Source organism: Siphateles boraxobius, unplaced genomic scaffold (genome assembly GCF_051911475.1).
Source record: "Siphateles boraxobius isolate OS27281-9 unplaced genomic scaffold, OSU_SipBor_1 35, whole genome shotgun sequence".
Classification (NCBI taxonomy): domain Eukaryota; kingdom Metazoa; phylum Chordata; class Actinopteri; order Cypriniformes; family Leuciscidae; genus Siphateles; species Siphateles boraxobius.
In genome coordinates this window covers 3,200,822-3,345,000 of record NW_027508975.1, presented here as the reverse complement: position 1 = coordinate 3,345,000, position 144,179 = coordinate 3,200,822, and the positions used below count along the sequence as shown (strand labels likewise).

The following is a 144,179-nucleotide window of genomic DNA, read 5'->3' as shown; positions in this document are numbered from 1 at the left end:
TCCAGCACTCTCACTGCTCCTACACGGCAGGCATGTTCACATTCAGCCAGCACCAATCATTACTTTTTTTTCTCCCTTTGAAAAAGCAGAAATCAAATGCTGAACAAGATTGATTGGAGTGCGTTGTGTGGTTCAGGTGTTATTGTAGTAACACCGTTACAGTGCATTTTCAAGAAAAATACCATAGTGTGTATTTGTGTTGATAAGATTATATAAAGGAAAACTCAGGGTTTTATTCAACTTAGAAAAGTGACTTCCGACATCATATCTGATTCCTGTCAACACTGAAGTTATGTTCACTTTAACCACAATTTGCAAAGTCAAACTAAAGTCGTCCGGTTTCAGTCAGAGTTGGGGATTTGGGGTGAGAGGGACTTTGGTGATTTGATGTGGGTGTGCCAGACACCCTGACAAAGTTCAACTTTATGCAAATGAGAGCAGAGTTCATCTTTATGCAAATGAGCTGTGACACGATGAACTACTGAGAAGACAGTGAAGCTCATGTGATCCGCCTAATGTCAAATGTTGTGGTCGAGTTTATAGACGATGGAGGAAACATTCATCCTGTTGTGGAAGGTTTTAATTCTGTATGACTGCGCACATACAGAGACGTACAAAAAGTGATGCATGGAAGAACATCAAAAAGCATTGAGCATGCGTTACTTCTTGTTGATGCATAATGCATAGTAGCAATTTATAAAGAAATAGTTTCCTCTCCAACATGTTCTTATTAGCAATAACTCTTTATCAATGCAATTATATTTTTAGCAGCAGTGCAATTTGAGGTCAGGCGTTCGGTAAGTATTGCTAGAGGTGCAGCATAACGTTACTAGGGAAACCAGCGTTAGAAACGCCTACTCGCGACCAACAGTGCAGTAACTTGGTGACAAAGTGCGATCAGTTAACCCTGACTGCAATTTGCAGAAGAAAAGAGAAAAAAGTCAGTAATTTGCAGTGATAATCAGCTATTTGTGGTGACAAATTGGTGATGAAAGTTTAACAGAATTCAAATTTATGCACATGTGCAGTCAGTGGAGAATTTGCAGCCTCCAGTGATTTAAATAGGCTACTATCAGAATGAAAAACTATACTTACAAGAAACTATGTATATATGCAGTATATATATATATATATATATATATATATATATATACAAACTTTTATGTGAAGTGCAATTAATTGTGATTAATTGATTTGACAACCTTAATTGAAATATAATTTTTCCACCCTTATCATATTTTCTTCCCATCACCATCAACTTTTATGGTCTCCATATATGAATGGATAGACGTATAGACAGACAGTTTACATGTACTTCTACTATAGCTCTCCTTGTATTGTGATTTGTGGCCTGACACATTTCGGAATACAAAACGCTTGTGTTGCATAGTTAGAAGCGTTTTTGTTGCGCTTTATTTCAATAGTCCACTTTAGACATTCTACTAACTAGAAGTAACTTTGCAACTATATGTCAACTAACTTTCATTAATTTGCAGCTAGTTGTCTACAAACTCTCATTAGAGTATTAGTAGACTGTTAGGTTAGGGTTAGTAGAATAAGTTGACATGTAACAAAGTTACTTCTAGTCAGTATAATGTCTGTTTGGGGAGCATCAAAATAAAGTGTTAGCAGATATAAAGCAGACAGTCTACTAATACTCTAATGACTGCTAGTTGACATGCAGTTGCAAAGTTACTTATAGTTAGTAGAATGTCTAAAGTAGACTATTGAAGTAAAGTGTTACCGCGTTTTTGCACAGAGTATGTTTGGGGTCTAAGGGTTTGATTAAGATGCCCTGTGAAGGCCACCTCAGAACCAGAGCCTCCATGCTAACTTATTGCCTGTTTCCTCACTACACGGCAGGGGCCAATTGTTGATGTTAATAGATCAACTCAACGCTGCTCTGGTCCTGTTGACAGATGCCCTGCCAGGACTGCACATGTGAGATAAGTTTCCCGCCACAGGTGCTCTGTCTAGTGTCCTTCAGCGTGATGTAGTGAAGCAGACCCTCTCTCTCGTGCCTCAGGCCAAGGTTTTCAATGAACACCCCTTTGGGAGATTCAACTCAGACCTTAATGCAGATGCAGTGCGCTTAAAAACCTGTACTATTCTAACACACACTCTCCCCCTCCCTTCTTGTGTTCCCGCAGCCATGTTATTTTTGGCTCTCTTTGGGACGCATGTCATCGTGGAGAGCGTGCAGCACACGGTTAATTGGTGTACCTCAAAGCAGGAATAAAGCGTGAGATATTTATTAGTGTACTTCTAGTGCCGCTTGTCACGAACATGTGTTGAGCCTCTGCAACAAACTGTGTGAAAGCAAGTCAGCGGCAGAACCAACAGTGTGGCCTTAAAATGTCAGCGCGCTGATTCATGGCCAAAAGTGTTCACACAAAAGAGTTTTCCTCCTCCATCATGTGTTGTAAGTATTTATTTGATATAATCAAGAGGACAGAGTGGTGTTTGTCCCTTAGTGTTTGCCATTCAGCCTTCCTCTAACAGGAAACGCGCTGTACCGGGAGCTTTTGCTAATGTGTGATAATTTATTAGGCTATTTTAGATGCTTATGCAAGTGTCAGGTTGTTTGATTTTCAGCTGAGAGCCAATAAATCCCAATTTCGCATTGCTCTAATGCTGTGGATTATGCATTAGAGTGACAAAAGAAGTTCACCGCCCCATATTTTTTCCTATAACTTGCATATTTGTTTTTGAAGTATATGAGTTTACACAAAATTGATTAATCAGTCAATGACAAATAAGAGTCTCCATGATAGAAAAGGGAAAATGTGCCATGTTCTTAGAAATGTGCTCTTTGTATTAATGATGGTTTAATAAAAAAACAAATAAATTAAAGAATTTACACCATTTTCAAAAATGTTTAAATTTCATGCGGTGTGAAGTAAAATAAAAGGAAAGAAAAAAAGAAACCTATTTGACTTACCTTGAATACATGTGAGTGTGCATATCTTAATCATTATTTTCAATGTTTTTAAATATTTTAATACATTTTCAAGGTAAATTATATTTATTATAATGCTTTATTTACAAAAATCATGAATTATGCATTCATTCAAAATAATATCATTCAGTTTTAGAATTTAAAATAACCAGAATAAATAAGCAGACTAAACTGCTCAATTCATATGGATTAGTTTTACGATCCATGAACTTTTCAAAGCGTCAGTGGTAGTTGCATAGCTGTCAACGCAGGGACAGAAAGCACTCAGATTTAATTCAAATGTCTTCATTTGTGTTTCGAAGATGAACGAAAGTCTTACGGGTTTGGACAACATGAGCGTGAGTAATTGATGACAATGTTTTCATTTTTGGGTGAACTAACCCTTTAATACCAAGCAGCACTTCTTGTCTTCATCTGTCCACTGTTTCCATCCTCCAGTCTCATCCTGGACATGTGCTGCAGTGCCGGTCGGGTTTGGGCATGTGATAGACATTAGCACTGGGAGAGAAGTCCAGATCATTATGTTTAAGAGCTTTACAATGCTCATTAACGGCTTTCTACCACACAGTCCTGGCAGGAGCTCCTGGCTCCTGCAGCCTTTGGCCCGGCTCCGTTACAGCCTCCTCTCGGTGTCTGAAGACAGACTTTAACCCTGACAGTCCTCTATCTGACGTGCACAGTCAGACCCTCTTTAGGGAGTTTATCGTCTTTCACAGCCTAACAGATAGTTTAAACCAAGGTCAAGGAAGCAATATTAATGCACTCTCGCCATCTACCTCTATTTCACCAGGGATCAGATACGTTGCAATACTGATGCCAGACTTACCTGCTACATATGTGGCTCAGACCGGCTACTACTGTTATTTTCATAAGACCACTTAAGACCCAGCCAGATAAACACAGAACCGCTGAGAAGTCTTTAAACAATTTGTCACTGAACAGTTTCCAGTTTCCAGGCTTAATGTAATACATCAAATTGAGCCCCAATTCATGGAGTGAGAATTTTGGGACAGTTGATGGAACTGTCACTTGGCATATAAGGCTAGTACTATACTTTATTTATTTTTTTGAATCATTTTTATGCTTTGTAAACCTAAGCATTTGGTTTTCTGTGATTGTATGGTTGCGAATTCTGATCACCCACCAAGTAAAAAAATAATAAAAATAATACATTTAATTTTTATAGCGCTTTTCTAGACACTCAAAGACGCTTTACAGTTGTTGGTTTACATTGGGGGAAAAAAAAATGAACTAAGCTTGAACAGAGTCCCTTTAAGGCGAGTCATTTCACTCGGCGACCATCTTTGAAACGCCTCTCAGGCAGCTATTTTTAAGTAAAGTACAGCTCCTATCTCTCTGAATGGGGAAACCTCAAATTCTCCAAACTTGTTCAGCAAGCTTACGAATAAATTTCATATTTGAAGACACCAATGGATCAGACAACAGTTGTCTCATAAATTTTGTTTCTAAGCGGTCAAATCATGAAAAAAAATGGCATGTGCAGTCCTAAGAGAACATCACAGAGACAGCTGCGATGATGCATTGACTTTACTAATTGTCGATTGGATCTTTTATTGAGAAGGCGGGGCTTATTCCAACATATTGCTCTGGCACTTTATCCCATTTACAGTATAGTAATATAGTAAATATAGTAATATGAGTGCACCATCTTTCTATATATAAAGTCTTTGGCTTGTATCTTTCTAGTTTTGTTGACATCACAATAACACATTGTGTTAGTTTTGGTAGCATTACAAATTGTGGATTAAAATTATGAAATTGTAAAAAATTATGGACAAATCCGTAAATTACAGATCCCGAAAAATGATGGCATACACAGCAATACATTATTTTTCAGCATTATTTTTCCTTTATAATTATAACTTATTTACAGCTTTTATTTTACTTTTTTTTTGTAAAGAGAACTTAGAATTGGATGAAAACCGGTATGAAATGTGTGTGAAAAATGTATAATACAGAATACCTTTTTAAATTAAATATTAAATATATTTCTTTATAAATTTGCATGTTTATAAATGAAAATAAAGAAATATAAATATATGAGAAATAATGTAATTTATATATATAGCCTATATATATATTTGGCTGTTTCCTCACTATATGGCGAGGTCTAGTTGTTAACGTTAATTGAATGGTTAGAAAAAAAATCAAACATTTTTTTTTATTGCTGAGCCAGCAAAACAAAAATAACAAATAACAAAATTGAATATATTGTTATGCGTTTTCAGATGCAGTTTTGTAGGAACTTCTGTATGTGGGAAGGACGGCTTGTGTTCATTGTGTCTTGGCATCTGCATTGTCTCAGAATAGCTCCTGTTTAGCTGTGTACATTCTGTCTTAACTCGCATGTCAGTTTTTGATGGATAACCTTGATTTAAGTCATCTTAAATATAAGTAGTTACGTACATGTGTCTTTTTTTTGCAGTTTTAGTGGTGCTAAAGTAAACTGCGCCGTTTGTCTGCTGAGTTAATGTGCATAGTCGCACTCCAGGTTGTCTGTTTGCACAGAGAGATGTCATCACGGTAAAAACTTCACATACAGTAAGTCACTCAACAGCTTGATTGGTGTGTATTAAAATGAATGACTTTTCTCAACTTTACGAGCTGGTGTATAATGCACCTCAGCTCGTTTTTAGCTCCCGCTTTAATTCTCCCACCTAAATCGGTTTTAATTCAGCATGAGGACTTGGGAATTGGGAATGGCTGCATAACTCAGTGGAGACATTTGAGTGCTGGAAAAATGAATTCTTCTTGAGTGCTTTGCTGTGTTGGTCACCAACCTTAAAAGATATCCATAAAACTCAATTCCCAATAGGGTCTAAATTATGATTTATGAAACCTTACTTATTAGTGTGTCTCACTTTAAAATGAATTAGCACAGTTCTCACTTTCTCAGAGCTGCAATGGCTTAATATGTACAACTGTGTGACTGTAACTGTTTCCATACATTGAGCATTTGTTTGACTAATTTTGACCAGCCCAATAATCACCAGCTCCAAGTTTTTGATAGGTGGTTTTGTTGATGCATACAAAAAAATCAAGTGTTGCTTTTTCTCATTGTCGTCAACATCGTTTAAAGGCCATTGACTATTACTAATGGACGCCTTCTTTTTGTAGTTGCAAGACGGTGACTAGAGTCTGTATGGTCTTAATACAAGCCTAGTGTTACTTAATGACAGTTTCTGATGATCTATAATTGCAGTGGCACAGAAATGGAAGTAGAAAATTGCTGTGTCTGTTTCTCGGTATTGTACAATTCGTTTGGGTAATTGGTCTGATCCCCAACAGCCTGATTGTTTGTGAATTAGACCAAAACACCTGGACCTGGCCTCACATATATTTCAGAAATCCAATGGGATGAATTTAGCTTTTTATTTTGTAGGTGAAGGAAATGAATCCCTCTTGTCTTTTTGTTGATGTCGAAAGCAAAACAGGGCAAGTCACAAAACCCTACGCAGAAGGACTGTAAATGTTTTATTTAAAATGCCCGAACTGAAAAATCGCGAAAGGAGCACCAGTTTGTTTTGGCGTGTGTGGTTTGTTCCATTCTCCTGTGGCTACAGACTACTGGTCTACTGCCGGTTCTTTTATTGACAGAATCTCTCACTGTGAGGAGGGGGAAAAAACGACTTTGTATTATAACCGTATGGAGAAAAAAATGTTGGCAGCTGTTTTTACACAGCACACTTTTTAAAAAAGAGAGACGGTCCTGACCACAAGTCATAAACCATACTTTATTTAAACTGGCGCTCACCCATTATTTGTTCATAGGGCTTTCTGTCTCAGAGAAATACTGTTCCAGCGCTCTCGGTTTTGGGGGGAGGGGCATGAGGAGGACTTGGATAAACTGTTGCCAGGTGTTGTTGCCATGACATTCCATTATGCGATTCCACGCTGCCTTGATCAAGAGGTGTGAACATTCTAAAAATGATTGAGAATGATCAGTTATCCTAGGTCCTTCTTTGTCTGTCTTTAAAGGGATAGTTCACCCAAAAATGTAAATTTTGTTTACTCACCCTCATGTTGTTCCAAACCTGTATGAGTTACTTTCTTGTGTTGAACACGAAAGAAGATATTTTGAAGAATGTTGATAACCAGACAGTTGATGACTTCCATGTTTTATCCTACTCTGGAACTCAATGGCTATCGTCAACTGTCTGGTTACCAACATTCTTCAAAATATCTTCTTTCGTGTTCAACACAAGAAAGTAACTCAACAACTTGAATGCGAGTATAGAAAAAAAATTACCTTTTTGGGTGAACTATCCCTTTAAACTTTTTCACAAAATCAGTGTTTTCATTCATACTTAAGGAAAAGACAGAATTCGTATTTCATATTGTTTAATTTAGCAGTTAAAATACAAAACGTTGGGCAGTGAGATGCTGTTGTCCACGCCGTTGAACTCCACCCCTCTTTGTAATGCTCTGAAAGCTCTCCAACGCCAAGCTCTGCCCTGAACGACCCTCTCCTGGCAGCTTCCTCATTACCTTTTAATGTATTCATGCATATTCCTCCTCGTTGGTAAGGCCGCCGTGTAATGTGAGGAAATGGTGAGCCGCTCCGTGCCTTGGATCGCGCAATCCGCCCTTCATTTCGATTAACAAAACAACTTCTGATACATGTAGACGGCAGGAATTCCTGGGTAGTCGGCGCTGAATTTCCTGCAATATGACAGAGAGAATATTGGCGCGTCAGTGGGACACCTCAGTGACTCTGGAAGATGCTATCATTATATGTTGGCAATCGCGAGAGCTGAATTTTGTGGTGAAAAATGAGGGAGGCCATGTCAGCCTCACTAGCATGTTGTGAGTGGCCTGAAATGCATCCGCTATGAGAGTCACATTCTGTTTACCGCAGCGGGGGGCAAATATGAGAGCACCGCCATCACAGGCTCGACGGTGAAATAAACAAAATACATATATTATAAGTTCGCCGCTCTTCCTTCTGGAAATATAAAAGAAGCTGATTTCAATATAAATAGAACAGGGAGGATGTCTTTACATCTGCTATGATTGTCACTTTTCAAGCCGTAAAATACCCAGAGGCCTTTCCGTGGCCTCGCTTATGTCAATGCTAATTTCCCCCCTGATGCCAGGAGGAACACATTGGGGAGCCTTGATTTTCTTCCTCTGGTCATCGAGCTTGCGTCTTTCTTCTCAGACAGCTTGCTCAGCGCTTGAAATATCTCTCAACGTTGGCCAATCAAAAATAGGAGAACATCTCAAATCAGGTTCTCTGCAGGCTTAGAATCAACAATGACATACAGTATTCATTTTCTCTGATAAAAAGTATCCCACTGTGTCTTTCTTGAGAGGTAATTTCCTCGTATTGTGTGCGCGAGCCCATTGTAACTACGGCAGAGATGCTTGTACAAATTCACGCCGCAAGCAAATCAGTCTCGGCGTTTTGATCGAAGTGACAACGGTCCGTTTAAGAACTCAGGAGGGCGTAATCTGAAAAAGGCTAATTCAATACAACTTGCCAGACAGCCACTTTCAAGTATCCAAAATTTCGAGCTGTCAGCCATCGTGGTTGAGAAGCGCAGATGCATACAGCTGTTTGGTAGTCTGTAAATGACCCCTCTCAGTCTCTATGCCCCACTCTCTGACTGACACATTGTGCTGGATAACTGCCGGTGCTGCATTGCAAGCGGGCTGTCCAGCATGTGGTTACCTCCTCAACTGCACTCACCTATTCAAGGGTTACTGCAGGTCAGGATTTCAATGCCTCAGTTTCACACCTTCTCATGTGTCCTTTTGCTTGCAATCTCTGTTTCATTGGGATAGGGGTCCAAAAGCATTGCTTTTAGAGTATCTGTACTAGCGTGAGCACTGGCTACGGTGGTTTTACTTTTCTGACGATTTACTACAAGTACTGCAAAAATCATTGTTTTGGATGGGAAATTTGGGGATTTGTGAGTGCAGCTGCACAATGCAAATGGGTGTAATTATATGTTTTAAATGATAGAGATAGCAGAGCTGATGAGAAAAATAGCGGGGGTCCAAATGACTGAGAACACCAGGGGAAATTTCTTCTTTAATACAACATTTGTAATTGCATATTATATTGTCGGGATAAAGGAAATTTGAACTTTTGGGTTACACTTTATTTTAATCCTTGCTACAGTGTCACTAATGAGTAACATTCATTTACTACATGTACTTACTATTGGGTTAGGATTAGGGTTTGGTTTAATGTTAGTTGGATGTAATTATGCTAAATTTATAGTTATTCCTATTGTAACTAACTTGTAACAAGGATACTGTAAAATAAAGTGTTACCACCTTTTGATAACGGAGCGATTATTGAACTAGAAATCTCCAAAATTTCCCCAATTTTTACTTTTTTAAAACCAAAAATTTGACTATTTATATAATGGTGTGATCAGTGAACTAGAAATCTTAAATATTTTTCCATTTTTACCTCATAACTTTACAAAGAATACCTTTTGGCATGATTAACTCTTAGAAAACTAGAAATCTTAAAGTGGTACAAATCAAGCTTTTGATGTTTATATGTCTATGTGCTGTTTTAAATATGCTTTAAGACAAACCATGCATGTGCAAATTCATGTCAACACCATTGCTGAGTATTTTTTCTTTAAATCTGCAGTGAACCAAAGACAGTCTCAAAAACACGCTTTGAAATCGCTGGTGTTTCTGATGTCACAAACTACCTTGTACCCAATCAGGTCAACATGCATGATCAACGAGTGGCTCTCTGAGCTGCTGTGAGTGAGTAGAGGCAGGGCTAATTTGCATATTAATAGAACCTTGTGTATAGATGAGGCAAGGGTGTAGAGTTACATTCAAGCTATTTTAAGGCATGAGGGTGTTTTTTCCAAGGAAAAAACATTTAAATATGTAATTTTGTTGATCAAAGATTGACTACAGGGGCAGGGGGACTATATTATATATACTAATATTTATCCATTTTACCTCATAACGTGTTTTGTTTAAACCCTCAACTGCTTATTTTCAGATTAAAAAGTCAAAACATATATATACATTTTTTATTTATTTATTTGGTTTCAGGTTTTTGTAGTTTGTATATGATGTTTGTATGAAGTTTTTAAAGCAAAAAAACTTTTATTGAATATGATTTTCAGCAACTGCATCTAGTAGTATCTCTCTGCTTTCATTGACCTTTTTATTGTTCATGACATAAATGTGATGAAATTTACCACAAATTATCTGAAAGTGTTATAAAAGCTCTAACATGTCAGGACTTTTTTTCTAATTTGTCAATTTTTTGTGTGCATATTCTGCATTGTTTTTAACGTCCAGCTTATTGAATGCAAGAACGTAAATAAGGTGACTGAGCAGAGAGGGCTGAGCGAGCGAGGAAAGACAAAAATGACAGGGAGTTTAGCGCTGAATCCTTTTAGTAGACCACTGACACATGAATGAGGGGAGAGTGAGAGAAAGAGAGAAAAAAGTAGACAGCCAATTTGGGAGTAATGCAACTAAAAACAGACAAGTGTAATTTCATCCATCTGGACAGATGTGTAAAAGCGCTCCTCAGAACATTCCCCATGATTCCCCCTGATTGATCTTCCCCCGGACTGAAACACCTATTATTAGCCACGAGCCTAATAGCACCAGGATGGCTTGCTGCTCTCCCAGAGGCCAATTCTCTGGTCACATCTCACTCACTGCAGCTGTAGAAACCGAGAAGAGGAGAGGAGAGGAGGATGAGGTCCTTCATATTCAGTCAATAGAATTCTAAAGCGGACGTGTCAAACAAAACAATAACATCATTTCATCCAGGTTTCCATTGTTATTTAGGAAGAGCGTTTGCACACTGATTGTGAGTAGATGCTCCTGAAACAAAACTAAAAGAGTGGCTTGTGTACAATACAATCATTGTTATCAAATCCTCAGTTATTTTAAATATATCATAGTTTAATGCTTAGGTTTTTTTTACTCTGAAAGAAATGTTTATTGAAGGCCAGCTGCGACACATCAAACAATGCTGGTTTTGCTTGAATAGTCGAGGGTTTTGGACTCCACAAACGCTAGCCTTCTACTACGCTGGTCTGCTGGCTTTTGGAAAAGAAGGAAAGCGTTCGAGGCGAGCATGAGGGCTTAAGATTGACAGCTCACCACCCCTGCCATGCCATTCAAAGCACCACATGTCCAAGTCTGGTGTGATCAGATCCATTTTGATCCGGATCCAAACACGAACAACGTTCCCACTGTCCTTCATCTTTGCTGCTCTATATGGAGATGATTTTCAGCACTATAAAAACAGATCTGCATCTCTGTTATGTCTGTGCCAGCTCATGTTTAGTGTGCGGAAAGCTTCTTTACTTTTGCCTCTCATGTTTTGTACGATCATCCTGTAGATTTATTTTTCTGTATTTTCAGCATTCTTTTGAACACCCTCTCCTTACATTGATTGAATGAGCTCTATGGTTTAATGCATTTCCAAGAGCGGTTATCACTGTGATTGCCGGCCTGAGTTTTGATCAAATGGGAAAAGCCTAAAACCCTTCAACTAAAATGGTTGTTAAAGTTTATGAAAATAAATGCTGAAGGGGATTTGTTTTGCATCGCATTAACAAGCTTAACCAAATTTGTTCAAATGATTTTATGAATAAATTCAGATTGAATTTACACACTATTATTTGTTTGTTTTGTTAGATTCTGCCTGTGTTTTTACACTTGTGTGGTTAATGTCACTGCACAAGAGGCCAAGATAGTTTACTGGCATGCTTCTGAAAAAAATCTTAAAGGCCTTCTCATTTATTAGATAAGATTTGTTTATTTATTCTAAAAAAAACTTTTTTTCAATCTACGCAAAAATAATGTATCACCTTTAGTGCCTTCAAAGCATTTAATCTGTAATAAATGGAAGAGATGTGTCTTCCATTAACCTTACAGCCATTAATTCATCATTACTATGCAAAAACATTGACAAATCCTGAGACTAATGTTTTTATACACTTGAATATGCTTAATAGAATGTGTGATAGAATACATAAATCCTCACTTATGACTTTATGTAAAAGAGACTTGCTCAGATTTGGAGTTTAATTCTCTGCAAATATTTCAGTAATCTACCACCTTCACTAATATGGCTAAATTAAACAGCTTGTGTTTTTAAGCATTCATATTTGGCGACCAGCCATTCATGGCTTCACAGCTTCATTGGCGTAACTCTGCAGTCTTTATATCTCCCGCAGAACCTTTTGTGAGTGAATTTCAAATGTTCTTCGTCAGCTAGAATGTGGAAGTTTGTAGTTTCAGGCAGTCTTTGTATTTTTGCTCCATTTATCCCTGAACAGGAGCTTGAGAAAGGCGCGCAGCTCCTGCAGACTGGTTTTCATGTGAACCATGCATGCAGGAGAATGAATGTGGCACAAGGCGGTTCTCCAGGTGTGACTTTTTTTCTCGCCTGTTTTTACGCCTCATCAAACTCACTGTTCTTGAGTTTCAGGCAAACAATTATTGTCTGTGCTTCATTGTTTGTGCCACTTCCTCACCTGACCTCAGGAAATTTAGATCAGGGAAACTACTTAAATCTGCACGCAACATCATCCCACCAAATACCAGCACAAAACTCCATGAGCCACAGCATTATTTTAATGAATATCGACTTGTAATTAATATTAGCTTTTAGAATCTAATTTTTTGTTATTGTTGTCCCTGCAGTTCTCTGCTGTATTTCCAAAAAGAAAAATCAAAATATCAGCTCACAATGAAGTAAATACAATTGCTATGTTGTGTTGTATATGGATACATGATTAACACAAAGAAACTGTAACCATGGTCCCTCCAATCAGATTAGGTGGACCAGCTTCAATCAAAGATCAAAATCTATCAGAGCCAGCTAATAGCAATGATTATAAATAATGACTATGGGTGGATAAATAGCTCAGGCAAATGTACTGCAGGACATATATGTTCAGACAAAGCGGACATGCATTCAAAGGTAATGCACATGTAACTGCACGGGTAAAAAATGTTTTACTTTAAGACAAGCAGACATCGTCGAGGTAAACCACCTGCACATGCAAAGATTCATATGCAAAATACTATCCTTCCAAGGCCACAAGATCTCCGTTTCACGTAAATATTAATATAGCCATTGATTTCACCCGCTTGTAGAGATCAAAGAGAAATCAGTGGATCATCAGTGTGGATGTGAATAAACAAAGTGAATGATATTCTGATAAATGATTTTATTACGCAGTCCTTTTTTAATTCTATAGCGATGATTTATAACGTGGATGTATTTTGGAATTATTTTGTAAATGCAATGGCATCAATTGTTAACGACAGTTATTTTGCATTTCGATATTAGTATGATAAACATAGGCTATGTTATATGTAGCCTATAATAAACATATAGGCCTATAACATGTTATTTTTATTAGTAGGCTATTCTCACTATTATCATTCTTATTTCGTTGTTTATCGTACAGTTATCAGTTTAACATTTACAGGCAACTGTCAAGCGTGAAAATGACTGATCTCCTGCTGTTAATATTTACGACTTTCCCCGTTTCGGAGAGCAATGACAACTTGTGCTGTTGCTTATCAAAATTATGATTATATGGTTGTCTTGTAAACTTGGCTTTTTTTTCACCTGTGAAATGTCTGGACAAGGAGTGTTGGTTATTCGAGCATCTTTTTCCGCGCGGTTGTTTACCGAATGTTGTGGTCGGCCACTGCACACCCAAATAACAATAAAGCATGTGTCTGTCATGACACGTAAACCCACTATTCGTTGGGTGTGTTTTCAAACTGTCATAACAACATATTCTGACAAACTCCTCCACGATACTTTGTGGATTACAAGTTAAGAAATATTATCAATACGAGGCGAATGACAAGCCACTTGTCAAAAATGATTAATTTCGTATGTAGTGCGCTTTATTTTATTATTGTACGAATTTAATGAATGTGCAAATATTTCAATTGACCTTCAAAATGTATTAAGTGATATTGTAAACAGTAATATGTGAACAAATGTTGCAGTTATATAGCTATAAACAGGAACAAATTGCACTTTGCTTTACGTTTAGAATCTATTGAAAATGTGTAATTATCTCTGGTGCTCATCAGGAACGCATTATTTTGAATTCAGTTTTGAATTCAAAGCCTCAGAAAAGCAGCTAACGAAATTTTACAAAATGAAAGGGGGCTCGGCGCAAGGAAATAAAGTGTATCTTTGTTTGCCCCTCTTTGTTTACCGCGGGATTTTTTTTTTTTTTTACTAATTCATTTCAATGGCTTTCAAACTGGAAAATGGAAATGTTGCTCTTGCCCTCTATTTCAGCAGCCGCGTCCTGGCAACAGAGCAATTTTCTATCATCAGGGATAAACGGCATCGAACAGTACATTCGGATAAAAAAGCCTGTGATTGCTGGCCTTCCTGTCTGTCATCTCTCTAGAAAATCCTCTCCCCCAGACCTGAGCCGTGTGCTGTCAGAGCTAATAATGTATTCTATTAAGTCGAAAAAGAACCCCGAAAAATCCCACTGTTCTCAATTGTACAACATTCTCAAAAGATAAAAGATTTTTCAGCAGAGCCACGTTCATTTAGATTCACTGCAAATTAATGTTCATAAGAGGCCACCTCTGTGTTGGCTGCAATTTTGCATTGAACATTGAAGTATCCTTTCAGGTTTTTTATGTTCTTATTTCCTAGAGATAAACAAACTTATTTGTTGTACATTGGGATGAAACGTCAAATGCACAGAGACACAAAGCTAATGCTATAGGCCGCTCTCATTTTAATTTGCTCATGCTATAAAAAAGGACAATTATGCTCTTTAAGCATGGTCACCAAACCGTGACCACTGATAGAGTGAAGTTAGGCTACATTCATCAACCCACAGGTGGAGTTTTTAGCAAAAATGGGTATAGTGCACGAGAATTAGCCTTGCAGCTCAAGTCTTAAGTGGGTCTGTATTTCGATGTACAGGCTCTTGCTTTGTGGTCACTTTTTATACCACCATATAAAATTTTAAACATTAATTATTAATTAATTTAATATTTCACATGTTTGACCTATAGTCTAGTTTAAATCGAATTAATGCAGATTTAATATGAAGCCGATATACCTCCACCTATTTTCAGTAAGGGTCTTTTTTGTCTTTAGCCTTGTTAACTTTATTTATAGGCCTACAGTTAAATATTTAGTGAAACAGTCCTGGAAAAAAATGCGTGCTTTAATATGTGATCTAAATGGCAGGGAGGGGTCTGGTGATATATTTGTTCTCCTCTCCTGATTTCTATTGTGATCTCGTGCAGAATAGGCTACCGACAGCTGCGCGTGCTATCATCTGCGTTCGCTTTGCCTCGCCACTTCCTCTGCTCAACAGCCAGGAGATGCGTCGACGACTGCGTGTGTGTGAGTGTGTGTGTGTGTATGTGTGTTCGGTAGAGAGACCACGATCAGCCGCCTCTGCTGGACTGGAAACGCTCTACAATCCGAGCCGGTCAACATGTCTGTTCGGACCAGTGACAAGAAGGTCGTGCGCTCTTCGGAATGAAGGCGATTCCATTTCAAAGTAGTTTTGTTAAAGCTCAGATAGGGCTGCATGGATGCACTCGAGCGCAGGCATGTCCACACAGACCCCTCTCTTTTCTTTTTCTAATATGTTGCATATGGGTTTACATGCATGCTTTGTTTTAATATTCTCAGTAATAAAAATACAACAAATAAATAAATAATAATAAATACAACACAGTTAACATTTTTTTTTATTTTTTTTATTTTTTTGTAAGTGATCGCTACTAAAGAGTTTGTTTTAAATAAAAACAAAATTATATATAGGCCTATATATCATATATAAAATATTATTTTGTCCGACAAAATATGTCATTTATTTTTTAAGCGTCAATTTTAACTTTATCAAAACAATTATCTCCTAAAAGGCACTCATACTTTGAATTTTTCTATTCCTGCGCAATTTTTTTTCTTTTCATTTTAAATATTGGAATAGAATTTATGTAGAAACACAACACCATTTACGATCATTCAACAGCTTGTAAATAGAGGCTATCGAGTTTTAATTGAAATACCCGTCCTGTGGTCAAGATACGCTGAAACCGATCCAGTGGCCTGTTGTAGAATTTTGTCAACTTGTATCAAATGATTCCATCAGTCCCTGGAAATATAACCATTCTAGATTTATGTTCTTAGCTGTCAAAAATAAAGTGTCAACGCAGGTGTTATAAAAGGCAGTAATTTTAAAGGTTTCAAACCATGAATTCTCGATCAATTAAGCACTTAAAATGCCAGTAAGAAAGCATAATTGGAAGATGTTTGTACCATGCCATGGCTATGTATCTGGTTTCGCTCTCACTTGCTCGACAAACATTTTCAAACTGATCATGCAGCAGGAATAATCAATAAAATTCCTGATCTCTAATGTTAACTCATTTGACAATTGCATTTAAGCAAATTATGACGCAGTTTGTTTTACAAAATTCAAAAGAAACAAAAACATTCACACATTGAGGAAATTGTTCAAACAAATTCTCCAAGTTTCCTCTTACCTGCATGCACAATTCATTTGAACTCGAAATGTTTGATATCTTGACTATTAGAAGAAATCCACAAGCGTTCAGAGCAAGATGCTTTTCTGTCTCTCCCAAGTTCAGTCCACCATGGAAAATGGTTATCTACGCCGCTTGTGCACTCTTAAATCCGGCAAAGTAAATAACATCCCTGGTAATAATAGCAAGGTACGCAGTTCTTGTTACAGAAAGGGAGAAAATTGAAACTAAATGCTGCATTTAGGGCTACCATTTTTGATAAGAGGATAATTGAGGCGACACTGGTGTATAATTAGCGGATAATTTATGCTATATCCACTTTTAATCCACCTCCCAAAATAAACAAGGTCCATAATCATTACAGACGAATTGTTCTTAATTTTATAGCGCCAGTCTGAATACAGTGTAACGGATAATCAAAGAGGATTTGGATATAACTGATTGCGACCGTAATTGCATTTTCATTGCCATTTAAAGTAAATGTATGCCATATCATAAGGAAACTCGTTGTCTATAAAATAAAAATTGAGTGAAATGAGAATGAAGAAAGCCTTGCAGTTGTAGGGTATATTTACATCGTGGTTTATAATGCGATCGCGATTTGCCAAACCACAAACTGCACTCGTAATTTGCATATATTTTCAACTGTGACTGGCTCGTGATTATACGAGGAAAGGCTGTCACTAACCCGGGCCTTTCACTGACTGGGGCTTAATTAAACCAGACCATATCTGGCGTGTTTATAGTTCACGTGAATCCTCTCTGAAGAGGCGTACAAGTTACAACTATTGGTTTTATAGACTATTCTTCTGACACCGCATATTTTCACTTAATATGCATGGCTTATATTTTTTATTCTATTGGCTACTTTAAATCTCCTTAATTATGTATGTATTGTTCTGTGTTTGTATTTAGCCTATATTATTATTTTACTGTTGTGGTTTCTGCTGTTTTGTAAATTGCATTGAGACATCAACGTCCATATAAAATGACTTTTTAGTCGTACATATGGCAATATATTCGCTATATCCTATAAAACGATTCGATTTGTATGTTCTTGCGGTTTGTAGGCTAAGCATTATTTGGCACCTCGAGCTGTACGAACCACGCGATTAATTACTTCGATAGCGGCGCGCGACATTGTCTCTGGAGTCGTATCTGAGTGGGAATTTTGTGAATATCAGAGGGATATCCCAGCATTATTATTCTCCACATGGTTATGGCTACGGTGGGAGCTGTTAAGGTAGGTTAACTCACTGTGAAGTCTCAGCTAAAGCAGAGAACTGATGACGTTAGGTTGAATGACCAATCGGAAGGCGCTGCCCTTTGGAGACAAACCATTTTACTTGTAGTGGCTGCATCAAGTCTGGAAGCAAGGACTCAAATTTAACAGAATCCACCTTAAAATCGCTGCCTTTACTCAAGCCCACCTTCCACCATACCGCGTGAGAATTACTGGACAAAAAAGGATAAATTGTGGAGGTAATAACGCAATATCCCCTAACCAAGGAGAGAAAGAAACGAACACAACGAAAGGACTCATTTGGACTTCAGAGATAGGGGGTAAGTGCTCTTAAAACAGAAAATTTGATGATGACCATGACTACGATGGCTGACGGTCTGGAGGCTCAAGACTCGTCAAAATCTGCTTTCATGGAGTTTGGACAGCAATCGCACTCACAACAGAGCTCCCCGTCAATGGCCGCCAGCCATTATCCGCTCCACTGTCTCCATTCCGGGTCTCATCATCATCATCATCAGCACGACAGCTCTCCGTACTCCGGCTCAAACTCTTATAACAGGTCGCTGCCTTACTCCTATGTAAGCCATCCCCACCACAGTCCGTACCTGCCGTCCTACAGTAACGCCAGCGGAGCACAGACCAGGTTAGACGCCACAGGTAAGCGTATTTACATGCGTAAAGATCCAGCTCTGTTTTCATTGTTGAACTATACGAGGAAAGCCGTATGTCGATAAAATATAAGACACCGTACCCGTTACCCTTTGTTCTCGCCCAGTCTTGCCCGTCGTTGCCTGTCAGCAATAACGGTGTTCTCAAAATGATTTATTGCGTTCCGCCAGTGATTCTACCCACCATTACAAATTATAATTAGCATCTAATTGTCTCAGTCTCTACATGTCACTTCATGCTATTTCCTAAATATGACAGACAAAGTAATTATGCTATATAATGCGAACGTTACAAATATGTGTTTGTCAACAAAAAAAAACACATTTCAAATTCTTATAAATGTTTATGTGCGGGAATCATTCCACAATATTCACCCTTTTCAGAACAGCAGAAAACAACAGTGATTGAAAATGGAGAAATACGTTTCAACGGAAAAGGCAAAAAGATCAGAAAACCAAGGACGATTTATTCCAGTTTGCAACTCCAGGCATTAAATCACCGGTTCCAGCAGACTCAATACCTGGCGTTACCAGAGCGCGCGGAACTGGCTGCCTCTCTCGGGCTCACACAGACACAGGTGAGATGTGGACTCACTTACATTTAATATTGAATTTTTTTTTTTTTTTCATTTTGGTTGGGTATTAGGCTATATCTCAGGTGGAATGTGGACTCAATTGAATTTAAAAGTGATTTATGCTTTTCATTTTGGTTGAGTATTATAACTGATTATTATAATTAACAAAGGTGGACCTAGTAGGCTAGGATAAAAAAATAAATAAAAAAAATTCATGTTAACTAAATTAGACACCTACTTCACTTTAAATAGGATATAACCCATTTTTTATATTTGTCTTTCTTTTCAGGTAAAGATATGGTTTCAAAACAAAAGGTCCAAGTTCAAGAAGTTGTTGAAACAAGGCGGTAACCCCCACGAGATGGACCCTTTGCCCGGCTCCATCGCCCTGTCCTCGCGCTCTCCAGCCATTCCTCCTATCTGGGACGTCTCAGCCTCCTCTAAAGGAGTAAACATGTCTGCTAACAGCTACATGCCCGGTTACTCACACTGGTATTCTTCGCCTCATCAGGACGCCATGCAGAGATAGGCAACTAGCCCTGTTTTAGGCCTGAGGCCTTGACGTTGACTTTTTGTCTTCGCCCAGTTCGCGGTTTAACATCCCTAATAGAGACCTATTCTAGTCTATTAAGGGGACGATTTCTTTTGAAGGATGAAGACATGCGGTGTGGCGAAGCTCGACAATGGAACTAAATGTCAGTAGCAAATTAAACGGATTGATTAAAAATCTGTTCTCACGTTTGGCTGTAATCAAACACAATCATCACCAACAGGAAGCGAAACGTTTTGTCACGCGCTTGAGTCGCATTTGAAAACGAACTCAATCCTCCTGCGTTTATGTTTTTGATCATGCAAACGAAAGCAACTTGATTGTAAATATATTGTCCAATTTTAGTTGTTAAAAACTTTTGTCATAAATGGAGTAAACCATGACTTCAAGTAACGTGTCGTGCCTTTTTTTCCCCTTTTTTATGATATATTATGAAAGACTGGCTTTTAAAAAATCAATTATGAAATTGATTTTTGGAATAATCTGAATTTGAAAACATTTCTTTATAAAAAAATAGGACATATTAACAACTTACACAGTCATTTGAAAAAAATCACCTCCACATTAAGGCATTTTTCTAATGCTGGAAATGCTTTATATGAAGGAATAACAAAATGGCTTACCCGAGATGGTGGTTTCTCAAAGTGTTTTCCTACAGAATAGAGCTGCATCTTGTCCATCTTGTCATTCTCTAGCTCAATTATTAAGGTATTGACTAAATGTTTTCCCCCTTTCTCTCTGCCTTGATCTGCGAGACGCTGAATGCCTTTCGCCACAGGATCGATCCTGAACAAAGCATCCAGCTGCAGTCTCGTTCAATATGAAGGAGATATTTGGGACAATTTATGGGTTTTATCCAAGAGAGGTTTTTTTTTCCATTCTCATAAATGCAGACATAATTAGGGTAATTTTTGATGTAGCCCGCTGATTACAGCGTTTTTACCGTCAAAGATAATTACCTGTAATTTTCTACCACTTTTAATACTAAAAGGCATCTTTATTTGGATTTGAAGTGGCAAAGACGAAACAAAAGATGAAATTATTCGGTTATTCATGTACAAATTGCTGAGGAGAGTGAACACTTGGGATATTATCTAAAATTACAATGTTGAATAGGGAGACGAGAAGCCCCTGCAGCTGTCAAATCGTGGATGCCCCAGCCGCAGAGAATGGGGCTTGATTTTCTAAAAAGGTTTCCTCATCAACGGATTGGGATGGTTCATTTAAATGTTTGCTCTGCCTATAAGAACATAAGGTACATCTTGAAATAGGAACCGTCAAAAACACGTTTGTCATTGGTTTTTCTGCTCACAGTAAGGTCTTCAAAAATAGCTAACATTTGCAACTCTATTCAATTAAATTCACATTTATTAAAGCGCTTTTGACAATACATATCGTTTTAAAGCAGCTTTAGGCTACAGAAAATACATGTGTAGGCTACATTACAATTTAGAGTGATCTGTTATCAGAGGTGACTGTCCAATGTATTTAAAAAATGTAGACTACATAGGCTACAAATCACGTAGTTAGCTAACAATGTAGGCTATTAAATTTAAGGCAGAAACAATGAGCTCATTGAAGCTAATTAATTAAGGGTCAAGATGTCAATAATTTTACAATAGAAATTGTCAACAATTCTGACATATATAGGCCTAGAAATTTAGCATTGGTGGATGTTGATTCAGAGTTTGCCTCAACTCTAAAATTCTACAGCTAAATAATCTTTGGAGGAATCAAAAATTATTCCGCATAATATTACAAATAAAATGTGAGAGCCCCTACACACATATAGCCCCCCTGACAGACTGCAACAGACACGATCTTATTGCTGCGGATACCGATATCCTCAAGAATGAGAATTTAGGCTACCAAATACCAAGAAGCTATAATTCCGAGTGTGTGCGTTGCCCAGATGAAAAAGAGAGGGATAAAACACCAATACAAATTATGACCGGTTCACTATAGATCCCAGCGTTCGTATGTCACACGTTTTCCTGCAAAATAGCCTGCCTTCCCCAACAAGCCGAACTGCAGTTCATAACAACACCCACCCATCAGCGGCACACAGATTAGCCAACAACAAAACAACATGCTAGGCTAATGGAACGACACTTACCTTCGGTGGCTAAGTTTATTGTCTTGCATAGACCAACATCTCTGGTTTCAATGTTTCAAAAAAGATATCGTTGTGAAAGCGGACGGTCCTGTGTACCGCTTGTGTTGAGTAAGCAAATCCAGGTGTGGAAGTGTTTGCACACCCCGACACCTCTTATATTGCCTGCAAAATTAGCCGTTATTACTGTCACTGTTTAGAGATGGTGAGCTAGGGAAAAAACCGTCTGCAATCAAGAACCAGGCGCATCTTTGCAAATTATAGATAATTGTAAATGTCCAGATTATGATAATGGAGCTAATCCTGGTGGAAGTATAATTATTGTTGAGTGTTACAGTTGAGGGTGTCCAGTAAAGCTAACTGTCATTATTTATACACGGTTTGCAGTGAATTCGAGTGGAAAATGTTGAGTTGGAATTTAACAAGGCTCTCGATATATAATGGCATGGGACGTAGCGTGTTTGTGTAAGTGAAATAGCAAGCGAGGCAAAGTTAGAGTTGATATGGCGTATATGTTTGGAGCGTGACGCGAGCGCGTGTGGGGAGTGTGTGTGTGTGGGGGTATTAAAAATGCATATGAATACGTAGCCTACTACAATTATCTCATGTCATAGGTTTCTATTGGATAGATATTTGTCACTTTTATTTGTTGTAAAGACAAAAAACCACAGTATATATGCTTAATTAAACTTAGCCTAGTTATTGTTTACCAACATTTCAGTGTTCAAAACATGACATATAGCCTATCAATTCTTGGGTGTTGCGCACTAAAAAAGTGCCGGGATGTTTCAACCCACATTTGGGTTGGACAAACCCAACCGTAAGGTTTAAATTTGCAATTTAAAAAAAATTAAGATATTTAAACCAACTGTTGGGTTTGGCCATATTTGACCCAACCATGAAACAATTCAGTAGCTATTTTATATGTGTGGAACCATCAGTCTCAAGACATATTTTTAAAGAATGATCCGTGATGTTTATTTTGAACATTGAAGGGATCATCGAGGAAAATATTTTGCTGTAGACTAGCTGCCTGCGCTGTGCCGATTTTAAAAAATATTTATAGGTTTTAGGCCTATAATAATATCATAGTCAACAAAGAAATCTCCACCATGCCCTGGTGGCCTTTTTACGATTTATCCATGGCAGTCAGCTGTAGAAATGTTAGCACTGGTTTTAATGAGATGTTCAGCATTTTTCCAGGAGGAGGATCTGTCAGGGCTGGGTTGTGGTCGCTGGAGCCGGTTTGCCCCCACAGGCATGCGGACTGCCTCAGATCTCCGCGCCGTTCCTTCGCCTACTCACTACAATTCAAAGGTAGGCCTACTAATTGTAAGGAACACAAAGACAGCAAGGCAGAGCAAACTGTTCGCCAGACCAACAACCAATTTTTTTTTCGTTCGTCATGGGTGGGTTTAATAAAGATGTAGGCTAGATTAAATATTCAGTCCTAACGTAAAAAACAATATAAAACTTGTTTGGATTAATAGTAATAATAATGAATATAAATTTAATTGTATCAGGCTGAGGACCAAGACCGAAGCAAATCCATTTTTCTTTTCAATTAGACTGCATAGAATTTTTTTCCATTTATTTGCCATTAAACAGTGACTCAGCCCAGAACACATGATCCCAAAATGTTAAAACAATATAATGGTTTTCTCTATAATTTCCGCTCGAAATGTATTTTCAGGCTTGTAAAGTTAAAGTCCCTTTACCAAACAAAAGTAACATCCTAAGACGGGCTCTAAAGCGAAGTAGCCTATACTCGGTGCGGTGATCTGTTTTGATTTACCTTAAAGAAGACAAAATGTTTGAATTAAAGAAAAAGACACATTTATTTGGGGTTGTCCTTAATGATTTTGGCACATCGTCGGATGTACGCGTTGAGGTCAAAATTCAAGGCACCATTCAGAGTGTTTGGGTCCATTGTCCATTTAAAACATTTAATATTCTTCCAAATGCAATAAATTACATGCACACAATTTACACATTATACACGTTCTTCTAGGACTGCCATATCGATACATTGCATATTCCTCAAAAAAAAAAATCGTTAACACCAGTCCAATATACAACAAAATAATAAACAAATTTCAGTACAACGTTCCTGCTCCGAGTGCCAACGAGTGCTGTAACGTGCCAGGAGCCTGAAGGTGAGAATTCATCGCCCCGGCGGCGGAATACCAGGATGCGCTGGCGCTTTCCAGAAACGTGGATGCCGCTGTGTTAATATTCTGCGGCTGATGGTGAGGTCTCTGAGGACCCTGTGAGTCCCAGACCGCGGGAGACTGCGGGGAGTTACACGCCATCGGGTCGCTGGAGCTGGGACTGTGTTCTGGAGGCAGCTCGCCGTTTTTCATGATCTTCTTTAGTTTTGATCTTTTGTTCTGGAACCAAATTTTCACCTGAAGAAACAAAAACAAAAACTTTTTTTTGAGTTTCTGGGGACAAATCAATAAAGCAAGTGTTTCTGCCAAACCTCTAGGCCTACACCATAATAGGCTAATATATATGTTTTTTTGTTATTCGTTAACAATTTTTACAACCTATGAAAAAAATTAAATAGGCTATGTTAACATGCGCTTGCTGCAGCAAGCTTATTTTAATATTTTTATTTTGCTAATAGGCTATAAAAAATAAGGCCTACCTATTTGAGAACTACATAAAAAGACATTGCAATCAAAATAAAATAAAAACATGTGAAAATATCGTCGAACCTGTGTCTGCGTGAGTCCCAGCGACGCCGCGAGCTCGGCTCTCTCTGGGAGCGCGAGGTATTGCGTGTTCTGAAACCTTCTCTGAAGAGCTGCGAGCTGAAAACTGGAGTAGATGGTGCGGGGCTTCCGGACTTTCTTGGGTTTTCCGTTGACCATCCTCACTTCGGGCTCGGCTGTTTCTTTTTCTGACGGGTGAACAGAAATTAGATAAATGCACGGGGACAGAAACGCACTCTCCTGATTGTTGGTAATTATTGCCGTGATTTATGTCAAGTGTCGTAGTGCTTTAAAAGTCTAGCAGAATAATTTGTCAGAAAATCTTTACGCATTTTACGCGCCCTTATTTTCTAGGCAATCTATCTTCATATTGCATGCAGGTTTTCCCCACCATATTAAACACAGCATTAAATAAACTTAAATGCAATCATGTTTCGTCCAAAATTGAGACCTTATAAAAAGAAACAACTCTACTATCATAATGCTCAATAATAATGGCCGACCATGCTGTTGATTACTATGTGTAATAACAACAATAATAATATGCTTAAATATAGTAAGCCAACTGACCTTGCGGGCTCGGTTGTGACTGCACCCTATTATATGTTCCGGCATATTGGTGATATGCTGTGGAGTATGAGCCGTAATCAGGGTAGGATTTTGCAGGGTAATTTCCAGAAGATCCATTGACTCCGTGGTATTGGTACTGATAGGCATTAAGATGTTTCCCATAAGTGCCCGAGTTCGGTGAACAATAGCCATGATGAACTCCTCCAGCAGGGCTGTAATAGCCAGAATCCGTGGCTGTCGACTCCGGTAGGGTTGGAGATTCCTGAGATGGATGATGCATCGTGGAGAGCTGAAAAGCGTTTTGGAAATCTGCAGGTTTAATACTCGGAATCCTTCTGTCGAATACTCCAGTCATAGTTCGGATAAGATAACGTAAAAAGGCAGTCTAACTCTATAGGGGTCCACAGAGTCTACACTAACATTGTGTGTGCAAGCGTCAGGCGTCTCTCTTGAAGACTGCTTTAAGCCCCGCAGCAAAGACTTGGTTAAATCCTAAATTGCGCTGTTACGCACTGCAGGGAGGATCTAGTGCCATTGGCCAAGGAGCACAGCAGACGGCAGTTACTCCCTAACCCGTTCAACCAGTTTCAGAAGAACAAAAAAACTTAATAGAGGTATTTATGGTATGTTTACAGACAAATGGAAAGGGAAATTGATTATTATTTGATAGGCTAAGTCGCTCACCGTGCAGAAATAAGACGGCCGTTGATCTATTTATTCCATGTAAATCTAACTCTCACCAGCAGAAATGTCTGATTCCTTAAATATGTTTGAAAAACAACTGGCTACTCTCATCGAAGGTACAATTACATATCCAGATATTGTTTTGTTTAGGTGTATCCTACCAGATGAATCAACAGATTAAACAATATTTGTTTGTTTGTTTTGGCTATTCTATAATCCTATCCTATTGCTGGTTTGGTCTTCCCTAATCTACATAATTTGCATATTTGTTACACATGAAATGTGTAATATTTTTCAGATTACAATCATTTGTCACTAAATACTGAATCAAATGGACAATACTGGATGTCCATCTGTATCTGCGGCGGGTTTGTTTATGGCAGCAATGCATGACTGATTTTATGATATCTAATATCATCGAAAAACTATTTTGATAATTTGTCCTATTATTGTTGTTCCTAAATCTTAATGAAGAGCATTGTCAAGAATGCATTCACAGTGACAAAGGTAGTCAGCAATAGTGGTGAAATGGTGCCACCAAGTGGAGATTAGTAAATAAAATAGTCAAACTTACATCTATCATCCTCCTCAAGACAATGCATGTCCACTGTAACAGTGCATTAATGCAGGTGTTGACTAGTCATAAACGATGAGAAAAAAATCTAACCTATTTTACAAATGCCAAATGGTCAGTCTAATAAAATAGTGATTAGGTTAAAGGGTTAGTTCACTCAAAAATGAAAATTCTGCCATTAATTACTCACACTCATGTCGTTCCAAATCTGTAAGACTTTCGTTCATCTTTGGAACACAAATGAAAATAAAATCCGAGAGATTTATGTCCCTTGATTAACAGCTACGAAACTAGCCAAGTACTTTAGTCAAACTTTTCTGAAGAGACTTTACATGATGAACAGATTTAATTAAGGCTTTTCTTCGCATTTAAACATTTATCAGCGAATATAAACAGAAGCTCAGCCAAACCTACTTGATGCACGAGAATGAACCTCATTGGTTCTTACAGAAGCTCAAACGTGATGCGTAACAGGAGAATGAACCTCATCGGTTCTCACACGTCAAGTGAACATGCTTGAGCTTCCACAGCTGATGTGTGAGTTGATGCATGTTTATATGTGAATAAAGCTGAGCTGCAAAGCTGAATTTTCTGCATCATTACTCCAGTCTTCTCTTCAGTGACCCATGATCTTTCAAAAATCCTAATATGCTGATTTGCTGCTTATTATTATTATTATTATTATTATTATTATTGTTATTATTATTATTATCAAACAGTTGTGCGCAGTGCTTATTCTTGTGGAAACTGATTTGTACCAGGATTGTTTGAATTATAATAAGTGCAGCATTTTAATATTTTAAATATAACTTTTTTGTAATATTTATTAAATTCATAAATGTTTTTTTTCTGTTTTGACCAATTTAATGTGCCTTTGCTAAATAAAAGTATTAATTTCTTCTTTTAAAATCGTACTTACCCAAACCTTTGAATGGCAGTGTATCATGATTTCCAAAAAAACAAAACAAAATTTCAACATTGATGATAGATTAGGCTATCTTAGAATGATTTCTGAAGGATCATGTAATATATTACAACAGAAACCAGTTAATTTATATTGTAAATATATTACACATTATTACTGATTTTAGGCCTACTGTATTTTTGATCAAATAAATGCAGCCTTTGTGAGATTAAGAGACTACTTTCAAAAACATTAAAAAACATTAATGTTTCCAAACTATTAAACAAAACATTTACCAAAAAAGTGTTTTTTAATACAATAAATATAACCAAAACTTTTTACATTCATAAATCATTATAAATAATAAATAATACATTTATCAGCTAAATCCTTTTTAAAATCATCTCTAAACAAACCCGGAAATGACGTAACATGAGCGCCAGTATTATTTGGAGTTGTGAAATTAAATTTAATTAATGCTTTGTTACTACTCTTGGTAAATTTGAAGAAAAAAAAGGAGAAAAAAAAAACACTGAATAAAACGTAAAGCGTTCAGATAGCTCGCACATAGGTTAACGTATATTTCCATGAGCTTAGTTTGCAGCAGTGAGAGTGTGTGTGAGAGAGAGAGTGTCGGGTAAATAGGCGCTCGTGCTGTGATGGGGGGATGGGATGGGGCCACTCAGAGCTCTCGTGCTCCACTAACTCAGCGCGCTCATTAATCTCAGTTTTCTCCTCTATATCGATGCTGTTTTAAAATAAAAATCATCTTTCCAGTTACCGCATGTGTTACGTGGCAACAGAAGAGCAAAAAGTGTCGGCCTGCGATTGAATTTTGGTGCAGAAAGCGTTTAAAATGTATCCCATTGGAGCAGCTGGTGGTGAGTATTATTATGATTAGCGAGCGTGCTAGCGAGGAGATGCTAGCTGAATAAGTGTGGTGTTTTTGATGATAATAAAATATGTAATTTAGTGGCGTTCGGTTGTACGTGACGTCGATGGTCAAATTATTTTTTAGTTTATAATAATGAAGTGTTGTTTTTCATCTCTGTCGATGGTTTGTTTTGTAGGCCCATTGTTATTGTTAGCCTGCTAGCTAAGCTTGTTGACCTGCTGGCTTTTGAATCTACAGCAGCTGGTTAAAATGTTATGTACGTCAATCTTAAAACGTTAATATGACGTACGTTGTAACTATTTTAGGTTTGGAGTTATAAAAGTAGTTTGTAGGTTTTAGTCTAATTGTTGAATGTGAATTGAACGTTGGTTGTTTCTTTCTCCAAGTTAAGAAGATAACGTTAGACTAAAGTTCCTAACTAAAGTTCTAGTCAACGTTACATACACAATTAATTATTCCGCGTCCAAATGTTTCAGGTCTATTTGTAACTTTTTGTTATGTATTTGAACAGTCGAGATGTTCTGCTAACTTATCGAAGTTTAACTGTTAACTTAAATTATGATTATAAATTATCATTAGAGTTTAGAAAAGGTTGTTTTATTGTTTAATATATATTTATCACTTTTCTTAATAAAAAGGGTTGAGGACTTAAATGCTTTTCACTCATTTTAAGAAAGAGGCATTCAAATTACAGAACTTTTTGTCGTAAATGTAGTCAAACTCAGTTGGTAACACTTTACAATAAGGTACAATTTGTCAACAATAGTTGCATTAGTTAAATTAACAACAAACATTACTTTTACTGCATTTAATTTTCCATTTATGTTAATTATTTATTTTAGTGCTAATATAGTCCTTTTGAATCAATGGTTAAATTTGTTAACATTCATTAATGCACTGTGAACTAAAGTAAACAGTTGAATTTTTATTAATAAATGCTGAAATATATTGCTCTTTGTTAGTTTGTTAACGAATGGGATCACTTAGGTTTCACGTAGTGATAAGTTTGTTTTATTGTATGTTTTAGACTTTTTCTGATATAAATGAAGCATCTGAAATGGTGCTGATATAGAGAAAAGCCGTTGAAAAGTTGTCCTCCTACGTGTGTGTGTGTTTGGCAGGTCTTTGACTTTCTTGTGTGGTGTTGGTGATAAGAAGGAAAAAGGTCTGTTGCCCAGTGGGATGGGTTCACGCTAGTATCTTCCTGTCGTGTTGTGTTTTTAGGGTTGATAAGACACTTCCGGGAATCTGTCAGCCAAAGACTTCAGATACCCACAACCTCCTTTCTTGTACATCAAAAGTTTTGAGTTTCACATGTTTAACATGCATTAACTTGACCTGTTTTTTTCCCAAATCAACAAACCCTGTGTGACCCAGTTTTATTGTAAGCTAGACTTTGTAATCAACTAAATCTGATGGATATTATTAGCTTAAATCAGCTGATTTATTTTGATCTAGTATTCAAATATTAATGTGGCATTGCTACTTGACTTTGCACATAAAATCTGTTTGCAAGTAAAATGGCTGCATTTTCATGGTCTTACATGTTTCTGCACATGATCACCAATGTCGAGGTTTGTTTGAAATAAACATGTTATTATGTCTTTTATAGCTGCTGAGCTGTGTCAGTCCTCGGGGTCAGATGTTTCTGGTAAGCAGCCCAGACTAAGCTGGCCAAGCCTAGCATATATTTTCAGTACTGTTTACCAAGTTGTCTTGAAGTGTTTAAACCAGAGGTATGATGGTCTTGAAACTTTATGTACTGTTAAGAGCTTTGTTTTAACACACTCAATTTTCTAAATATTGACTATTGCTTAGTATTTTTCATTTTCCAGTTTCTGATTGGGTTAGTTACTAATGTTCTAAATGAGGTTTATTACTTAAAAGGGTTATTCACCCAAAAATATGAAGAAAAAAGTTTATAAACAGATCGTAAAACTAATCTATATAATAATTGGTTGGTTTAGTCCAAATTTTTGTGAAGAGACTCGGTCGCTTTAAATGATGAATGGATTTAATTTATGCTTTTGTTCACATATAAACATTTATATGTTTGACGTGTAAGAACAAACCTCATCGGTTCTTGCAGAAGCTCAAATGTTGTCACCCGTCAAGTGAACATACTTGAGTTTCTGTTTACCACAACTGATGTGTTGAATCTTTATTTGTGAATAATGTTCATATGTGAGTTGATGAATGTTTATATATGAATAAAAGACTAAATTAAATCTGTTCATCATATTAAGTGATCATGTCTCTTCTGGACTAAACCGTTAAATTCATATGGATTAGTTTTGCGATCTCTTTATGAACTTTTTAAGCATCAAAGTGGTAGTTGTGTAGCTGTCAATGGAGGGACAGAAATCTCTCGGATTTCATTAAAATATCTTCATTTGTGTTTCGAAGATAAAAGTCTTACGGGTTTGGAACAACATGAAGGTGAGTAAATTATGACACAGTTTTTTTTATTTTTGGGTGAACTATCCCAAACATAATTTAAACAATATCACATCTGTAATAGTGCAGTTGTACTGAACATCAGCACGGCTGTAATTCGGCACGAGACCACAGGTAAACATTGAGAGACTGTGCTGATATTCAGTACAACAGAGCGACTATGACATTGCTTTTCGATACAGTTAAACAAACAAGAAGTTAATAGCAAGTGACATGCATTTCAAACTAAAGTTGGCCAGTTTGCATATGAAAATAAAGATATTATATAATGTGGGGTGCTTGAGTTTATATGGCGCAGCAGAGCTTTAATAGTCTTGCCTAAATATTTGTGTGGGACTAATTAATGGGATAAAGTTGCTCACTGAAACGAAAAAGGACCTTGCTAGCTTGAAATAATTGACCGTTTCAACACACAAAAAAAGATTAGAAAAAGATCATGAACTTAATGTTTGTTTAATTTGTACTTTTTTTGTGAAGAAGCCATATGCAGGTTTTTTTTCTCTAAATCATGTAGAAAATGTTTGTGCATTATTTTTAATTTATTGCTGGTGTGTGTTTTTGAGTTGTTGTTTTTTTTAGTTGTTTTTTAAGTGCATTAAAAAGTCTAGTGTTTGTAAAATTATTCCCTAATTTTCTTTTGTTCCCTTTTAAATACATTGAAAAAACCTGTTTTTGTACGTGTCCCGCAGCTCCTGTGTCTCCTCCACCACCAGAGTATGTCTTCAAACCACCTCAACGGCCAGACTTTGGCACAATGGGTAGGACAATCAAGCTTCAGGCTAACTTCTTTGAAATGGAAATACCCAAGTTGGAGGTGTACCATTATGACATAGACATCAAGCCTGAGAAATGCCCACGGAGAGTTAACCGGTAACATCTTCAACTGAAACTTTAAATTTGAACTAATTGTTTGTTTAGCAGGACATTTGTATGTACTTGTTTTGTTGTTTTTGTAGTGAAATTGTTGAGCACATGGTCCAGCACTTTAAGACGCAGATCTTTGGAGATCGAAAGCCTGTGTATGATGGAAGGAAGAATCTCTACACTGCCATGCCTTTACCCATTGGAAGAGACAAAGTAGGTACTATTAAAGTCTGTGTACTGAACCAAAAGACCAGTTCCGAATACATGCACAGTTTAAACCCTAATGTTGAAATGTTATACTCTTACTCTGTCCCTTTTGGTCTTTTGATATCTTATGGTGTGTCACAGCATACTGACGTCCCAACCTGCTCTTTTAGGTGGAGCTGGAGGTCACAATTCCAGGGGAGGGAAAAGACAGGAGCTTTAAAGTAGCTATAAAGTGGGTGTCATGTGTGAGTCTGCAAGCTCTACATGAAGCACTATCTGGACGGCTACCAAACATCCCCTTTGAGACCATTCAGGCTCTGGACGTTGTCATGAGACATTTGCCCTCTATGAGGTTAATGGCTATATTATATTGACCCTCTGTTTCATTATATCCCCTTTAGAGGGAGCCTCATGCTTGATCCTTCTGCACATGCACACTGTTGATTTACCATGTATTGGTTTCTACAGGTACACCCCAGTCGGACGTTCGTTCTTTACTCCGTCTGAGGGCTGCTCCAACCCCCTCGGCGGAGGAAGAGAAGTTTGGTTTGGTTTCCATCAGTCTGTTCGGCCATCCCTCTGGAAAATGATGCTCAACATTGATGGTGCGTGTGAACTGACATTTGGCATTTGGATTAAAAAAAAAATGTGCACTGCTAATATTGATGGAAAATATGTGTTTTGTTTTTTTAGTGTCCGCCACTGCATTTTACAAAGCTCAACCTGTGATTGAGTTCATGTGTGAGGTTTTAGATTTTAAAAGCATCGAAGAGCAACAGAAGCCCTTAACAGATTCCCAGAGAGTGAAGTTTACCAAGGAAATCAAAGGTAATTTATTACAGTGATTGGTGACAGACTTTTTATGGAATTCATTTTTGTTATAATCTGAACTTTGAATTTGTTTTACAGGTTTGAAGGTTGAAATAACTCACTGTGGACAGATGAAGAGGAAGTACAGGGTGTGTAATGTGACTAGGAGACCAGCAAGCCATCAAACGTAAGATCTTTCACATTTGCACTTCTTTTTAAAACTTTCATTATATTATATAATACTATACATTATTGCTCTTTCTGTATGAATGCCATTACATTTATGTTCCTCATTGAGATGATGCTGTTAAAGGTCGATGCATTTTAAAAATGTATTTTGCTGGTCTCAAGGTTCCCCTTGCAGCAAGAGAATGGTCAGACCATTGAATGCACTGTCGCGCAGTACTTCAAGGATAAGTACAAATTGGTGCTGCGATACCCACATCTCCCATGTTTACAAGTTGGTCAGGAGCAGAAACACACCTACCTTCCACTTGAGGTTGGTGAAGACCACATCTTACACTTACTTTTCCCCCTTCTCTCAGATGCCTTTCTCTGAATGTCATTCTTTTTTTTTTTATCCAGGTCTGTAACATAGTAGCCGGACAGAGATGCATAAAGAAACTGACAGACAATCAGACCTCCACTATGATACGTGCCACAGCCAGGTCTGCGCCTGACCGTCAGGATGAGATTAGCAAACTGGTATGTGATCAGCAAACTGTTCTTTTGCAGTCTCCTAAATCTCATTCACACCTCATGAGATATTTCATTTGTTTTGTGACAGATGAGAAGTGCCAACTTCAACACTGATCCTTATGTGCGTGAGTTTGGAGTCATGGTAAGAGATGAGATGACTGAGGTCAATGGTCGGGTCCTTCAGGCACCTTCGATCCTCTATGGTGGAAGGGTAGGAACCTGTTCTGGTCAACTAAACTTGACAATTATTCCGCTGACCTTTTAGTTAAATCCCAATTGGGGCGTGTCTGCCTAATTTGGTCATGTATCTTTGGCTGTTTCAGAACAAAGCAATAGCAACCCCAGTCCAGGGTGTGTGGGACATGAGGAACAAGCAGTTCCACACAGGGATTGAGATCAAAGTGTGGGCTATTGCCTGCTTTGCCCCACAGAGGCAGTGTACAGAACTCCTCCTGAAGTAAGTCAGCTTTGACTGGAATTTTTATTTGATTGAATTAAGAAAGTTCAAACCAATACATCAGTGGTTCTCAACCAGGGGGCCTCAGCACACTTCCAATGGGGCAGCAAGATGACAAAAAATTATTTAAAACCAAATGGTTAAATGTAAGCTAAGACAGCTAGAAATAAAGATGTACTGTAAGCAGAAATAAAATTTTCTACTGTAAATTTCTCCCTTAACAACTGACTTTTTTATTATTTAAATAACCAGGGATCTAATGATCTTGGACAACCTGGATATGATGACATTTTAATGTGATTTATAGACCTGGTAAAGTCATGGAAATTAATGAAGTCTTAAATCATTTAAAAACATGTTTGTACATATGTGTGTGTGTATGTATGTATGTATGTGTGTGTGTGTATGTATATATATATATATATATATATATATATATATATATATATATATATATACACATGTATGTATATGTATACATTTCGTCAAGCTTTATAATATTGAATAGGAATTGCTATTTGTGGGTAAAAAATATATTTAAAAAAACTAATTAGATGAGTCATAAAAATAAATTGGTAATAAAGTGTAAACCATGAAGAACATTAAGTTATTAGGATTGTGGATTGTGTTAATTATTTTTGATTAAAAAACATTATTGAATTACTTTATTATTGCCACACCTTGTTTCTGTAAATAAAGTTTGAAAATGAGCAGCTTTGTGATAGCAGAAGTATCAGAAATATCTTGAGGGGCCTTTAAATATCATCTCTGACAGTGGAGTGAAAAAGGTTGAGACCCTCTGCCTAGTCTAATCCTTTGCTTTTTTTCTCTAGGGCGTTCACTGACCAGCTTCGTAAAATCTCACGTGATGCTGGGATGCCCATTCAGGGCCAGCCGTGTTTTTGCAAGTATGCCCAGGGAGCAGACAGTGTGGAGCCCATGTTCAAACACCTCAAGTACACTTACCAAGGCTTACAGTTGGTGGTGGTTATCCTACCTGGGAAGACCCCTGTTTATGGTAATTTAACTCCTCTGTTTCTTCAGTGTTTGTTTGCATTGTTGTTTTTTTTAGACTGTATCCCTCTAAACACTGTAATTCTCATAGCTGAGGTGAAGCGTGTTGGAGACACTGTTCTTGGCATGGCCACCCAGTGTGTCCAGGTGAAGAATGTACAGAAGACCACACCTCAGACCCTTTCCAACCTCTGCCTCAAGATTAATGTCAAACTGGGTGGAGTCAACAACATTCTTCTTCCACAGGGCAGGTGAGGGCAGCTGTTCTAAAAGCCTTTGACATGTAGAATGCTTAAGGCACTTTTCTGAGTCTTTGTCTGACTCTCCATTAAGTCCTGGGCTGCTTTCCCATGAAACCTAAAGGAATAGGTCACCCAAAAAGGAAAATTATTTACTCACTCAAGTTTTTCCAAACCCATAAAATTTGGTTAATCTTTTTGGGAAACGAATTAAGATATTTTTAATGAACCTGAGTGAAAGATCCAAAAAAGTCATTAAAGTGTTGTAAACGAATCCATATGAATGAAGGGGTTTAATCCAAGTCTTGTGAAGAGGTACGATCACTTTATATGATGAACAGATTTAATTTAGGCTTTTATTTAAATCTAAGCAGTGATCGACACATATATAGAGCACATTGCATTTGGTAAACATGGAAGCTCAAACAGGTGTGTGTGATGTATGAGAACCAATGAGGCTTATTTTAGCCCATGACGCATGACCAAATTAAATTGTTCATCATATAAAATGATTCTGTCTCTTCACAAGACTTTGATTAAACCACTCGATTCATACGGATTCGTTTGACAACTTTAATTACTTTTTTGGATCACATAAAGTGATTGTTCCTCTCCTCAAGATTAATTTTATGAACTCTTCATGACCATTTTGGTTTCCTGTCCTTTCAATGGAGGGACAGAAACCACTCGGGTTTCATTAAAAATATCCTAACTAAATTCTGAAGATTTACCTAAGTCTTTTGGGTTCGGAATGACATGAGGGTGAATAAACGACAATTTTTGGATGAATTTTCCCTTGGGCAGAAAATACTTTTATTACTAAACTATTCTCCACTCCTTTATCACTGTTTTTTTTTTTTTTCGTCGTTAGGCCCTTGGTGTTTCAGCAACCAGTCATCTTTCTGGGTGCAGATGTAACTCATCCACCAGCTGGAGATGGCAAGAAACCCTCAATTGCTGCTGTAAGACTGAGAAACCTCACAGCCTTAACATGACTGATTATGCTCATTGCAGAGTGCCAAGTAGCACTAATACCACAAGTGTGACCAGTATCGACTTCTGGTGCACAATTTTAAGCCAGATCATATAGCCTCAAAGGTCTCTAAAAAGGCCTTTAACATATTTTTTGGTGGCATTTAGGTTGTTGGCAGTATGGATGCCCACCCAAGTCGATACTGTGCCACAGTTCGGGTGCAACAGCACCGTCAGGACATCATTCAGGATCTGGCCACCATGGTGAGAGAGCTGCTCATCCAGTTCTACAAATCCACACGCTTCAAACCAACACGCATAATCTACTACAGAGATGGCATCTCGGAGGGCCAGTTCAACCAAGTAAGCTGCAGACCTACACCTTTTGCCAACACTTGATAATTGTGCTGACACATTTAATTAAATCTTCATCATCCTATTTTGACCATGCAGGTTCTACAGCATGAACTGCTGGCTATCCGGGAGGCCTGCATCAAGCTGGAGAAAGACTATCAACCAGGAATCACCTTTGTAGTAGTGCAGAAGAGACACCACACCAGGCTCTTCTGCATGGACCGGAATGAACGGGTTGGTTATTGCACAGGCACAATTTGTATGATTGCAAACTGTTTTTAAGCAAACTCCCTTCATTGAAAGTATACAAATTATTCTTTATATACAAAACTATATATAAATGTGGTTATTGCAAACATCTTGTGAAGTAAATGGTAAAGCATTCGTTTCAGTAATTTGCTCTACAAGCACATGTCCTTGAACAAATTGTTTGTAAAACAAACCTTTTTTTATTGTTTAATGTTTTTAATGTCTTTTTTTAAATTTGCCTTTCAAATTGACTGTTTTGTATTCAAGGTTGGAAAAAGTGGCAACATCCCTGCTGGCACCACAGTTGACACCAAAATTACTCACCCATCTGAGTTTGACTTTTATCTTTGCAGTCATGCCGGAATTCAGGTACCATTGAATATTTTAAATGGAATATCAATTAGAGGTCGATCAAGATTCCTCAAATTCATAGACTTTTTATATAATTTGAGTGCCTATGAATGCTTTATTCCTATTTATCAGGTACTTTAAAGAGTAGAGGTTAATTTGCTTTAGTGTTGGCGAACATTATATTTGTCTAAGAGTGTGAGTTTTGTTAATTGCATAATTGCTGAATCTCCACAGGGAACCAGCAGGCCGTCTCACTATCACGTGCTGTGGGATGACAACCATTTCACCTCTGATGAGCTGCAGGTCCTCACATACCAGCTGTGCCACACCTACGTGCGCTGCACCCGCTCTGTCTCCATTCCTGCACCAGCCTATTACGCCCACCTGGTGGCATTCCGTGCCCGTTACCACTTGGTTGACAAAGAACATGACAGGTAGTGAATGGCAGTTCATTGCAGAGTAATAACTATCTAAGTTTTTAAAGAAAAAATTGTCAAACTACATTTGCCTAAGCTGTTGTTTGATTTAACTGATAACATGTCGAGCAGGCTATATAGCATTGCTGTTGGGTGGAAACCTTTTATGTCTAAAACAGCTACTTTTCAGGTAGTGGAAAAAGCACTTAAAAAAAATTATACTCAACTTTATTTATAGAGCACTTTCAACACCACAAGTGTTGCACCAGCACCAGCAAAGTGCTGTACAGAAAAATATCAAATAAAAACAAAAACCTAAAGTCAATGGAAACATATGATATACACTGCCTGCGCTTAAAACTTATTTGTTTGCTTTAGCATTTGAAAATGCTTTGTAGCAGAGATAGACAGAGAAAGGTCATTCCAGAGCCTAGGAGCAGCAACAGAGAATGCCTGATTGATCACCTTTACATTATAAACAAGATCACAGAACCATGAGGAGCAATTGATCATTTAAGCGCAGAAATCTACTAGCCTCGCTCTGCCCTCCTACGTACTTCTGCTCAATTTTCATTTTCCTTCAGTACTATGTCTGGGATTGTGCTGTAGTCTTTGGTTTTCTCCGATAATTTTTTTACCGGGCCAATCAGCGAACAGAGGGAGTGGCTGAGAACGATGACTGATGTTGTGCGTTATTTTGAGATGTAGTTCAGTAATGGCAGCGGAAAAAGATACGAGCGAAGCCATTCGTACTGTTGTGGCAACGCTGCCGAATATCAATAACGCTGCCCTCCCCACGGGGTTCGGGGTTTTTCCTTCCGAACAAAATTTCGTTATTTCAAATGTAGCCTCGTTGCGCGTGGTAAGCGCGCTCATAATCCGCCGGAGCCACCACAACATTGCCCAACATCAAATGGCAAACGTAATGCAAGCAGAACGAAACTGCTAGTTATTATGTGGTTGACGGACCGTTTATCAGTTTGGACCAAACCAGCGCGAGCCGATCTTGATCAAGCGACACTGTTACTACACAGCGCTAATAAGAGATCAAGTAATGGAAGAATTTGAATTTGCCACATTAGTAATAACATTGCTGCAAGATCTAGTGAGAAATATTCACATTTCTCCGTTATTAACGGATCAAACAGCACTGACGTGGAAACCAGGAAGAAACATTGTGCCATGAATTAACTATCCAGTGTCCACAGATCAGCAACATTCACCATGGATTTACTGTAGTAACACTAACTGCAACCATGGAAGTTTGGCAGGAATAGTAGGCTATAATGCCTTCAAGTAACATTACGTTGGTTTTATTTTGACATTGTGAATGCAATTGCTGCCCTCAAACTAATCTGAACTATAATAAAACTTTATTTATAACTAATACAATATTGCATTTAATTTTTTCCAAGGAGCTGTTTTGTTTTATATGCTCCAAAGAAGAGTCAATTATAGCTCCAGAATTGCTCAAAGTAAAACAAATATCAATCAGACTTTATGATGTTAGTTTCCATTTAAAAAAAGAATTAAAAAAATGAAATCAAGGAAATTACCAAAAACCTAAAACCTGGTTAACAGTAAATTCTAATAACATAGGGCTATTTAGATAAACAATCTGGCGAGCATGTTGTTTTAGGCTAACACACCAACAGCAAATTTCTGTTTAATAAAGCGCCCCCCGGACACTGTCACCTTTTTTACTCTGAGGAGTTTGCAGGTCTGACGAGAGTCTGGTGGGACCAGACTAGAGATCTACTGGATTGAGAAAAAAATCGTATACATTGTGTTGTCAAAGTTAATATAGGGGAGAGCCGGGATGATTGAAACGCGGGACGGATGAAACATTGAGATTTCCTTAAACCACTCACGTTATGTACGTCAAATTTCGTCAGCACGTACAGCACGCAATACCTATTAGACCCGCGAAAACATTTCTTCTTTACGTCTTGCCGTTTTAAAGTTAGAGCCGGAAAGCTGTTTTTGAGTGTGGTTAGTGAAATCTTTTGTGCGGTACTTTTTTTTGACTGACAAGTTGTATTTATTGTTTCATGTGCCATTGTAATAATAATATGGCAGGTGTATTAGTACTGCATCACACCCTTAAGTGTATAATATCAGAGTTTTTTAGTTTACGGACAAAACAGGTTTAAATGGCTGGAGGCGCTGTCGGGACAGTTGAAACAGCGACTCGTGCCAGTTAAACCTGGTCATAGGAAAACACTCAATATGACTAAATCACTCAATATGACTCAAGGAATAAATGTAAGAATTAATTGTAAACTGATTTGTCTGTCTGTCTTCAAAATAGCCTATTAGAAAGATTACGCAAAATGCACAAAGGCTTATCGCCGATTGTTTATTGGGCGACAGAACAAAAAAGTTAATATGAACTTTAAAATGAAAATAAATGACAAAATATGTTTCTAACAATATGTACATAAGTTACTTGTCAGGTATTGTTCATAAAAACAAGAATTAGATGAATAGTTACCGTTTAAACTGTTTTGTCCCACCCCTGTGTTTAAATCGTCCCGCTGTGGAGGGACGATTGAAACAAAACCCAACTCCCGTTCAAAGTAAATTTTTACTTAAATCATTCTATGTTTCTACCTAATAACACATGATACCAAGAGAACACATATGTGAGTTGTTGATCACACACACACAAAAAAATCTATCTGTAACCTTATCTTAGAAAACGACGTTTATCTGAAAAGTGTTTCAACCGTCCCGGCTCTCCCCTACCTTACATCATTAACATTTCACCAAAATCAAACTCAAATGGACCATTTTTGACCTGCAAATGTCAAACATGTTTTCTCCATTATTGGAAAGTTGAAGAATCACATTACGTTTTTATCAACATACAGTTTATAAAGTTTATTCTAGCTATGTGTGCTTATTTTTTTCTGTCAATTTGACAAAATCTCATGTTATAAAAGATGAAGTGCTACGCAAAGACTATTTAAGACAGTATTGGCTATGACTCAATGACAAATGCTAGAGGACACAATTTCCTGCTTCTCAAATCTGTAAAACATTAGACTTTATAATATATATAGCAGAGACGTCCAAAATGTGTTTGGCACTGCATTCACGATAGAGGTGGGTGGAGTTATGAGGTTTGAGGATCCATTGGAGTTAGATTTAGTCACTAGCTCTTTTTAATGCTTTTCTTTGTTTAAATATTTTCAAAACCCACAGAGAGTCGTAAAAAGCGACCAATCGTAATGATTTTTGGGAAAAAAATATAAATGACGAGGTACTATGGAGATACAAGGTTTCTGCCCGTTTGCGATGATAGCCTTGTTTGGTATATATATATATTTTTTTAAATCTCTGCTCCATACAGTATGGTAAAGTAATTCCTAATAATGCTTCCAACTCAATGTAACTAATCTTTTATTTTTATATATATAATGAAAAAAAGCATCCTAGCTGTGCATTCCCACTAGGTCTGATTTTATGTGTGTTGTATCTGTTTTCTGGCAGTGCTGAAGGCAGTCACACATCAGGTCAGAGTAACGGCAGAGACCAGCAAGCCCTGGCCAAAGCTGTGCAGATTCACCAGGACACACTGCGCACCATGTACTTCGCCTGAACATAGCCAGAAACAAGCCCCACATCCTGAAAACAGCACGGTGTGTTTGTGTTTGCCTCATGAGAACCTTCAAATGGGGGAAAAAACAATAATCGCCATGCTGTTAGGTTTCCCATTGCCCATGTAGTCAATTACCAAACATCCTAAATATCCATGATTTTTAAAACTGTAACTTATTAATTTATCTCTTTTTTTCCTTTAGTTTGGTGGGCATGATTGTGTATCTGTTGTGCATGTCAGATTTGAGGTTAACATGTTTACATAGTCAATCCAAAAATTCAGACTATTTTTACACTGAAAGTTACATTTGCATCCGGATGGGCTTGATTCAATACTATTGCCAAGGCTGGTGATGGAGACTGTTGAACAGTAGTTTTTACAAACTCATCAAACCAATGAATTCGGGTTAGTTTAGGATAACACAGATCAGGTTAATGGGTTGTGGGGATGCAGTTTCCACAGCTAAATTATTTATCAGCAAGAGCGAGTGCACTGACCAGAAGAGGACTTCAGGACAAAAGTACTTATCCTGTTTTGTTTCATTTATTTGTGCTAATATGATTTTTTTTTTTTTTTTTAATCATGGTGTCATTTATTGTTTAGTCCAGGGCTCAGTCAACCTACTGTACCTGTCCGTGTCCGCCAATGGCATGATTAACGGAGTGCTATCATGTACTTGTGTCAGAAAATTTGAACACAGTGAGTGCAGAATCAAGAAAGCTTTTCGAAGTGAGAATGTAGGAATTGTTCTGACAATCAGTTTTCTGGCACTCTGCCGCTCATTTGAGGCTGGTTCTCATCAGTGACGCCCTCCGTTTACCTCTGACAGGGTTCTCGGTGCAGAAATATCTTTGTAATATTGATAATTGACCTGTAAAGTACTAATATTTTGGGACTCCCAAGCATTTAGATTGAGATTATCTTGTACGTACTTTAAATTCTGCTGCCATGAGCATTTCTCTGATTTGTCGGATGTGATTGTAACAACCTAGTGTTTTGGTGGGTGGGTGTTATGAGTTAAATTTCCTTCACTTCAAAATTAGATCGCATTTCACTTTAAGCACCTATTCTGAAATTTTCATTTTGATGTTGTCAAAAATATTCCCCACATCGAAACATGAGGCATTATTGTGCTGAATATTGGGGAATCTGGCGTTTGCTTGGTTGTGTGTGCTGTTTTCAACGGTGAAGTTTGACTGTACTATGCTGACTAGGTTTAAACGCTGTTGTCGCACTCCAGCTGACTTTACAGGCAATCGAAACTTTTAAAGATTAATACAGATATCAATTGTTTATAGAGACACGAGGTCAGTGAAAATTTCATACAAATTTCGAATGCACCTTAGTTTTTTTTTTTTTTATCTCCAGCTTATAACCATTTCCATGAGAATATTTCTAATCCCTTTTTAAAACTTTTTCTTTTTAGATATAAACTGTGTGAATTTTTTATTTTTATTTTTACGCAACCTTTTGTAGAATCACAGGGTTGGCTAGTGGTCATTAGCTTTTTATTGTTTGTTTAACTGAAAAGGAACATTTATTTAGTGCAAATTGATCCAGACTTAGTTCAAATTGAAGCGCAATACATTGTATATGTGTTGGTAAACTGTTTTCGTGTAAACAGTCTTATGCCTTCTAAAGCATATCATGATGTGTAGTGATTGATCTAGTGAGTCTTGTTAGTTAATTAACTGTAAGATCACTTCCCCAAAATAATGTTTCAATTTTAACTTGAAATTCTTGGGAATTTTTAACCATCTTTTTCTAACTATGCATTCTTAACCAAGAGATTTTAGTGGTATGTTTGTGTAAATGAATTTAGAACATTTGTAATGTAGTCGTTTTCATGCTGGGTACTTTTAGTAGTGTAAATAGTGCAAACCCTGTACCCACTGTAGCAGTATTAGCTTACAAAATACTCTATTTTTATTATCAACAATTGGATGTTCTTTATATGGCTCTCAATTATTCCTGTTAGCCGAACAAGATTACATATGTACTTGTAGTTAATGTCCTACCATAACTGAAGCACAATAGGACATTATAATTGTAGGTGCTAGAGTTTATTCTTGAGACTACCATTTTTTTATATATCTTGTTTAACTTCAACTTTTAAACAAGAATCATAGACTGGTCAGAGAGCTGAATTGGTATGTTTGGTTTTCGATCTGGTGAAATCTATGACATTTGACCCTGACGCTTTTTGCCATTTTCTAAACCCAACAGACTGTGTGTATAAGGGGCATTTTAATTTATCTTCAAATACTTGATTAGAGTTATGATATTGTTTGGCGCTGGTCTCATAACTTGTGAAAGTAGATGCACTTTGAAGAGCAATGGACACAGACCCCTAGTTCCAGTGTTTATCTGGATCACAAGTACGCTATCTGGGTGCAGTTGTGTGGAAATGACTAGATGTCCTACCTCTTGTTACCTGTTACTTGTATTATGGTAACATTACCGCACTGGTCATTTCCTCATAATTGCACGAGTCAGGAACGTTGTCTTTTCGTCCCTCTGAAAGTGAAAGTGGTAGATGTCACAGAAAATCTATTCATATTTGTTCAGAGGCCATACCTGCTGCCATTTAGCCTGGATTATTTAGCATTGCTATTGTTTTGTTATGGTAGTTAAGCTATGTATTCAAAGCTAGAGTTGAGTGCTGCAAGTTTCAGATGTCATACATTTGATGTTTCATAAGTCAGACATGAATCCAAAAGAATATTTATATATATGCTTTCAGTGAATAAACGGCTTAACGCTTTAAATGTGGGGCATAAGCTATAAAAATGTTCATAAATATATAGTGTGAATTCCAGTTTTATCATTTTCTGTCCTTTCAATTGCAGCGCATTGTTGCTTTATCCATGTACTCATTTGAATATGTGTCACTTAGCTTTTTTATGTTTTCTTTACAACTTTGAATAATTACAAGGTTTGAATAATAGTATTTATAATTTAGCATTAGACATATGAGGTAAAATCATTTCTCAAACTACTACTTAGATTTTCTCTGGACAATCTGATTTTTTTGTTGGAATCCATTCTTTTCATCCTCGTGACCTGCTTTAGTTAGATGTTAGCAGAAGTTACTGAGTTTAGTATTTTAACCTTTTCAAAATCAGCACCTTAGTCAAAGGTCTACAACATATGCAATTTCTCAAATATGAAATATGAGATGTTTTTGCACTATATCAGAAGAGGTGTTACTAATTTGCATGCCGATGAACAGATTTGTAAGGTTAGAGAGAAGAACCATCATTTTTAGACTAGTCTTTGTCTTGTTTCACATTGGCACTAATCTATTAAGTTACCAGACGTGAGAAGGTCTTGAGTTCTTACACTATGCAAAAACTCATTTCCATTCTGAGCAGCCACTGATTTTCTAAATGGGGTCAAATTGTTATTTTTTTGTCTGTAAAATCTGTCAGGCATACTGCTTTTTTTTCTTTTCTTTTTTCACTTCACTATACAATCAACTGACTTTTTTTAATGATGCCATAAGGAATCTGATGCAAATGTTTAATAAAAATAATTCCGTTCAAATATTGTGAATGCAAACGTAATGGAGGCCAAGGATGAATGAAGTACGATGCTGGTTTTGTAGAGACCGTCGTGTTAATCTATGCTGCAGCATCTCTGTTTCAGATTTTAAGAGGCACACACAGTGTTAACTGAAAATTGAAATGGTGCCTCAATTTCCCTGGAAGCTTTGAATTATCTACCAATGTTATGACAATAGCATTCAATGCGTGTCTCTTGTGTCATCATTTCTAGAGTATTGACTCTTGCTGCTTTAGTGAAGCTTGTATATTGCTTGGCGATTGCGAAGTGTCTTTCCAGCTCTGTGTGGGGTTACAGTGTTCACATATAAATAACTAGAATAAAACTAGTCAGTTTAGCTTTGATTCTTAGTTTGTGCCCCCACAACTTTCAGATTTTAATTTTATTCGTGTCAGACACAAAAAAAAAAGTCTCATCAAAAGAATTGTGCCCCCCAGCTTGATGATCAGAAGTGGTCTTTTAACCTATAGAGATATATTGCTAATGTATTTACATTAGAACTTTGCACTATAGTGTTTTTAAGCAGACATGTAAGCCTCTCTTTACATACCGTGGTAGTTTTGTTACTGTTCTCATTGCTTTTTAAATTCCTAAGTTGGCAAGTTTCAAAGATGCTACCTTATGACCTGCTAAAACTATAAATATACAACTGAACAGTTTGAATGTACTTCATACACTTGCGTACTGGTAAAGAACATCCACATTACTTTCATCTGTTTGCTCCAGATTGTTTTATGCACGCACTTTCAGAGCAGCATTGAATCGTTTGGGTTTTATTCATGCATATTTTGAACTATCTCACCAATCATGGTTGTGATGTACTAGATTAACAGATATGGAGTGGCAACATTTGGGCAGTTGATTCAGAATACACACTGGCACAAAGATCCATGTTTCGCTGACACTTGTGGTGCTGTACTGTAAACTGTGTACATAAGGCAATTTTTAGGTGTTTCATGTTTTTTGCCGTGTATTGCTTGTATGTTCGCTAGAATTTCCAACTGACGTTTCATCCAAAGGGTTTTTGAGATATACCATAAAACCCATGTTCGTATGTCAACCCAATAAGCCAAATTCACTAACTGTTTTACAGCTCTTATGCTTTACCAGCAAAAACTCTGTGGTGTTCATGGTGAATCATGACAGTGATACTTGCTGAGCCTCAATTCATTGTGTGCACAAGCTAAACCTCAACTCAATTCATTACAGGTCAGTTACCATTCAGCTTGATGATTTATTGGGGCATGGCGGCATACAAGTGTTTCAGACTTTTTTGCATTTCTTCCTCCCTTCTTAGTTCAAAACTAGTTTTAAGAGTAGTCTAAAATGACCAAAATTGTGAGGGATAATAAAGATCTCTTGAGTATTCTGTTAAAAAGAGCACACTTCCATTAGTTCATTACATGCTGATGTTATTTATTCAAACATGAGCATGCATGTATAATAATTAAAATAAGGTCTTGAGACAGATTTATTGGAATAATTGAGAGCTTCATGACCTGGCTTTTTAAACCAACTTTGAAAAACTACCTCAATAGTGTCAGGTGCTAACATTAAAATATCCCTTATACATATATGTATATGTGCTCATGACAAAGAACAATAATTGTGACCAAACAACACAAGCCTATACTGTGTATTAAGTGTTTAGTTTTGTTGGACATTTTTTTTTGTAACGACTTTTAAAATTTGTAATGGTGGGATTTGTAAACATGAGGGATGTTTCAGCATGTAACAAATTTGCAGGGGACCAAAATAATTATGATCTGAAAGTTTCCCTTTTTAAAATGTAGTGATTTATGCTCATCAGCTTTTAGAGGACTTCGTTAAAATCATTTTCCACTTTACATTTTGACTGAAATGGTGCTGGAACAAATAGCTAGGAAGAGAGTTCAGGCCAAGATTATTGCCAAAACATGGTGGCTGATTTGGTCTTTATGGATATCGACTGAGTTGAGTTGATCTGATATGTGGCAGTGTCATCATCCCCATGTCCATCACTAGCATTGTGCCATATTATGGATAACATACTTGACTAGAAGCATTGAATGACCACTGCTTTGTGTTTAATGTATGTTCGGGGGAAACTGACAGGATTTTCCTGTGGAAGCAGCTTGTCAACCTGTGTCAAATGGCAATTTAATCATCGCTGAGATTTACTGTCTTTGGAGTGCTAGGATTATACTTGATTCTACAACTTGATTTATATCCAGTATTGCAATAACTCATTAAATCCTGATCCGTTTGATGAAAGTCCCACAACGAGTCTGCGATAAGCTATTTGTATTTAAGCATTACCATGTAAGACTTTGGAGTGCCGTTCATTGTAGTCGATGCATATTTTACCTTGCTATATTTTATGAAGGGAATTCAGTTTTGATTTGATGTCTCTCAAACTGATTAAGGATGTTTTAGCATCCTAAATACACTGGCATTTGGGTTTCTTGAGGGATAAATATTAAGGTACAAAAGGTTGTAAGGAAGTCAATCAAGTTTCTTGTTTTTCTTTGGTGAGCTTAAAAACGTCCAGTGTGTTTTTCTCGTGTATGTGTGCCTTTTCAAAATCTCTCCCGCCCCTGATTGAGGGACTATCCTTTTAATTTGATACTCAGCTCCACATTAAATAATTTGTACATTTATCATGCAACCTTGAGTGAATGCTGCATAGAATCAGTATTTGTATTTTGCACTTTCTAAGCAGTTTTAAAGGATGCCCTGTTGTAATTGGGCACACGGACTAAGACTATTTAAGACGAGGTATTTTCTGCTACAATAGGAATTCTAAGGAACCATATGAATTGTTGGTCTTTTCGAAAAAGTGTATAGATGTGAAGTACCTCATAAGCCTGATAAATGCTGCATAAACTTCATTTATTGTTCTTTTGTGAACCTCATTTTTCAAACAGTGTCCCCTATAGGGAGGTTTGATGCCCACGCGCTGTGCAAGCACCTTCAGATTATGTGATTTACCGGAGCCGCTATGTAATAGATTACCAGTGATGCACATCGAATGCAATTCTGACTTCTTTTCTGTCGTGTTCACTGATATCACCAAGCTTCTAGCTCAGTTGATCATGACTATTGCATGGTGATGTCTTGCAGTCAAAAGTTACTGTTGACTCAGGTATTGCCATTAAGGGCTGTATCTGCTATTGCCTCTCGTCCCCAATCCCCTCACCTGTGTCTTAATGTAGCCTTAGAACTGCATTTATGGATGGATCATAGTGAAGAATACCTGGCCTTAAATATGCACTATTACAGCATGCAAATCACTTCAGATCAGGCCATATGTTTTTGCCATTAAAACTACCTCCTGAGAATGTAGGAGTGTCCTTTTTTTTTCTTCCTCTCCCACTCCCAAATAGCTCTCTGTTAATTGACAATCATCTTCTCTCTTTTTTTTTGTTTTTTTAAGATTTAAGTTCTCAAAGTGTATTACCAACTATTATTTCTGGGACACTCTAGTTGAATATTTTATTTATTTATTTTTTGAAAACCATGTCCAATGTTAGTCATGGAAGAGCCGAGCGACCAAAGTTTCTATTCGAAGGCTTTCTTGCACTGCCGTGTGGTGTCACACCTCCCTCTCACATCAGCAATTTCTTCATTTAACCTTGTGTTTGCTCCTTTATAACATGCCAAATTAAATTTGCTGTCATTCCTGTCATGGTGAAGTCTTTAATTTCTGATTCATGTGTTTGCATTCACTGCTAAGCTCCTTGTTGTCGTTTCTTGATAATGTAAAGTGTGAGCTTTTTTTTTTTTAACAAGCAAGATTACAAACCGAGATATGCTGTAAACCCTGCTAAAACATAATGTGAAAAAGTATAATTTAATACATAGCTCACTTTCGCTTGACTGTGTATTGCATCATTTAATAAACTTAATTTCCTCTGACTGATGCGTCTTAATGTTTTATAGGCCAGATTTTATGATTTTGGACATGCTAGCCTCTGCTGAAGTCTGGATCTCTGCTGCTTTTGCCAGGTTTTTTTCCATTCCAGTTTGCTGAGATAATGTTGTACTTAAAAAAAAAAATCCCTCTATGCTTGTTTTTCTAGATCGCCAAACAAACATCTGTAAGTAAACGCAGATTGTGTGGATTCTTGCAAACCCAAAAAACAATGTTGAAAGAGAACTTTCTTTTTCTTCTCAGACTACACTACACAACAAACATTTATATTGTACAGTTTAGCTCAAATAAGGAAGGCTTTTTAACGACAATCCTTGTATATCTGTGAAAAATTAGTCATGGCGTTTATGAGTGTCTGAGAGTGTCAACTTTAAACTTTCTATTAACTTAAACAATGAAAAGGAAAAAAAACATGTTCACAGACAGGGAAGTCCTTAGTTTACAATGGCCCTGTTTCAAAACCAAGTGGATACCTACAAAGTGCATATAGAGGCCATGTTATTTCGCTCGCAAATGTCCAAAAATGCTGTCTAGATAGGCAGCACACTAGGTATTGAGCTACGGCCACTCTTTCAGCTGATCAAAACTTTGGAACTGCAAGAACATCTTTAAGACGTTCAGCCTGTCTTTCCATTTCACTTTGTATATTGACGCTTATGGTTTTAGTTTAATATTATGTTTGTAAAAATAAAAGGGCTCCTTTAGTTCGCGTAACTAACTTTAGTCAAATGAGTTGTGAGCAGCGCTGAGTTGAGCTGTGAAGAGCGAGTCAGATTTTCCAATAGCTCATTTATGAGAAGCACGCGAGCTCTTTTTCTTCCTGCTGATCTACAACAGTCTCTGAGGTAAGTTTATATTAAATGTTGAATGTTTTTAACATTTCACGGTGTCAAATGCTTTTGCTTTACTTAATTGTTGTAAGCGCAAACGTTTTTTAAAAAAGCGTTTGCGCAACAAAAAAAAAAAGATTTTATAGGTATTTTACTTCAAACAATAACGAAAATGCACGATGGCATTTATACGTTTCATAACCATGTCTTTACGTATGTTATTTTGCGACAGAGTTCGATTAAATGTTTATTCATAAACTAGATTTATTTATTTAGTTCAGAATTTCGTCCGTGTTTTGCTACAATAACACTTGAACAGTAAAAAAAAAAAGATGAATGTAATTATTTGGATTCTAAATACTTTATATCCCAGCTTAACAGCAGTGGCAATATAAGACTAGGCTGATTCCCTCGAAAAGTGTGAATTCTGGGCACAATCAAAGATTAGTTTTAGCATGAAGACCAGCTCAGCAACCTAATGATAATACTTCGACCTCTTCGTCTGACCAACAAGTATGAGTGTTGAGGAAATGTATTTGAGAACGATCATTATTTTGCGATTCTGTAAAATAAGTGGCATTTGGGTGGCTGCAATTGTCATTAAACCTTACACAAAAAGTAAAACATTTCTTGCATTACGTTTCTGGTAAAATCCAAAAGAATAAATATTTAGGGGCGTACACTACATTAGCTACTAATATCAACCTTTTTAGATCTGTATCTGTGCCACTGGCAACTTAATAGGCTACTTAATAGGCTACACTATTTTGTAGATGTCAGCAAAACGACAAAGAATAATGTACTGGTTAATCATTTTACACTTATCTTAAAGATATATTAATAACGTATTAAAGAAAAGCAATAAATTAAAAATACAGCAACTGAAACAAAACATTTGAAGTCCCTCCTGTCTGATATGTAAATGTGGCATTTCTGTTTCTATAAATGTATTTTTAGTGTAAATCGCTGAAAGTCTGTAAATTTTGCCAATAAACCTGATTTGCAATAGGGGGTTGAATTATTTCGATTACAACTGTATGCATCGTGCTTACAAAGTCAGGAATATGGGTTTGATACACTAAGCTCACACTGGTGTAGTTTAACAGAAAAAGGGTTAGTTCACCCAAAATGAAAATTAGCGCATTATTAACTCATCCTCAAGTCATCCTTTGTGTATATGACATTCTTCTTTCAGACGAATACAATCAGAGTTACATTAAAAAATACCCTGGCTCTTCCAAGCTTTATAATGGCAGGGAATGCCTATATATTTTTCCAGTATAATGGCTGCATATTTTTTGTATATTGTCCATCAAAGTGCATCTATCCATGATAAAAGTGCTCCACACAGTTCTGGGGGGTTAATAAAGGCCTTCTGAAGCAAAGTGATGCGTTCGTGTAAGAAAAATATCCATATTTAAAACTTCATCGACTAAAATAACTACCTTCCGGCAGACAGCCTACGCAAGTCAACTTACGCCAAAAGAGTAACACTTGACGATGTATGACGCAGGATGTAGGAGTAGCGTTAGCTTTGACGCCTCTCGCTATTCAAACAAACAGGGCTGGGCAACAAACTCAAGCTCCTCCGATATTTCTCTTTAAAAATTCCTGATTTAGACTTCTAATTCGTGACTGGTGTTTTGTTTTGCTCTATCCTCTGCGCTCCGCGTTCGTCATTACGTTGTGCGTCAAGAGGTTACTCTTTCGCCATCTCCCAGAAGCTAGTTACAAAAAAATATACAGCCATTCCCTGCCATTATAAGGCTTGGAAGAGCCAGGGCATTTTTCAATATAACTCCGATTGTATTCGTCTGAAAGAAGAATGTCATGTACACTTGACTTGAGGGTGAGTAAATCATGGCTAATTTTTGTTTTTGGGTGAACAATCCCTTTAAGGGCAGTTAATAAAAATCGCTTTCTTTTACTGCTGTTTAGTGTCTGTTCAATAGCACCAGTATGCGGTTGCTCCAGGATAGAATGAGATGGACGTGTTTGTCCCGATGCCTTTTCCTGCTGTACTCGGTGGGCAGCGTACTGACCGAGCTTGAGCTGGGTGGCTCGGACCGGGACTGGGAATGGGGTTCTGGATTACACGAGCTCCTGAACAGCTTTCCAGCAGATAGTCCTTTTCTCAGAGAGACGCCCGGCAGACCGGCCAACTGCACTCAGCGCTTCTGGCTGCCTCCGTCCTCCCCTGTGTGCTGGGATGATATAGCGGGACCAGAGGAGTTTGAGAGCTCACGCCTCCTTGTGCTGCAGAACAGGGCGGCACTGGAGGCTGTATCCAGATCTAGTGGTGTCGAGGAAGGGGGGGCGTCCTATGATCAACAGGCCAGGGACGATGTGCAGGGCGTCCAGGCGGACCATCTCTTCGTGACTCAGACTGCCGATACAATGCAGAAGGTGTTCATGGATTTGGATGAGAAGAGGAGGGAGGAGAAAGAGCATTATACCTTCTCAAGGTAATTGAGTTTTGAATGTTTTCATGGTTATTCGTGAGGTTGAAAATATTAAGCAGAATTTTACTGTAAAGTCGTCTTTTCACTATCTCCATCAACGGTAGAAATTCATTTCCGATGGAGCTGTGTGGAGTTTCAACTAGTCTCGCGTAGCCAGACCTTTAGACTGACGGCAGAAGGTCTGGACTCCATTGCAGCTTTCATTGGCCAATCACCTATTTGCCGTCCGACTAACATGTAAAGCAACCAATCACTTAGTTTTTTGTTTCCACGTCATGTTTAAGTGTGCGAAAATATAACGTTGATGTCCCTACAATAACAACCTTTGTACGTATTTTAAAGTGTCTATGCCGTGAACTTTACATACTTCACATACTTTTGAAAATCCAGCGTTTAGTTTATCCTGATAAGAGCTCATTATCACAGTTGTAACACAACGGTTTGCTTTTTCCATAAGGGGGTTTGACATCAAGGCATCTTTCCAGGTGGAGACGCAACGCACACGTCACACGGAAATCCTGTAGAATTCAACCAATCAGATGACGACTTCGAAACTCCAGAAGAGTTTCTGATTTTGGGTGCCATATGCATCAGACGTTCAGCCAAATTGGTGTGACGTCTGAGACTTTTTTTGAAGCGTATGCAGACTTTTTGGATCCGATTTGAGTGCATTGAAATATTTCTGCAGATAGACTGCATGCAAACGCCCAACCGGATGTGATTCTAATTAAAACTGAGCACAAAGTGAAAATTAACCATATTTTTGGACTAAAATATTAAACTTTAAAAACTGTTTCCACAAAATGGGGAGTTATGAGTATTTCAAATATATCGGCAGTCATTTGTTTTGTGTGGATGTATTTATACATTAATTATTCACTTATTTTACCATGGCGAATAATAGAGTAGCAGCTGCTTCACAATTTGAAAGTTCCATGCCAGTAGTTTCCGGGGGAAAAACTCCATTCATTTTTCCCATAAAGTTTTTTTTAAGAAGTCTTTGTTAAAGAGTTATAAGCCATGAACCAACCAACCAGCTATGAGCTTTGAACACTACAAACTTTGATTTGAATTTTAAAAAAGTAATAATTTTATTTAGCACATTGTAAAAATGATGGAAACAAATTGATCATAATTATTGCATAAATATTAATTAGTACCATTAAAATCCCATGAAAACAAAATATTAAATAAAAGGTAACACTTAACTGTCTCATTCGTTAACATAAGTTAATGTGTTAACTGTACATGTATCAACATTGAGCAATACATTTGCTACAGTATTTATTTGTTAGTTAGCTAATAAAAATCCTGCTGTCCATTGTTTGTTTAGGTTAGTTTACAGTGCAAATACAACTTTTGATTTTAATAACATATTACTAAATGTCGAAAGTATTGTTCATTGTTAGTTCATGTTAAAGTATTAACTAATGAAACCTTATTGTAAAGTGTTACCAAATAAAAGTATATTACTTTGATCTTACTGAAAGAAAAAAAAAATGTTAAATTTGAGGTGTTCGGACACATTTGACCAGGACTACGAGTTTGACCCCTTAATGAGGACACAACATTTTTTTTGTTTAATGCAAAATATGCATATATATATATATATACACACACACACAAGCATTAAGTAGTTTGAGAGTGTTGGGAGATTGGCTTGATTACACCAGTTGCGATTTTTGGATTTGGGGAGATTACTTTGCAGAATCATGGGTAATGTAGTTTTGCAACAAAGAATTCCACTGTTTAAATATAATATAAAAAGTTGTATAACAACAATACAGGCTGATGGCTTCAACAAAAGCATATACCATCACTTAACAAACTTGCAGCCAATACAGGTCATTATCATTAAAAATCAATTGCTCTATGGAGATAACTTAATAAAAAAAAAAGTCCTTACTTCTGCAACCCGATTGTTGCACTCTATGTTGGAGATAGTGGAAAGACTGTATATGATTACATAATGTCAACACAGGTTGTTTTCTCCTATATCAAATAAATTCAAAAATGTTATAACACATGAAACAAGTTTCTCTCTCTCTCTCTCATAGTATGAAGGAGCAAATGGAAATCACGAAAGACTCCATTGCAAACAGGGAGCAAGTAGCAGCACTTCTGGAGAAACACCTCGCCAATCTGGAGAGGTCTTTGAACACTATGCAACTGCGACTGGCCAAACTACTACCCTAGTAATTTAATTTGAGCAACACAAGCCCATGTTAAACAGACATGTGAAAAAACAATAATGCATGTTTTATTACATTTAATCACACAAACAAAAAAAGACATATATGACCATATACTGCATGCTAATATTATCATGTACTTCCCCCCCACCCTCGTTCTTCCACTCTATTTAGTTAGTGAGTTACTAGGTACTAGAAATAAAATCTATTTTTATACCCCCAGACTAAACACTGTTCCATAATAAATTGTAAGGTACAATTTTGTCTAAAATAGCCTGTGATCAAGAAAAATGTCACTAACACAACGGTTCATTTGATTTTGCATGACTGATTGCCATATTAAAAATAGGATGAACACATAATCAGCAAATGCATTTATTCAAATACAAAATCAAACTGTTCAAGCATTTAAAAACTATACAGTGCACTAAATACATCTTCAGCTGCAGTCCAGACTTAAGTATGAATCCAATGTGTTTTTATCTTCAGCGGTGAAGTGGTTAAAATGTTAAAGCAACAGTGGTCATCCAATATACCTCTAAAATACCTCTCTAAACCCTGAGAAATATAATTTTATTTAGAAGACGCATACATAAGCAAAGTCTAATTTCACAATGAATGGATTGGACTGTATAGATGTTTGGATTGTTGCAGCTGAATAAAAAAACAAATCTTCAAAAAACATACAAATCAAGGTGTCAAGTAGCAATAAAACACCAATGCATTACACAGCTCCACATATACTGGTTTCCTGTGCTTCCTGTTGTGAATCAGAAGTGGCTATTGAACATTTTAAACAGCATAGTGTAACTGGGTGCTAAAACATACAGACTACAGTAAGTAAAACATGTATGTTACCTCTCTAAAACAACTCTTTGGGTGAAATGTCCTTATTTGTAAGACAACGTCCTATGACTTTATCCACTGTTCTAGTAAGGGAGTGTCAGAACCAGTTCACAGTGATTTCCTCCGATTTGCCATTCATCACTACAGGTCGTCATCATCTTTGTCCATTTCTTCCAGTGACTTCAGATAATCTCTAGCCAAGATTTTCTTAGGAAGGATATCTAAAAATAGAAGAGACAAAACTGTTTACACACCACTTCATGTGGTTTGAATTGTGTTTGTCATCATTACAGAAGACCGGGACTCACCAGTTAAAAACTGAAATGTTTCCGACTCCTCTGCTGCCCTGGCCAGATCACTGTATGACAGTGTGTTTGTCCCTTTACCGGAACCGTTTTTATATGAGGACAGAGCCAAGTGCTGGACGAAAAGCTCCTATGAGGAAAGTATGAAGGGGTCACACAGTAATATAAACATCAGTCAATGGTATAACAGTCGTTTGCTAGTACTCTTACTAAACTAAAAGTTAACGTAACCTGTGTCGCAAATGTTCATAGCGACAAAAAACAAAACAGCTTTTCAACTGAATAAGGCAGTTAGCCTGCCAACTGACCAATGATTAATAACACACCAAATTACCGTTGCTTTTGTTGTCAAGAAAAGAGCGTCCTGGTTAATACAGGACACATCGGGAGAACTTTTCATGATTAATCGCACCCTCGACATAGGCAGAGATATATTTTTACTATTTGTAGCTTGCTCAACTTTTTCCTCCATGTTTCTATCAGACATGTTTCTGTTAGCAGCCGCTGTGTTTTAAGCTTAACGGAAGTAAATCAATCTGCAGGCTTTCAACGAGACCTCACTGGATGACGTTTACATGGGAACTGTAGTTTTAAGACAAATCGTTTGTAGTCCTTTGAGAATCTTTTCAGAAGATAAGAAAAGAGAAACGAATAAGTGTAAGCTGATTTTTAATGTATGTATTAGATATGCAAAGCGACCATATGTTTCTATCATTATTATCTTTAATTTATTAGTAAAAGTGCTATGTTAAATTATCTAAAATATTGGTTTTCAAACTTGTTGACACCATGGCCCCACACATTTTTTCTCTCCCGTAATAATTATAATGCAGCTAAGAACGTCAGTTTATTAATATAATATAATATATATATATATATATATATATATATATATATATATATATATATACACACACTTTTTTTAATGTTGATGGGACGAATTAAAATGGCAAATATAACGTCATTTTTAAAACATTTTAAATGTAACATAACATAATTTATTAACTTTTTGTTAAATGATTTAAAAGTATTTAAGTACAAGTATTTTAATGTTTACTTTAATTAGGAAGCTTTTTTTAATGCGACAGAAAGTCTGGCAACAAAACTGTCCGCATGGTAGTCGTTAAATTTGTATAAACTACGTTTCCCGAAATACCAGAGTTGTTTTTTCCCTCCTCGACAGTAGTTGGGCGTGTGCACTTCACAGATAACGAATGAGCTTGGCAACGATGTTTACTATAGCGTTCAGGACTGCGTTACCCACAATGCACTGCGCACCGTTGTCAAAAGTCTTGCTTTCTTGGGTCACTTGTCGAACTCTGGCCAGCTAACTTTATCTTATTTGACGAAATAATGCATCTGTCAGGCGCTATGCTTGGGGAAATGGGACACGGACAGGGGCCCGGAGCCGGACCAGCGCCTGGGACCTGCAATCCGCGGAAATTCAGCGAGAAAATCGCGCTTCACAATCAGCGACAGGCTGAAGACACAGCCGCTTTCCGAGAGGTTATGATGGACATTACTTCTATCAGGGTGAGTCTACTCGATACAGGACATGTCAGGCGTGTTTACGACACTTGTCATATATTTGACCTGGGCTCCGTTATAATGTTATTGCGGCTGTTTAAACTCAGTTTTATTGATTCCTAACAGCTTTAGGTACTGCTAACGTTACTGGGGTTTCTTAGGAAGTGCGATGTCAGAAACAAGAAAACAAAAAGGAAGTAAAAAATTACTTATAGTAAACAGTTAGGCTATGTTTGGGGCTTGTTCTCTTTGTAGTACATATTAACCCGTTTATTCCCATTTTGACTTCTGCTTGCCTTTTGTATATTAATTAAGTCATATATAACACATTTTCTAAAATAAATTAATATTTCAAACTAATGATAAGTCTGTATTTTTTACCTGGTCACGATTTTAACTGAATGGAAACTAGTCAAAAACTACTGGTTGGACTATGAGATACATTATAAAGTTTCAAACAATGAAGTAACATAATTACATAAGGAAAAATAAATTGTTGTCCACAAATAAATGCATATTTCGTTGTACTTTTACTTGTTTTAATGTAACAATACGTCTATATTGTAAACCAATCAGCTAAAAATCGGGCTCTGTGTTTACATCTGTGATCATGACTTACACGAAACCGCAATATTCATAATAAATAAATAAATAACATTAGACCCTTGAAATATTGCATGTACCAAATATGGTAGTTGTAGCTATATGCCGATGTTTTATCAAGTTAAAGCAGTGTTAAACAGTTCTGGTCATGTAACTATTTACAGCAGATGTATTCTACACGGTATTAGACCTTTTAAAATCAAAAGTAAATTGTAGTAAGATTTTTTTGGATTAAATGGCTTACCATCTGTATATGGACTTGTGATTCAGCAGGTTCACAACGTGGATTATGTCAATGCACATAAATAGCACTTTGTCAGTCACTCATCTAGGGTCTGTTTCACATCAGTGTTGCAGACTGAGGCAAAGGGATCTGTAAATCCCAGGTACAGTGTCTGTTTTAAATTATGATGTAACTGGTGTTTGTTCCCCTGAGGGTAAAGCAGTCTGTGGAGGGAAAGAGAGATTTGTGTTGTGCTTCTGTCTGTGACCAGTGGTCATCTATTCATTCCCTCCTCAGGTTCAGGCTGAGAGAGTTCGGCAAACCAGTGACTCGGTCCCGTACTATGGAGGATCGCTGCCAAATGTCAATCAGATGTCAAGATGCTCCACGGAGAGCCAGGTGAGGGATTTTTATTGTCCTCCATTATTATCCTCCCCTCCTTATAAATAAAGGAGAAACAGGCAGAAATTATGTTTCTTTTTCAATGTCAGGCCTTTTTCTTTGAATGAATTGCATTTGATTTGCCTTTCTGCTATTTACAGTACCCGAGTTATCTCACACAGCAACTCCTGGAGGCAGATGAAGAGTACAGAGACGTCCAGCCTAGTCCTCTTGGCAGGCCGCACAAGAGACATGTATCCACACTTTTACAATGGCTGATAAGGTCACACTTAATTTCGATGGTCCACTTTAGACATTCTAGTAACTTTGCAACTACATGTCAACTAGCTCTCATTAGAATATTAGTAGACTGTTAGGATTAGGTGTTAGGTTTTGGGTAAGTAGACATGTAGTTGCAAAGTTACTTATAGTTAGTAGAATGTCTAAAGTGGATCATCAAAATAAAGTGTTACCGCTGATAATCTTATGTTAATAGTAATATGAAAGGAATATTGCAACAACTCTAATCTTAAAAATTGTGTTGTTTTAGTTTTGTATTGTACTGATAAATATGTGCACAGACAATGGTTGCATACAGAGAACAGTTATGTTTAATATTGGTCATTTTCACCACCACCGGAAAAGCCATGTAAATTGTTATAGTGAATATATATTTTTTTCTATGTTATTCTTTTAACTGCATTAAGTGCTACACTATGCTACACACACAGTATTACACTTAAGTACACTACCATTCAAAACATTCTTTAAGATTTTTATAGAAATTAATACTTTCATTTAGCAAGGATGCATTAAATTCATCAAAAGTAACAGTATAGATATTTCTAATGTTACAAAGAAATTCTGTCTTCAAATAAACGCTGTTCTTTTAAACCTTTTTATTCATCAAAGAATCCTGAAGAAAATGTTTTGCCGTTTCCACAAAAATATTAAGCAGCTCTTTCGGCATTGATGATAATAGTGAAAATGCATCCTTGCTGAAGAAAAGTATTAAGTTCTTTAAAAAAGAAGAAAAATCTCACCCTGAACTTTTGAATGGTAGTGTATCACAGTTTCCATAAAAATAATAAGCAGCAAAAATAAAATGAAATATTTCCTGAGCATCAAATCAGCATATTAGAATGATTTCTTTAGGAGCATGTGACACTGAAGACTGGAGCAATGATGCTGAAAATTCAGCTATAATAGAAAACTAGTTATTTTATATTGTAACATATTTTATAATATTACTGTTTTTACTGTATTTTAGCATACTGTTAGAGAAAAAACCTTACCGACCCCAAACCTAGTGTATAATCTGTAAATTATTTTTTGAAATACTAATCATAAACAATTGCAGAATTTATGGAACATTGTAGGTTGCAAGGTCTGAGAAGAGCCAAAATTCAGTATTTTTAAACCTTAACTTCATTTCACAGTTTGAAAGCGCTCCCTATCTCTCTTCCCACCTCTCTCCTCCCCGAGGTCCTAACTGGAGAAGGTAAGCTTATAGAAGAAATGTGCTGAAGTCTACCACAATCATGACACTATCTTTAGGTTCACAATCATGGGGTTTGAGCTCCCTGAATTTTTTTAGTGCCAGTGTTTTGATTAGTACTTTTAAGTACTTTTGCTTGTGTCCAAGCAGAAACTGGTCCAGTTGTTCTGCCACTGAGAAGAGCCAGATGGTCCGTCTTCCTCTGACAGCTCTAAATAGGTAAAAAGAAGTCGGAAGAAGACTGCTGATCCAAGATCAGCTCTTGCGCGTGTACAATAATGGTATTAGTTACGCCCACTGATCTCTCTAATTGGGGATGAACTTGCTTTAACTCTGGAAGACTTAGAAAATGTTATCGACTCCCACATCACCCTGCTTACACCCATCACTCTCTAATCCTATTTATCCTCTCAGAACCAACTCTGACTCAGCGCTCCACACCAGTGTGCGAAACACCCAATTACATGGCCATCCCAAATCTGCCCAAACCCTGAACCCTCAAACCAGACACCATGGTGAGTTTAACAGTTGCTTTATCTTGTAAGATACACTTCCGCTCCAATTTTTGGGGTCTGTGAGATTTTTGTGTGTGTGTGTGAACACTTTAATTCAGCAAGGACACATTAAATTGATCAAAAGAGACGGGAATGAATTAAAATAGCAAACTATTAATTTTAATTGTAATAATATTGCACAATATCATTGTTTTTACTGTTTTTTTTTTTATCAAATCAATATAGCTTTGTTGAGACTTTAAAAAAACATAAAAAACGGTAGTACAGGCTAACATGTAATGTGCTATATAATCAGTCAGTAAACTTCACTTTAGATGAGACTGTTGCAGATATGAACATGACATGAAAATATTATTTATATAATATTATAAGTATTTTGTCTTAAATTACTTGCTTATTTTGAATGAAACTTATTCTTTAAGGATTTGCGCATCCTGCACCACTAATTGAAGAAAATATTCAAGAGGAGACACAATCTCCCAAACTAAAGAAGGTAGGTATTCTGCCTCATTGGTAAATTGTTCTTAAAGTGCTCCTATTATGCTTTTTATGCGAATGTTACATTTCATGCTATGTGTAATAAAGCTGTTTATGAATGTAAAAGGTTATAAAGATCATAATGAAAAACTAAAGTCATTGTCCCCTTAAAGAAATAATCGATTCTGAACTGCTGAAATGAGTCATCAGTAATTCCAGTCTCACTATTTTATACCGACGTAACAATCTAACAAATCTGCATAATGCCAACCTATGGTCTTCATTGGCTGCCCGTGAACAACATCTACTTTGACCCTCAAACACTGTAGTTATAGCTGAGGCCTGGAAGATTTTGGATCGTGTTGTCATTATCAACATGTCGAGAGGAAACTGTTTTCAGTGCTGCGAATCCACTTTGATGCACATCACCAGCTCGAATTGATACCATAAAACTGATGCCATCATTACTGTTCATATCACTGTGTATCAAGAACCGAGGAAGCATCCAGAGCTGAAATTCAGATATGGTAACAGGCGTTTGACACACACTGTGATCAATAGACCAATCACAACGACTGGGCCGTCTGAACAATCAGAGCAGAGTATGCTCTAGGAAAGAAGGGGTTCAATGAGAGTGAATATTTGTATGAATAGTTTTCAGACTCTTTGAGAAATTAGGTGATGAGCAATGTTTTTTGACATTTGATGCATGTATAGCCGAGGCAAAATCAGGAACCTTTAAAACAGCATAATTTTGGTCACTTTAAGCACTTTATTTGATAAACCAAATGCTCATTATCTCCATTGCATCTTCTTTTGTAGTTTCCCTCAATGTCATCATCAGAATGCGAAATGCCTGTTATTCAGTAAGTTCCTTTCAGTCTTCGTAATTAAGCTATCGCAGTTTTTCTTCTATAAACACTGTATAAACAATGTTTGCTGTCTCTCCAGCAACTTCCCATTGCCTGATCAGCAGGTGTCTTCCCTCCCTGTCCCATCGGCCCTCAGTACGTGTGGCTCTCTTCCAGACCTCTCCAGCCTGCACCTGCCTTCTCCTCTTCCTGCAGGCCAGGATGCTGAGCACCACAGCGGTGCCGATCACCTGAACAACACCTACATGCACCCTGGCTTTATGGCCGACTTTAACTTGCCAGGTATGATTTGCATTCGAATTTCGAATTGCATTGCTTATTCATGCCACATTATGATCATTTTTCAATGGATTAACTACAATGCAAACATGATGCAAATGAATGACACAATTTTGTCTTTTTAGGTCTGTCCTCATCTCTTCAGGCATCTTTAAGTAACCCTTTGCTCCAGTCTTCACACAGCAATCCCAACATCCAGACCTGTCTCAGCAGCCACTCCCTACCCAGCTCCCTGAGCTCCGCTTCCTTGCGCCTGTCCCTTAGCAATTCTTCCCTGCATTCATCGCTCAGCAACCAGTCCCTGCAGTCCTCCCTCAGTAGCTCTTCTCTGAGTAACCAGTCCATCCAGTCGTCTGCCAGCCGCTGCAGTCACAGCAGTGGAATTGGCGGATCTCCCTCTTGCTCCTCTTCCTCTCTCTCTGGTTCTCCACGTGTAACTGGCCTCGCCCATGCCACCACATCACGGAAGAGGGCCCAGCTCAGCCCACTCATTGTGCCCAGTGGTGGAGAGTCCCGCTGGCAGCATCCAAAGCAGTTTTCACCCACAGCGTCTCCAACAATGTCTTCTATATCACAGGCAAGATATGAAGATTGTTGATAATCGTACTTGCTCACAGACTGTCTGTGGGTCCTTAAAATTATTTAAATAGTACTATAGTATTTTTAAATATATTGAATTACCTTTAATTTTTACATTTTCTTTCATCCATCCATCCATCTATCCATTCATCCATCTATATAATTTAATTATGACAACTCTTGAAATAGTTTTAGCATGTTATTGAATATGGCAGTGTTAATGTATTTGGTCTTGGTTGACTAGATCTGCTATAGATCTGAAATTTCAGAAATATCAGCACTGGCACGTCTCTCTGCACACTAGACATGCTGTTAGTCAGACCAGACTATTTAAGTGTTGAGCAAGCAATCTCATTGGCTGCAGGATCAGCAGAGGCCAATCAGCTTATGCAATGCGTTAATGATGTGATTGCTTGAGATTGCATGTAAAGGATCTCTCAGCCTGCGCCCTCTAGAGTTTCATGACTGAACTAAATATATATATATATATATATATATATATATATATATATATATACAGTATATACATGCCAGCAGCCATATCACCCTGTAGCCCAAGACTGGTCGCCCACTGAAGCTAAGCAGGGCTGAGTAGGTTTCTGCTGGAAGAGGTGTTAGTGAGGCCAGCAGGAGGTGCTCACCCTGTGGTCTGTGTGGGTCCTAACGCACCAGTGTAGTGATGGGGACACTATACTGTAACAAGCACCATCCTTCGGATGAGACATTAAACCGAAGTCCTGACTCTCTGTGGTCATAAAAAATCCCAGGATGTCCTTCGAAAGAGTAGGGGTGTAATCCCGGCATCCTGGCCAAATTTGCCCATTGGCCTCTGTACATCATGGCCTCCTAATCATCCCTATATAGACTCATTGGCTCCATCGCTCTGTCTCCTCCACCAGTAAGCTGGTGTGTGATGGGCGTTCTGGCACAATATGGCTGGCGTTGCATCATCCAGGTGATGCTGCACATGAGATTCCCCCCTTCTATGTAAAGCGCTTTGAGTGCAGAGAAAAGCGCTATATAAATGTGAAGAATTACAGTTACATTACATTATATATATATTATACATATGTAACTATAATAATGTCATGAATAAGAAAAACTTGCTTTATTTTGATCAAGTACTCATAGTGTTTTTATTTAGTTTATTTTATTTAGTAATTAAATACCATAACCATGCAGACATACTCTGGATCACCTAGAAGTTTCAGAACAAAGCAACTTGCATCTTCCTGGTCATAATTTCTTATTTTATTATTTATGATGTTCTCATTATTTATTTTACTATTTATTATTTTCTTTATAATAATATATTATTATTTATAATATTTTGTATGAATGTTTCTCACAGGGTGCTCCTCTTCTCAACCCCAACAAAGTTCTGAAGGAGACAAAGCCACCGGCATATCCCTGCAGTCAGCATCTCCGATCCGCTCCTCCGCTGTCCCATCAGCCAATGCGGCAGTATTTCCAGCCAGAGGCACAGGATCAGTCTATCCCAGAGATGGAACAGTGGATTCAAAATGACCACCAGCCACAACATCAACAAACACACAATCAGACGCAACAACATCACACTCACAAACACGGTCGGCACCAGCAGCATCATTCACAGCTGCATGCTAAATATCAACAGCAGTTACAGTATCATTCCCAGACTCACCAACCACAAGTATTGCAGCAAGCGATTTCCCAGCAGCAGCAGCAGCAACATCATCATCATCATCATCAGCTCTACACACAGTTCCAGCATCATCAGATGTCTGGGGAGCAGTGGCATTTGCCTTGCCAACAGGGCCAATATCAAGGTCAACATATACATCAATCTGCAACTTTCCCTTCTCCGGTTCAGGAGAAAAACTGGAATCACATGACAGGCACACATGACTTGCAACACATGCAGGTGAAACGTAGACACTGTATGCAGATGCCGGAGGAAGCAAAACCCCAATCTAAAGTCGCGGTCCGCGAGACTCAAGGAGAGGGATTGAAAGCCACTCATTGTAAGGAAAGTGAAGTAGACGGAGCGAATCAAAGTTTGCAGGATAAAGGTTTTGAACTGAACAAGGTGAGCCCTGTTTGCATTAGAGTGTATGAACCAGACTTAATGAAGATGATGAAAAACACCTTTTTTGTTTCAGGAATCATATGTCGGCTTGCATCTTACCCCTAGCCAAGCAAAGGCCCTTTCTCAGCAGGTACATTGCTTATTTCATTAATCATCAGCTTAGGTTGCACACGTATACACTGTCTTGGCCATATGGTGTGTGGCTGAGCTGCATTTACCACTGATTTTGAAGATTTCTCTCCCCACTCAGCTTGGAGCGCTTCAGAAGGATCCTCTAGGTGGCAGTAGCGGGTCAGATCTCAACTGTGAAGCTTCAGAAAGCAACGAACAGCCAACACAGCAGAACCAAAGCTGCAGTGCTGGAGACACACACAATGTTTTCAACATCAACTCATCTGGTAAGATTAAAATATGAGCTGCCAGTTTAATCCTGTAAAGGCTGGAGTATTAAATTATAGTCAGAAAAATCTCATTTTTGAAATGGTTTATTGTAGCTTATTTACATGAGTTTTATATTTGATGCATCAGGCTTTTGTAGCTCGTGTAGTATGATATAGGAGGATATGGAGCACACACTGGAGGAGAAAAAAGTGGCCCAAACTGAGAACAAAAATGCATTGTGAAATATTATTACAAATTAAAATAAGTCATTCACTTATTTCTCTCACCAATTAATTCTCCACCTTTTTCAGACCCGTCATCCTGGCTGGACCAGGACATATCAGGACTGCCGGACTCCATCCTGGAATTTGATCTAGAAACATTTGGCCTGGACAGTAACTTAGGTTGGCCATGAATGTGTCATAAAAGGGCACAAAAACATCCACATTGTGACGCATTTATTTGGACAAGTACCTTTTTAAAGGAATTTTTTTGCCAGTGAACTCGAAATATAGTCCTTCGAGTCAAATAGAATATAAACCATAAATTGGCTTAAAGGTCCTATAAAGGGAACAAACATGAAAATTATGTTTTAATAAATAGTTTTTGCACACAAAGGTCTTAGATAGCAGGTCTATGTGCCTTAATTAAGTTTTAGTTATATTTAATTATCAATAGAAATAGGTTGTTTATGTACAGATACATGTGGTGATGTCATGTATGAGTTGATTAGGACATGTACATTTTCACGTACTGCATAGAATTGCCCGTATAATATGGAAATATAAGAAAATATTTTTGGCTAGTTTAGGGCCAACTTCTTTAACTAACCATATTGTCATGATGGTTAAAATTAAGATAGTAAACATTTTTAAACTTATACTCTGTCTAACTCCGACTTGGCTTAAAGATTTGATCATATCCATTTGTTTTTTCATGTTATAGTCTTTATGTTGCAGTGTTTTCTCTGGGTGGTCATTTTTGTGACTTTTTGTGATTCACTGTTGACACCTGCGTTTGAATTTTCATATTATCATTTAGTTGCCGTTTTATCATTCACAATTATATTCATAATGCAGTTTTATTGTATTTTCATATTGATTTTGCTTTATCACTCTCTGGTAGAGGTGATATTGTTATTTTACAGTATTTGTCTTCAATAAGAAATTAAATTTATTGAGATTTTTCTCAATATGCATATGTTTTTTCATAACTGACAGAATTTGGGGTTCGGTTACATGACAACTAAAAACAGAAAAAAATGTCCTTGGCATTTTTTGGAAAGTTTCATGTACAGATGACAACGTTGCCAAAAACGGTCTCGTTCACACATATCCGTAAAAACGACTAAGAAAAGCTGTATTATGCTGCCAGGCCAGTAGGTGGCGATGTTAATTTGTAAAGAAAAATTGACTGAACACGTATTATAAATAATAACCATTTTTACAAATTCGCGGCCAAATTAATGGCCAAAACGCCTACAGATTTTTCTGTTTTTAGTTGAAAACTGTCATGTAAATCGGCCTCTTAATAACATAATTTGAACAGAAACACCATCTGTAAATTCCACAAAGTATTGCAATTAAAAAGTGGACTAATGCATCCAAGTGTATGCTTTCAAATATTGTTACTAAGTGTTGGACTGATTTACCAATTTACCTCAGGTTCACCCTCATAGTAAAGTCAAACATGTCTTTGTGTATGAATATGCAAATTGTACCTAATTAATACTTAGTAAAGCTGTAATAATTATTAACCTCTGTATAAGTGCTAATGCCCATAGGGCCCAAAGGTGATGGATCATCCACATCAACTCTAACTAAAGATTTTTCATATTTTATTTTATTATAATCACTATCTTTTTTTCTATTCTATTATATAAATATTATGTTAATGCGCTGATTTGTGACCAAGGTTTTGGTTTTGTTTTATTATATGTTTATTAATATTTTTAATTTTTGTTAATTTTTAATTTATTTAGTTATGTGTGGTTTTTTATTTTTTTAATTGCTATTTAGGTTTGATTTGTTTTTATTTTAGTTTCAATTTTAATTTTAATAAATTATTTCAGTTTATTGCCAATGCAACATTTCTAATTTTCGCTTAGTTTTTCAACTAATATTTATTTTTATTTACAGAAAAGTTTGTTTTAGTTAATATAAGATAATAACACTGGTTGTGGCACTCGGCTAATAGGACTTTTTACATGTAAATTAAATTGAATCATTTAACAGACCCTTTTATAGTAAGCGACTTACAAATGAGGAGAGTAATAGAAGCAATCAAACCAACAATAGGGCAACAATATGCAATTGTCGTGACTAGTCCCAGTTAATCTAGCACAGTACACATAGCAAGTTTTTGTTTTTTGGATATAGAATGGTAAGAGTTAGTATTAATGGGTCAAGTGTTGACGAAAAAGATGCGTCCTCAGCTGAAGATGGCTAAAGATTCAGCAGCTCGGGTTGAGATAGGCAGGTCATTTCACCTGCTTGGATCTGTCAAGATAAAGGTCTGTGAAAGTGATTTTGTGTCTCTTTTAGATGGCAACACAAGGTGGCGTTCACTTACAGAATGCAAGCTTATGGATGGCACATAAGTCTGAACTAGTGAGTTTAGGTATAGGGGTGCAGAGCCAGTGGTTGTTCTGTAGGCAAACATTGTGCCTTGAATTTGATGAGAGCGGCAATGGCAAGCAGTGCAAGGTTCTAAGGGGAGGTGTGAAGGTGCTCTCTTTGGCTCTTTAAAGTCACTTTTGCTGCAGCATTCTGGATCACTTGCAGAGGTTTGACAGTGCATGCCTGCAAAGAGAGCATCACAATAGTCCAGTCTGGATAGTACAAGCGCTTGGACAAGGAGTTGTGTAGCATGCTCTGATAGAAATGGCCTGATCCTCTTAATGTTGTCAAATCTGCAGAACCCTGGCAGTTCTAGCAGTATGGTCTGAAGTTTAACTGATCATCATTCACAACTCCCAGGTAGTGTCTGTCCTGGATGGAGTTATGGATGACGAACCTAGCTGAATGGAGAAGTTGTGGTGTAGTGTTGGGTTGGCTGGGAGCACAAGCAGTTCTGTCTTTGCACGGTTTAGTTGAAGGTGGTGGTTCTTCATCCAGCAAGAAATGTCTGTCGGGCCGGCTGAGATGCGAGAAGCTATCGCCAGATCATCAGGCTGGAATGAGAGGTAGAGTTGTGCATCATCAGCGTAGCAGTGATTGGAAAAAACATGTTTTGGAATGAAAGGTCCTAGTGACGTCATGTATGGAGAAGAGGAGCGGTCCAAGCACTGAGCCCTGAGGCACCCCATTAGCTAGATGTTGGGTCTTAGACACCTCACCCCTCCAACCTGAGAGGTAAGACTTGAACCATTGGAGTGTGGTTCCTGAGATGCCCTTTTTCTTTAGGATTGACAGGAGGATCTGGTGGTTAAATGTGTCAAAAGCAACAGACAGGTCCAGCAGGATGATGATTCTGATGATTCGGAAGCTGCTCTTGCCAGTCTCAGAGCTTCAATAACTGCGTCTCAGTTGAGTGGCCGCTTTTGAAACCATACTGGTTGTTATCCAGGAGGTTGTTCTGTGCAAGAAAGGTAGAGACTTGGTTAAACTTGACTTGACTAAGTGTTTTAGCAATGAATATTTTTTTTTTTTAAATATTCAATGCCCTTCTCTTTTCCCCACCATTTAATCTCTCTACCTTTATTACTATTATTTTACTAAAATTATTCTTTGAAAAAGTGCTCAGATGCACCATTCTTGCTACAACCTAAGAACTTTCACCTGCTTTACTGCAGATAAAAACTCCCTCTATCCCTTTCCCTCTCTCTTCTTTTTCCACTTGCATCTCCATAAACCTCTTATTATCATCTCACTGTCTTGCACTGTCTCTATTATAGTTGCTGATCCTTCTCAAATCTCCCAGTGACAGAAGCACAGGTCTAAAGTTGCTCTGATATCCTTAATCGTGTAAATGAAGTTGAACCCAGAATGCACTGTTGATCAGATCCTGTATACGACTCAAGATTCCTCTCCTCTCTCGCTCTTTCTCCTTCCCCTGTACATAATAGAGTTAACAACATATAAAAGGCATGGAGAGAGCGTTGAATGAGTCCCTAAGTGTTAGGGTGGATTATCCCTGTGCCTGTATCCATGGTTTACTGGGCAGCCATAGAGCACCTAATGGGATAAGGAGAGAGCGGAACGGTAGGTGAGGCCCGCCTGACTCTCTGATCCCATCTCTTCCACTGGCCTGAGTGAGGACAGCCAATCCTTTAAAGAAAGATGGATATAACCAGATTCACAGAAACACTATTGCTGCTCTTTTTCAGCATTCTTATACAAATTTCGGTGCTTTTATCCCTTCATTGTTGACCAGTAATGTTTCTAGAGTCCTTGGTTCAAGGGTTAGATTACGTAATTAGATGTGCCGATGGTGTTACATGCATATTCTTACACGACACTTTTTTTTGCTATTTTTCTATGACATTATATCACATCACTATATTTTATTGTGAAAGAAACAATGTACTGTAGGCCCAAAAAGTCTAGACCACATGAACATCTGGAGACTTGGAAATAAACTGAGCATTTTAGGTGATTTTTCAATTCAGCCATCACCAATTTTTTTTAATGAAAATGATTGTATTAAATTGGAGTAGTTGGTTCAGATGTTTAGAGCCCTCTCAATATTCAGTGAATTAAGAAAAGTTTAATTGCTAAATTTACAGCACGACCTCATTCTTGTAACATTGTTAAAGTCCTATAAATTATTTTAATGGGCTCTTTCACATGCATAATACAGATATACCACTGATTTCCATTTTAGTGAATTATTTCATTGTCTTCATATGAAAACAGAGTTTGTTATGTGACTGAATAGTGAGCTTTCAGCGTGTGTCTTATAATTGGAGTTTCTCACATGCACTGCCTGTTCAAATGTTTCATACTTTCTTTCAATTAGTGTCCTATAATGAGAGAGGATGCTGGGCAGGCAACTCACTTTACTTAGCATGCAGATCTATTCATTTACTGATTCATATGCTAATCACTGCTAATTCAATCACTGTGTTGGGTGTTTTCCAGGGTTTAATGATTTCTTTAGATCTGACCGGGTGAGAAGGGTTTACTCAAATAGTAAGGCAGGCTAAAAGTGCAATGAGGATAACAAAATAAGGAGGTTAGTTCACACTGCCACATAAAACACTGTAAAGTCTCTGTAATTCTGAATACAATGAATTGATTTTAATTGGTTACCTAAATAAATAATATTAGTAATTTAATGAATAATAGGCCTATTGATAGATAGATAGATAGATAGATAGATAGATAGATAGATAGATAGATAGATAGATAGATAGATAGATAGATAGATATCCAACTATGATCATTATGAGTAAAAGTTATGTTTAATTTGTGTGTTTTTTTTTTTTGCATATACATCAGTCATAACGCTCCAAAGACAGCGGCTCGTTTAATGATTGGTTCATCAAGGAGCCACCTGTCACTGACGGTGAGCGCGCGCGTGTCAACGTCCGTGTAGTGACCGCGCGCGTGTCTCGTGAACAACAATCTCATGAATAATGAATGAGCTCGCGCTCACCGCTGAGTTGAAGCTGCTCGCGGGATATTCTCACAGTGTCCGTGGACGTGACCAGCAGCGCCCAGCTGGAGCGCTCTTAATGTGTGATAAAGTAACGATGTTATGCTAGGTTGACTCAGTTTACGATTTGTATTTGAATACAAAGACATTTAGCAGATATATATTTTCTTCTTGTTTACTTTTTAAGCTCTTTTTAACCCCAAAGAAGTCGTCTACCTGTTTCCATTTTCTTTTTTTGAAAGGATTTAACGTTACACAGGAAAATGAAGCCACGGATTTTACTGACTTACCTGACGTTTGTTGGTTCTTGTGAGTATAAACTTGTTTATTTTTTACATGGTTAAGATATGGTAGCCTGTGCTTTTTAGTCATTTTGTTTACTAATGTTATTCACCTATTTGTGTGCACTTTGCTTTCCATGGGGTTTCTTAAAAAATAAATAAAATAAAAAATATTAGAAGCATACTTTGACCAGAGAGATTTAAATATCATATTTTGAGTTCTGTATCAAAAGAATATTTTTTTTCTGAAGAGACTACGACTAGCAAACTGTCTGATTTCTCTTATTTGGATATATGTTAAGAATGTAATGTAATGTGTGTGTGTGTGTGTGTTTGTGTGTCTATATATATATATATATATATATATATATATATAAAATTGAATATGTTAAATTATATGTCAGAAGTCCGTTAAATTAATAAATTATGAATCTAATTCAAATATTACATTATTAATATGTATTAATATTTTACTTGCTTTGTTTTGCCTTTAGCTACATTAAACACTCTTGTTGTAGAGTTTCATTATACTAAGGCAGGACAAGCTATTGGTGCACAAAGCATCTTTTAAAAGTTCATAAAAGTAATTTCAGCTGTTACTTCTTCCAGCTCTATGCTGTTTTCTTTGTTAAATTAGTATTCACAGGGTGTTTCTCACCTAATAGGGAAATTTCAGCGTATTTTAACATATTAAAATTGTAATTTTGATGAATAGAATATAATTATGTAGATGCTTTGTATTTAGTTGAATGTGTTTAAAGCCATTCACTTAACATCAGAATCCAATAGTTTGTATTCAACTAACAGTTAATTTTATGACCAGTCACTGTAAAAAAAGTTTAATTTCTGGTTAAATTCAAACCATAAAATAAAGTAGAAATGACAAGTCAAATGGATGGCGACCAAGATTTTGCTATAATGCTAAAAAAACGTTTTTAATATAGTGTTGAAGGAATATGAAAAAGAAAAATTGAATATTTTTTTATCACAATGCAAAAAGGTTGAATTTGTATGATCTGATTATCTTATTAATTTATTCTTTAAGTGAATCTTAAGTTCAGAAAAAAATATATAGTTAGGCTATATATAAAATATATAATATATATAAAAATATAAGTTATCAGAGTAGAGCAATTATATAAATCCTGCATCAAACTTTTTTTCTTCTCAAATATTGACGCTTTTATAAGAAACAAAAATCTCTTCAAGTTGAATATTAATATAGAGACTAAATGACTTGACTTAGGATCAAAACAGTTTATTTTCAAACCAGATGTTATTGCCATGAGGTTAGATCATGTGCGTTCTTTAGAATAAATCTCCTGTGGAATAATAAATAAACATAGTCGGGAAGTTGAACAGAAGGAGATTGGGAGTCTCATGGAGGAGGAGGGGGGGAGAAACAGATGACCAGCTGCGGTGACCTTGGGTCGTATTAACCTTTGGGCTCTCTCTCGTGGACAGCGGAGCGGTCCAAAGCGGGTGGAGCGAAAAAGAGAGCCAAGGAGACAAAAGTGGCCACCTCTCCCCACCCCCTTTGACCCCAACACCCTGATCTCCATAACACTGCTCCAGCCTTACTGCGAAGCAGCGATACATTTAAAATCGCCTTAAAGCTGTTGGAGGTTTATGTGTGTGCATGCCTGAATAATCCTGCCACAGACTCCTCATCTCCCTAGAAAACACAGCTAATTCTGACAAGACACCCATCCAGCTAATCCACATACAGGGCACAGACTGCAGTGGGTGGCCGATGTCTCTATCACTGCTAAAGCAAATCATGCTCTGGACCGAATCTTCACAAAGATTCTCCTACAAAGGAGGAGTTTTAAATCCATACTCAAATAAACTTCCATCTCCATTGGATCACCACAGAAGTTGTGAGTGACTTCAGGTTAGAGCCACTTCAGTCTGTACATTCATTGCTCTAATTAAAGCAATATCCACTTTCCTCGCGGTAATGAAGCTGCCGTAATAACCTGTAATACAAAGTGCTGGCTAATCGGCCACAAAATTAGTTTGTTTATAGAGGCCTTAAAACTAGTTTCGGTGGTTCAGTTAAAGGAAATCATCAGGGTTCATCAAGCCAAAGAGGAACTAACAGCGGCATTAAAACTTCTGTTGCAGCAGAGGGACATTTTAACCCTTGTTTGCTCCATTAATAAGATTGGCTTAATGGAAGCCCTGGACCCCCTTCTGGTCCTTATCTCAATAATTAAAGACCTGAGGCCATAGTGACGGGGTGTCCTCCCCCTGCAATTGGAGCGTATTGCTTATTGATTTTACCCAAAGGTTTCGTGCCTGAGAAAGACTTTATCATAAAAGCTGTTGACCTACAGACATGATCTAATTAATAGAAAGACATATATTTGGTTGAGTACCATTATGTGTTTGAAAAATAGCATCTTAAGAGTCCGATACTTGTAGAGAGAAAAGTAGAGCACAAAAAAAGCTAATTGGTTAATAAGGAGGGCGGAGTTAAACTTCAGGGGATTGTTTCCTCTTAAGTGGAAATGTAAGTGTGTTTGCATGACTTTGAACTTGGCATATGCCACCCAATGGCAATCAGTGTTTAAACAAAAGACAACTTTGTCTCAAATGACCAACACAAAGGAGTGTTTGTGCAGACAGCTTGTGGCTGTTGTAGTCAGGAAGAATTTAACTCCTATTATGGAGTCAAAAGAAGCCCACCCGGAGCAGCGTGATCCCCCTTTTCCACACAGCTTCTTTACAATTCCTCCCCCAAGTTATTCAGCTATTGTTTACGTTAGATCTCCTGCTGCTGCCATGGATATAATGGGAGAAAAAGAGAGCGAGAAGAATTTGTGAATGTTCATATGCATAAAGATTTTCTTTCAAAGGCATATAGCCTATCACATTTTTTTTAAAGTGACAGGGCAGTTTTAGTAATGCTAAAATCTTCTCTGGACAAAGCAGAGACTCGTAGGCTATAGAAATGATAATGAGCATTAAAATATTAGAATATTAGAGTCTTGTTGCTCTGTAGTTTTCAGTTCTAAATCCTTGGACTATTTTTTGCCTCAATTCTTTTTTAGCTAATAAAACAGACCTGTGCAGATTTATATATATGTACTCTACCATTCAAAAGTTTAGGTTCAGTAAGACTTAAAAAATATATATATACTTAGTTGCATTAAATTGATCAAAAAATAAAGACCTTTGCAATGTTACAAAAAAGTTTTGCTTCAAATAAATTAATGTTCTATTCATTATAAAATTGTGGGGGGGAAAGTACCACAGTTTGGCTGCTGCTGAAAATACAGGTTTACCATCCCAGGAATAGATTACATTTTAAAATATATTAAAATAGAAAACAGTTATGTTAAATGGTAGACAATATTACTGTATTTTTCATCAAGTAAGTTCAGCCCTAGTTTTAATACAGGACATTTTCATTCATACACACTATTATATTATATTATATTATATTATATTATATTATATTATATTATATTATATTATTTTATATTATATTATATTATATTATATGTATAGTAAGTTAAAGTGATGGTGAGAGTGTTACAGATCTTTGCCTCATTGACCCTTCAGAGACTCTGATTAGCAACGAAGGACATTAGAATAATGTCTGGCCTCCAACAATAGTTTGTGAAGTTCAGGTCCAACCTTAGTCTGTGGACAATGGCCCGAATTGGGGGCTGGGACTGTGTGTGTGACTGGACACAGGCTGTGTGCCTTAGGCCCCACGTTTTTCATCCACCCTTCACCAACTCTCTCATGACCCTTTAGGGACCGAGGTCACAGCTCAAGGAGTGGGGATGGGTGGGGATGGGTGTGGGTCTCCTGCTGCTCAGCTCATCATCTACAATCCCCCCAAAACCCCATTTCTATCCACTTCTCATCTGAATTATCTGAATTATCCCCAGACTTGAGCTCCTTATCACACTTCTCTCCGGGTCTCATGCAGGTTGTAGAGGGTTATTAGGCTTCGTAATCTACATACCCTATGCACCATCATCACCATTGCGGAGACCATGGAGATCTTCGAATAGTGTGGTATAATGACAAACTTCTCTAATTAAAAGATGCATAGATTCCATTATGAGGTGGGCTGAAACATAAAACCTCTTTCTTACAAAAATGGTATATTAATACATTTTTTTTGTTCTCTAAGTGTTTAAGATCAAGTCCATTTACATCCCTTCTATCACATTTCCTTTCAATTGAATGTATCAAGCAAAAGTATTACATTATATTAGTACACCAAGAATACCTTTATTGCTTAGGCCCATGTGTTATACTCTATATCTCTGAATCCAGCTTGTGTGACATAACCCCCCTTTCCCTTGGGACCTCTGAATTTCATTAACACTTCGGGTGCAGTAAGCCAGGGAAGGGTCAGATGTAAGCTAGCCCTCATAAAACTGAAAGAGGAAGAGACAGGCTCGTCCCATCTACATCTGCTCAGTGTGTGAGTTAACTGGGAGCTAAAGGAGCATCCCAGATATTCCCTTCAGTGGAAGACTAGTTTATAGCTCTTTATATTTATGGACTCCAGTATTGTTATTGTCCAAGGTATGATGCCAAGAGATGCTTGAGCTTATATGGTCATGTTGTCATTGTTAATGTCAGATTTTGCAGCAGTGGTTTTCTAAAGTTTGGACTCTAAATAGGCAGCCTTATTAGAGTTGAAACAACACTCTTATAGTTCTGGACCAAAACTTCCAGAAACTTTCATTCTATACTAAAAAATCTAAAACCTAAATCTAAAATTCTCATAATTTTAAAAGCTAAAAGTGAATTTAGTCACCACAGCATTGTAATGTACTTTATGAAATAAAAGATTTGCTAAAGATAAATTTCAGTGTTATTAGATTGTGTTAGAGTGTTTTTATGGTAATCTAAAGGTAAAAATGCACAATTAAATATCCAATATTAGCACACCAATATCTATATATGTAAAATAAATGCTAAATTCTCAGATATTGTCGATGTAGTATATATTTTTACATCCCTAAAAGCATTACACATATTTTTTTACAGCTCTAAATGACCTACACAAATCTAAATAAGTCAAATAATAAGCAGCTAGATTCACTTAAAGGGATAGTTCACCCAAAAATGAAAATTATGTCATTATTTGTGATATTCCAAACCTGTATGACTTTATTTCTTCTGCACACACATATTTTAAGGAACTGTTTTTGTCCATAAAATGAAAGCCAATGGGGTCCAAAAAAACACAAGGTGAGACTTTAAAAAATCTATCCCTATAACTAAGACTCTTAGTCTCTTTTGACATTCATGTTCTGGCTGTCATGATCAAGTGCAGGTGGCGTTCGAGGAACCCAGTGGTCAGAAATTTTTATATTTTAGTGCATATTGAATGGGGGGTAGGTTATAATATCCACCTAACAGATGCTGAAGGAAGGTACTTCACATCTCATCTTATGCAAGTTCAAGAGCAGACTTGTGCTCTTTAACATAACAGCTGCTGGAGACACCGGCCATCTCCAGAGGTCACGTTAAAGGTCACTTTAGGTCTGGAGTTCTCCATATAAAAAGCACAGAAGACGTGTGGAATGGCCATGTAGTGAGTTGACAATGAGAGAGGACTGGGGTGAGCCAGTGGCATGGGAAAGTCACCCTGGAATCAGACTGAAAGGAAAATGTGACCGCTGGGGGGTTTGGGATGGTGGGGGTTTGTATAAGTGGAGGGCAGATGGTCCAGACTGAGAGAGGTGCAGAAGGCTCCTGGTGGTTACCGAGAGTTGTGTTTTTGGGTGTCGTCACAGGCCTATTGTTATCCGGGTGGGTTTATTTAAAAGAGATTCCTCTAACTTGACCCCATAACTCACCCTAATTCTCCATCCCTTCTACTCTGGCTTTGTCGCAGCTCTCTATGCTTCACTTGCTACATTGCGTTTGTCTCTATTGTGATGACCAGGTTTGGTTTGATGATACTGAGTAAATAGGCAGAAATCCTTAGATTTGTAAAGCTCACAATGACGTCAGTCCTGAGACACAAATGCAGTTTTTTTTGGATATGGAAAGTGTCTGAGCTTTCACTTTGGCATTTTTCCTTTTATTTTGAGTCTTGAAGTGACAAAGAACACAGACATATGCAACAAACACAAAAACATGCGTATCATAAACTCAAAAGGAAAACTAGCTAAAAATGATGCTAACTTTAATGTCTATAGAAGTCAAGTCACATTTATTTCTATTGTGCTTTATGCAATAAATATTGTTTCAAAAGCAGCTTCACGGGTATAAACAAGAAACCAACAGTATTAATGTTGCAAATGTACAAATATGAATTTAACATGTGACAATTTAAGCTCCAAAGCAGCTCTAAAAAAACAATAGTGCCATTATTCAGTTCAGTGTTGATTACATTTATTTCAATATCAGTGTGAATGTTGCAATGTTCATTAGTTGTGAAGCAAACTAAGTTCATCTACAAAAGGTAATAGTGTCAATATCCAGCTCAGTTCAGTTCATTTTGCAGATTTCATCAATTATGAAACAGCATCGATTCAACTATAAAGCATCTTTACAGAAGACAATGCCATTATCCAGCTCAGTTTAGTTCTTATTCTTTAGTTTCAGTGCAGTCAAATTGATAATATTGCTGAATATTAAGTGCCTTTTAAACCTGTCACCATTCTTCTTATATATCATCATTTAATACACACTATTATTATAATCTCATTTCCTACCCTTTACTTGCATGCAATCTTTATCTTTTAGGGTTTGTTTCAGTTGTGTTCTGACCCATCTTCTATCGCTCTCTCACTTTCAGGTTTGTGTAATGGATCCGAGCTGGCTTTCCTTACGCAGCCCAGTGATGTGATCGCGGTGCGGGACAGGCCGTTGATGCTGGACTGCAGGGTGGAGGGCGAGGGTCCCATCACGGTGACGTGGCATAAGAACGGAGCGCCGCTGCTTCCGGGAGTAGGCAGCCGGGCGAAGATCCTATCTAACGGCACACTCCTGATCCGCAGCTTCCAGAAGAGACGGGATGGAGATACGACCGACGCTGGAGAGTATTACTGCGCTGCACAGAACCACTACGGCATGCTGGTCAGCCGCAAGGCCCGTGTGCAGCTCGCATGTGAGTGTCTGAGGAGAAACATGGGCAGCTAATGAAATAATTCACTATGATATGAAATCTTATGCTTTGCCTATACTTTTAATTGTTTATGTGAGAAATACAGTGACATAGGGGCAGCATCAACGTCCACTTACTCCTTGTCTCTGCTTTTACTCGATTCTTTCCCATCTTGCTCCGGCTCTCCCTTTGGTCCTATAAAAGCAGTAGGGTGGGTGATAATCCTGTAGAATTATAGTTGTCACTACATGCTTCCCTGGAAGGTACTACGTTACCATGGCAATGAACTCTCATTGGGAGGCCCTTCTTCTAACACCCCTTCCTATTGATTATATGAATGACCAGGCTATTAAGACCACAATGCTCTTGGCCCCTCATCCTACATCCCCAATGAAAACAACATTTTAGAAGCCAATATCAAGTTATCATGGTAACTTCACTTATGTGAAAGAAAAAAATATTTTTTACAGTATGTGCACTTGCAATGTACTCACAGTGTACTGACCAAGAAAGTACTGAGTAATATAAGGTAACTACATGGTTTAAGATTAGGTTTAAGGGTAGGTTCTGGACTAGTAACTAGTTATTACCAAGTTATTGTAATTACTACAATAAGTATATAGTATGTACATTAGAAACGGGACTGTAAATTAAAATGCTACCAGAATAATTTTCATACCACAAAATAACCTTTTAATAAATAAATCTTGTTTTTTTTTATCTAGGAAATATATAGAAAATAATCAAATGTTATATATAAATATCTTCAAAACAGGAAACATTTACTTGGCACGCAAAATCATGAAGAGAATATACCCTCAAACCTCACAGTTTTGTTACATTTATGCTTAATATATAATAAAATTATGTAAATATAAAATTATATATATTTATGATTAAGTATTTATTCTGTAAATGTTTTTAAGGAAGTCTCTTATGCTTGCCCAGGCGGCATCTAATTGATAAAAAATACAGTAAAAACAAATATTGTGAAGTATTATTCAAATTTTTATTTTATCTTACTATATTTAAAAAATGTAATTTATTCCTGTGATGCAAAGCTGAATTTTAGCATTATTACTCCAGTCTTCTCTTCAGTGACACATGATCCTTCAGAAATCATTCTAATATGCTGATTTGTTGCTCAAGAAACATTTCTGGTTATTATTATCAATGTTATATAAGTTGTGCTGCTTGATATTTTTGTGTAAATTGAGATACATGTTTATCAGGATTCTTCGATGAATAGAACGTTCAAAAGAATATACAATAGAACATATCTCACCCAACTGATATTATTATTATTTATATTTATTAAATTGATTATTATTATATATCTCCCTCAATTCTCTTCGTCCCACAGCTCTCCCTAAATTCCATACTCATCCAGAGTCCATGTCAGTAGATGAGGGAGGTGTTGCACGTTTCCAGTGTCAGCTCAATGGCATTCCTGAGGCCAACATCACTTGGGAGAAGGACCGTGTTGTGCTTAGAACCTCTGATGACAGGTAACATGGTCCTCGTAAACAGTCTTTCTTTATTTTGTTCCTCAAAATTGCTCATTCGTGTTGCTCTTACTCCACAGGTACACACTTCTCCCAATGGGTATTCTGCAGATTACAGGAGTTAAGAAATCAGACGCTGGCGTCTACCGCTGTGTCGCCACCAATATCGCCAACACCCGCCACAGCCATGAAGCCTATCTGAACGTAACCGGTCAGTAGTCAACCTTGATCTGACAAACATCCCAGATTGCATGTACATAACCTTAACCTTAAACTCTGTTCATCCAGTAAATAAGGCCTAAATTATGTTTGTATTGAACATGTGGTTTGATGAAGGACACAACCAGAACATTGATTACCTCAAATGTCATGATGTCAAATGTCATCCTAATATTATCATCTCTTTATTTGTTCTTCTACGCTAAGGAGGTGTCCCTCGCACCTATAAGGAACCATTCATCCTGTCCGGCCCACAGAACCTCACCATTACCGTCCATCAGACCGCCATCCTGGAGTGTATCGCCACCGGAAACCCTCGCCCGATTGTGTCTTGGAGTAGACTTGGTAGGAATCCACATACTTAAACTGTCCAAGGAAAACTGCGTGTGTTCACACTTGGCAGGTTTGGTTCGATTAAAACGAACCTTGGTGCGATTGCTCTATTAGTGCGGTTCATTTGAATAAGTGTGAACGTTGTCATTCAGACCCTGGTGACACCAAACAAGTGGACCGAGACCCCTGAAAAGGTGGATGCCCTCTTCCAGTCGAACTCTGGTGCGGTTTGACTGAAATATGAACGCAACACGAACCAAAGACATGTAAACAAAGCAAAAACAGGACGTGATGTCCATAAAAAGAAAACCTGGTTCTTCTCGTCATAGTCCCGATGCTATCCATTACATTTCAGTTAATTTAGTCCAGCACAGCATTGTTTTGGATGTTCAATAAGTTCCGTCGCGAATTATACGTTTTCATTTTGTAGATTTAGGTTCAGACAGTGTGAACGCTATGCGAACCAGGGCTAAATGTATCTTTTTATTTTTTGGTCCAGACTAAAAGAACCAAGACAAACAAACTGCAAGTGTGATCACCCTTAGTTGTTCTCTAGTTCTGTTCTCCTCGTACTTAATTTCCTTCTCATAATCCATTTCCAACAGATGGCCGATCGATCGGAGTGGAGGGCATACAGGTGCTGGGCACGGGGAACCTGATGATCTCAGATGTCTCCCTTCAGCACTCTGGAGTGTATGTGTGTGCTGCCAACCGGCCCGGCACCAGGATGAGGCGTACCGCTCTGGGCAGGCTGGTCGTGCAAGGTAACCTTACTGGCTTTCTCATAGAAATAGAATCCAAAGATATTATTTTGTGACAAATAGGACTCATCTTCCACTCAGGCTTAAAAAACTTTTTATTATTTCTCTTCATTTTGGCATTTTTAGGGTTGGTAAGATTTTTAAAATGTTTTTTTCTGCGTACTATAATTTACTCTGAAACTACATGTCAAATAATTCTCATTAGAGTATTAGTAGACTGTTAGGTTAGGGTTTGGAATAAGTTGACATTGCAAAGTTTCTTCTAGTCAGTATAATGTCTTTTGAGGAGCATCAAAATAAACAGTTAGCAGATATTAAGCAGACAGTCTACTCATACTCTAATGACTGCTAGTTGACATGTAGTTGCAGTAATTTATAGTTGGTAGGATGTTTAAAGTGGACCATGGAAAACAAGTATTACCTTACAATTTAAAATAACTGTTTTCTATTTTAATACATTTTAATATGTAATTTATTCACAATTACAAAGTCGTCAGTGTCACATGATCCTTCAGAAATCATTTTAATATGCTGATTTGGTGAAACATTTCTTCTTCTTATTATCAATGTTGAAAATAGTTGTGCTGCTTCATATTTATGTGGAAACTGTGATGAATAGAAAGTTCAAAAGAACAGGGTTGATTTGAAATCTTTTGTAACATAATAAATATCTTTACTCTCAAGTTTGATCAATTTAATGCGTCCTTGATAATAATTTATTTAAAATATATATTTTTTTGAACGGTAGTGCATTAAATCACGGAAGTGTATGTTTTAGCTTCAGTATTTCATAAATGGTCCAAACTCATAGGGGAAGTAATAGCTGACCCCACACCGCTTAATCCTGATTTGTTGTGACACAAGTTCACAAAGCACCACTATTACAGTAATCTTATTATTTGCACACTTCACTGAGCACAACATAGCAAGCATATTATCTTTTGTGTGTGTATAATGAAAGTATGAAGCATTTTTTTGAGTGCTATGATGACCAGGCATCAAGCAGAATTGGTTTTTGAACATGACCCTCGGAAGCTGACTGGTCAGCACAGCAGAAGTCAATATCCAGGCCCTCCCTCTCTTCTCTCTGCCCTTTTTGTTATTTTCTCTCACTCACTCTGTACTGGGTCTGATGGTTTGGGACTCTGACTACCATTAGGGTAATAAAGGCCTGCTGGTGCTGTCCAGCTGGGCTTGAGAGGAATAGCTTGGGTAATGAAGTCAGCTGTTAGGAGATATCCCCCCTTCAACACCCCAATGAAAAAGCTCATCCATCACCCTGCTACTGTCCTACATTCAACCTGATCATATATCCCTGAGGTATATATATGCTCCTCTTATTGGCTATCTTCAAAGTAGCTGCACACTGGGGGTCTTTAGGAATAAACAACATGAGAACAAATGGGTAAATCATCCATGAGAGAGTGAAGTACAAAAGTCATATTTAATACCACACAGTCAGTAGCTGTGAAAATCTATGCTTCTTATTCATCTGAACAGAAGCATAATCATGTCTTTTAACATCTTACACTGTAAAAGTGATGGTCAGGAGACAGAAAAAGATATTCAAAGCACTGAATATCTGCTCCTGAGATTATGTAGATTATCCTCTTGTACTCTTGTCCTTATGCATCTGTTCATTTGTTAAATTGTTGTTGGAATTGCACCCAGGTGTGCTTTCTCTATCTGTGACCCAAATGTCCAGCTTAAGCCTGATCAATCAATACTCATCCCTATATCAGTCTTTTACAACAGAATTGGCAGTGAAGCCATTTGGGGGAGGTAATCTTGAATGTATTGATTCATTTATTGATCCGCTTTTTGTGTAAGATGGGAACAAAGGGATTAGGTTAGGTTATTTTGCCAAAATGGAAACCAAAAACCTTCACAACACACCCTGAGAAAAGCCTGGTGAAGGAAGTCAGATCAGTGATGCAAATTGAAATCCGTTGAGAGTAACGAGAAAGAGAAATGAAAATCCATGCCAAGGAATTGCTCAAAAATGCTTTATTAACAACACTTTACAATAAGGTTCAATTTGTTACCATTAACACAACTGACAATGAACAATTTGTAAAATGTATTAATATTGTTAATTATTTAGTTAATATATTATGAATAATTTTTTTTTACTTGACAAAAAAGTATAGAAATTCAATAGAAGAAGCAGAAAGGGGATTATGGATATTTTAGTCCTGTTGTGTGAACAACACATCTGATAACGTCTGTCCGTCTGTCTGCCTGTCACAAAGGTAAAATCAGCACATCCTAGTCAAGTTCGGGTCTATTTATGAAAGGTTGTTTTCCTCCAGACTCTCAGCTCATTGTGGAAGTGAAGTCTGCACTTTCACACATCCGTGAAGGTTGGGACAGATGCGGAGCCAGGATGTGGACAATAGAACAAAAGAATAGATAGACAGGCAAAGAGCAGTTTTCCTAGAGTGTGTGATGGTGTGTGTGTGTGCGTGTGTGTGTGTGTGTGTGTGTGTGTGTGTGTGTGTGTGTGTGTGTGTGTGTGTGTGTGTGTGTGTGTGTGTGTGAGTGTGAGTGTGAGTGTCTGTGTGTGTGTGTGTGTGTGTGTGTGTGTGTGTGTGTGTGTGTGTGTGTGTGTGTGAGTGTCTCTGTGTGTGTGTGTGTGTGTGTGTGTGTGTGTGTGTGTGTGTGTGTGTGTGTGTGTGTGTGTGTGTGTGTGTGTGTTTTGGGAGGGGCGAGGTATCCCCTCTCACCTCTGCCCTCTCATTTCTCACCTTTGACATTGGCCTAGGAAGCTCTTAGTAGAGAGGGGGCGGAGTCTCCTCTGACTGACAGGTGATGAAGCAGTGAGGGCGGGGCAAGCAGAATGGATAGTCCTCAAATGAGGATGGGTAATGGTCCTTCTTGACCCTCCCCCACTGTTTCCATAGCATTATGAGGGCAGTTTTTCTCATTCCAGCTGGTGGTCAGGCAGCGGGTGACGAAGTTCAAGAGAGGGACTTTGACCGTATAACATCTTTGTGTCGAGGGAACCCCTTCCAAAGTCTTCACCCTGGGTTATTTTTAATATGACAAAATGAAAGGGTGTTGACTGGTTCAGCTGAAGTGTTTTTTAAGTTAAAGTTAACCTGAAAATGTATGCCATGCACATCATAGCAAGTGCAAAAATAGCCATTCATATTGAACATGGAGCTCTTTGATATAAGTCATTACACGTGGCTTGAAATCCAGTGATTGCTCTCAAGAATTAGTTCATTTTGTTATGCGTCTGAAAGTATTACACATCAAGAGGCAGCCATGTTTTTCAAAAATAATAACTGATTGCATAAGTCACACAACAGAATTAAATGAACGAGGAGGAATAGCCAGCCGATCAGATTCAAGGTCAGGATCTGAGAACCTGCTAAAAGAAGAACTGATCAATACATGAGATGGATTGGACACTGATGCTGTCGGTTGACCCTGGTTGTAAAGACGCAGCTGGTTAGTTGTTAGAGGGAAAAACAGACCCCAAAAGATGATGCTGCTATTTAATTGTGCTCTGATTGCTTCCTCTTTGCAGGCAAGGGACATTGCATGTCATGAAATTATAAATCCATCTGAATCAGTCACAGATCGACATGTGCATATGTTTTATGTGTGCGTGAGCTCTGACTTTTATTGTTTGTTTACATGTAATTAAGAAGTTTCATTTCAGTCAGACTAAAACATTAATTCTTCTTTTTAAGATGCCATATAAATGCTTTAGCCTGACGGAAATAGAACAAGAGCATTTTTGATTATTCCTTTTGACTACACGTGTTATAATGTGAAAACCTTTTGCTAAAAGAACAAGTTTCATGGTTATTATACCACAGCTAAACATTATTATAATAACATGGTGCAAAGTAGCTCTGATTTCCCATCATTTTTGGAATAATAATAATAAATCTCAACTGCTCAAAGTTACAATAGTTTAATTATACACTACCAGTCAAAAGTTTGGAGTCACTTTTTACATTTAAAAAAATAAATCTTTGTGAAAGAAGTCTCTTATGCTTGTCAAGGCTGTATGATAAGAAATGCAGTTAAAAACAGTAATATTGCGTAATATTATTGCAATTTAAAATAACAGTTTTCTGAATAAAATAATAGTTCTGATTATTATGAAAAAAGTTTTTGCTGCTTAATATTTTTGTGGAAACTGTGATACTCTCCAATTCAAAAGTTTAGTGTACGTTTTTTTTAAAGACATTAATACTTTGATTCAGCAAGGATGCATTAAATTGATCAAAAGTATCACGGTTTCCACAAAAATATTAAGCATCAAAAACTGTTTTCAACATTGATAATAATAAGAACTATTCTTAATACATGAGCACAAGTAATTGATAATAATTGGGCAGCAAATCAGCATATTAGAATGATTTCTGAAGGATCATGTGACACTGAAGACTGGAGAAATGATGCTGAAAATTCAGCTTTGCATCACATTGTAAAATACATTAAAATAGAAAAAAGTTATTTTTGAAATTGTAATGTATTAATCTTTATTCCCAACTTTTGGCCAGTTGTGTATATCAGCCAGACAGATGCAGCATGTATCGGATCCCTCTCAAGGCCTTTATTTAGTCCGTCCTCAGTTTAAAACATTTCTATTCAAGGATGTCTATTCATCAACAGTTCTACTCAGGTTCAAGTGTGAAGTGCTTCTTGGGAGAGAGGAGAACCACAGTGACATGGCTGATGAATGACACCCCGTCCTCACACACACACACACACACACACACACACACACACACACACACACACACACACACACACACACACACACACACACACACACACACCGCTGTTCATTCAGATTGCATCTGGAGGTCTGAAGTGACCTCCGTCCTATTGTGCCCTGCTATAGTTTCATTAAACACACCCCTCCAGCGCCTCCCACTTCTCACCACGACCCTAATGTCTAAGCAGAACCAATGAACCCATTTCAGGCTTACGAGGACACATATGATGCATTTTATGTTTTTATAGTGGTGCTTGATATCTTGTTATGGTATTCTAACCTCAGTTATATATACATATATATTATCATTTAAACATCAAATGAAAAAAATTACTACTACTACTAATAATGATAAATTAATAAATTAATTAATTAAATAAAAATGAGGAAGAGTCATATAAAAAAGTAATTCATCTAATGTATATTTCTTTGTTTTATATTATATTCTTTTTTTTAGAGGTGCCCATATCTTTTTCAAAAGTATACTTTTGCTCTTGATTTATTTATCTATTAGAGTTACTTACTTTCCTTATCAATTGATTCTGAAGTAGATTTTAAAAGAAATCTTTTCATTTTTAATTCAATTTTAGATATTATTCAAGGCACAATGATGAAAAACAACAATCAGCTGTGAAACCCAATTAAACATCTTCTGTGCGGCTCCTATTGATCTGCCAAATCTATATTTTTGTCCAACCGTTTCAAAAATGTTGACCTCAACTTCGCTGTTTTAAAGATCGGTGCCTGATTAATAGCTCTCTATTGAAATAGGGTTCCCTTTGACCTATGACCCCCCACACCTCCACAGAGCCCTTCGGACCCTCTTCCCAGGGAGAAGGGGTTTGGTCTGGGGGTGTTTGGTTGTGGTGGTGTCAGTAGATCAATGAGATGCATAGTCCTGGGGTCTGGAGAGCTCTACATATATGCATGGGCATTGTGCGGACACTGAAGACGTGTCAAGCGGAACGATGAACCTGCATCTGTGATGCTGAGCCAGACGAGCGGCTGCGGGGCTCATTTAGGAAGATAGACAAAAATAGAGTTTAAGTTCAAGATCTGATTTTTGAATTGAGTGCATTTTATAAGGGTCATATAGTGGTATGAATGTCTCGATGTTAATCAAATGTATCTCTGGTTCTCATTTGAAATGAGCTTTGTCTCTGTATCATATTGTGTGTGCTGTGTAATATTTTCTCATTCATAACTGAAATTTTTATTTTATATCAAAACAGACATTTTAAAGCTAATCATATCAATTCTCTTGGTTTTGATATAATTACATTGTAACACTTTACAATAAGGTTAATTTGTTAACATTAGTAAATTATATTCATTAACATGAACTAAGATTGAAAAATACTTTTACAGCATTCATTAATCTTAATGTTAATTTCAACATGTACTAATACTTTATTAAAATCAAAATGTGTATGTGTTCATTTTATTTAATGGACCAGAAATAAAATCTACTAACAATGAAGAGTTTTATTTGTATTAACTAACATTATCAAAGATTAATAAATAATGCATTATAAATATGTTTATATCGTTAGCTAATTAATTAATCCATTAACTAAAGTTAACTAATGGAGTGTTATAATTATAAAGTGTCACTAATTACATTATTAAATTGATTAACTAAATAAATTAGTGTCTTTTTTGTTGTTGTATGATTGTGATTCTATAATAGTTGTAATTGTTCCGTGTTCGTGGTCTTTGCAGCTCCTCCAGAGTTCATGCAGTGGCCGCAGTCTGTGTCTAAGGCAGCAGGGGGCAGTGCAGTGTTCACTTGTGTGGCTCAGGGTGTTCCTGAACCTCATATCATATGGCTGAAGAATGGAAAGATACTCACGCCTGGTGACAATGTCAAACTCACCAACAATAACAGGTACACACAGTTAGGAGACTCACAAATTGCAACAGGAATACACAAAATTACTGCTGAAATGCACTAAGCCATAAAACCTTCAGGAATACACATACTATAAACACAAATTACAACAACAACAAAATCTTAAATGTTTTTTTTTTATTTAGATGCCTATTTAGATATTTGTATTTTTTTAATTTATTGTTGTTTTTGTATTTTTAATTTAATTTTTTAATTCTATTTTTTTGGTAAGAAAACAATATAAAAACAATATTTTAGCTGCTTTATGGACCCTTTTCACAGACTGTGATGATGTGTTTCCACAGTAATCAACATTGCTAATCAAGTAAAGATTTCTTGTATTTTCATGTTTAAAAAATTGAATACACATTTATATTTCTACAAAAAAAAAATTAAACCTGCTGGGATTGTGTTTCTAATACAAACTGCTGAGGGAGTGACGGCAAATATGACCACATCTTTCTCTCTTCTGACCAACGTAATCAATCTCTCAATATTTTTTCCCTCTTTTGATAAAGTCGTGGAAACACTGTCTTGGATTTTTTCCTTTGCTATTGGAGCAAATGGTAATAGAAAATTATATTTGCAGTCATCTCCCATTCACTACTATAGAAGTTTACTGAACTATGATGACTTCCGCATCTGAGAACCCTGTAAATATAATATAATAATATATAAGAAAATATTAAGGGTCCATTTACCTTTGAAAATATCTGGTATATCTGGAAAATATCGATTCTGTCCACTAGATGTCAGTGTTCACCTGTTTTTTATTCTGTCATCCAAATTGTAATGTGCAACATCTGTGAATGTTAACAAAGTCACAACAGCTTTCATTAAATTCACAGTATAGATTTTTAAAAAATAATTTTGAATGTTTTTAGCACCCTGGCCGTGACTCGCATCACATCAGAGGACGAGGCCATATACCAGTGCATCGCTGAAAACTCAGCCGGCACTAACCAGGCCAGCGCTCGCCTGGCTGTTTCCCTGGCCAAAGAGCTGCCCGATTCCCCTCAGGGCCTGAAGGCCACGGCTCTGTCTAAATCCACCCTGCAGCTCTCCTGGACACAGCCGCCGGCTGAAATCACAGACGGGATCATCGGATACGTGCTGCACATCCGCAAGTATGGCGGTAAGTGCCTCTGGAGTTCTGGGCTGCGTTAAACTCCACTTCAGTCATATATTCGCAAACTTCCCTAGGCACTTCCCCTCGAGGGAATCAACTTCATCAAGTTGGCGAAGGAAGTTTAAATGGACAGACCCTCGACCCCTCGATTTTGAGTCTACTTAATATTTACTATTCAGGCAGATCCATAAACCACAATGCAACATGACTGTGACGTCACAGCAGATTGAGCTTAAATTACCCCAACTCCATACAACCAATAGCTAATGCACGACACTTTTGTTTTCAGAGCCTGAGAGTAAAGAACTACAGGAGGCAGTGAGTAAGACAACATTTCAGCATGACCTCACAAACCTTGAACCTGCGACCACCTACTCCATCTACCTGAAGGCTTACTCTCCTCTGGGTGCCAGTGAACGCTCCAGCGCTGTTGTTTCCACAACACTAGGGGGCGGTATGTAGCTACACACTGTGTGCTGTTTGGTTCATGTTTTGCTTAGGTCACTACAATTTTAAACTCTTCTTCCATCTCCCCAGCTGTCTCTTCTCTGAACCACGTCAGCATTTTTTTTAGCTCCCTCTGTCCACATATATCCTTTCCCTGTTTTGTCACAGATGTTTGAGCATGGCTTCCTTTTTGCCCACCCGCCTTATGTTTTTCACTTCAATAGAATGAACTTTGACAGTGTTGCTTATTCCTCTGAGCTGATTATAATGTTTTTTCTTTCTCTATCTCCCATCTAGTGCCCAGTCCACCTACATTTTTCACCAAAGCAATAAACAGCACAGCAGTCCAGGTCCTATGGGAGCTGCCCAGTAAGCCTGGGAAAATGGAGGGTTTCCGACTGTCATACCGCAGGGTTCCTCATGGAGAGATCCTGGGGCCGATTCAGTTGCCATACCATGTTAACGCTCACACCTTCTCTCATCTTGGTGAGGGAAAACGGTTTCTGTTTGTGTAAACTATATTGATGCATGCAACAATAGAGCCAATATATATTTGTAGACGCCATACGGTTTGATGTTTTCTTATCAAATGCAATTAAAATCATGAATTTGAAATAAATGTTTAGTCAGAGGTTTTCAAATTGGCTCATTGCATCTGCAGAAAATTTGAGATTTTTTTTTATTACAAAGCGTGTTTTAAGCCTTTCAAAGTAAACCTTAAAACTGTTTTGCAATTATATGTAGTGTGAAAAGAGCAATACAAAATCTGAAAGTGTTTCAGTTTTATATAACATTACTCTGATACTGGGGAGAAAAAGATACGATTTTATTATAAATAAAGTAGTTTATTTTAAATTATTATTGTTTTATTAATAACTGTAAAAAAATAAAATAAAAGCCAATTATTTAATTTAGCAAAAAAAAAAAAACATGTCTTTTTATGAATTGAAAATGTATATTTATACTGTATATACCTATATATAGTCTGGAAGGGGGTCCCTGACAAATGTGGATCACCACTTTTTTTGGTTGTTTGGCATCAAAAAGTAAAATAATAATAGTGTACAAATAGGCCTACTTTTCAAGTCAAGACCTTTATTGCTATCTGTACTTTAGTACAATGCAATTCTTATTTTGTTACACCTTCCTGTAGAATTTTCCCACATAATCAGCACAAAAAAGCCATCAGATACCATCTACCCCTGCTTACTTTGACGTTTTATACTGAAAACTCTCTCGCTTCACTATTCAGTATAAATGACCTGTTTCAGCACCTCTGAAGAAGCCATTATGTTTGTAGAGTGATAGTTAAAATGTTCTAAAGTATATAGTGCTAGAGAACAAACACTCCTCTAAGAATATATACGTGAAAAAGTGTGAGTTTCAGGAAACTCAGAAAGGAGTGAAAATTGAGATGTTGAAAGCAAGATCGTACATCATGTACAAAGAAAAGCGCCAAAGTAAAAGAAGGAGCATAATAGCCAGTAGGTTTTACACCAGACCTCAATCCCCATGACTCAGCTGATCAATAGCTCTATGAAACCAGCTCGCAAAACCAGCTCAATGTATGCGTGTTAGACCAAGACACAAATGCTTGTGTATCTTTGATTGATTTGCAGTGTGTGCGATACTGACCGATGTTGTTTTACCCCATAGACCCCGGCGCTGTGTATGAAGTCAAACTGGTGGCCTACAATGGCAATGGAGACAGTGACTGTTCAAAGAAACTCGTGTCACTGGCTGAGGACGGAACTAGTGCTAAAACCAGAGCAGGTAAACAGCATTTGCTTTGGCACATATGTTCATTATTTTTAAGTGCACTGTATAATGATCATGTTCTGTGGTTCAGGAGAGGAAACTCACTGTAACTGCAGGGGTGGAGAGAGCTCGGTCAGCAGTATTGTGATTGGCATCCACATCGGCATGGCCTGCATCATTTTCTGCGTGCTCTTCCTCATGTTCGGATATCGGCGCAGGTAATGGAGCTTTTGGTTAGATGATGTCATGAAACTACATGCACAAATTTTACAAATATCTTATATAATAATATTAAAATAAGCATAATAAATACATACCAATATAATGCTAATATTAATTCTATCTATCTATAAGTACATATATAAAGAGAGAGAGAGAGAGAGAGAGAGAGAGAGAGAGAGAGAAAAGAGAGTAGTGTTTTAATGACTTTACAATTTCCATTAAAATATAAGAAAAATATTTTATATTTTTATATATGAGGGAAGAACAAAACAAAAAAAGCATAGAAAAACAAAAAGCGCACAGGAAAAGGCATGCATTGATACATCGTTGGTTCTCTCTTGTTTTTGTAGGTTTTCATAATTTAATAATTTAATGTCACACAATTTGGCATGTTTCATTGTGTTATCACAAATAAAACAATTGACTCTAATCTCAACTAGCAATATACTTACAAATCTTTAACAATTTTTTAATAATATTTGAATAAAGGATGAGAGATGTCAATTTTTCTTGGCCCGACATCACTTTTGACCACTTCTGTAGTTGAATAAATACATGATATAAATACATATCAAATACACATAATAAATGCATTTAAATTGTGTCTCAGTTTCCTCTGTAGGAAAGGGACTCAGGACAGCTGGTCGGTGCCACAGGGCGAAGATGGAGGACACCATTCTCAAAGCAATGGCATCCCAAAAGAGGGTGTAACACGGCCTGCTCAAGGCATTGAATTAGTTCCTCCGGTAAGACTATCATCTGTGGTCTAGCTTCTCAGTGCATTAAAACTGAGAATAAGCTGTCTTTAGCAGATCTATTTTTGCAGATTGTCTATTTTTACAGATTGTGACTCACCAGTTTGATCAGCAGGAAGGTTGTTTTGCTGCCAAAACACTTTTGCACATTTTCTTGTCTGTTAACAGAGTTTATATCATCAGTAACAATACTTAGGTTTAGCATCTCTGTTTACACCTGGTATTAAGATGCGTTTTGATGCGATTGGATCACAAGTGGATGATAAATACAGGTGTAAATGGTGTAAGTAAATGGTAAACAGGTGTAAATGGTGTACAGGTGTAAACGCTCATGTGGTCGAATGTGTTCAAACAGACACAAAAGACCACCGACTGACTTAATGTGTGAACATTATAGGAAGCGTTTTAGCTAGACGGGATTTAAAAGTTTGGTTTGAAGATGAAAAACGTACCAAGCACAATGTTATCTCACTATTCCTGATTTCTAACACAAACTCACAACGTTAAGTGAGGTTTTGCGGCCGCCAGTGCAGAAATGAAAGCTCCTGCTCTCTGTACGTTCCGGGTACGTTCATATGTAAATTGCTTGAGCTTCATTCATCAATTAGATCAAAAAATCTGGAAAAAAACATACATTTGCCTGCCCATAGACCCCTTCCCTTAAAGAAATCAGGACAGAAGTGTTTGAAAGTGGGTATAAGAGACAGATTAAAACACCAGGTGTAAACGGGTCCCTCGTCTACTTGTGATCCGGTCAACCAAAACACATCTTAATTCCAGGTGTAAACAGGGTCTCAGTGAGTGCACTGCAATGGAAAACTGCAGTTGTCTGCCCTGCTTGTCAGGGTTTTTTTAAAAAGGTAGCATAACATACTAAAAGCTGTTTTCTCTTTTTCAGGTTCCTAATATAGATCGCCAGACCCAATGCCAGGTTCTTATTGAGCAGCACCCGTCCAGTCTGCCCGGCACAGCCACAGGCACAGGCTAGCACTGCCTCACTGATCTCGCTCGTTGTGGTTCCTCTGCCTAGCCTGCCCATCAAAGTCCCCTTAAATCCATATTTATCATGCCCTGGCCGACACTTAAACTGCTGCTACTGTTGAAGGGTGTAAAGTATCTACAAAAATGCATATAGATTTTTGCTACTGTAATTGAGTTTAAGTAATCCTGTCCCATTTGTTTCTTTGCTTCCTCCCTAAAGAACCAAAGCTTCACTGATTTAAAATCTATATATGCCGACGTGTCCACACAAAAACACCAAATGAGAGCCTTAGGAGATACTGTACACTGTTTTTAAGTTGCAAATAGTTTTACGTCACTCTTTCTGAGCATAAATATACAATGGAAGCAAACAAAACAAACAATGATACCAAAACCACTTTGTATTTTATTACCAAAGGACTTTCTGCTAAAACCAAAACTTCCCTTTGCAATGCGTCCTGTGGTAATACAATATATACATAAGATAAACATACGATTTAACGAACTACATGATTTACAAAACAAGCTATATTCTCAGTTCAAATGATTACAGGGAACAGAGGTTTGTTCCATTTGTTAGCCTTAGCTCGGATATATACCAAGATTAATAACGTGGCCTTGCTTTTGCCTTCGCTTGTGGTTGTGTGAGTTCAAATAAATTGATTGTTATATGTTTCACCGTACATGCCTCGAGGCAGGCTACCCCAGAGGAACCATAAACGTGATGGATTCTTATTCCTATCCTTTGTAATACCCACCAAAAGCTGTATACCTCCAAAGATAGCTACCTCAGAATGTTATTTTGGGCTAACTTTAGTCCCTGCTGATAAAGCATGCCTACCTCAGCCAAAAAATGTCCAGATACCCGCTACTCTTCCCACTGCCAGTGCCTGTGCCATCTGCCTCCAGAACCTGCATTCAGGTGCCCATCTGGTCGACTGCCATGGAGAGTGTGACCTAAGCCCCTCCAAATATTGCCTTAGCAGACAAAAGCCCTATCTCGTCATCGTCCAGAGACGTGTACACAACCACTGCTTCAAAAACACCTTTATACGATTCTTTCCACGTCCATCCATCGTACGCTTTGGATATGATGATTTGGATCCTGTCGAGCCATTCCGAAGGATTCCTCTCTGATGCTGCTAAACTCCAAAGAAAATGATGAAAGAGCAGGAAGAGAGGGGGATTCGTTTTGTTCGGAGAATGTGGCATGAAAAGTTTTTGCATGGAAAGTATGGACCCTTGAGAATTTGTAATGGGATATTTTTGGGCCTTTCCATGTGGATACCCGTTTAACCAGAAGCTTAGGCTACTTTTGCTTTTCCCACCTAAGGAATATATGATGGCATCGAGAGGATGTTTATCCAAAGTGATTATTTTCAGCCAAACCAACTGGTCTTTTCTCCAGATGCCAAATCGGTTGCCATGGGAGCTTGAAGGAGCTGCGAGATGATGGTTGATTTTGGGTTTACTGAGAAACCAGCGCATTCTCTCGTCCCCAAACAAACAGGCATGGCAGCAGATTATCCAAAAATGTTTTTGATATGAAAACCAAGCTTTATGATATCCAAAGATGTACAATTTTTTAAGGTTTTCATTTGTCTTTGTACCCATGTCCTAAGCCATTGTGTTGACATTTTTTGCAGTTCATGTTAAAAGGGGAAGTTGCAATAAAATGTACTTAATTAATTAATAACAAACCTATTCACAGAAATATCTGCAACAACACTCTTAAAAACAAAGCGATGCCATAGAAGAACCATTTTTGGTTCCTCAAAGAACCTTTCAGAGAAGAGATCTTTAAAAAAACATTATTTTCTTAGTATGAAGAACATTTTAATAATCTAAAGAACCTTTTCCTACTTTTAAGAACCTTTAGTGGACTGGGAAAGTTCCATGGAATTGTAAGGTTCTTCGCAGAGGCTAATAAAGAGCCTTTATTTTTAAGAGTGAATAATAAGCTTTAATAGTCAAATTCCACATGTTCCCTCTTTTAACATTGAACTGTTTGAAAACCTTTTAACATTGAAATAATAACCAAATGAAAATGGGATATATTTTCAAGGAGATTTTATATGTTGATATAAGAAAAGGAACGTTTGTGTCCTCTTTATGATAATAGAGTTGAACTTGCCAAATAGTAGAATAATAATAATGCCAAATACCTCTTTCATATTTAACATTTGTAACCTTTATATTTTGTAACACTTCATTACCAAAGCACAGGAACATACACGAGTGTACGGTTTATGTATGTAAATGTGTGTTTTGTGATTGGCTAACAGTAGGTCAAACCTGGGGTCAGTAGAGGTCAAAGATGCCCTATCAAAAAGAGTCATGGGAACTATGTCTATACAGTAACATATGAATGGAACCAAAGAACTTGACTTTTTCACTGATACGCATCAAGAAAGTAAATGATGTTCTATGATGATCTAGCCAAGAGTATCATCCTTTAAAACTGCTTTCTTAAAGACGCTTTACTCTACTTCAGGTTGACCTTTTGAACACAATGAGTGTGAAACGTTTACCCACAATCACTGCAGTTCAAACAGCCCCTCCATAGACTAAAACTCCCATCCTTATGTTGAATTTGAAAGAACTGAAGTGTTTGGAGAAAGAAAACTGGGAGAATTTTAGATTTGTAGCTGTATAGCGTGATTCGTATAGTGGGAAACATTAGATGACTCTTATTTCAAACACAATATTTGGTTCTTTTTGTAGAACGTTTTTTCTACTCTCTTTCACAAAGTTGTCATGGTACCTACCTTGGTTTGGAAAGATGTTCATTTTGGTAATGTTATTATTATTAATATTTTAATTATTGTTATTGCTTTTTGATATTTTTCATTTCTCTTTAGCAGATGAAGGAGACTGTGAAAGTGTTTGTTAGGAAAAAACAGTGGGGCAAATGCAGCAGTTTGGCAAAGATGTGATTTGGGATTCACAGGGTCTATTTGCCGTCATTCTCTACACAATTTGTGCGAATCACCCTTATGTTAATGTGCAGATACCAAGTGCACTTTTACAAAGGTTTCAAACCGCAAAATAGCACACATAGGCCTAAGTGAGTGAATCTTCCATCTGTTTGGATTATGACCCACTGGTTAGAAAAAAAAGAGAAAAAAATAGTACTAGTTTGAGGGCTAGAACCAACGAGGAAAAACAATGCTTTAACATGTATTTTCTTTTAACATGAGTTATTTGAACCTGAAAACCCAAAAGCTTTAAACACTTTGAGACTGTGATGTCTCCAACCAAAAAGATTAAAAACAGAGATTGGTGTCCAGAATGGACAATTACAGAGCCGCCATAAACAGAGGGACCAAGTGATGAATGCACAATGTAAATGGACCATGGTTGTGTGTATGTTTGTTCTATTGCAGACCGTTAAAGGGATAGTTCACTCAAAAATGAAAAATCTGTCATTAATTACTCGTTCCAAACCCGTAAGACTTTCGTTCATCTTCGAAACACAAATGAAGATCTGAAGAATTCTGAGAGCTTTCTGCTCCTCCACTGACAGCTACGCAACTACCACTGTGACACTTCAAAAAGATAGTAAACTAAACACATCATAAAATTAATCCATGTGACCAGTGGTTTAACCGAGTGTGTGACGCGAGTAATTTGTGCGCCCAAAATAAAAAAAGCGATTTACCACTTTATTTACAAAATATTAATCTCCAATACGACGTCCGCTCTCGTGTTAACATAACATGCACGAGTCGTGGTGCTTTCGTGAACACACTTTGGAGATTCATATTTTGTAAATAAAGTGGTAAATTGTGTTTTTTTCCGCACAGGAAGCATTTGCGTCGTTTCATAAAACTGAGGTTAAACCACTGGTCACATGGATTACTTTTATGATGTTTAGTTTACTATCTTTTTGAAGCATCAAAGTAGTAGTTGCGTAGCTGTCAATGGAGGGACAGAAAGCTCTCAGATTTCATCAAAAAGATCTTCATTTGTGTTCCGAAGATGAACGAAAGTCTTACGGTTTGGAAAGACATGAGGATGAGTAATTAATAACATTAGTTTCATTTTTGGGTGAACTATCCCTTTAATGGCTTAATATACAGAGCACGGCCTCTGAATTGATCTGTCTGCAGAAGGAAATTACTATGCCAGAGATGAGTTCATAAATTCATATTGATCATGTTGCTATTCAGATTTTACGACATTTCTCAAATTGGCATGTGGGTTTTTACTAGTTCACAAAACAAAAATGTCAAGATCCTTCCAAGTATTGCATTCTTATAGTGATTGAATACTCAAGGATGGGCTTTGATGATTTCCTTTCCTGTTTGGAGAGATAACGTTGTCTGCCATTATAGCATCCGATGGGAATGTCTTTAAAATGCTCCCCGATTGCATTGCTGAACTCTGTCTTAAATAAGGTGACTATTGTATTAGCACAGTCTCTAATCTCTGCTTTTCCTAATTTGTTCAAATTCCAAGGCGCCTGAAACCAAATAAAAGCAAAGAACAAGAATACATACGTTTGTGTGATTACTTCTCAACTGGACTTAGTGACATATAGCCCGGAGTTGACTGTAAAATATTGCTTCAATTGATCTATGAAATAATCGAAACGAAACTCATCTATGGTTAATTAGCATGAATCAATGACCACTGACATTTACCATCACCTCCACTTTAATCTGGACAAGATTGACCTCCTCCTCTTCCCCGCTGCCAAGACCTCCCTCACAAAATCTCTCTTTATCTCAGTTTAGGTCACAGAGTCATTGCTTAATGCCTGCTATCATCAGATGTGTTGAAATGCCGGCTGCCATTCTAAATAGAGTCACATTAAGAAAACTGCCCGATCTTTCATTGCTTAATGTTCATGATTAAAAGAAGATGCGACCCTCAAGTTACTCTACTCGTCTTCTTATACAGGCCCTATTCTACTTCAGCAGCAACAGCCTGCATTTATAGGTTTAGTGTAAGAAAAAAAAAAGCATTTTATTTGCTGTTTTTGTGGGGTTTAAATTAGTTCCTGAGACAGCTATAAATAATTTTATTACGCAATATTTGTTTTTGTTTGGCAGTAAAAATATATCATTATTAAAACTAGATACATTTACTTGAGGAGCAAAATTTAGGAAATTAAGACTCGTTTTAGACTTCTCTCGTTCTGTAGCTACTATTTCCTTCCCCTTGTTTTAATTTTTGGCTTCGATTTGACTAAGGGCACGTGTACATGTCAACGATGTAATAAAAACAGAAACGGTTTTCCTTTGTGTTTTTCACATACAGAAGACAACATTGTCAAAATGATCCTCTTCACACAAAAACGATTAAGAACGCTGTATTATTCCTGCCACGCCAGTAGTTGGCGATGTCACCTTGTAAAGAAACACTATGCACCTAAACTGAACATATGCGCATGATGTCAGTTTTCACAGATTCACGTTTTTGTAGTTTACACGGTGATGATTGCTCGATTTTTTAAAACTTTCACTTTGAAACCTGTTTTCAAGAATTTGTGTTTTCAGCCCCCCTTATCACCGTAGTCATGTAAATGAACAGCCAAAACACATTAAAAAAATTCTGTTTTAGTTGAAAATGGTGTTGTGTAAACGTCCCCTAAAACAAGGCAACAAATTAATAATTCGTGGGAACAAATGATTAAAACGAGAAAATGAATAAATGGGAACAAAGGGGTTGTTTACTACACAACTTGGTTGCTGTTCCCTTACATAGTTGCAAACAGCTGATAGTCAAGTTAGGAACAAACAGCTGTGACATTAATCAGCTCTCAGAAAATCGCCATTTAACATGTGCCACTGTCTGGGAGCTATAAATGAATTTAGAGTTGCTTAATTAAACTATCATAGGAATGTCTTTATTCAGTGAAAATGATAATGGTGAAAGTGGTTCAAGATGTCAAACCTCACAGAAAAATCATTTTTATTCAGATCCCAGGGCGATACACATTGCACATTGCTGTAGGACATGGCAGATCTACAAATCAATTGCTTGGGAATAAATGGAGTCTTAAGCCAAGCTTGGGGAACAGCTAAAGGGATGATCCTCCGGTCTTTCAGTGCATCTTTAATCATTTCAGTGCATTAATACTCAGAGTAAGTTGGCACAAAAGAGTCCCATCTTTAAAACATTTTTTTTAATACTAATTTCCTCATCCATATTTCTTTTGCCTGCTCTCACATGAGTCTTTCAGTCGCTTCTTTTAATAAATAACTGACTGACTGACTGGGCGATGTAATGTCACATGCTTTTGAACCTGCTCATACTCATACACACGGACAAAAGCTGCCGGCCCTTTTGCTGTTGCCATGGAAACCTCACCCTGCAAACCATTGCTGTCTCCACCCTAGAGATGTGTCTTGATGTGACACACCACGTGCTTTAGTCCTGCCAAAAGACCTATTAGGAGTAGATTTACCTCCCATATAGATTTTAATCTTAAAGGCAGAGGCTCATAATTTCCAAGATCTTGAATTGAAACAACAAATCATCATTTGCTCTGTGACTCATGCATTAATCGCACATTTATCTTTGCTTTACTGCCATTATTTTGTTGTGCTTTAAAAATTGCTTACAGTATTTGCAGAAATCAGCGTGTGTGTTTGTGCGTCTTCTCCTGTCTGCCAGGTCAACACTGTGTGTGATTGGAGTGTTGTTCAAGCCTGTTCAGCCACAATGCTGTTGTTGAATGACGCACAAGTTGTTCCTGCAGCTGTGAGGTCTTTGTGAGATCAAGATGCAACATCAAGCCAATATAATGTGTAATAAAGAAGGCGCATATAATGGGCCCTGTTCAGTGGCTCTGATTACACATGTAAAGGGATGTTTTAGGGCTCACTTTGATTGACTGTGTGATGGAAATCACCTTGAACCATTCAGAGACTTCTGATGTTCACAGTGAGTCTGATTCAAGGCAACAGAGCACACACACACACACACACACACACACACACACACACACACACACACACACACACACACACACACACACACACACACACACACACACACACACACACATATATATTTGCATATGCCTATATAAAATGTGTTTGTGTGTATGTATATATATATATATATATATATACACACACACACAAACATACACTCATGTGTGTATATATAAATATATACACACGTATCGATTTGACAGCACTTAATATATATACAATACACGCATATATTATCAATTTGACAGCACTAATATATATATATATATATACTCAACACATTCAAGTATACTATAGTGTTCTGCTTTATTACTTTTTTACAGTCATTGAGACATTGAGGAAGAGCGAAGGAATAGCTTCCTTTGGAAATCAAGTACCTTTTTAAAAAGAGAGAGAGAGAGATTGAGAGATATTGTTTAAAATTTTATAAGAGTGCAATTGTATTTATTGATATATATCAAACTTAAACCATGCCAGTGTCACAGTGTGCTATTTTCTGCAGTATTCTGACTGTTGACTAGAACGTCCTCTGAACTGACTTGTATTGCAGTGAATACGTGAGCAGATCTGCATTGCAGTTGTCACCGTCTTCCTGGAGTTCTGTTTCAAACGGCCTACGGTTTAAGACGGTATGCTAACGGTCAGGGAACGACATACGTACAGTCACTGACATGGAAAGATCAGTTCTGGCCCACAATAATAGCATTTTACATCGGAGACTCAACTCACATTTGATTTCTATAGAATTTATATTAATTGTATTAATTTATAAATAGTAATTACATATTAATTATGAATATATTAAATATTAATATTAATTAAATAAATATAATTATTCATTAAATAAATATAATTATTCATTAAATAAATAGTTATTATTATTATTAATAAACTATTTTATATTTCAGAGAGCTCATCGCAGTACATTACAGTATGTGTTTCCCTTCACCACAAATGATACAAACTGCAAATATATATGCAATAGCTACATTTGACTGTATTGTTGTATTTGATCGTCTGGTGTTGAAGTGATGAATGTTGCTGACTGTACAGTTACACTGACCCGATCAATAACAACACCTTTCTTCTGTTTCGCCGATTCTTGCGCTAAATTCACTCTGCTTATGCACGAGATCAAGGACGGGGCAGCCGTGACATTTGTCCAGTTAAAGGAGTAGTTCACTTTAAAAAAAACTTTCGCTGATAATTTACTCACCCCCATGTCATCACCCCCATGTGATTTTTGATGAAAACATTCCAGGAATTTTCTCCATATAATGGACTTCATTGGGTACCAAACGGTCCAAGTTCCAAATGACAGTTTCAGTGCAGCTTCAAATGGCTTTAAACGACAACAGACGATGAATAAGGGTCTTATCTAGCGAAACTATCGGTCATTTCAAAAATTAATAAAAGAGTTTAATTTTTACAAGCACAAATGCTCGCCTTGCTCTGTTCTGTGATGCGCGTTCGTGACGGCACGTAATACGCAATTAAGTTGAAAAGGTCACGCTTGACGTAAGAGGAAGTACCGAGTCTGTGTTTACAAATGTATACTTTTAGCCTTTTTAATATTAAAACACCCAGGATCCACCCAATGGGCATTTTAAACGGTAAACTGACACAAAGACATTTGAATATGTGTATGTGGTCCTCCTTCCTCACATTTGTAAACACTGAAGCGTGACCTTTTCAATGTAATTGCGTATTACGTGCCGTCACGAACGTGCATCACAGAACAGAGCAAGGCGAGCATTTGTGCTCATAAAACTTAAACTTTTTTATTTATTTTTGAATTGACCTATCGTTTCGCAAGATAAGACCCTTATGCATCGTCTGGTGTCGTTTAAAGCTGCACTGAAACTGTCATTTGGAACTTGGACCGTTTGGTACCCAATGAAGTCCATTATATGGAGAAAAATCCTAGAATGTTTTCATCAAAAACCTTAATTTCTTTTCGACTGAAGAAAGAAAGACATGGACATCTTGGATGACATGGGGGTGGAGTAAATTATCAGCAAAAGTTTTTTTTAAAGTGAACTAATCCTTTAAATTAGCAATTAAACGCTGCTTGGATTCTATATTGAAAATACATTCTGTTATTATTATCAAGTAGCATTACGAAACAAACCTGAATTTGTTAAACATTTATCACATTTTATTTTCCATTTGCCAAAATTGTAACACTTTACAATAATGTCTTATTTGTTAAAATTCTGTATTAACTAAAATAAACTAACAGTGAGAAATATGTTTGACATTTACATTTATTCATTTAGCAGACGCTTTTATCCAAAGCGACTTACAAATGAGAACAATAGAAGCAGTTAAACTAACAATAGGACAACAATATGCAAGTGCTATGACCCTTCCCAGTTTAATCTAACGCACTACGTGTAATTTTATTTATTTTATTTTTATAAATAGAATTGAAGAGGAAGTGTTATTATTACTGGATCAAGTGCTGCCGAAACACTACGTGTTTCTTGAAAATAGCGACGGACTCAGCCGCTCTGGTTGAGTTATAGCCAGATCATTCCACCAGCAGGGATTAGTCAAGGTGAAAAATAAAATAAAGGCTTTTATCCACATATAAACGTTGATCAGTGAATAAAAATAGAAGCTCAACTGAACCTGCTTGACACGAGAGAACAAACCTCATTGGTTCTTGCAGAAGCTCAAACGTGATGCGTAACAGGAGAATGAACCTCATTGGTTCACACACATCAAGTGAACATGCTTGAGCTTCTGTTTACAACAACTGATGTGTGAGTTGATGAAAGTTGGTCAATAAAAGCCTAAATTCAATCTGTTCATCGTATAAAGTGATCGAGTCTCTTCAGAACATTTCATATGGATTAGGTTTACGATCGCTTTATGAACTTTTTGAAGCTTCTGTGGTAGTTGCGTAGCTGTCAATGGAAGGACAGAAATCTCCCAGATTTCATCAAAAAGATCTTCATTTGTGTTCTGGAGATGAACAAAAGTTTTACGGGTTTGGAATGACATGAGGGTGAATAATTAACGACAGAATATTTTTTTTCCTATCCCTCTAACTAATGTAGTTAAGTAGGCTACTAAAACCTTACTGTGAAGTGTTACCAGTAAAATGGTAGGGTACTAAACAATTTCATCCCACTGGAGATGTCTTTGATTTTTTTGGCAGTATTACTAGAATGGAAACCTCAGGTCAGGTAATAACATCCCAAGCCTATGATCCACCCTGACCTGCTTCAGCTAGGGCTGCAACAACTAATCGATAAAATCGATAATAATCGATTATAAAAAAATCGTTGTCAACGAATGTCATTATCGATTAGTTGGTCTGCTTACGTCACGGGGAGGCGTTTACTGGTTATTGGTTGAAACAGGCCTGCATTGAAATCTATGAAGAAGGAAAAATCTCCAGGTACTGATGGCTTGTCTGTTGAATTTTATTTACATTTTTGGGACATCTTAAAGCAACCTCTACATAGTTTGTTTAAAGACTGTATTACAAAAGGAGAGATGACTCCCTCAATGAAGCAGGGTCTTATTTCCTTGATCCCCAAAACTGATAAAGACCCACTTTTAATTGAAAACTGGAGACCTATATCACTGTTAAATGTTGATTATAAATTACTTGTTTTAATTTTGGCAGTTCGTTTAAAATCTGGCCTTAATAGTATAATTGGCGAAATACAAAATGGATTTATGAAAAATAGGCATATTAGCTCCAACATAAGATTGGTTCTTGATCTTATTGATTATTCAGAGAATATTGATTCAGAAGCTATTATAATGTTTTTGGATTTTTATAAAGCATTTGACTCTTTAGAACACCAAGTTTTGCTTAAATCTCTTAGCCTTTTTGGTTTTGGATCTAATTTTATCAACATGGTGGGCATGCTTTATAATGATATTAACTCTTCAGTTTTGGTTGGCTTTCAAACTACTTTAATTGTGATCGAGGAGTGCGCCGAGGTTGCCCCATTTCTCCATTTCTTTTTCTGTTAGCTGTTGAATTGTTATCAATTGTTATTTTACAAAATCCCAGTTTAGAAGGTATTTCTATATTTGGTAAAGAATTTAAAATATCTCAACTAGCTGATGATACAACCATATTTCTTAAAGACCAAAGTCAAATTCCCTTGTGTATCAAAATTATTAATTCTTTCTCTGCAGCTTCAGGTTTATATATAAATGTATCAAAGTGTGCACTATTATGTCTTAATGACACACTGTAAAAAATAAACCGTAATTTTTACTGTAAAAAAACGGTAGCTGTGGCTGCCAGAACTTTACCGTCAAAAATACTGTAGCAACGTTGTTGGTTTTACAGACTTAACTTAAAATTTACAGTAATAAACCATATTGCATTATCTGATATAATGTTAATTTATGGACCTATTGAAGAATTAATTTCTGTTTTGTAACATTGCAGTATACTGACAACCAACAATCATCACAGCAGTGATGAAAGTCACATGATCAATCAAAGCTCATCACAAGCAGCTCTTCTACAAGAAAGTTAATACTAATATATTGAAGCTGCACAGTGTCATTCACACAAAGATTAAACACCATCATGGTAACTCACATGAAATTTTAAAAATGCAATAAACATTAATTTACCAACATTAAATGTAACATGAAACCCTAATGTACATAACTGATTCGAAAAAAACTAAGAAAATGACGAAACATAGTTATTTCAACAAAAATACTTCAAATGTGAAGTGTCACGCAGGGAATTGTTGGAATGTCGATTTACGTTTTTTCACTGTAAATTATACAATGAGTTTTCTTTTTCACTTTCAAAAACTGTAAATTTAACGGTATTTTACAGTAAAATTACATTAAATGTACCATTAGATCTATCACAGTTATTTAGCGAATATAGTAAGGAAACTTTCTGTTAACCAATTAACAGATTTTCACTGTAGCGTTTTACAGTGTTTTACCGTTAAAATCACAATCATTTTTTACAGTCAACAAACATTGATGCACAATATACCTGTTAAAGACTGTATCAAGTACCTGGGGATTTTCCAAACTAAGGATAGATTGCTCTGCCAACAACTTAATTTTTACATAAAATAAAGAAAACAAGAACCATATTTAATTGTTGGCTACAACGAGATCTGTCAATCTATGGGAGAGTACTTATTTCTAAAGCAGAGGGTTTGTCTCGTTGTGTTTCTCCCTCTTTATCTTTATTTGTTAGTGACAAAATCTGTGATGATATTGACAAAATTTTACTGAATTTTATTTGGAGTAACAGATCTCACAAAGTTAGGAAATCTGTTTTGTCTAATAGACGCTCTGAGGGTGGACTGGAGGTTTTACATTTTAAAGAATTAGTCAGCTCTTTTAGAATTAGTTGGTTAAAAAAACTACGATTCAAAATGCAATTCGAATGGCTATGGAGGATGTTAAATGCTCTTTGATCGAGCTCCGCCAAGAAGTAGGCCTACAATCTCAAACCAACACGGTGCGAGACTTGGGATCAAAGGTAGACAAGATTCAGGGTGAGACGCGACAGATAAAGAAAGATCTAAACATGTGCACAACAGAGCAGCAAAGCCTCAGATTGAAAATCGCGGAGTTAGAAGACAGGTCTCGCCGTAACAATGTGCGTTTGGTGGGACTGTCGCAGGGCCGGGAAGGGGATGATCCAATAGGATTCCTTCAAAAGATGCTCCCTATTTGGATACCCCCTCTGAAGAAGAAATGTCCAATCGAGATCGACCGCGCGGACAGAATCTACGGCCCCGGTAAATCCCGCACTTTGATCTTTCGCGTGCTACGTTACCAGGACCGGCAGGCGATACTCCAGGGAGCCAGGGAAGTGACGAAAACCGAACCAATTCGTGACCAGGAGTTCCTACTGCGTTTCTTCGCTGATTACAGCGGGTTTACCTCCCGTAGACGACAGGCCTTCGGAAGTATCCAAAAGGAATTGAACACGCTGGGAATTCAAAACATCCTGATATACCCCGCCATCCTTCGTTTGAGTTTTGGTGGTAATCAACACTCATTTGATTCAGTTAAAAAAGCGGAGGAATTCTTAGTGGAAGCACGTAATGCCCTAACCTGGCCCTAGCCAGATGGGCGGAGCGAAATTCATCTGGCTAGGGCCAGGTTAGTAATGCCCCTGATCGAGTGCCAGACGTAAACTGTCATTTTATGGGCCAGTGCCACCTCCAGAGTCTATGGATGAGTAAAACGAGTCGTCCATGAATGGGTTAGGATCGAGTACTCTGGTAATGTATAGTGCAAGCAATGTAACGATTCATTTCAGAGGAGCCCTGTTATTTATTTTTTTATTTTTTTCTCGGCTAAATCGGTCAAACATTTATATATTTTTTATTTATATATTTATGCATATGGCTGTCACTACTGTTTATACTGTAGCCTACTCTATTTTATATTACATACTTCATGTTCAATGGAAGAGGTTGGTTGACGTTCTGGCGAAAGACGGTGTAATGTTGTCACGGTCCCTTATAACATGGTGGATTTTGCGGTCTCTGATAGGGTTTTTTTGTTCATTTTATTCCTATTTATCTCTTACAATGTTTTAGTTTTGTCACAGGTCAAGCAGGTATATTTTGGGTTTGCAAAATTCGCATCATTTTTTCATTAGATTATGGATAAATTGAAAATTATATCGCTCAATATAAGAGGACTTAACAGTCCGAATAAGCGAGCCAAATTCTTGATCTACTTGCGCAGGAAAGCGATTGATATTGCTCTAATTCAGGAAACTCATCTAAATAGAGCAGATGTTCCGAGATTACAGAATACATTTTATTGTGTTGCAGCCTTTTCTACTGATAACACTAAAACTAAAGGTACAATTGTTTTGATTTCTCGTAACTGTAACCTAAAAAATTGACAGTGAAAGTCAAGATCAATCTGGCAGGCTTGCATATTTTTGTACAAAGATTTGTATCAATCTATGCCCCTACTAAATTTGATGCAATTTTTTTTCCATATGTAACTAAGCACTTGCTTTCATTGATAGACTATTCTCTGATTATTGGAGGGGATATGAATGCGGTGATAGACCCTGTATTGGATAGATCTTCCTCCTGCAGTCAAGTTCAGCTTAATTTCTTGACTGCGCTTAATGATCTTGTAAAAGCGCTGAATTTGGTCGATGTTTGGAGATCTGGGAACCCCTTGAGTAGAAACTTTACATTTTTCTCGACACGGCATCCCTCTTATTCAAGAATAGACTATTTACTGTGCTCCAAGGAACTTCTGAACTCTTTTGACCAGACAATGATACCACCAGCTATTCTTGCAGATCACAATTCTTTAATGGCAGAATTTGAATGTGCTCCATCTGTTGAAAGATCCGCGGTGGCGTTTTAATATCTCTCTTTTACAGAACAACCAGTTCGATAAAGACTTTACAGCCGGTCTGTTTGAATTTCTACCATTTAATATTGGCTTGGTTGAAGACCCTATATTTTTCTGGGAAGCTACGAAAGGTTTTATCAAAGATTTCCCTATAGCCTTTGCCACTAATGTAAAAAAGACGCAGAATCAGAGAATTTACCATTTAGAAAAAGAATGTCAAACACTTGAACTGTCACTAAAATCTTCATTCTCTCATTCACATTTTAAGACGCTCCAGAACCTTAAAGGTGAATTGAACGATCTTTTGAGAAGGAAAGCAGAATTTGTGATTAACAGAACCAGACAGATCTATTACTTCAGTGGTGCTAGACCTACACTGTAAGCCCGGATAAGTTGAATTCACTTAAAAAATTTGAGGAAACCGGTTGCCTTAAAAATTTTAAGTAATGGGTTATGAAAACTTGAGTGCATTTAACTTGAATGAATGAATGGGTGGACTTATTATTTTAAGTTCAAAACACTGAATGCCAAGTTGATTTAACTTACAATGTCTTGTAATATTAATTGTCTTGTCACACAAACTCCACTTACTATTTTAAGTTAAAGTAACTAGACCTTTGTATTCATTGAATTTACTAAACTAGAACATTTAAATTAAGACAAATACGCAATACAAAAGTCATTTTTTTTACCGTTTTATTTGAGAACAGCATTAACTTACAGGTTGTTGCGCCCTGAACAACCTTGAATCATAAGACTGAAACAGTGGCAAAATGTGTCATTCATGCCCTGAACATTGCATAAAACAAAGCACCATCATGCCAACAAAAACACTTATCGTGCTCAAGCATGTGTACATCACAACAAATCACATTAAAACTGTATTATAGCTTACACTCCTGTAAGGGAAAATTTTTATATAGTTACAATATATATATATATATATATATGTAATTTCTATAACATTCCCATTTATATGACTAAACATGACTAAAATATCTACACTATATATCTTGAAAATCCAAAATGCACCAAGACATCTGCCTTTTAGTTGGTAATGTAACTAAAATACCCAACTAATTTGACATAAAATTTTATCAAAGCCTGTGTCATGGAATCTTGTGCAAAAAATCAGTGCAAATACCACAGGACACATGTACCTCAAACCATACACAACGGTAAACATATTTTCATGAAAGTCCAACGTTACAAACTGTGGCAAACAAATCTGGAACAGTAGTAGAGCCACTTCGAACCCCGTTTTATGCTTCCAGCTGATTTTTCAAAGTTTGAATTTTGGGTACCAGCTCACTTCTACCCAGTTTGAGCATTACTTGCTGAATAAAGTTGAAAGTGTTTTTCATGCATTTGGGGTAGTCCAGGTGCAGGGCATAGATCAATCCAAAAAGGACACAGAAGGCCTGAGGCAGGTTGGCCAGTTCATCCATTACCACAGACCCTTCCAAGATGATCCCTACTCTGGATGGGTTGAGCTGGGTATTTTCTTGACCAAGGCAGAGAATACCCACTGGAGTTTCAATGTACGAGTCCTTGTCAGTTACATCCTAACAGTGAAACAAACGTTTTGACAAGGAGAGAACATAAACATGCCAGTTAGACCATGGTGTTTTGTCCACCAAAAATAACCTGTGACTGTTTATAATGAAAAGCATTGTACAATATGAACCACACTGAAAGTAATTTATATTAAAAGAACGATACCAGTCTTGAATTTTTATCAAATGCCATATTCAGATCTGTAGAGTTTGCAACACTTTGCCCAAAATATGGCGTTTACCCACTTTCAGTCACAGTCGTGCTGAAACATTTTTTTATGACTCTCAGTACCTTTCACCTTAATTGCTTTTTTTTTTTTTTTACTTTACCAGTTGAAAGTAACATACACAATAAGATATTTGATGACTGGAGCAACCAGAATCTAACAAGTTCAATCAGAACTTCCCATTTGAATTTTAGACCCAAAAACAATTTCACAAGTTCCAACCGGTGACAGTAAAGTCAAAAACTAATTGGGCAATTGTAAAAGGATTCATACAACCTTAGTTATTGGGAGAAATGTTCTACTTTTTCAATAGGACTGGGACTGAAAGTGGGTAAACTATCTTTGTTCGGCCATTAAATAGAGAATTAATGGAGACACTGATGCTGATCAAATAATTCTGAAAATGAATGGAAGTGTTCATTAACAGCTAAAATTTAGACCAAAGGAGCATGCACCTGCAACATTAACAAAACAAATTAACTTACAGAGCATGTCTTGAAGAAGGCAGAAGAATCATCCGCCAAGATGACAGGCAGTCCCCGAAGACATAGGCACCTGATGTCTGTTGGCTCAGTGGTCTGCAAGATAGATGACACAAGAGTTAAAACATATCTTGCTAAGGATAATCACATCAGGGTTTCCCATACAATCATTAATTTGTGGTGGCCCGCCACAATATCAATATCAGTGTGTGTGTGTGTGTGTCCACCTCCAGGTCGGTGTGTGTGTGCGTGTGTGTGTGCGTGTGAGCCTGTGTGAGTCTGAGTCAGTGTTTGAGTGTGTGTGAGTGTTTGAATCTGTGTACGCGAGTCTTTTTGAATGTGTGAGTGTGTGTGAGTGTGTGTGAGCCTGTGTTTGAGTGTGTCAGTAAGTTTTATTGTGTGTGTGTGTGTGTGTGTGTGTGTGTGTGTGTGTCCACCTCCAGGTCCTTTTTGGTGTGAGTGTGTCCACCTCCATCTCCAGGTTTGTTTGTGTGTGTGTGTGTGTGTGGGTGTGTGTGTGTCCACCTCCAGGTTGGTGTGTGTGTATGAGCAAAATTTGCAACAAGAAGTCTGTGGAGCAGTCATAGAAAGTGTAGCAATGGCATAGCAATGTAGCAATAGCAATGTCTTTAAATTATCTGACACTAAGTGTTGGCAATGGAAATGTGTAATATATGATATATTTAACCCTTTTGTTGTGCCTTAATCAAACACCACACCACCGCAAATAGAATCTAATTCTGTGGGAAACACTGCACATGTATTTATCAAATAAATTCCAGACATTCACCACAATGTTTATGTACAAGACAAAAGGAGAGAAAAATGGAGAGGAAAAAAAATAAAATTAGGTAATGAAGAGAGTAAAGGAGACGATTAAGGGAAATGAGATGGGAAGAAAGAAAGAGATAGAGAAGAAAAGAAAAGACAAAAGAGATGAACAGAGAAAGGAAAGATGTAGTCAAACCCACCTTTGTGTGACGTAAAAGTTCAGCTAAAAGCTGGCCGGTCAGTCCTTTCTTCTTCCTAAAGAGGTCCATCAGCCTTGGAGAGAAACGGTCAAGTTCATCAAAGAAATTCTCTTGCAAACTTTTCCCCACCACTCTGGTGAACTCGTAGAAAACCTGAAACAAAACATGTATTGCATAAGAAGCTAAGAATCTCTGGACAAATTGTATTCTACATTACAGTGACGCATACGTCGTTTTTAAACAGTAATACATACCTGGCTTTCTGTGAAAAGAGCTGGCCATCGATGTACCATCTGGCTGATGGCAGGCTTGTTTTGGACAACTTCTTTTCTCCGAAGTGCAAAAGTCAGGTCCATCTCTTTCTTAACAAGGGACCCATTTGGCTTTGTCTTCATCATTTCATTGACCAAAACCTGGCGAGCTTCTTCCAGGTTGTGGTCATCCTTCCCCTCTGGATATTCAGGTAGGAAATTTATTTCCCCTTTCCTTGGCTTCTTTATGCCTTTGTGAGGAGGGTCGGCATTTGCAGTGTACCTTCCACGTTTACCACCATTGACAGTGACATCAACTCGTCCAATCTGGCGCATTTTAGTTCTATAATTACCCATCTTGAACTTCAGACTGTTCTTCCATCCAATCCAGCCGGAGGATGACCCTGATTCTTGGAGACATGGATGGGTTTGTACTAAGGCTTTTGCAACGGATTCAAAATCTTCCTTTTCTGGGTATGCTTTAAATGCATACATGGTCTCAGCCAGTTTCTCTAGGATATCATGTTTCAACTCTTTAGTCACCTTAAGATAGGTTCCATCCCTGAGATACAACAGGTTACCTTGACGAAGTCTGTACTCAACATCAACCGAAAATTTGGGAACGTCAAATACCTCTGGCCACTGAAAACTTCTATCCAGAGGGGAGCTGGACATGATCTCGGTGTCAGCCTGGCTGCTTGTGTCACCATATGATTCAGTGTTTGCTGAGATTGGTACAAGCTCAATCATAGGGATGATTTTGATTGTTGGCTTCTCTGGGAGCTCAGAGAGATTGGTGAGGTTACACAGTTCATTGTTAAATTCAGGATCCTGGTACTGTAAGGTGAAACTATAGTTCGCTTGGAGAGTGCCTTTGAGCCAGCCAATCAAATCATCAAGTGTGTCAGGTCGTTTTGTCGTCATCTTTCTTATATCTCCATCGGAGACAATAACCCTCATGGTTATATTCTGTTGCTCAGCCATCTGTGAAACCATGATAAAAGACAGGTATTTAGCAAATAACAAATCGTCTCAGTGTTACCATAAGTTCTCCTTGTACCCTATATGCTGATAATGGGAAGACATCATTCAAGTCTGACATCTGAACCACAACCGAAGAGGGGACCTCATTACAGACAAGTTGGTAAGATCTTAAATGCTCACAATACCATGCTGTCATTTTGTGGCAAACAAACATAATTTCTGTGTTAACAGCCACAATCTTTTGAATCTGGGCAAATTCAGGGAGACATGAGCATGAGCCAGTAGAGAGTATCATGCCGGGATGATATTTGATTCCATCTACACAGACAGATGATGCATTAAGAACCGACCCAGGCTTTGTAATGTTTTGCGCGATTACTCTCTGAACGTTCAACGGGAAAGAGTCGAGCAAAACTGGGGTAACCTTTGTCATCTCAACTGATGGTCTGAAAAAAGAGCTACAGTCAAGGTGGTAACTGACTGCTTTCTGGTGTTTGGTAGCAAGTGTCATGGCAACATTTTTGAAGTTTTGCACATTGCGAATTGCCTTTTTAAAGAATTTGTGCTTCCCCTCAAAGCGCATCGTCCAAACATCAGACAGGGGACCAAATCTCCTTACAAGCTGAGGGTAATGTTCCACAAAGTGATGCTTTGGCTTTAAACGAAAATCTGGAAATGTTGACTGCAGCAGCTGTCTGTGCTCTGCTATTTTACAGTCCAGGAAATGCAGTGTCTCCTCAGTATGCCTTGGTGCAACAGCTAGCTCAACCACATCTTTGAGAAGCATGACAATTTCCCAAGTGTTGTCACCCTCAGGGACACAGTGACCAATAAAAAATGGAAGGAGCCTTATGAGACACCAATTCTCATGGGCATTTCCACCAATGGTCCCTTTGGCGGAAAATCCCTTTCCAATAATCTGAGGTCGGTCTGTTTTGTCAGTAAATGTGTAGTTAAAGTTTCTGATGGCCTGATTTAACATTTCTAGTGTGAAATACCCCTTGTCTATCAGGTCTTTAAGACAAAGGGACAACTCAGTTGGAACAATGCCTTCCAATATATCATGCAGGATGTCAGGAGGGTAACCAGTGACTGCATGAAAGTGCTCAAGATTCTCAGTTAAAGGACATGCTCTTTTCACACCATAAGTCCGACTCAATACTGGGTCCTCTCTCACCTCCTGCACCTGCTTATCATGGGAATCTTTGTCTCGGAGTTTAAAGAAACCAGAACATACCTCTTGGTGTTGTGTATCAATACTGCTTGCCGAACAGAATCTGCAGAACTTTTCAGTAGTGAAGCTCTCCAGGAATCCTGCAAGGGAGTGGGCACCAAGATTATCAGCAACAACGTATAAGACTGTGCCTTTCACACTCTCACCTAGTTGCTCCAAGTAAACACCATTTTGCTCCAATGATTTTAGATCATAGATAAGAGGTTGCAGAACTTTAGCGTAACCACACTCTTTGACTGTTGAGGTATTGCACAGTAGTGCAAGTTGGATTGAGTTAAGGGTTGACCTATATTTTGCAGGTATGTTGGCAATGACCCAGTATATGGCACACATTTTATGTTTCAGCTTTGATGTTCCTAGAGGATTGGCTACTTCGAAGTCATCAATGTAAAGTCCAAGAGCAATTGTGAACTCGTCCCTTGCAAGAAGAGAGTTTTCATTAAAGCACTGGCCATCTACATATGATCTATATTCCTGTGGGACATGTACTTTTTCTGACATGGCTTTATCTAATATGTCAGTTTTGTTCAACAACTTCTGGAGCATGGGAACAATAGGGACATATGCAAGTGTTTTTTTGCCTTTTTCCACACAGTATTCAATCGGGTTCACCAGTGGAAACTCTCTACGTACATAGGCCGCTCTCCTTTTAGCAGTTCCTTGGGATCCATCTTTGGCACAAAATGCCATTATGTTACTTTCTGACACGACACTGGTAAGCTCTCTCACAACTGCTTCATTGGTGTCAACATAATATTTCTTAAGAACGTCCCTCACTCTGTTATGCAGAAGTGGCTGTGACAGCTTATTGATTTGACAAAGCTGTTGTATTATTTCTTGCACAGAAGTCTCTGGTATGTGCAGGACAGTTTGCATCTTTAACAGAAGAGATGCTAAGTTGTGCTCAAGCTGTTTTTCTAAATCACGAAGATCAGTCTCACTGGCTTCTACACTGACATCTTCTAAATCGTCCATATCATCAGCATGTGACATTTGGTCTTGTGCAGTATCACTGTCATCGCTTACAGTATCCAAACCAATGATTTCTGACTTGAACCTTTTCCAGTTCTGGTCCTGGTGTACTTTACTCTTGTGTGCTTTGAAAGTGGAGTACATACTGGTTTCAAAGTTACAGTCTTTATACGGGCACCTGACTTTATGGTTTACTTTTAAGTGTGCAGTACGCAGGTGAGTAAAGTAGTCGGTCTGAGAACAAGACTCGGCAAACCCACATGACAGACAGCAAAATTTAACTGGTGCATCTGGTTGCTGCTGATCAGGAGTTTTGGTGTGAAGGCGGGATAAATGTACTTTTAGTGCATTGAGTGATTTAAATGTACATGGACATTCCTGATGTAAACAAGGAAAAGGCTCTGTTCTTGCATAACTTCCATGTTTTAGCCTATAATGCTTAAATAGCTGTGCTCTCTTTTCACAGCTAAGAGCGCAATACTTACACTTCCAAAGCATATTTTTCAGAGATTGATATTCAGTTTGTTGCTAATCTCAGGATATTGGGTTCAAAAGAATCTCTTCCCATGACCTGCAACACAATAAAACAAAGAAAATAAGAGACAAGGGAACTTATATAAGCTACAGTAACGTTATTCTATTGAAACAATATACCTGTATTTTTTTTTAAATAAGCTAACATTAAAGCCATGTCATTATTAGGGCTGTGTATTGCTAATATACTCAGTTTGCATAATCTGGTTGGAATTCACTTTCACTTAAGTGCTTGAAGGTAAAATTATCACTAAAGCGGAGCCTATGTCATGCATAAGACAATAATTAAATTAATGGTCAAAGTTGTCATTCACATTTAATACTAGGGAAAAAAGAGTGCGTGTCCCTCGTTCAGCGTGGATCGGGCGGTGTCACCAAGACGCTAAAGTTACAGGTTAAAAACGTCCAGTTGAACTGGTTACAACAACGGTTTTACACTGCTCAAAAAAGCCCCTCCAGTAAGGAAAAAAGTTAGCAACGTTACAACGTCGTTGCGCTCCCTTCCCCGCCATGAATGCGCGTGGTTTTCGTCCGCAGTGTCTCTTAATCTGCCGAGAGGCGGTTCAAAGCGGGGCGGCGCCCGCCAATACGCTACCCTTACAGGTGAAAAATGTCCCGTTGAACTGGTTAAAACGACAGTTTTCCAAGTACACAAACAGCGCGTCAAGCGAGAAAGGCAATTTGGGTTTAAGCCATCAAGCCAGTGGCTACAGGTGATGTCCGTTGACCTTGACGTTGAAAACGTCTGTCCGGTCAAGGACCGTCACAAAAAGCCCCTCCAGTGATAAAAGTAATTTAATTAACTTTTAGCAAGCAAGATAGGTACCTTAACGGGTGATAACGTTAATGTCCATCGACGTCAAACTGCTTCACTTGGACTTCTCACAAACGGCGCACCAAGTGAAAAAAAACTTTCAAACTGTAACGTTAGCTAGCAGGTGAAAATGGCTGCCGACCTAACGTTAGTTAAAGTTATAGCGTCCCACTACTCACCAACATCCCCTTATATCCACACGCAAACACATTAAGTTGACTGACTCCTCAGCAGTAACGTTAGCTAAACAATGGACATCGGGAGGACGAGACCAAAACTACTTACCGTCTCTGGCGAGTTTTAGCAGCAACTGGACTGTCCGGTGTGCGGCAGGAAAATGACGTCGTCTTCTCAGAAAAAAGCATAGACACGGCGGCAAAGTGACGGCTTTCACGTTCCCATCGTGCATTGCATGACTAAAACTTTGGAATTTTAAGCTATTTCACTTAAAGTTATTCACAAACTCAACTAGGTCTACAAATTAGTTTAACATACTTATATTTGCTAGTAATGCAATCAAAACTTAATCGATTTGAGTCATGTAAGTACATTATACTTTAAATGTTTGATTAGATATGAAATCCGGGTTTAGCCTTAAGATTGAAGCAAAATCAGGCGAAAGCCTACACTGAAAAAATTAAACACCCCTCTAAAGGACTGGTTAGGAATAGCAGAGAAATTAACTCCTCATTTTCTGATTTCTTTTTTAAACTCTATACATCCGAACTAAATCCCACAGGTCCAAGTTGTACTGCCTTTTTGCAGTCTCTTACTCTACCTCGACTTAGTCATGAGGAAGCTAAATTTTTAGGACAGCCAGTTACTTTGGAGGAACTTAAAGGGGCGTTACAAGGTGCTAAGAAAGGCAAAGCGCCAGGCTTAGACGGAATCCCGGCGGAATTATTTCTTAAATATTTTGATCTACTCGGCCCTGTCTTCCTGACAGCTATTCACGCGGCAGTAGAGGTTGGAGCCTTTCACCCACAGATGAATACGGCACTTATATCACTGATACCCAAAAAAGGGAAAGATCATTCGGACTGTGCGAACTAAAGACCCATTAGTTTGCTTAACAGCGATATAAAAATGTATGCCACAATTCTGGCCTTCCGACTACAGCAGTATTTAAATTCATTAGTCCACCCTGACCAGTCTGGCTTTATGCCAAATAGATTAGCGGCGGATAACATTCAACATTCACCATCCACGAATCCCGGGGTTGTCCCACTCCTGCTGCGGTTCTTTCGTTTGATGCAGTCAGAGAAGGCGTTTGACAGGCTGGAGTGGGACTACCTCTTGTCTGGTTTGGATGTGTATGGCTTTGGCAAAGGCTTCGTAAACATGATAAGACTTTTATATTGAAACCCCACAGGCTCTGTTACGACAAATGGACTACTGTCTCTGCCGTTTAATTTACAGCGAGGCACAAGACAAGGGTGCCCTTTATCCCCAATGCTATTTGCTTTGTCACTCGAGCCTCTAGCCCAACTGATTAGACAGGAAAATATCTGTTCAATTTCAGTTAACTCTTGCAAACAACATATATCACTCTATGCAGATGATATTTTACTGTTTATTTCGGATCTTCCAGTTTCATTTCCCCAGATACTGAGGGTATTTGAAAAGTTCAGTATGCTTTCTGGGTATAAAATTAATTGGGATAAATCCTCTTTGCTTCCACTTAATAGCATGGCTAAGAAAGTTAGACTACCATGCACTGTTTCCATACAAACTTCAATAAGTTACTTAGGCGTTGTTGTTCATTCCTCTCTCCATGGTATACCAGATACCAACTATCTACAAATTCTAAATAGGGTTGAACAAGATCTCCAAAAATGGACCTCGTTCACTATCATTACATGCTAGAATAGCAAGTGTTAAAATGAATGTTTTGCCACGAATCAATTTTCTCAGTTCCATGATTCCGTTACCTGCACCCAATTTTTTTTGGCACAAACTCAATTCTAAATTCGTAAATTCATCTGAACGGCAAGCAACCCAGATTGAAATTTGAAACACTGCAGCGTGAAAAACATAATGGAGGATTAGCGCTTCTGAACTTCGAACTGTATCATAGGGCCTCTCCAATTAAATTAATTAAGGATTGGCTCAACTCACTCTCTAAGGTTCCTTGGAGAGAGATAGAGGAGAGCTTAGCCGGCAAACACAGGTTACAAGATATACTGTTCTCTGGGCTAAACAACAAGCAATTTATGCAAGCTTTTGGTCCAATCATGGCCAACACAGTAGTCAATTTTAAACTTATGGAAATATTTATTCATTATTCGCATATTTGGCACACCCATACACCCATTTGGTATAATAATAATATCCGTTCAGGAGGTACACCCTTTTTCTCTAGAGACTGGATGCAGAAGGGCATTTATACATTGAAAGGTATTGCTGGTCCTAAATGCATGTTAAGCTTTCAAGAACTGTGTGAGCGATATGGAACTGAACCCTCTTCTCTGTTTTATATTTGCGCCTAAGGTCGGCCATGAAGGCCTATGGGGTGCCCTGGGGTGAAACACTTTCCACGCACCCGATCATTGCTTGGTTTGAGTTGTCCTCTTCTAGTCACTTCACTTCATGGATCTATGGGAAGGCCTTAGAGGCTCCAGCAAATCACCTAGCTATACAGCACGCATGGGAAAGAGACTGTGAACAAGAGGAGGGTGTCATGGACTGGGGAAGAGTATGGCAGAACATTTTTACTTCATCTAGGAATCCTAATCACCAACTGATTCATTATAACTGTCACAGAACTTATTGGACCCCACTCAAAAGACATCGTATTGACTCCTCCTTCAGTCCTCTTTGTGATAAATGTCCGGGCCAACAACTTGGATCCTTTTTCCATATGATGTGGGAATGTGAAAAGATTAAAAAAATTTGGATTGAGGTATGTGCTATCTTATTGAAAATCATTGAATATCCGATACCGGTGATCCCCTGTATTATTACTGAATGATGATTCTCAATTTGATTTCTCTAAACTGCAAAAAATTGCCTGGCTGGCCGGGTTAAAGTCTGCAAAAAAACTCATAGCTCAACACTGGCTCCCACCACATACCCTGGATGTATTCAAGTGGCTGATTCAACTTCGGGACATTATAATGTTAGAAATATCCACAGCTCGGGTGAACTCGGTACAAATCTCAACATTAAAAATCTGGACTATAGCTTCTGAGAAGGTTTCCAAGTATATTGTGCAAAGCAATGATCAGGACTCAGATTGAATACCCTAATACTTCATCCCACGTGTTTTTTTTTGTTTTTTTTAATTTTATATAAATGTTTTATCATTCCTGTGGCTGTTTTTCGGTTGACTTATCTATCCATTATGTACCCCATTGTAAAGAGACCGCGGGGTGGGAGGGGAGGGAGGGTTTGGTAGTTGGGTAGTTGATTTCATCCGTGTTTTCCTGTTCATTGTCTATACAAATAAATAAATTATAATCGTAAGTTGCAGCCCGCCTTCAGCCGTCGGAATAAAGGGATATCAAGGTTATCTCGGAAGAATAAATCAAGGATGCTTCTCTAAACCGCGTTTGAAGACCTCAAAAGAAATAACAAAAAACTTCAGAGACCTGGAGATGATGAAGTGTGTTGTGTGTGAAGAGGACATATGCTACCCTCCACCATCTCTTTTTTTTATTTTTTATTTATCCCTCCATCAATGCATCTGCACTCTCCCATTTAATTCTCTTTATGCTATTTCCAGCAGCATTTGGCACAGACCTCCAGTCCTGCTGTTATGTGACTGTGTGCACTAAGAAATCTCCCTGTTCTCTCTGTCTTTGTGTCCTTTGCCCTTTCTCATCGTCTGCTGTCTGTTCTGTCCTGCAGTTTTCCTCATCCTGTCTTCCTGAGACTCTCCTTCCTTCTTCATAATGAGCCTGTGCTGTAATAACACTCATGTTTGCACAGAGATCAAGGTGAGCTGCTCTGGTAAGCTGTCTTAAGACGCAGAAAAGTGCAGTGTGCCTCTCTGTTTTGCTGTCTTTCCTTTTACTATTTACAAAGCTGCTGAATTTATTATTTTTGCATCCTATCAGCTCTCCTTCTCCAATCTCTCTCTGTGTTTATGCTCATGCTGTTTATCACAACCTGCAGTTTCTTTCCCCTCACCTGTCAGTTTAGTTATTTCTGAAAAGCTTCACCATCTACTGTACTTCCATTGCAATATATCGTTTTAACCTCCCATAGCACCCTTCACTTTCACCCTGCCTCTCATTACTTGTGTAATACTACAGGAACAGTTCACCTAAAGATTTAAACTTCTGTTATCGTTTTCTCACCCTAATGTCGTTCCATTACAGTATTACAGTTACACAAAGCTTTAAATCAGTTGGTGCTTAGCAGTAAAATCTCCTCTAATTAAAAAATAAAACCAAAAGGCAAGAGACTGAGCTAAAATCAGTAAATTAATGATCATTAAATTGTAGATTTACAGTAATTATTACTGTCATTGTCATCTAGAAACATAATGTGTGATTTCTTCTAGTCTCTGGATGTTGATTTGATAGATATTCTGTATATAAGGACCAAAAAATTGCTGCGATTTGCATTATTTTGCTAGCATGTTTGTTTGGATTTGCACTGTGTTCACATCAGTCGACGATGAACATCATTCACATCAGCAATGCCGGCTCAAAGAACCTGTAATGCACAAACAAGCCCGTATCTCAGTACAGAAATGCCACTGTATTCCTTTCAGGGATTCACAAAGCTCTGAGCTTGTGTGGCTGTTTTCCTCTGAAAGTGGCTTTGTCCTTGAGCATCCATTGAACTGCAGTTATTTACCTCAGGAAGACTGATCTCATGTCATAAAGCTGTTCTCCTAATGAGAACATCCTCTGCTTTAAACAGCAGCAGCAGGGTAATATAATATGTGAGGTGAAACTGTTGAAGTACACTGACCACTAAAGATACTCCCACATGCCGTGATTTGTGGTTACGTAGTTCCCTTGAGTGTTCTTTAGTTTCTTAAATACACGAGCCGATACTTAAGGCTCTCCATGGACTCAGATTAATGCAGCAGACCTGCGTTACACATGGTTATGCAGTTTTATATTTTATGGCCAAATGAAATAGCATTCAAATACATACGGATACAGATGTAGTTAGGCTATATAAATATACAATGTAAAATGTGAGGTGATAGCTATACATTGAACAGTTCCATAACTGTTAGCTCTGGTCCTGTAATTTGATTGGCTGAGCTGCTTTCACTGTTTACCAATCCACTTATCTGTGTTTGTGTGACTCTTTCTGCGGGATACATGCATGCATGATTTATTTTGTTTTTTTCCTAAACCAGTTCAGCGTAAACTTCGCCCCCGCAGCAGATTGTAAAGATGCCATTGGTCATGTCAATCACAGTGCAGATTGGCCTTTCACACACTGCTAAAACAAATCTATAGCTGCATGGGAGGGATATGCACTTAAAGGGATAGTTCACCCAAAAATATAAATTCTGTCAGTATTTACTCTCCCTCATGTTGTTCAACCCCGTAAGACCTTCGTTCATCTTCGGAACACAAATTAAGATATTTTTGATTAAATCTGAGAGCTGGATCACTCCTCCACAGGCTTCTAAGGGATTGACACTTGCCAGCCCCGAAAAGTTATTAAAGACATCGTTAAAATAGTCCAAGTGACTACAGTGGCTCAATCTTAAGTTTATCAAACAACGAGAATACTTTTTGTGCGCAAAACCCCCCAAAAATAACGACTTTATTTCAACTATTCATTTCCTTCTCTGTGGGCCTCGAGTCAGTTAACGTAGTGCTACGTCACACTATTGGCCGACGCGTGTGTGATGCGTGTGACGTACAACAACAGAAGCTTACGCTATTACACTAGTGAACTCGAGGACTCGAATTTTCATTTTTGGGTGAACTATCCCTTTAAACTGGTTGGGGGGGGGGGGTCATGATAGTTACATCGATATGCCAGTAGGTAACGACAAGTGGCTGTCGTGTTGTGGACTCTTTCATTCAGTCGTTTTGTTTGAACACACTGATTCACGAGTTCACACTTACCAATGATCAGAGAATAAAAATGGTTATGCGTATTTGGCGTGCTGTCCGGGGAGAGGGCTCCGAGCTCGGAAATTGGGCCCGAACCCAGAGTACTCCCCCGTATCTCTGTTTAGGAAGATAACTAGGCAAGTGTGAGGAGATGGGGTGGTGGAGGGATGCTGAAAACTGTCGAGGAATATGGGTGAGTTGACTGTGTATTTATAGGCTTTATTTGTGCTGATTGAGTGGACCAGTTGATTACTGATTGCTGACAGCTGGCTGACTTGATTGTTTGATCATTAGAACGTGTTCCTCCCGAACCTTGTTAATAAAACATCAATTCACGAGTTCACACTTACCAATGATCAGAGAATAAAAATGGTTATGCGTATTTGCCGTGCTGTCCGGGGGGAGGGCTCCGAGCTCGGAAATTGGGCCCGAACCCAGAGTACTCCCCAAAAGCAAAGTGAGTAAAGGACAGCCGCCTGCTTAAAGACCCCCCGAAAAGAGCGCAGAGATTGGCGGGCTGGCATTTCAAGAAGAGCCTGGTAGTTTGGCTGGGAGAGCTTGCGGTGTCCGACGAGAGTTCAATGCTTACGGTTTCGGACGGGTGAGTATGGATGTTCGAACGGGAGGGTTCTTGTGGCAATGGTCCCAGCCTCGGAAAGGGTAAGCCTCACCAGTCCTAGGGAGCTCTCGCGGAGTCCGCTGGGAGCAGAAAGAGGAGATATATATACTTGCCCGGGAGGGCTGTCTCTGGGTCCGCTGGGAGATCAATACTCGCTGGACGGAGAGAAGACAGAAGCACGACCGGGAAGGCTCTCGCTGTGTTCGCTGAGAGATCAATACTCGCTGGATGGAGAAAGAGGAGATATAAATACTCGACCGGGAAGGCCGTTTCTGGGTCCGCTGGGAGATCAATACTCGCTGGACGGAGAAAGAAGAGATATAAATACTCGACCGGGAAGGCTGTCTCTGGGTCCGCTGGGAGATCAATACTCGCTGGACAGAGAGAGAAGACATAGAAGCTCGACCGGGAAGGCTCTCGCTGTGTCCGCTGGGAGATCAATACTCGCTGGACGGAGAAAGAAGAGATATAAATACTCGACCGGGAAGGCTGTCTCTGGGTCCGCTGGGAGATCAATACTCGCTGGACGGAGAGAGAAGACATAGAAAATCCACCGGGAAGGCTCTCGCTGTGTCTGCTGGGAGATCAATGTTTGCTGCACGGAGAAAAATAGAAGTTTTTTTTTTTTTTTTTTTTTTACTAATGAGGATTTGGTGGGCTTTTTTGATATGGAAACGATTAGTTCTGATATAGGTTTGAAACGCGTCTAAGGACCATCTTCCAAGCGCTTGGATCTGTTGTTGAGAGAGGCCTTTTTGGGCTGCTGAGGTTGCTGCTCCGATGCGGAAGGAATGACTGGAGAAATTCTCTGCTGGGATGCCTGATAGTTGGAGAACAGATTTTAAGTGTTTTTGGAACCAAAAGCGTGTCACGGATTTAGAGTCGTCGTCGATGAACAGGGGTTCGAGAGGGGATATAGCATGAGAGATTCTCAGTTGGAGGTAAGCTAGTATAGTTTGGAATGGTTGAATTGGTGACGAGAGGTTGAAAATATATATGAAGTGGCCTTTTTTTGGTTTGATCTGTTTTGCTTTGTTTAATCAGAAACGATATTGTATCGCTGTCAAGCACTGAAAGATCTGAGATGTTTGGGTGGATTTTTGGGTCGAACCTGGAAGTGATAGCCAGTTCCGAGCATCTTAGGAAACCAAAAAAGGCTAAAATGAACATGGCGTCGAGTGTGCGAGAGGTATTAAGGGATCGGTAGCCTGTGCGTAGGGTATGAATGCATTTAGTAAGAATATCTAACGTTATGGGTTGTCTGGTATCCGGGCGGGTGGGCTGGGAACGTTGGATGCCTTTAATTAAGAGGGAAGTTTGTGAATTATTTATTTCTGGAGAGGGGTGCCGTGAATCAATTTGTGAAAAAATTGGATGCCGCTTAAGTAGCTTTTGATGGACCCGACTTGGAGGCTTTTAACGCTGTTAAGGTAAGAGATGAAGGAGGTTATGGTAAGGAGGGAAAAATCAGGGAATGGCGTGTTATAAGAAAGGTGGAAGGCTTTAAAACATCTCCATGCGGTCACATAGGATTGGAGAGTTCTGGGGGAAACTGCTTGGAGAATGGTGTCGAGCGATATGTTGAGGAGGGAATTTTGCGGGTGGGTTATGGGAATATTAATTCCGAATAATGAGGTACTGGAGTTGGGAGCTTGTCTGCCTCTGAAACATAAAGCGAGACAGAGAGTCAGCAATTTGGTTTTTTGACCCGGGGATGTGTTTAGCGATTACGATAAATTGATCACATGCGGAAATCCAGATTAGACGTCTTAAAAGTGGCATCAGTGCGGGTGAATGGGAACGGCCTTTATTAATGCACTGGACTGTAGCTTCATTGTCACAATGCACTACAATACTGCTAGCAGTCCATTCTTTCCCCCACAGGAAGGCTGCTACTACGAGAGGGTAGAGCTTGAATAATGCAGAGGACTGTAGCGTGTCCTGTATTTAGGGGGGCCACGTAGACGCGAACCAGCGTCCTTGGTAGAACCCTCCAAAGCCAACGGAGGGGGCTGCATCTGTGAATAGCTGGATGTCGATGGGGGAGGAAATTAGATCTTTATAAAAAAAAAGATAGGCCGTTCCACTGTTTAAGGAAAGTTATCCATAGCCCGAGTTCGTCGCGGCATGCTGAAGTTATGGAAATTAGATCCTCTAGTGCGTGGAGTGAAGACGCGAGGGAGAGGAGATGAGAAATGAAAGGGCGGCCTTGTGGAATAATGCGCATGGCGAAGTTTAAGTGGCCGAGCATGGATAGGAGTTCGCGTTTGGAACACTTTGGACTGTCCACGAGGGTAGATGAGATGAGAATTATTAGAAAATCGTCCAGCAGATGAATGAGATGAGGAATTGCGTAATTGTTTGACAAGATCCAGCAAATGGCTTCAGATAGCATGTCAAAAATTTTGGGGCTACTTTTGCATCCAAAAGTTAAGCGTACGGCGAAATAGAATTTCCCATGCCAGCGCACTCCGAATAAGTGCCAATCCGGGTGGATGGGCATCACTTTAAAAGCCGAAGTGATGTCGATTTTTGCGAGCCAGGCACCCCGACCCACGATTTTTATCAAGTCGACTGCGTGATCTACGTCGTGATATTTGAGAGAAAATTCGTCGAGTGGGATCAGGCTGTTAATGCTTGGGAACAGGGATTTGTGTGGAGCTGACAGATCGACTATGAGGCGTTTCTTACCTGAAAACTTTCTCGTAGCCACTCCAATGGGGCTAATGCGAAAAACTTTGAAAGGAGGCTCGTCAAAAGGGCCAATCATGAAGCCTGACTCGACTTCTTTTTTAATCAGGTTGTCTACCACGTCGGGCTCGGCGAGAGCCGATTGGAGATTATCGCAGATGATGTTTTGGGAGAGCGGACAAACCACTCCAGGTTTAAAACCGTGTTGTAGGCCAGACAGCAGATATTCGGTGAAGTCAGAGTCTGGGTGGTGAGCTAGTTCGATGGAAAGGCGAGAAATATTCACGGGAGTCGATAAATAATTTTTAGATCTTTTATTGACATCTTTATACACAGGGCATACGGGACGGGCATGAGCACCGCCGCAGAAGCTGCATATGTGCAAGTACCGACAACGCTGCCTGGTGCATTTGCCAATATTAAAATTGTTGCATGGCTGTTTGTTGTCTGTAAGTGCTCTGGAGCTGAATTTAGACTCATGTAGGTTGCTAGTCGCCGGTCTTGGTGTGTAGCTGGTGGATTTGACTGGTGCTGTTTCAGGGCGTGGGGGAACGAAGGGGTTAACTTGGGGGCACGATGTTGTGGAATGTGCCACTGACCTGCAGACCGCGCAGGAAATATTCCTGCAGCCGAGGAAAACTCTGCTGTGTAAGTCAGTGTCTAGTGCTCCCCAGTAAGGGCATTGGTTCCACTGAGAAACCCTGACAGCGCATTTTGCTGAAAAGAGTTTGTGGTATGTGTAAAAGTGCCCTCCCCCGTAGGACAACGCGAGCTCGGCTATCAGCGCTAAATAGTCATTCAGTTCGCGTCGCCTATGAGGGAAGGCTGAGCAAATGATGTCTGTGAAGTGGCTGAAAGCAATTGAAAACTCTGAAAAAGAAAGTAAACGTGACGAATGTGTATTTTGATTTTTTTAAGGTGACTGAAAAATCCCCGCAGTCTAACTGACGGTTGGAATCGGATACGGGAAGCAGAGAAAGTAAATGTGAGAGATCTACATCCGCACCTGCCAGAATCTGTGCTCGGATGTTTTGAGTCACCGGGGGAGACTCCAGAGCGATGGCGTTTGGTGGAACTGGCATCGGGGTAGCTGTGCAGAGAGAATATTGTGATTTGGCATTTAGAAGATAGCTGTAAGGGAGAGAAGCCTGGGCTGCGACTATCGGTGGAGGCAACCTCACGCTTAGGTCGGCCTGTGGGGTTTGAGAAGGAAAATGAGAAAAGCACCAGCACCGTGTTGAAAAGCTGAGGTGAAGCGGGAGGCGGGCGAGGTCTCGTGGCGGTGGAATCTGGAGCGCGACCCAGGCTCGCAGAAATCCTGGCGCCCCGGGCCGAAGCGCGCGGCAAACCGGACCTTGCACGGGAAGGTGGCGGAGTCGGGCGAGGCGAATTCGGGGCCTCGCGAGAATTTCCCGGCCTGCTGGCCGCCTTGGAACCTGGGGTGGAATTAGGAGAGATATTTGAAGATTGTAAGGTAACATACAGGTTGTAAAGTTGCGCTTTAGTCATCCTGCGCGAGGGCTGAATATCAGAATTTATCAGCGCTTGTCTCAGACTCAAGACTGTCCACTTTCCAATAGGCGGAATCGTTGGCACGGCCGAACGATAGGAGGACGCTGGCGAGGAAGCTGGAGTCCTCGCCGGTGGAGGTGAGGGTAGACCTCGACGTCTTGGCGTGCGAGGAGTTGTTTGTACTGACCGGCGCCCAGGAGATTTAATCGTGGGGCTTGGAGGCGGTATCAGGCGGAGAGGTTGTCCTGGGGCCAGCTGATGGCGGCGGAGCATGGTTGAGCTCGTCATCGGACAGTGAAAGTTGCATTTGGGACATCTTTTAGCAAAGCAGTACGCCAAATGCTGAAAACTGTAGAGGAATATGGGTGAGTTGACTGTGTGTATTTATAGGCTTTATTTGTGCTGATTGAGTGGACCAGTTGATTACTGATTGCTGACAGCTGGCTGACTTGATTGTTTGATCATTAGAACGTGTTCCTCCCGAACCTTGATAATAAAACATCAATTAATTCAGTAACAAAACCAATCTTTATGAGTGAGTCATTGAATCGTTTACGCATCCCATTCATTCAAACGCACTTATTTATTTAGGAATGAAACGTTACTAGTGACTTTTGCTAAACTCTGAATTGTTTATTTAACTTTGACTTTTTGGAATTATATTCGTTGGCAGAGAAAAAAACTGCCAATATTGTGTCTAAATATAACTAACTCAATGTTAAATCGAACCGTTTGTATAAAAGCAATATCACACTCATTTAATATTAGTTTGTTTACATGCGCCTCATGCGTACGACTGAATCACAGTCTGCTAATATTCGCAATTGTTTATGTGATGATATTGCTTAACGTTCATCACAAAGCTGCATGTTTTTCTCAGTTGCAGCTTATCAGGGCACTGTTGCCCTGGGGCTTGTCTTCATATATAAACAATAATCAGTGCTGTGATCCATTGGCGTTAATTTCAACCGTCACCTAGCCTGTATTAGGAGCTATTTATGGATCCAATTATTTGTAGATGCGTTTAGTGGCCTTTTCAAAGGTGCATGGGACAAATATGCATCTTCTGACAGTGTAGGCACTGCAGGCTGATTCATTTTCTGGCTGGCATTTCTCTCAAACCTTGTGCTCAGCAGAAATGGCAGGTGATATTTCTCTTCAGCTCATTAATAAATGAAATCTGTTGTGTCATCAGTGCTGGTGACCCATTGCTGCACTGGAACATGAGACTGTCAAAATATCTAATAATTCATTTTCTTCAAACGCCAGGATTTCTACTGTTGGAGGAAATGTCTCTGGAAATGTATTTTGTGTTAAATCATATGGGTAAGTAAATCTCTTAAAAAGTTATTAGCCTGCCTAATTTAGGCAATTATGTCTTCTCTTAAAACCAAAAGGAATGCAACATTGACAAGACATCTTGGTGTTATTATTTCATTGTAAAAAAAAAAAAAAAGAAACAAAAGGTTATGTTATAAGATAACCGACAAATATGCTTTATGTGGTGGTAACTTAATAGTAACTAAATGGTAACTGAATATGCCTAAATCACCCTGACTGCCATACACCTTTTAGCGTATATTTAAGGATCAGTATAAATAGCTCATGAGGTAAAGACTGCATGTTTTTACTTTCTTTTCTTTTTTCAGTGTATTCTCATGAAAATGAATTTTATGGACTGGCTCTGGATATCAACAAGCATCACATGTGAGTTGAAACACTCATTTATCTTTCTCATAGAGTTGTTTATGAGGTGATATTCACATGTGGGACTTTATTTAGCCATGTTTGCATTAAAAGTTCTTGACTGACTCTTAACATTCTTGTTCACTCAGTTTGAATTTATTGCTTTAAGTTTTTACCTTGAGACCTACAGTACACTGCTGTTCAAAAGTTTGGGGTCGGGATGGTTTTTGAAAGCTGACTTTTATGCTCACCAATGCTGCATTTATTTGACCAAAAATACTATAAAAAATAGTTAAATGTTATTATATATTATTTATTTTAAAATGTCATTTATTCTTGTGATGCAAAGCTGAAATTTCAGCATCATTATTCTAATATGCTGATTTACTGCTCAAGAAATGTTCCTAAATATTATCAGTGTTGAAAACAGCTGTTCTGTTTGCAACAAGGGAGTAGTTCTAAAAAAATGTGTATTTGCTGTAACTGTTTAACTGGCCCCTAATGGAGAAAATCACCTGATTTATAGGCCCCCAGGTAGTTTGTGTTTGAGACCCCTGCTGAGTGAACTGAGCTGTTAAATTAATTGCCGAATGCTGCCTAAAGTCCCATGCCTCCCTGTTTTCATTAAATCGTTCCTTAAAATCCTGGGAGAACAGATTTACATCGTCACACAATCAACTTTAGGACAGTGTATCTATCAATCATATGCATGTAAACACATTTGTGAGATACATTGCACAGTTTATTTAATGTAATCACCAGAGTTAAGTGATTTGTGCAGCTTCAACACATTTTGCTTGAGAATATTTCAATTTGCATTAATTCAGTATGTTATAAGTTGACATTAGAATCTGCTTTAAAACAAGGGCTTATAATCAGTAGCCATAATCATACTTACCCTGTCCAATAGCACAATATGCATTCTATTACATTTAAATTTTTTATCATTTAAAATACTATTTATTATTCAAATTTGTTGTTCAATTCTTATATAAATTTTTGTATTTTTTCTACTTTTGTTTTGAATATTTAAATATATTAATTTTACATATATTCCAACATGTATATTATATAGGCTATGTACTGTATGACACATTGCTTGGTATTCTGCCTTTTATACGCGTCACATTTTATAGTGAAATATTGATGCCTAAAAGCTTCTTATAAGTGAGAGGAAAACTGAATAAATAGAGGATAAAAGTGAGAAAAAGATGGCATGAATTGATTGCATTTGCACTTACCTCATAAAAATTGTTATGAGGTAGGAGCAAACAATTGGTGAGAATTAATGACATGCAAAATCAATGGATAATATGATCTGAATAAAAATGAAATTGGAAAAACATCTAGATAGGATGCTGCCAGCTCAACGCATTCTAGGCCCAATGCTGCTCATGTAGTTTGGTTTCTATCAATCAGGTGTGTGTTTGCAGTCCATTCAGTGTGTGTAAATAGTCTGCCAGTCTGGTCTGAATGAGCAGCAGGAGTGACAGTGCATTCATTCACTCATCAATCATGGAGCTGCTCTCAGCCTGTAACAAGCGTTCACCATGTGGCAGATCTTTCAAATGTAAGTAGGCAAGACTTAAATTCTTTAATTTTTTTGATTGTTTCACTAACACTCTACAGTACGGTAAACATGTTCACTAATATAATAATATCCAATGCATAAATATTAATCTTGGTTAATATTTATTTATGAATTATAAATGTATACTTAATATATAAATAAGTGAATGTTAATATATACATTTCTTTATATACTAAATATCTATAGCATTTTTAATTAATCATTTATAAATATGAAATATTTATGGAAATTGTCCACTGTTCATTGTTGGTTCATAATGGAACTTATAGTAATGTATATATTTATATCAATATGTAGTGGATGAAATGTTCAGATAAAAGGAAGGAAGAGGACAGGGTCGGCTTCAGGTGACTGTGGGTGTTTTATTCAAATCAAAATTCTCAAACAGAAACAAAAGATCCGCACCACGCGCTGGACAATACAGACGCTACTCAGGTTTCAAAGTCACTCGCTCTCAGCGTTCTCCTTTCTCACTCTCTCCGTCTCAGTCCAGTTCACCCACGGGTCGTTACCGGTCTCTCTCTCCCACTCTCTTGTTTCCTTATGGCTTTTATCCGTCTCCCCACGCCAATTACTGAAACAAGAAACAGGTGTTTGTCATTCACACTTAACCCACTTACGCCGCACCACCTCCCGATCCTCTCTCCCGTCACAGACTTCGCTGAACCACGCCCCCCTTGCCACATACCCCCACCGCCTGACTCAGGCCGGGGAGCCGTCCGGCCCTGGAGGGGAAGTCAGCCACAGCCATCTGTGCACCCGGCCTGTGGACCACCTGGAACTTAAAAGGTTGTAAGGCTAGATACCAACGTGTGATCCGCGCGTTGGTATCCTTAATGCGGTGGAGCCATTGGAGGGGTGCGTGGTCCGAACAGAGGGTGAATGGACGGCCCACCTGATGGCCAAACATTACTTCTCAATGGTGCTGTACTTAGTCTCTCTCTTTGAGAGCTTGCGACTAATGTACAGCACCGGCCGTTCCTCTCCCTCCATCTCCTGGGACAGCCCCCAGCCCCCTGTCCGACGCATCGGTCTGTAACAAAAAGGGGAGAGAAAAATCAGGAGCTTGTAGAAGCGGCCCACCACATAGAGCAGCCTTTACCTGGGTGAAAGCCTGCTGGCACTGCTCCGTCCACTGAACCGGATCTTGTGACTCCTTTTTAGTGAGATCAGTCAGCGGGCTGGCAAGGTCCGAATAATTAGGCACAAACCTTCTATAATATCCCGCCAGCCCCAGGAACTGTCTCACCTCCTTTTTGGTCTTGGGTCTTAGGCATGTTGCAACGGCTGCTGTCTTATCAATTTGGGGACGCACTTGCCCGTGACCCAAGTGGAATCCCAGATACCTGACCTCTACCCGCCCAACCGCACACTTCTTTGGGTTGGCCGTCAGCCCAGCCAGTCTCAGCGCTCCCAGAACCGCGTGCACATGCTCCACATGGCGCTGCCAGTCATTACTATAAATGATGATATCATCCAGATAGGCAGCGGCATATGCAGCATGTGGCCGGAGTATCCTGTCCATGAGACGCTGGAAGGTGGCTGGAGCCCCGAACAACCCAAATGGAAGCGTAACGAATTGGTGTAATCAGAACGGCGTCGTAAAGGCTGATTTTTCTTTAGATATAGGCGATAAGGGGATCTGCCAATATCCTTTAGTTAAATCCAGTGTCGAATAAAAACGAGCAGTGCCGTTCCGATCAAGCAGTTCGTCAATCCGGGGCATTGGATAGGCATCGAATTTCGACACGGCATTAACCCTGCGGTAATCCACGCAAAACCGAACTGAGCCGTCCGTTTTAGGTACTAAAACTATCGGGCTCGCCCAATTACTGTGGGATTCTTCTATTACCCCCATCTCGAGCATCGCCTCTAATTCAGACTGAACCACTTTTTTCTTGTGTTCGGGTAATCGATATGGCCGGCTGCGCACCACCACGCCCGGCTCGGTCTCAATATGGTGCTGAATGAGGTTGGTTCGACCAGGTAGGGACGAGAACACGTCGGAAAATTCTGCCTGCAACCTGGCAACGTCAGTAAGCTGGGACGGCGAAAGATGATCTCCGCCTGAAACCAGTGCAAGAGATGGAGATTTGATATTCGCTTCTGGTCCTCTTCCGCACTAATCACCGTCGCCAGCATTCCTGACTCCGCCTCGCTCCATTTTTTTAGGAGGTTGAGGTGGTACATTTTACGTGCCCCGTTCCTATCCGTTCAAAGAACCTCATAATTGAGATCCCCGACTCGCTGTGTGACCTCAAAGGGTCCTTGCCACTTCGCGAGTAATTTGGAACTCAACGTGGGAAGCAATAGAAGGACTTTATCTCCCGGTGAAAATTCTTAGTTTCGTTCCCCTATTGTATAACTGTCTGTCTGTCCTGAGCCTGTTACAAATTCTCCATTGAGAGCCGCCCCAAAGTGTGGAGTTTTGTTCTCAGGTCCATAAGTGAGCGGTCGAGCGGGCTGGAGAGGCTGACCGTCGATGGTACGGACCTGTTCAAAAGCATGTTTTAACGACTCATCCTGAGACTGTTCCAGGGGAAAATCATCTCTCTGGGAGAATCTGTCTCCCAATTACGCTCGGATCCCCTGGACCCAGTCCCGGAGGTCCCATTTCAGCCTCTCCCAACCGCACGACCGCTCCCCTCTCCTGCTTCCCTTTTCCACAAGAGACATCCGCACACAACAGCCCCAATAATTCTGTAAAAGCCGGCCAATTAGTTCCCAAAATCAGCGGATTCCTGAGGTGCGGGTTAACTGCCACCTCCACACTATGGTTTTGCCCCCTAAATTTGATCAGAGCAGACATGAGCGGATACTTCACCACATACCCGTGCACACACCTTATCCGAACCATGCGGCTCATATCCAATGCATCAGGTTGAATCAAGCTTTGGTGGATCGAGGTTTGGTTATATCCTGAATCCACCAGAGCCTTATAGGTACCCCCCTTTATACTCACAGGTATTTGGTACCGGCCGGCCTGATCGTGGGCAGCCTGCGGGGCATCCGGGACCCGGATCATTGTCCCCACTTCCATCAGCGGACACCTGTCTATGAAATGGTCCGGGTCCCCGCAATGCCAGCAGGCCGGCCCAGGTCTCCCCACTGCTCTAGTGGCAGGAAGTGGGGTAAGTGACTGGCGTGGGGAGAGGGGAGGAAGGGAAACCGGGTCCGCCCCAGCGGTAGTGAACCCCGTGCCCCTGGGCTGGGGTCTCAGGCCTCCTGCCGGATCCAGCGAAGTCCCCCCCCGTCCCCGGGGAGGGAGGGCCACGGAACGGTCCGGGAGGACGGGACCTGGGAAGGGGAACAGGTCGAGGGGAAGAGGTAGAAGATGAGAGAGAGAGAGAGACAGTTGGGAGAGAGAGAGAGACAGTTGGAAGGCTTTCGCCGACCCTGGAGCACACCACCTGCTGGTCCTCCGCCAACTGAATGGCCAAGTCCAGAGACGCCGGTCGGTGGCACTGGACCCACTCCGCGGTCTTCCCCGGCAAACAGCTGATGAATTGTTACAGCACCACACGGTCGATGATCTCCCGGACGTCCCTTCCCTCAGCCAACAGCCACTTGCGGCAGGAGTCCCGGAGCTGTTGAGCCAACACGAAGTAGGATGTCTCTTTTCATGTCGTCGAAAACCAGGAGATTCTGGAAGGGCCGCCGCTTGCGCCTCTCCGGTCAGCAAAGGGATTAGGCGCACCGGCCATTGCCTTCTTGGCCACCCACCTGCCCCTGCTGATCTCTCGAAGAGGTCCAGGAATGCCTCAGAGTCGTCCTGCGGACCCATTTTATTCAGGGGCAGGTGGGGGCGCTCGACCGGTGGCGGCGTTGAACCCGGCCGAACCTCCCGGTCCATCCAGCTCCGGAACCTCTCGCGATCCTCTTGTTGGCCTTGGATCAGGAACTGGAACCGCCCTTCCAGATCGGTCCTCATCTCCAACAGGGCCCGATGTTGGTCTTGGTGGAGGACCAGGTGGCGATGGTGGGAGTGACTGCATGCTGGCGACTGCATGCTGGCGAAGACGGCTTCCGTCTTCCTTCCCGGGTTTCGGCACCAGTGTAGTGGATGAAATGTTCAGATAAAGAGGACAGGGTCGGCTTCAGGTGACTGTGGGTGTTTTATTCAAATCAAAATTCTCAAACAGAAACAAAAGATGCGCACCACACGCTGGACAAATCAGACGCTACTCAGATTTCAAAGTCACTCGCTCTCAGCGTTCTCCTTTCTCACTCTCTCTGTCTCAGTCCAGTTCACCCACGAGTCGTTACCGGTCTCTCTCTCTCCAACTCTCTCATGGTTTCCTCATGGCTTTTATCCGTCTCCCCACGCCATTTACTGAAACAAGAAACAGGTGTTTGTCATTCATACTTAACCCACTTACGCCGCACCTGTCTCCCGATCCTCTCTCCCGTCACAGACTTCGCTGAACCACGCCCCCCTTGCCATAGAATACATGTGTAGAAATTAATAAATGCATTTTGGTATGGCTGTAAATGTTTTTTTTGTTAACTAACATATACAATCTTATTTTAAACGGGGAAAAATTGGGGGGGTCTACTAGAATAGGTTTTCATATTGTTCAAAAAACACATAATTTTCTTCCCATATTCTCCATTGTTGCAGCTCCTCTCTTCCCAGTCTGTCAGTAACGCTCTGTTTAGTTCCTGTCTCTATGAAGCCCCTCCTTCTGAAAAGCACAATGTGGTCGAATATTGAGGAATTGAGAAATATCCCACTTACCATAACCACGAGTTTCAACACACTGCTAACTAACTCAACTAGGCCTCGTCCATTTATTCTGTGTATATCTTGGGTGGGTATTATTTAAATGTGGAATACTGTGACGTGTTCGTTCCTAGAAAAAAACTACAGTGGACTACAGTGAAAAGGACTACAGTGGAGGCGTTTCAGGGAGTTCGGAAACAGTGACACTAATATAGAGAATATACTTTTGGGACTTTGCTTTGTAACTTGTCGCTTTTTATGAGTTGAGTGGGTGACTCAATTGCCTACATTGTGTTTCCCATAAATAAATTTAAATATAGCGCTCAATGCAATAGCATCTTGGTTTTGTTATTTTGATCCAGAGGATCCACAACAAAATTCCAATAAAATCACAATGTGTGTGCACTCATACCCGCATTGAGTAATGTTATAGTTGAGCTCATTTAAGTTATTTGTGCTCTTGTTTGTTCTTAATTTTAAATGCCTGATTGTCAGACTGTAAGCGGCTGATTGGGATCACAAATCATGGAAGCCTCCCTAACAAGCCTACAAGGTGACATTCATAGTAATTGTCGGCCCACTGTTATCAGTGTAGGTGGGAGAGATTCTCTGAAGGTTGGACTGAAAGGGAACTGAATAGGAACCTTTCAAAGAATAACCTTAAGGTTACAATTTTATTCTGCCTGACATGTTATATTGATCATTACTGATAATTTGGTTTGTTTTAGTATTTTTTCCATATTCCTATATCTGTACATTTAAAAATAAACAAACAAACTAAACTGTAATTGTATTACAATGCAAACTTTTTAGAGGTTAAATTAAAGCAACTCTCTCTTAGGGAAATGTCACTCCTTTTACTCTGCACCATCAAAACATCATTCTTGTTCTGTATTTTAAATGTCACTGCTGGCGTATTCGAGGATTCCATTAGGTCTTTCAAATAAAATGATTGGCAAATGTCCTTTACTCTTTCTTTTGTCATTATGTTTTTATTTTCTGTGGTACACAAAAGGAGGTTTTCATTGTCCCGAACTTGAGTTGTGGCTACAAAAATGACAAAAGCACCATAAATGTATCATAAATGTAGTCAATTTTTGTTTGTAGGGAATTGGTTTCTTTCTGTCTTCAGTTTTTTTTTGTCAAGTTTTCAATTTTTCTGTTTATGTTCAGTCAGTATCCCGCTGGATTATGTAAGGACATTCCTTCCTAAAACATTCGCTCTTCATCTTTGTGCACTTGATTCCTGTCTGATCTTCCTCTCACTCTTACATGTATGGTTACATTTCTCTTGAGAAGGCCACTCTAAGAAGAACAACATGCGTGACAATGTTTTTTCTGCTTCATTCACTGCCAGCAAATACTGAATTGAACTGAACTGAATATCTTTAGTCTTCAAAATTGCTTGCATATACCTGTATTGCTTCTTGCCTGTTGCAAATGAAAGCTCGCTTCAGAAGGAGCAATTGAAGGATGTCTGTTTTAAGACCCTATAGAAATGAGTGATGTTTTTTCTCAGGACATGAGCTCTGTTTGTTCAAATCAAGACAGATTACATGTATTCAACGTCATGTCTCCACAAACAGGGACTGGTGAATATGGTCTTCTCATGTTGAAAGCCTATAGTGTTGTAGTGAGTTTGAATGACTCGCTCAGTTGTCATGTTTCCTGGTACGTTAAACAGTAAAAACTGCAGTCAGATGTATTCACACAGTCTGGTTTACCAGAGTAGATATTCCTCACAGATCTTAAATCTCCCAGGTGTCTGAATCTCTGCAGAGTTGCTATTACTGTCATGAGTTAGGTTTAACTCTCTCTCTCTCTCTCTCTCCTCTCACTCGACTCCTTCCCACCTGTTTGCTATAACAATTAGCGGGCTCTCTGATTGAGACCACACCTGTTCCTCTTTGTGTTCGTCTTTCGTGCTAGATAGGCTAAGTTTACACGTGGCCGGCTATTTTCATAAGCGGACATTTCACCTTATCCGTTTTCAAAAATAACATCGTGCACACCTGTCAGTTTTCAGAAAAGTGTTCGTTTACATGAACCCGTGTATATATGCCGTCAAGAGCATGCCAAACCCGTAGGTGGCAGTGTAACGAGAAGCTCAAGCCCATGTTAGCCAATCAGAATCCCGAAAATAGCGACAACAGCAACAAATCATTTCCCCTTTCTCTTTTGAACAAAGAGGTCGCACTTTTGTCCATCAGCCGGAAACTGAAGCCTCCTGGGGGCCGCCATTGTAGCAGACCATCACCTGCTGTTAGCATTCCATTGACTCCCATTCATTTTGGCATCACTTTGACAGCGAATAACTTTACATCTGAGGCGTCCAAAGACTTCATTTGTCCATTTTTTATTTCTAAAGAAACACGACAATGTATAAAAGGCTCCATTACTTTGTATCTTACGTTATGGCCCCGTAGAAGCTGTTTTTGTAAAAATAGGCTAATGATTGCGTCATAACCACGCGACTCTCTGTCGAACCGTAGAGAAATTACCGTATAGACAGGAGGAGAAGCTCGCAGGCAATCTTTTACCGTCTATGAGGCAATCGAGGGGAAAAAAAGGCATAAAGTCAAGGATAAGCCCATAGAAAGAGAGTCCATAAAAGCAACGGGACAAAATATTTCAACAACGTTTTTGAGGAATTAGGTGATTCAGATTTGTCTTGGCACAGCTACTAGAAGATTTACAACTGTCAAACTGTCGTCATGCTCAGTTTGAGTCTGCGCAGTCGCTCAGCCATCAGGAAGTGAGTGCTCTAATCGGGCTTCAGTTCATCTCTTTTGAAATCAAGGGGGTCGCTGTGTCCATTTCTTTTACTGTCTATGCTTTTGACGCATGTGCAAATTCTGTCGCACACTGTGACGTCGGCTGCCTAAAACTCAGTTTTTCCCAGTTTATATGCAAAGTTTTCAAAATCTCCACTCTGGCCGGAGTTTTTAGAAAGAATCGTTTTAAGAGGCGAATTCTCTGTTTGTGTGTAAACGAAGGGCACAAACGAATGGAAATGTCTCCGTTTTTCAAAATAACCATGTACGTGTAAACGGGGCCTTAGTCTCTCCCTGTTTTTGGCTTCTTTGCCAGATTATTGTTGAATGCTTCTCGCTCATGTTCACATCTCTCGTCTGTTCTACACCTTTTCTAGAAGCCGTTTGCCGAGTCTTGTCTGTTCTTCTGTATTGTCGTGTTGCTCTCACCTGTTTTCTGTCCAGTCTCCTGCTGCACGTGAGTTGACCATCTGGACGCTGTCTGTGGTGCTGACTGTATTGTCTGGAGCTGATTCACTCATTGCTGCCTTCCCGCTGCGAGCACAAGACTTGTTTGATTTGTTTGATACCTGTGTTTTGCTCCAGATCTGCATCACCTTTTTCCTGTGATCGGCAGTCTGTGTATGTGTATGTTTGTGACTGAACAAACATTACAGATCTGCACCTTTACATTTGGGTCCTCTCTCTGTTTCGTGACAATTACATCATGGTTTTAATGATATATTTCACGACAATAGCTTTCATTGTTTTGTTTTTCCTGTTTTTGTTCTATAGATATTCTAAACCTCATGATTGAGTAAATCATCAAAGGTTTGACCTAATTTATTAAATGCCCTTTAGTTGCTTTTTAGCATTGTAATAAAGAGTACCTACTCTCCCGTCTCACAGGAAATAAGAGCCACGCTTTTCTCTTGCTTTGTGTCGCATCAAATTAGACTGGTGAAACCAGACAAGGTCAAGAACAACAACACTCAGAACCTCCTTGACAATTCATTTCAAAATGTACTCGTTTATTCAGTCCCATGTAAAGCTTGCTGGGAACACAAAAATACCAGACTCTGTTAATGCCTGTGGAAATGATCCATGCAGTCCCAACACAAATGGATTAAGAAAACTTATATTTAGCAAATTTAAGTGAATTGCACACAGTGAAATTAATCTCAACAATTTTTTATTGAATAAATCAGTCAATCAGCTAATAAACTTTTTTTTTCTTAAATTATACAACTTTTTCTCCTTTGTGGGGTGAAACATAGACAGTCAGACAGACTTGACTATTTTTAGTGAATATTTTAGGTCAGCTCAAAACCAGCCTGGCCATTCTCCTCTGACCTCTGGCATCAGTAAGGCATTTTCGCCTGCAGAACTGCCACTCAATGCATATTTTCTCTTTTTCAGACCATTCTCTGTAAACCCTAGAGACAGTTGTGTGTCCAAATCCCAGTAGATAAGCAGTTTCTCAGAGCAGCCTGTCTGGCACAACCAGCCATGCCACGTTCTTAAATCACCTTTCTTCCCCTTTCTGATGCTCAGTTTGAACTTCAGCAGATCGTCTTGAGCATGACTGCATCTGAAATCTTATAAATTCTGCATTTATAGGATGCATTAAAGGGCATATTGCAGGTTAGAGGACCCAACGAGTCAATGTATAGAAAAAAAAATGTAGGAACTATGTTTTCTTTAAAATATACTTATAAATACGCTACAGAAGCTTCTGGAGACGTTTTTGTGAGAAAATTTTACTTCCGCGTCTGAAAATGGGCGTGGCGGGCGTGACGTAACAGGCGGGAGAGCGGTCGATTCAGACAACAGGAAAACAATGGATCGCAATGACATTTCGGACGCTGAGGAAATACTTACTCGTATGACGGACCACAGCCGTACAATTATGAGCCTGCTATCCTATAACAGGCCAGCAGACATGAGTATGTTTAGGGTAAATACTATTAAATGTATAAAAACTATACTTGAGTATGTTTGTATTGTACTAAAAACATACTCAAGTACATTTTAACACATATTTTTCACCTGGGTTATAACATAAACAGAAAATTAAAGATTTGAATATTTAAACAACCTAGTAATTTTCTGTTTCAATTACAAGTTGCCTCTATTAAGGGTATGACTACCTATATCACACTATTTGATGCCATTGGTACAGTATAAGACGATCAATATTCTTGCTTCGGCATCCCATGTTAAACTCCATCATATTGCCGGGATGATAATCCTACGATCTGAAGTGAATGCTACACACGACCGCGTTTTTCGAAGCCGATGCGGAAGAGAAATCCCGTCTCTTCACCTGCACAACCCGCACAAGGCACGAAAGATATATAGCACCGTCCTTTTTCTTGTTATGGAAACCTGTGGACTCAATGTCCTGACGGGCCGGAGTTTTTGCAACCTCCACAAACACAATAATTTACCATGCTGATGATAAATTAAAATACAAAAACTACCGAAACCACACTGACTCACGATAGCTCTTACTTAATACCAGCCTACTCTGCAGTCTGCACTGAGCTGAGTCTCCCTGTCGTGACGTAAAATGACGCGATTTTGAAAAAAAAAAGCAGTTTTTACGAGCAGTCCAAGAAACGTGCACTTTATCTACTAAATTAGTGCCCTTATGTCGTTTTAAAACATTTTATATCCAGCATTAACTTTTCATATGGTATTTTCATACAAGGTTATATATTAATTTTGATTTTTTTTTACCTGCAATATGCTCTTTAAGGTATCAAAGAATGTCCTAATCCAGTGTTAGCTTCACTTCCTTATTTAGATCATTAAACCATTACACTGCCTCAGAAGTCTGTCCCAAATCAGTTTGGTGAGTTGTCTTCTTCTGTATATATATATATATATACACACAAGTCAACTTGTTCTCCTAACCCGAACTCTAACACCTAACCTTAACCTAACAGTCTACTGACGGTCTACTACAGTCTACTAATACTCTAATTACAGTTAGTTGGTCGTCCTGGATTTTGTCCTTGCCATTGGATTACATCCCCCTACAGCAAAGTAGTGGTGTTGGAGCAGGCGCATCTCTCTCATCACTTAAATCATTTCTGTGCGCAGGCATCCTCTATTATCTTGTGGTGTGTCTTCAAGATCTTCTAGGAAACAAGTCCCCTGGTGATGGAGTGCTTGGCAACGGGGGCAGGACTGAATGATCTGGGAGCCTCTAGCTCAGACTCTGCACAGTGGCGGCACAGGGTATATGGTCATCAGCAGCTGGAATGAGTGGCAGCTGCTCCCGGCAGACCCCTGTGCAACTGAGCAGTCCTGTTAAGGAATCGCACTGCTCACCCCAATTGGGGAAGGATCTAGAAAAGGTGATCCAAACATTGTCCACTCAGATCTAGCCTGGATAGGATGCCGCACCTATCAGGCCATTCCATCTCAGCGGTCGAAAAATAAAAAATAAATATATGTTGTTACGTATAGCAACATGGAACATTAGAACTCTCCTGGACTCAAACTATGGCACTAATCGACCTAGTCGAAGGACAGCATTGGTCGCAGCTGAGCTTAAGCGTAATAACATCGATATAGCTGCACTAAGTGAGACAAGATTTCTGGGTGAGGGATCATTAAGGGAGGAAGGTGGGGGCTATACATTTTTCTGGAGAGGGTACCCTACAGGAGGACAACATCTGCATGGTGTCGGTCTGGCGATTAGAAATAGCATTCTCCCAAACCTCACTGAGGCCCCAATTGGCATCACTGAAAGGTTAATGTCACTCCGCTTTCCCCTTGCTGGAAAAAAATATGCTACCATTTTCAGTGCTTACGCACCTACTCTACCATCAGCAAAAGAGGTGAAGGACAGTTTCTATGAGGCACTGGATGAGGCCCTTAGGAAAGTTCCACGACACAATAAAATCTTACTGCTGGGTGATTTCAATGCAAGAGTGGGACATAATAGTGATATCTGGGATGAAATACTTGGACGACATGGCATTGGGAATGTAAACACCAATGGATTAAGACTCTTGAGTCTTTGTGCTGAACACAGTCTTACCATCACTAATACCATGTTTCAATTAAAAAACAAATATAAAACCTCCTGGTTACACCCACGATCCAAGTACTGCCATCTCCTGGATTACGTTATAGTCAGGCAAAATGATATGAGGGATGTCCTCATAACTCGAGCTATGAGAGGAGCAGAGTGCTGGACTGATCATCGGATGATTGTTGCCAAGCTTAATCTGAGGATTCGGCGGGTAGTACATCTTAGAAACGCAGCGACGGGGAAACTGAACTGTGTAAGGCTCCAAGACACTGAAGCGAGGAACAACTATCGATGCTCTGTTGCTAGAAAGCTCCAGGACATTGAGCTTCTTCTCAGGAATGAAGAGGCAATTGAAAGTAAATGGAGCCTTATAAGTACATCACTTTATGATGCAGCAGCTGAATCAATCGGTAAACTTAAGAAAAAAAATCAGGATTGGTTTGATGTAAATTCTGCACATATTTCCACCCTTCTTGAGGAAATGCATAATGCCCATAAAGCCTATCTTGATTATCCATCCTCTGAATCTCTGAAGAAGGTCTGGCATGAACAGAGAAAAGAAACGCAATGGACTCTGCGGCAACTACAGAATCAGCGGTGGACGTCTAAGGCTCAACAAATTCAATCTTTTGCAGACAAGCATGAATTGCATAACTTTTATAATGCAGTGAAGACCATTTATGGCCCCAGATCTTACTCTGTTTGCCCCTTGAGATCAGTCGATGAACTGACTCTCATTAAGGACCAAAAAGGCATTGTTCAAAGATGGGGGGAACATTTTCAAGCCTTATTAAATCAAAGGGCAACAGTGGATCTTACAGTATTACAGGAACTACCAACTTTACCAAGAATACAGAGTCTTGATGTTCCACCGTCTTTTTCTGAAGTGTACGCTGCAATCAAGGAATTGAAAAACAACAAGTCCCCTGGACCTGACTGTATTCCTTCTGATTCCTGAGTAAGGAGGGTACATCTGCACAAGGGCAATCCATCAGTTCATCAGCATAGTGTGGCAGCAAGAAAGTATTCCCCAACAATGGAAAGATGCAAATCTTGTCACAATATATAAAAACAAGGGTGATAGGTCCATCTGTGGGAATAGTAGGGGGATCTCACTTCTTTCAGCTGCAGGCAAAGTTCTGGCAAAGGTCATGCTCCGTCGACTTGTCAATGCCATTTCTGAAAACCTACTGCCAGAATCCCAAAGTGGATTCAGAGCGGGTCGAAGTACAGTGGACATGATATTTACCTCACGCCAGTTGCAGGAGAAAGGTCGTGAGCAACATAAGAACTTGTTCATTGCTTTTGTGGATCTTTCCAAGGCTTTTGATACTGTACATCGTGACCTCTTATGGAAAGTGCTCTTGCATTCTGGATGCTCTGTAAAGTTTACCACAATCTTGCGACAGTTTCATGAAGGGATGACAGCCAAAGTAACATTGGGTGGATTAGAATCGGCACACTTTGTGTGTTGGAGTATAGAGGCAACTTTGATGCTCTACCAACTGAGATGGCTTGGTCATGTTGTGAGAATGCCGCCAAGTCGCCTTCCACGTAAGATAATGTACGGTCAATTTGCAGGATTTGCAGGAGGGCAAAAAAAGAGGCTGAAAGACCAACTAAACAACTTTCTTAAGAAGTGTGTGATAAGGCCCAAATCCCTTTAAACTAGGGCTGTGAATCGCAAGCTCTGGCAGCAACTTTGTCAAAATGGAGTACAAAGCTATGAAGACAGGAGAGCTGAACATCGCACGACTAAAAGACTTCAGAGAAAGCAGGCCAAGCTTGTTCCTGCCCCCTCAAGATCATCAGGAGAAACTTTCATATGCCCTGTGTCACGGCTTGAACAGTGGACCCAAAAGCAGAGGTAATGCAATAATAGAGTTTATTTCTCCGTAACTTGAAACAAGGAGACTCAGCCACCAACAGATGCAGATCTGTTCAAAGCAAAAACAATAAAGCTGTGCAAGTCAATAGTTGGTTCAGCGCCGGCAAGGAGACGAGCAGCAACTGAAAACTCTTCCCGAGCCCAGTGAAGGAAACTCACAGGTGGCAGGCTAGCAGGAAATCCTCAGACAGCAGAACTGGGTAGAGAACAATGATGAATCTCCAAAAAAATCACATACACCTCGACAGGACAGGACAGGACGCTGTATATCTCGTGAGAGAAAATACTGGTAGGTCTTGCAAACGAAGAGACAAAGCGAAAGCTCAACGTACAACAATAAACTGACAAGGAAGCAGAGAAAACAGTGACTAGAAGTAGCCAAGTAAATTAGAGAGGAAGCGAGCACAGGTGAGACAGGATCAGTGTAAGTGTTAATTACTATGGGAAACAGCTGCGAGAAGAGAGATAGGGGAAAACCATGAATGGGAGCGACTAAGTGTGTGCACAGCGCGAAGGCTGAGATATTGAGAAACAGCTGGGCGTGTGTGCGTGTGTAAATAATAAGGGCATAGAGAGAAAGGAGGCTGATTCATGCACCCTGTCTGTGAAAGACAGTGTGCATCCCGCATCGGACTATACAGTCATCAAAGAACCCACAAGTTATAGGAGAAGTCATCATCGGACAACGATGGACTACCCAGAATGGGTGTGTGCTCTTAGGGCACGTTTACATGACAACGATATACTAAAAACGGGAACGTTTGGCTTTGTATAGAAACACAACGCGCTGATAGACTGAACATGTAATACTTATTTATCTGAAAGTCTATTATGCTCACTAGGGCTGAATTCAGTCAATCAATCAATCAATCAACTTGTATTTATATAGCACAATAAAAGCAATAGTAGTTGGTCACTGTGCTGTACAACAAGATAAATATCTAAAAAAACAAGAAAGACCGCAAAACAAATGATAAAGGGAGTTTATATCGGAACCACCGATTTGAAAATTCAACATTAAAATCAAGGACAGATGTAAGCCATGTGAAAAGAGGTAGGTTTTTAACTTAGATTTAAAAACAGACTCTTTGGATACTAGTCTTAAAGGATTAGTTCACCTCAAAATGAAAATTTCCTAATAATTTACTCAGCCCAATGCCATCCAAGATTTCCAAGTCTTTCTTTCCTCAGTGGAAGAGAAAACATTTATTTTGAGGAAAACATTTCTGGATATTTCTTCCCCTGGCGCCGGCGCATTGCAGATCAGCTCAATCCGAACAATTGTAGTTAAAAAGTGTATATATATATATATATATATATATATATATATATATACAGTATATATATATATATATATATTTTTTTTTTAAATGACCTATCGTTTCATGAGATAAGGCCCCCCTCCTCAGCTGCGATTGTGCACAGTCCGCTGAAGCACTTCAAAGACCTTTGAAACTGCATTGATTTGGACTTCAAAACAGTGGTTGTCATTGAAGTCCATTATTCGAAGAAAAATCCAGAAATGTTTTCCTCAAAAAACGTATTTTCTCTTCCACTGAGGAGAGAAAGACATGGATATCTTGAATGGCATTGGGGTGAGTAAATTATTAGGAAATTTTCATTTTGAGGTGAACTAATCCTTTATGGATATTTTGGACCAACAACAGAAAATGCACGATCACCTCTCGTCTTAAGTCTAGATCTCGAAACCAACAACAGTCTTTGTTGAGATGACCTCAATGATCTAGCAGAGTTATTTAATTTATCAAATAAATAAACAAAATATTTTAAAAATGTTAATCTTTTGAAGCATTAGATATCTTTACTGTCGCTTTTTTATCAATTTAATAAATCCTTACTGAATAAAAGACTGTGTTCATTTCAAATATTGTGTGGTTTTACACTCTCTCAGAGAGAGAGAGAGAGAGAGAGCTGAAACTTTAGTTCTTCGGCTGTTTCACTACACTGCCAAAAACTGCCCACTCACTGCACAAAAACAAGTTGTGTCTATAAAAAGAAGTGTGCTGAAGTTCATTTTGTACAAATAGAGTTTTACTGTGCAAGTCAAAGCATTGTTCTTTGAGGCTTTGCAGCTTGTGTTAGAGCTGTAATCGTGAACAGCAGTGTGTTCACTGGAGTTATTGAGACAGATTTACAGAAGATGATGCATCACAGAGAAGTGAAGGGCAGATACTGTTGGGAAAGACATCTTGTCACCCAATAAACATGTGCACACCTCAGGCCATTCAGCCTTCGTTCAATGTGTGATTGGATGATCTTCTTCACACACATCAGCATCACTGTAAGCAGTGTGTTTATTTACTGTCAGTGAAACCCGGTTGTGGAGTCTGCGAGTGTGCAAGTTCTTTGAACAATTTTACTTTTTCCACATAATTTTTTT

At 38.6% G+C, this 144,179-nt stretch overlaps 7 protein-coding genes across 11 annotated transcripts; 5 read left to right on the top strand and 2 right to left on the bottom strand.

Annotated features, from left to right (window-relative positions):
• Nucleotides 1–17,857: 17,857 nt before the first annotated feature.
• dlx6a (distal-less homeobox 6a) lies at nucleotides 17,858–19,920 on the top strand. Its single transcript, XM_077195987.1, has 3 exons — nucleotides 17,858–18,395; nucleotides 18,791–18,984; nucleotides 19,271–19,920. Exons 1-3 carry the CDS (start codon nucleotides 18,086–18,088, stop codon nucleotides 19,508–19,510), a joined length of 744 nt encoding a protein of 247 aa, XP_077052102.1. The 5' UTR covers nucleotides 17,858–18,085; the 3' UTR covers nucleotides 19,511–19,920.
• A 2,970-nt stretch (nucleotides 19,921–22,890) lies between these two features.
• Nucleotides 22,891–44,430, top strand: ago2 (argonaute RISC catalytic component 2). 4 transcript variants are annotated; one of them, XM_077195980.1, is made up of 21 exons: nucleotides 22,902–22,961; nucleotides 29,601–29,639; nucleotides 30,395–30,427; nucleotides 31,135–31,315; nucleotides 31,402–31,522; nucleotides 31,687–31,868; nucleotides 31,985–32,121; nucleotides 32,210–32,344; nucleotides 32,426–32,513; nucleotides 32,678–32,825; nucleotides 32,912–33,031; nucleotides 33,114–33,236; nucleotides 33,349–33,482; nucleotides 34,316–34,500; nucleotides 34,588–34,747; nucleotides 35,607–35,697; nucleotides 35,876–36,070; nucleotides 36,161–36,295; nucleotides 36,578–36,679; nucleotides 36,896–37,095; nucleotides 40,573–44,430. In XM_077195980.1, the coding sequence occupies exons 4-21, from the start codon at nucleotides 31,200–31,202 to the stop codon at nucleotides 40,679–40,681; spliced, it is 2,481 nt and encodes an 826-aa protein (XP_077052095.1). In that variant the 5' UTR covers nucleotides 22,902–22,961; nucleotides 29,601–29,639; nucleotides 30,395–30,427; nucleotides 31,135–31,199; the 3' UTR covers nucleotides 40,682–44,430. The 4 variants fall into 4 exon arrangements, with proteins under 4 accessions (XP_077052096.1, XP_077052095.1, XP_077052092.1 ...); XM_077195977.1 differs by lacking the exon at nucleotides 22,902–22,961 and adding an exon at nucleotides 27,737–27,974; XM_077195981.1 differs by lacking the exon at nucleotides 30,395–30,427 and having other exon boundaries at nucleotides 22,891–22,961.
• dlx5a (distal-less homeobox 5a) lies at nucleotides 23,458–25,394 on the bottom strand. Its single transcript, XM_077196680.1, has 3 exons — nucleotides 24,932–25,394; nucleotides 24,365–24,549; nucleotides 23,458–24,052 (listed from the first exon to the last, which is right to left on the bottom strand). Exons 1-3 carry the CDS (start codon nucleotides 25,284–25,286, stop codon nucleotides 23,741–23,743), a joined length of 852 nt encoding a protein of 283 aa, XP_077052795.1. The 5' UTR covers nucleotides 25,287–25,394; the 3' UTR covers nucleotides 23,458–23,740.
• A 4,306-nt stretch (nucleotides 44,431–48,736) lies between the features above and the next one.
• Nucleotides 48,737–54,004, top strand: LOC143702300 (uncharacterized). The gene is made up of 3 exons (XM_077195988.1): nucleotides 48,737–49,003; nucleotides 50,927–51,453; nucleotides 53,508–54,004. Exons 2-3 carry the CDS (start codon nucleotides 50,948–50,950, stop codon nucleotides 53,644–53,646), a joined length of 645 nt encoding a protein of 214 aa, XP_077052103.1. The 5' UTR covers nucleotides 48,737–49,003; nucleotides 50,927–50,947; the 3' UTR covers nucleotides 53,647–54,004.
• chrac1 (chromatin accessibility complex subunit 1) lies at nucleotides 54,002–55,341 on the bottom strand. The gene is made up of 3 exons (XM_077195990.1): nucleotides 55,128–55,341; nucleotides 54,797–54,923; nucleotides 54,002–54,709 (listed from the first exon to the last, which is right to left on the bottom strand). The coding sequence occupies exons 1-3, from the start codon at nucleotides 55,278–55,280 to the stop codon at nucleotides 54,630–54,632; spliced, it is 360 nt and encodes a 119-aa protein (XP_077052105.1). The 5' UTR covers nucleotides 55,281–55,341; the 3' UTR covers nucleotides 54,002–54,629.
• A 636-nt stretch (nucleotides 55,342–55,977) lies between these two features.
• Nucleotides 55,978–65,798, top strand: crtc2 (CREB regulated transcription coactivator 2). Of its 2 annotated transcripts, none has more exons than XM_077195952.1 (14): nucleotides 55,978–56,326; nucleotides 57,444–57,545; nucleotides 57,689–57,781; nucleotides 58,967–59,028; nucleotides 59,176–59,244; nucleotides 59,440–59,540; nucleotides 59,963–60,033; nucleotides 60,840–60,883; nucleotides 60,969–61,171; nucleotides 61,294–61,745; nucleotides 63,099–63,815; nucleotides 63,889–63,945; nucleotides 64,066–64,213; nucleotides 64,508–65,798. In XM_077195952.1, exons 1-14 carry the CDS (start codon nucleotides 56,147–56,149, stop codon nucleotides 64,609–64,611), a joined length of 2,403 nt encoding a protein of 800 aa, XP_077052067.1. In that variant the 5' UTR covers nucleotides 55,978–56,146; the 3' UTR covers nucleotides 64,612–65,798. The 2 variants fall into 2 exon arrangements, with proteins under 2 accessions (XP_077052067.1, XP_077052066.1); XM_077195951.1 differs by having other exon boundaries at nucleotides 55,990–56,326; nucleotides 59,173–59,244.
• Nucleotides 65,799–69,933: 4,135 nt separating this feature from the next.
• Nucleotides 69,934–92,264, top strand: LOC143702296 (immunoglobulin superfamily DCC subclass member 3). The gene is made up of 14 exons (XM_077195985.1): nucleotides 69,934–70,103; nucleotides 76,860–77,171; nucleotides 78,532–78,676; nucleotides 78,754–78,884; nucleotides 79,100–79,237; nucleotides 79,831–79,989; nucleotides 86,450–86,615; nucleotides 87,503–87,753; nucleotides 88,037–88,201; nucleotides 88,492–88,680; nucleotides 89,851–89,967; nucleotides 90,044–90,170; nucleotides 90,785–90,920; nucleotides 91,828–92,264. Exons 1-14 carry the CDS (start codon nucleotides 70,058–70,060, stop codon nucleotides 91,915–91,917), a joined length of 2,172 nt encoding a protein of 723 aa, XP_077052100.1. The 5' UTR covers nucleotides 69,934–70,057; the 3' UTR covers nucleotides 91,918–92,264.
• The last annotated feature ends 51,915 nt before the right edge of the window (nucleotides 92,265–144,179 follow it).

Bases quoted from the DNA above. Each gene is read 5' to 3' on its own strand.
- dlx6a (XM_077195987.1), top strand. From the start codon at position 18,086: ATGATGACCATGACTACGATGGCTGACGGTCTGGAGGCTCAAGACTCG. The intron at 18,396-18,790 runs GTAAGCGTATTT...CACCCTTTTCAG, and splicing joins GACCAGGTTAGACGCCACAG to AACAGCAGAAAACAACAGTG. The intron at 18,985-19,270 runs GTGAGATGTGGA...CTTTCTTTTCAG, and splicing joins TCGGGCTCACACAGACACAG to GTAAAGATATGGTTTCAAAA.
- dlx5a (XM_077196680.1), bottom strand. From the start codon at position 25,286: ATGACTGGAGTATTCGACAGAAGGATTCCGAGTATTAAACCTGCAGAT. The intron at 24,550-24,931 runs GTCAGTTGGCTT...TTCACCCGTCAG, and splicing joins GTCACAACCGAGCCCGCAAG to AAAAAGAAACAGCCGAGCCC. The intron at 24,053-24,364 runs GTTCGACGATAT...TTGTTTCTTCAG, and splicing joins TGGGACTCACGCAGACACAG to GTGAAAATTTGGTTCCAGAA.
- ago2 (XM_077195977.1), top strand. From the start codon at position 27,950: ATGTATCCCATTGGAGCAGCTGGTG. The intron at 30,428-31,134 runs GTGAGTAAATTA...CGTGTCCCGCAG, and splicing joins GGGTTTGGAACAACATGAAG to CTCCTGTGTCTCCTCCACCA. The intron at 31,316-31,401 runs GTAACATCTTCA...TTGTTTTTGTAG, and splicing joins TGCCCACGGAGAGTTAACCG to TGAAATTGTTGAGCACATGG.
- LOC143702300 (XM_077195988.1), top strand. From the start codon at position 50,948: ATGCGGTTGCTCCAGGATAGAATGAGATGGACGTGTTTGTCCCGATGC. The intron at 51,454-53,507 runs GTAATTGAGTTT...TCTCTCTCATAG, and splicing joins GAGCATTATACCTTCTCAAG to TATGAAGGAGCAAATGGAAA.
- chrac1 (XM_077195990.1), bottom strand. From the start codon at position 55,280: ATGTCTGATAGAAACATGGAGGAAAAAGTTGAGCAAGCTACAAATAGT. The intron at 54,924-55,127 runs GTAATTTGGTGT...CTTTCCTCATAG, and splicing joins TCTTGACAACAAAAGCAACG to GAGCTTTTCGTCCAGCACTT. The intron at 54,710-54,796 runs GTGAGTCCCGGT...TTCTATTTTTAG, and splicing joins AACATTTCAGTTTTTAACTG to ATATCCTTCCTAAGAAAATC.
- crtc2 (XM_077195951.1), top strand. From the start codon at position 56,147: ATGCATCTGTCAGGCGCTATGCTTGGGGAAATGGGACACGGACAGGGG. The intron at 61,746-63,098 runs GCAAGATATGAA...TGTTTCTCACAG, and splicing joins CAATGTCTTCTATATCACAG to GGTGCTCCTCTTCTCAACCC. The intron at 63,816-63,888 runs GTGAGCCCTGTT...TTTTTGTTTCAG, and splicing joins AAGGTTTTGAACTGAACAAG to GAATCATATGTCGGCTTGCA.
- LOC143702296 (XM_077195985.1), top strand. From the start codon at position 70,058: ATGAAGCCACGGATTTTACTGACTTACCTGACGTTTGTTGGTTCTT. The intron at 87,754-88,036 runs GTAAGTGCCTCT...TTTTGTTTTCAG, and splicing joins GCACATCCGCAAGTATGGCG to AGCCTGAGAGTAAAGAACTA. The intron at 90,171-90,784 runs GTAATGGAGCTT...ATTGTGTCTCAG, and splicing joins ATGTTCGGATATCGGCGCAG to TTTCCTCTGTAGGAAAGGGA.